The sequence below is a fragment of the Staurois parvus genome, unplaced genomic scaffold, assembly GCF_062004578.1.
Source record: "Staurois parvus isolate SC_StPar_1 unplaced genomic scaffold, SC_StPar_1.0 ptg000174l, whole genome shotgun sequence".
Lineage (NCBI taxonomy): Eukaryota > Metazoa > Chordata > Amphibia > Anura > Ranidae > Staurois > Staurois parvus.
This window is the reverse complement of record NW_028317970.1, coordinates 776,806-898,701: the sequence shown is the minus strand read 5'-3', so window position 1 is coordinate 898,701 and position 121,896 is coordinate 776,806. Positions and strand designations below refer to the sequence as shown.

At 44.4% G+C, this 121,896-nt stretch overlaps 2 protein-coding genes across 3 annotated transcripts; one reads left to right on the top strand and one right to left on the bottom strand.

Annotated features, from left to right (window-relative positions):
• Positions 1–1,902: 1,902 nt before the first annotated feature.
• LOC149462477 (uncharacterized) lies at positions 1,903–55,144 on the bottom strand. 2 transcript variants are annotated; one of them, XM_089676787.1, is made up of 7 exons: positions 54,967–55,144; positions 8,569–9,366; positions 8,389–8,475; positions 8,227–8,298; positions 3,416–3,480; positions 3,254–3,319; positions 1,903–2,703 (listed from the first exon to the last, which is right to left on the bottom strand). In XM_089676787.1, the coding sequence occupies exons 1-7, from the start codon at positions 55,034–55,036 to the stop codon at positions 1,942–1,944; spliced, it is 1,920 nt and encodes a 639-aa protein (XP_089532913.1). In that variant the 5' UTR covers positions 55,037–55,144; the 3' UTR covers positions 1,903–1,941. The 2 variants fall into 2 exon arrangements, with proteins under 2 accessions (XP_089532913.1, XP_089532912.1); XM_089676786.1 differs by lacking the exon at positions 54,967–55,144 and adding an exon at positions 9,757–9,943.
• On the top strand, positions 37,881–89,792 carry LOC149462476 (uncharacterized). Its single transcript, XM_089676808.1, has 3 exons — positions 37,881–39,314; positions 46,164–46,178; positions 87,696–89,792. The coding sequence occupies exons 1-3, from the start codon at positions 37,891–37,893 to the stop codon at positions 89,002–89,004; spliced, it is 2,748 nt and encodes a 915-aa protein (XP_089532934.1). The 5' UTR covers positions 37,881–37,890; the 3' UTR covers positions 89,005–89,792.
• Positions 89,793–121,896: the final 32,104 nt, after the last annotated feature.

Sequence of the window (121,896 nt, the reverse complement as noted above, 5' to 3'; positions counted from 1 at the left end):
TATGGATGCAGTAGGTTTAAAGAGCACACCGAATACTTTAGTTGACTTCTTTAATAACTTCAATCTTCTTCATATAACTGCTTACAATGGCTTGTTTCTTTCATATTACAATGGTTTAATTTGTATTACATTGGGTTGATTCAATAGCTTATCTCGATAGATTCGTTAGCTTATATTGTTAGATTAATTTGGTAGATTGATAAATTCGATAAATGATTACTCTACAGTGACGATTCGTAAGTTCGTAAATTCGATAAGTTCGGTGGAACTACAAGTAAACACATACAACAGTTTTTACACACAGATCTACCTGCACTGTTAAACAATAGAGGAACACACAAGTGCATTAAATACCTATTTGGCCTTCTCTGCTTCCATAGAGCATCTCTGATTGGAACTTTGTCTGTTTTCCTCCTCTGTCTGGTGAGCATGTGTCTCTAAAATATTCTAGCAGGGAGTTTTACACAGGCATAAATGTGAAACTGGCTGGGATTGGTTAAGGCTCTGTACAGTGTGAGGCTGTCTGTGATTAGCTCACCTTATACTAACTCTTAAAGGCATATTTTCCTTTTCTGCTTCTGCTAACACAATGAATATATAAATGTCATATAACAATCAAAGACATAAATTACAGCAACGATTCTGCTTTTGGCTTTAACATATGTACATATATACTGTACTGAGGTTATTGGCAGGTTTGGTATACACATATATGTGAACCATATTAACAACCTAGGACTGGTCTTAGCTGGCCAGCTACAGTGCAGACTGCCAAAAGGGGGGTGCAGCCAAGTAGACAATGTGTGGTGGGATCCTGTGCCCCAACTCTGTCAAGATGTCTCCCATCACCTCATCTCTAGTTGGGATTGGCATTACACAGAGGTCACATGACTTGAAAGCTGCTCTTGGATGGACTATCAGTTATGGATGAGACCAGATACATGCAATGTCCCCCAGAAAAGAAGGGGCCCTAATGGGCAAATTGTCTATCTGCTCCACACATACCACTTGGATCCAACTTGTTGCTCATTCACATCAGTCAGTGTTTTGGCAACAAGAGGTGGGGAGGGAATGAAGTGAGGAACAAGTGTCCACTGGGCACATAAATTCCATAGGCACACACGTCTAGAATCAGGCAGCTAAAGATCCTATGCTCCCCAACCAATCTCAGGGCAAGATGTTACACGGGGTGTAAAGCAAACTTAGTCTGGGTCCAGTTAGTCCAGCATAATGATAGTCCAAACAACAGAAGGCCTTCTTCTTATTCTCCCAACTTTTCTGTGTCTCTAGCATTCCTTGGCAGGCTTACTGTGTGTAAGTTGTGTCCTGGTGTCACGCCTGGTGTCCTGGATATTACACACTTCTTGTATAGTGTGTGTCAATGAAGTAGCACAGGGAACATATTTGGACAGCAGTGTCAGTCTCTGGGGGGGGTGAGTGTTCCATGCAGGAGTCTTGGCCAAAATCAGCACCCAAAAAAGACAAAAGCTAGCCGACACTTAGAAAACAAGCTGCAATATTGTGTGTTCCCATATTGGGGAACGTTAGCCTTGCCCACAGAGTCCACTGATAATTCTAAGCTCCCTTGGGGCAGACAAATGGTTAGCAGATAATGGCCAACCGCTACATGTGCCAGAGAACTTGTGTGATGGGGAACAGCTAAAACTATTTGCAGGACAGACCACCAGGTGAAAGCAGCAGAAAGGCCAAAGAGTCTCACCACCAATGCCTCTGGAAGGGTCACCTTTTAGTTTTCTTCCTGAAGTGCTGCTTTTTTAGTGTTCGCTATTTGGAATTATTGGTAGCCATACTCAGAAAAGCGCCTGTGTTGGATTCCCTACATGACCAAGCCTCCATTATTACCCCAAATGCATTGTTGACAATTTGAAAGACACGTTCTGATACTTTCCAAAAAATGTTTATTACAAAAAAAATACAAAATTAATGGGGAGGAGGAGGCTGCTGCTGCAGAGGGGATGGGTGTGAGGGTTGGGGGGGTACAGTGTGTGGAGGGGCTGGGAAAGAGTGGTGGGGTGGGAGTGCTGGGGGAGAGGTTGAATGGGGGGAATGGAAGACAGGGAGAATGTGGGGAGGGGCATTTGAGGGCTGAGGACGTGGAAGGTAAGGGTGGAAACGGGATTGAGAGGAGGAGCATGTAGAAACAAGGGGAGGGGGTGTGAAAGTGGGGGTGTGGTCAAGGGGCAAAGTGGAGTGTGAGGAAGGTGTAGAAGAGGGACCCATGGGGAAGGAGTCATACTGGTCTTCGGGTGGGGTTTCTTGAGGGGGCTGCTCCAGAGTGGGTAGTTCCAGATTCGGCACCTCCAATGCTTGTTCCCCTGCTGATTCCCCGGCACTTTCTACAGGGGAACTCTGTGGCAACCTTGGCATTGACCTCAAACTACTACTGCACGGGGGTTGGGAGCCTCTGGCTGAAGGTGCATTTTGTTCAGCCCCTGCTTGACATAAGGCCCGGATATCATGACTAAGGTCCTGCAATGCTGTAGACTGATCCCTGACCGCGGTGACAAGTCCAAGCATGGTTTCATGTTGGAGCCCCAGTAACCTTTCTATATTACTGGATGCATTAGAAAGCCTCCTTTGCTCCCATAATCTCTCCATGTTGAACGACAGCCTTTCCCCAAGCTTGCGAAGGGGGCTGGGTCCAGGTGGACGGGGTGCTGAACCAGCTGGATCCAATGTTGGCTGCAAGGAGAAACAAACAAAAAAAAGAAAGCGTGTTTAACACACAGCATGACAGGGGGCTCGTTTGACACCAAACCAGGGGAGGACTGACCATTGGGGAACTCGGGCACTGCCGGGGTCAGTAGGGGGCCCCATGAAATGTCCCTGGTACCTTTCATAGGCTTTTTTGGGTGTGGTTTGAGGGTGAGCAAGCACACAGGGGCCCCATGATCCCCTATTGACCCGGGGCCCCATGAGTTTCAGTCCGCCCCTGCACCAAACACTAGCTCATGTTCTTGTCCCACCCCTAGGACCAGGTATTGGTGAATGCCTTTCCCTGACAAATTACACTGGATGAACATTTGACTGAAATGAATGGTTTGGCATCTTTCCCCAGACTGATACCTTCCTGCTGATTTGTCACATGCACATCACTCCCTCCAGCTCCTGACTAAGCAATGATCCAAAAAAAGTAAGTTACACATCACGTTGCCAAGTCCTGCCCAGCCAGGAACGGAGTTATACTCTAAATGGGTGACTCATTAGGGAGAACATCTGTACCATCTCTTACCGGATGTTCACGCAACTCAGGTGGAGGTGACGGCATTTCACACAAGTTTGGAGTGCCTGAACTTCCCTGCACCACAAAACAAAAAAAAAATGCATGACATTTCCCAAATACACATGTAACATGCATTTGTACATCCCCACCCCATTACAGCAGTTCCCGTACCCCAACATCAGATGCAGATTCTTCTCCCACTCCAACAGCTGGGGCCTCCAGGGGCAAAAGATGGTCTGCAAATAGAGTTCAAGATGATGATTAGTAACAGATACTAGTTAGGCTGTGTGACGGACAGCAGAAATATTCTATTTATTTTTGTGTTTTGTTTGTGGCCAAACAGTTAGCTTGTCTGCTTTGTCTACAATTTGGAGTTATTGTGCCCCGCAGGAGGTGGGAAATGGGATTGATCTCAGCAGGGAGTGCAGACAGCATGGTCTTTTGTGGATGTGAAAGGCCCGACCAGTTCTCACTGGGAGTTTGGGGCTTGGACAATTGAAAGGGCCATGCGATCTCTTGAAAAAGGAGAGAGCTAGAGAGAGGATATCAGAGCCCCTCCTGGCCGAGCCCTAACTAGGAGATGCATTGAACTGTGCTTTGCTTTGTGCACTGCTGGGACTTGTGGTCCTATATTGCCTGTGTAGTCTTGAAGCTGCGGCCAAGACACACAACCCTCTGAAGACCCATGAGCTGTTGGTCCCCTGCTCTTGAGAGAAGTGCTGTGTGAGGTCTGAGCTGAGGCCAGACCCCACAGCCAAGACCCTCGCTGTTGATCCTGGAAAGCTGACCCTGTCTGCTGATCACTGGTTGTCCCTGGAAAGCTGACCCTGCTGCTGATTGCTGCGAGGGTCACTGTCTACTGTTCGCTGCTGTCCCTGGAAATCTGACCACTGTTAGGGTCCCTGAACCGTGAGTGTTCCTGCACATTGTTTGCTGGATGCCCCTGAAAACTACCTGCCATGAATGCCCCTACAAGCCGCATGTGGCAGAGTGTGGAACTATCCTTATTGTGCACCCCTTTGTCCTTGCCCAGACTGTCTTATGGTGTACCCATATCACCCCTGTCTGGACTGCCCCATTGTACGCCCATATTTCCCTTGCCTGGACTGCCCCATTGTATGCCCATATTTCCCTTGCCTGGACTGCCCCATTGTATTCCCATATTTCCCCTTGCCTGGACTACCCCATTGAATTCCCATATTATCCTTGCCCAGACTGCCCTGTGAAACACCCCTATGCCCCTTGCCTGGACTGCCCCATTGAATACCTGGACTATTGCTTGCTTGAATGGCCCCTATTGTGTACCCGGATTAATACTTGCCTGAACTGCCCCTATTGTGTACCCGGATTAATACTTGCCTGAACTGCCCCTATTGTGTATCCGGATTAATACTTGTGTGAACTGCCCCTATTGTGCACCCGGAGTAATACTTACCTGAACGGCCCCGCTGTGCACCCAGATTAATACTTGTCTGAACTGCCCCTATTGTGTACCCTGATTAATACTTGTGTGAACTGCCCCTATTGTGCACCCAGATTAATACTTGCCTGAACTGCCCCTATTGTGTACCCTGATTAATACTTGTGTGAACTGCCCCTATTGTGCACCCAGATTAATACTTGTGTGAACTGCCCCTATTGTGTACCCTGATTAATACTTGCCTGAACTGCCCCATTGTGCACCCGGATTAATACTTGTGTGAACTGCCCCATTGTGCACCCGGATTAATACTTGTGTGAACTGCCTCTCTTGTGCTCCCGGATTAATACTTGCCTGAACTGCCCCTATTGTGCACCCGGATTAATACTTGCCTGAACTGCCCCTATTGTGTGCCTGGATTAATACTTGCCTGAACTGCCCCTATTGTGCACCCGGATTAATACTTGTGTGAACTGCCCCTCTTGTGTGCCCGGATTAATACTTGCCTGAACTGCCCCTCTTGTGTGCCTGGATTATTGTAGCTACCTGGCCTGCCCCACTGAATGCTCGGATTATCGCTACCTGAATTGCCCTATCGTGGGCTGGATTATCACTGTTTGGACTCCTCCCCCCTTTTTTAGTACCCACCCGCTACCCTTGTTACCCTGATTGAGTGTCTCTCTTACTTCAATAAAACGTTGTGTGTTTATCATCCTCCATGTGTGTTCTGTCCTGCCTACGCTTCCGTCACAGGCTGCATGTATGATGTGACATTTGTGACCAAGGTTTGAGGGATTGCTCATTGGTATGTTCTTCACCCAAGTTTATCCAGACAAATAGGACACTGGCAGCCACAGCCCAGGAGACTGATAGGGAGTAGAAAGAGGCATGGTAAGGCTCAGGAGCAGGGGCCACAAGAATGAGGGGCCACCTTTCCTGCCAAACAAAGAGGCAGATGTGTTAGGATGGCTCCATTATGCCCATAGGCTACTGCACCCATTTTGACCATGGGCTTCAAACATTAAAGCAAAATATATAACATTTGTCATTAAGGCAACATTCCAAAAAGGATTCAATAGGTTATAGAAGGGTCACCCAGGGAAAAAAATGGGTTGAATCAAATATAAATGTTCCCCAAAATATTTCCAAAGCCAAACGCATGTAAATGCACCCAAAAGAATTGTTGATATAACTGTTGATCTGAAGAGACCAAGAGCAATGCATCCAAAACTCCTTTAATCACTTTTAAACCGCAGGTCTCCTGCAAACTCAATGTGAAAAGGAAAATAATGAACTCATGTGGCAGTCTCAGAGTTACTTGATCTTGTATCTGAAAACATTAAACAGCCTTTCCAGATGATTGGAAGCTGAGCTACAAAGGGCGGGACTACTCAATATTGAACCCTACGGACTAAGACTGGGATGTCATTGAAGTTCATGTGTGTGGAAAGGAAGTCATCCCAGCAGTGTTGGCAATATAGTGTATTTGTCAATGAACTATAGATTAGTCTTTATGATGCCTTTTGGGCTTTAGGTGCTTCAATCCTGAGATTCTCGGTGGATAACTCTGACAAAGGAACAGATCTTCCTGCTAGTCATGTGATGTGCCAAAACCAAGCAGTCTAATTATTGGCCACAAGTTTACATGAGAGGCCCAAAGCATTAGTTAGGTTCCAGTTTTTTTGGGGGGAGGGGCACTGTAAAATGATTTGACTCTTTTCCTGGAATCAGGAAAATTAAATTGTGTTATATTATTTGGATCTGGTTGGGTTTTTGGGCTTCGGGAAAATGGCCCCAAGAATACTCAGTCTTGGTATGTATTTGATTTGGCCTCTACATTTGGAGCAATAGGAGAATGGTCGCCGTCACTTGGAACTTGACAATTGGGTGAGTAGCTACATTTCTTGATGTTGACCTCAAGTTTTACTATGCTGAAGTCCCAGATCACATGATGAAAAAAGTCAGGAGAGGGGCCCACTAGATATTACTGCCAGCAGGGTCAGCACGGCTTTTATAATCACTTGCCTATCCGGCACTTAGACCCCCTTCCTGCCCCGGACAATTTTCACCTTTCAGCGCTGTCACACTTTGAATGACAATTGTGGTCATGCAACACTGTACCCATATGACATTGTTATCCTTTTATTCACACAAATAGTGGTTGCTTCTGGTGGTATTTAATCTCTGATGGGTGGTTTGTTTTTTGTACTATAAACAAAAAAAGAGCTAAAAATTTGAAATTAAAAAGTTTTTGTCTTTGTTTCTCTTTTTCAAACAGGTAATTTTTCTCCTTCACTGATGTGTGTCGATGAGGTGGCATGGATAGGCAGCACTGATGGGCACTGATAGGCAGCACTGATCTGCACCAATGATGGGCACTGACTGGCAGCACTGCTGGGCTCTGATCATCAGGTCAATGATCATCAGTGAGCTGGTGATCGGTGCTGATCTGTTCTCTGCCAATTGTCGGTTATCTGCAGTACTTTACTCCCACTGTGACAGCATGAGGAAAGTGCAGCTGATAACCGGCAACTGCATTTACCGGTGATCTGCCGTGATCACGTGGTAAAAGGCCGCTGTGATTGGCCTTTTACCACATCATGTGATCAGCTGTGTCCGTAGGACACAGCGACCCCTGAGATGGCTGGGTGTGCACCCCCAGGGGCCTATTGGAGGGCGTGTTCTGGGAGGATGTTGTATGACGCCCTCCCCAGACTGTAGCCAAATGACAGCTACAGTGCGGGTGACAAGTGGTTAAACACTACTCTGGAAATCTGCATCCTTAAGGGGCCAATAAACTCATTGAATGGAAATGTAAACAATCATGAGCTCTTTTGGGCTTTATTTTTAACAAGGATTTGCCTGGAGACCTTAAAATGAGACTTACTGATTCCAAGTGAAGTGGAGGAATGTTGCCAGTTCTGCCACCCATAGTGGTGACCAAAGTGTGTTTGACCTTCCCTTTGTGTGGCTCAAACCTGAAGGTGAGCGGCACGATTGGGAGGTGATGGGTCCCTGTAGTGGATCATTTCCTGTATATTGAGCAGGCATGATATATGATGTCACTAAACACCAATCACATTGGATATTCTGGGACTGTCAGAGTTGAGCATGGTGACGTTGGTCAGATTACATGTATGTGTTTACATGCGTGGAATGTTTTTGTGTCTGGGAGAAGTTGTGAAGTTGCGAGGGCGAGTCTGATTTGGAACGCTCAGGAGGTGTCAGCTAGTTAGTGATGTTTGGAACTTTATTGCCCTCATCAGTTAGTTCCCCCATTTGGTTTTGTGGGGTTACCTGCTTTTCATGGTTCAGGGAAACTGGTCCCAGGACATTTGGCAGGGATTAGACACATTTCTGTGTGGTAACAGTTTTCCACACTGATTTCTCTAGGGGTTTGAGCGCAATACAGTGAGGAACCCCAAAGAAATCCAGCGTGTTGTGGAGATATATTTGTGTTCACACAGAGTTTAGCATTGGTTTGTTCTGCATTCCTAAGAGGATGCTCATTGGCTCATCCTGAGTGATTGTGATTGTTGTAGACAAGCACATTAATACATACCCAGATCTTCCTCCATTCCTGGCTGCAGTGGGGGGAGCCGCTCCTCCTCCTCCTCCTCCTGCTGATGTTGTGCTGTGAATAGGACATTGACATGTGAGATGATTGATGTTCTAGCAGTCTGTTCAACATTACGGGGGGGGGGCATTCCCAATGAGTGCTTACCAGGAGGGAACATCTCTTCATCAGCGTATGTGTGATCTGGCTTGTCCTCTGACGGGCTGGCTGGGGCTGCCCCTGCCTCGGGATTGGCTACAACACAAGACAAAATGAACAACAAATGGTAAATGTTAAAAAGATAACACAACTTTGAAGACACAATATGGACATGTGTGGTGTACTTACCACTCTGCCAGTCATCAGTATCTTCATGAGCCGTCACCCCAAAAATCGCGTTGAGACCAATGATTGGCAGAAGTGCCCGTTCTGCCTGAGACAGTTCCTGCAGATGGTCAGGGTCCACCCCATGCCTTGTAACATGCCCCTGCCGAGCCCACAGAGTCAGCTTCTCCTTTAAATTCCACCTCAGATCACGCATACGCTTCTTCACATTCTTGGGGTACCGGCGTACCATCCTGCCCACTGCATTTACGGCCACCGTGATTTCCTTCCACAGACGGTCCTTTGCTGCCTTACCGCTGCGGTAGGACCTGGGCCCCGAGATGCATTCAGCCCGTTCTACATAAGCAGCCACCATGGCCCAGATCTCATCATGGGAGAAGGGTGGAAAATTGGGCTGGGATTGGGCCTGGGCCTGGGACCTTCTGCCTCCCCTTGATGTCCCTTCTCCTGGGCTCAAAGGGGATACAGCAGCCCCAGGTGAGGTCCTCAACTTAGCTTCCGCCTTTTTTCTGAAGGAAGACTGGCCCCTTCTGCCACCAGTTTGTGACCCCTTCACACCACAGTGAGACCTCTGGTCCACCCTAGCCCTAATGGACCCCTGGGCCCCAGTAGCTCCCCTTGCATCATGGCCAAGGTGTGGCCCAGTGTCCCCCCTGGCACCATGGCTCCCCCTGGAAGCCTGGCCTTTTTGCCCCCTTGGGGGTGCCATGGGAGGAAACGTGGGCAGGGAGTCTGGCTGGATGCTGTTTGCAGCAGCAGTGGGTCCTAAGTGGTGGGATGTCCGTGTGTTAGTGTGCAAATCTGCAACAGAAAAAGGGACATAAGGGCAAGGGTCAGTTGTCTGGGTCAAAAGACTGGAAGAATTGCTCTGTCAGAGATTTTGCAAGACCAGGGCATGGGAAAGAAGGTCCAAGACCCAAATGCCAAGTCAAGCAACGTCTATGGTGAAAATCAACATTTTTCTGCCAGCTGAACCCCAGAACCTCCATAAATCCAGTCTAGATACATAAATTGTGTCTGCAGCACAGAGAAGGAAGATTATCCAAGAGAAATCCAGGAATACAGGATGGGGAACACAGCTCAGGAAAGTGACCAGGGGATTACAGGCTGATATCACCCAGTCCCCGCCCTACTCTGGACCAATCAGTGAGCAGTATGGGTGGAGGAATGGATTTAGTGTTCATGACCCACCTGTGCTGATCTCTGTAGGAGTGTCCTCCTCTATAAATGTCCCCGTTATTCCATCCTCCTCCATAGACTGCTGATCATCCCTCACATACGCCTCTTCTTCTTCTGCTTTCACCTCAAATTCTATATCGATTGGATCTCCACTCCAAATCAAGGAAATGAGAGAAAATATCATCTGTAATTTATAAACTCACATTAAAAAATCCACAAATTGTCTTCATCAGTCCGAGTTCTAGATACTCCATCCCACCGACCTTGCAATACTGAGGGATGGTGTGACCTTCCTGTGTGGAATCCCGGGAATACAGAGGACGGGGACATCTCTCTGGTGGGTTCCTGGTATTAGGTGGCTCCATCATATCCTTGTGTCCTTCTGAAAACTCCTCCATCACTCCATACTCCTCATCCTCCTCTTTATACTCTTCTTTAACATCAATATTCTCATCCCCGAGGATTCCACTCTGAAAGATATAATAAAACATTCATTGTAACAAACATGCTGTGTATAAATCACAACTACCAATAATTGTCATCATCTACCTGATGATGGTGAGGGATGGTGTGACCTTCCTGTGTGGAATCCTGGGAATACAGAGGACGGGGACATCTCTCTGGTGGGTTCCTGTAGCTGGATGACTCCACCATGGTGTCCTGGTACAGATCTTTGTGTTCTCTTAGAAGCTCTGACTCCTCCATCCCCCCATCCTCATCCTCCTCCTCTTTTATCTCTTTGTTAACCTCAACTTTAGGATCTCTCAGGTTTCCACTCTGAATATATAATAAAAATGACATCAATGGTAACAATGCAGATAATGTACAGATCCTAATGATACTATCAGTGATTGTTCCTCATCTACCTGATGATGGTGAGGGATGGTGTGACCTTCCTGTGTGGAATCCCGGGAATACAGAGGACGGGGACATCTCTCTGGTGGGTTCCTGGTATTAGGTGGCTCCATCATATCCTTGTGTCCTTCTGAAAACTCCTCCATCACTCCATACTCCTCATCCTCCTCTTTATACTCTTCTTTAACATCAATATTATCATCCCCGAGGATTCCACTCTGAAAGATATAATAAAACATTCATTGTAACAAACATGCTGTGTATAAATCACAACTACCAATAATTGTCAACGTGATGATGGTGAGGGATGGTGTGACCTTCCTGTGTGGAATCCCGGGAATACAGAGGACGGGGACATCTCTCTGGTGGGTTCCCATGACTGGATCCATCTGTAGGAAACACACACACTGACTGAATCCATTGTTTCTATGTGTTTATCAGATGATGGGGGATCTAGGTGGATCCTCCGTACTGCTCTCTCCTTTACAATAAAGTCTCCTCTTACCCGGTGATGTGAGGGGTGGCTGATTGCAAGTCCCTGATGAAGTCACATGACAGTGACATAACGCGTAGGTCGGAGAACGGAATGTGGTGACGTCATTTCTGACATGAACGGCCACAGCCATATTGGTACACCCAGTACACCCATATCAGCACATGTGATTGGTGCGTTGTTGGATCTGTTCCCATGTAAGTCCTCATTTGTCTTTACAATATAATGATTCATTTATAACATCACACTATGGAAGGACTTGTTCTTGTCTCCTGGGAGTGCTGTGAGCCGGCTGTTCTTTCTGGTCCAACAATCCCCTGGCAGGAGTTCTGTGCACTGGTGGATTTCCGTGTCCAAAGGTGAAAGATCTATTACCACCGCTGAGCAGTATGGTCCACCAGTGAGGGGATATCATCCCTACATCGCCATTTGGGATTCCACTTAAAGGGCCCCTGCAGGGAGTGTCCTGAAAGCCTTTTGGCCCCTTGGGGTCTGGGCACAGAGGTGAGGAGGCAATGTAGCCGGTGTGGGATTCAACAATCATTTACCTATCCACGTTGTGGTTTGTTTTTTTATGTGTTTTTGTTGGACATTTTTGCACATGGACTTTATGTCTTTTTTACAAATTTTTTTAGTCACATGTTATTTATTTCTTCATTGTGTTATTGTATTTTCGGTGCTCAGTAATCCATTCATTTGGTGTCGCTGTGCGTTTATATCACCATTTCCTCTTTTATACTAGCCGCACTCTATATATGTTTGCCACATTTATTGCTGGTATTTCTATGGTCACTTATTAGTCGGTTTATGTCACATGGCCTTTGTTGCACATTGTGGTGACTCTTTAGTCGCACGGTCACAATGTTTGGCCGCGCTGTGCGTTGTTATTGTCATTCTTCTGTGATAAGTGGTTTGTACACTTTTCATATTAAGCTCTTCATTTTGTATTTTTCACATTTTGCTCCACTTTCTCCTCAGTTGTATTCACGTTATGTCATGTATGTTGTGACAGACTCCTATGTCCCACTATTACTGGGATTGAGTTCATATTTTATTTCTCCCGGATCATTTCCGTGCGTTTTGCCCGCGGTCACAATTTATTATCTGTTACACCTTTTGCTCCTCATTTTGGACCTTTATGATCTCACCTTTCCCTTCTCTCCCATATTCCTTCATTTACTGATGATGTTCTGGTGTATTCTCTGTTGTCTTCTCATCTCATGATTTGTATTGGAATGTCTGCGGCATTATTGTGATTAGCGCAGCATCAATGTTCTGTCTGTTGTCTGTTACTAGTGGTATAGCCGGGTGTGCGCTGCGTCCCAATAGTCCCATCTTTTCTAGTAGCAGCGAAAAACGTTTGTTACATATTTCTTACCCCCCATAACATTACTGTGTATATCTCTGACTCCTGACAACTGTCCAAAAAAAGGAGAAAAGGGAGGGGGAGGGGAAGAAAGTAACACAACACCTCCATAGAGTAGTCACTTGTATAATAGCATCAACTACAATGACATCCCAGCTATGAGGAGATGACTCCCAGTCACCATAGAGCCACAGGATAATACACCTGGGCCAGCCCGTCAAACACTTTGGGGGTATCAAAAAAGTAGGCCCAGCCATTCATTGGAAGGCAGGTGTAAGGGTGTAAATATAGATAAAACAATGTAATATCTTATTCATCCCAACAATTTCAAAAAGGTATCTTACCAAAAAATGTTTATATTGGTGCTTAATTGATGGAACAAACGCACTTGTCCGGCGAGGAGACGACCAAAACCGCAAAAGGGCACGGTATAAGGATTGTGCCACGAGGATCATAAATCTGATAACCTGTAGGGATTACCAGCCCTGAAAGAATGGCACTGGGCGGCTGTGAACCGAGACCTATGTAGTGCCCCAGGTGCGGCACGTCTGTGTCGTGACGCGTGACGTCACCGCGTCCGGCCATCAGTGATGACACCGGCGTGCTATGGCCATTCATGCTACATCACAGGTCTGCACAGGGAGGGACAGAAGGTCCCTACCAAGACACGGACATTTGGACCCTAGCAAGGATACACAAGGGACACCGTGGCCACCCGGCTGCACATCAGGCCCAACCAAACGGCCCATCAGCCCAGTGAAAAAACAAGGGAGCAATAGAAGGTCCAGACCCCAGAGGCCAGGAGGGGAAACAGCAGCAGGATGCATACACATATAAAGATTGATAATCATACAGCATTGTGCTGCAACAGCAGAGTATACAGAGATAGAAACAAAATAAATATCATAAAGGTTACAAAATGGACATAAGTTATAGCAAGGCTGGGAACTACATCAGTAGGGGAAGTAGCACACACAGCTGCAATAATTCCCACAATATAGGCACTGTATTTAAACAGTAACTTGAAGAAATTTACAGAAATATAAAGAGTTCATGGAAATGACAGAATTATAAAGGGATCACGGAAATGACAGAATTATAAAGGGATCACGGAAATGACAGAATTATAAAGGGATCACGGAAATGATAGAATTATAAAGGGTTCACGGAAATGACAGAATTATAAAGGGATAATGGAAATGATAGAATTATAAAGGGATCACGGAAATGACAGAATTATAAAGGATTCACGGAAATGACAGAATTATAAAGGATTCACGGAAATGACAGAATTATAAAGGATTCACGGAAATGACAGAATTATAAAGGGATGACGGAAATGACAGAATTATAAAGGGATGACGGAAATGACAGAATTATAAAGGGTTCCTGGAAATGACAGAATTATAAAGGGATCACGGAAATGACAGAATTATAAAGGGATGACGGAGATGACAGAATTATAAAGGGATGACGGAAATGACAGAATTATAAAGGATTCACGGAAATGACAGAATTATAAAGGGATGACGGAAATGACAGAATTATAAAGGGTTCCTGGAAATGACAGAATTATAAAGGGATGACGGAGATGACAGAATTATAAAGGTATCACGGAGATGACAGAATTATAAAGGGATGACGGAAATGACAGAATTATAAAGGGATCACGGAGATGACAGAATTATAAAGGGATCACGGAAATGACAGAATTATAAAGGGATGACGGAAATGACAGAATTATAAAGGGATCACGGAGATGACAGAATTATAAAGGGATCACGGAAATGACAGAATTATAAAGGGATGACGGAAATGACAGAATTATAAAGGGATCACGGAGATGACAGAATTATAAAGGGATGACGGAAATGACAGAATTATAAAGGGATGACGGAAATGATAGAATTATAAAGGGATGACGGAAATGACAGAATTATAAAGGGATGACGGAAATGACAGAATTATAAAGGGTTCCTGGAAATGACAGAATTATAAAGGGATCACGGAAATGACAGAATTATAAAGGGATGACGGAGATGACAGAATTATAAAGGGATGACGGAAATGACAGAATTATAAAGGATTCACGGAAATGACAGAATTATAAAGGGATGACGGAAATGACAGAATTATAAAGGGTTCCTGGAAATGACAGAATTATAAAGGGTTCCTGGAAATGACAGAATTATAAAGGGATGACGGAGATGACAGAATTATAAAGGTATCACGGAGATGACAGAATTATAAAGGGATGACGGAAATGACAGAATTATAAAGGGATCACGGAGATGACAGAATTATAAAGGGATCACGGAAATGACAGAATTATAAAGGGATCACGGAGATGACAGAATTATAAAGGGATGACGGAAATGACAGAATTATAAGGGATGACGGAAATGACAGAATTATAAAGGGATCACGGAAATGACAGAATTATAAAGGGATGACGGAAATGACAGAATTATAAAGGGTTCCTGGAAATGACAGAATTATAAAGGGATCACGGAGATGACAGAATTATAAAGGGATCACGGAAATGACAGAGTTATAAAGGGATCACGGAGATGACAGAATTATAAAGGGATCATGGAAATGACAGAATTATAAAGGGATCACGGAAATGACAGAGTTATAAAGGGATCACGGAAATGACAGAATTATAAAGGGTTCCTGGAAATGACAGAGTTATAAAGGGATCACGGAAATGACAGAGTTATAAAGGGATCACGGAAATGATAGAATTATAAAGGGATCATGGAGATGACAGAATTATAAAGGGATCATGGAAATGACAGAATTATAAAGGGATCATGGAAATGACAGAATTATAAAGGGAATGACGAAAATGACAGAATTATAAAGGGATGACGGAAATGACAGAATTATAAAGGATTCACGGAAATGACAGAATTATAAAGGGATGACGGAAATGACAGAATTATAAAGGGATGACGGAAATGACAGAATTATAAAGGGATGACGGAAATGACAGAATTATAAAGGGATCATGGAAATGACAGAATTATAAAGGATTCACGGAAATGACAGAATTATAAAGGGATCACGGAAATGACAGAATTATAAAGGGTTCACGGAAATGACAGAATTATAAAGGGATGACGAAAATGACAGAATTATAAAGGGATGACGGAAATGACAGAATTATAAAGGATTCACGGAAATGACAGAATTATAAAGGGATGACGGAAATGACAGAATTATAAAGGGATGACGGAAATGACAGAATTATAAAGGGATGACGGAAATGACAGAATTATAAAGGGATCATGGAAATGACAGAATTATAAAGGATTCACGGAAATGACAGAATTATAAAGGGATCACGGAAATGACAGAATTATAAAGGGTTCACGGAAATGACAGAATTATAAAGGGTTCACGGAAATGACAGAATTATAAAGGGATCACGGAAATGACAGAATTATAAAGGGATCACGGAAATGACAGAATTATAAAGGGATGACGGAAATGACAGAATTATAAAGGGATCACGGAAATGACAGAATTATAAAGGGATGACGGAAATGACAGAATTATAAAGGGATGACGGAAATGACAGAATTATAAAGGGATGACGGAAATGACAGAATTATAAAGGGATGACGGAAATGACAGAATTATAAAGGGATGACGGAAATGACAGAATTATAAAGGGATGACGGAAATGACAGAATTATAAAGGGATGACGGAAATGACAGAATTATAAAGGGATCATGGAAATGACAGAATTATAAAGGGATGACGGAAATGACAGAATTATAAAGGGATCACGGAAATGACAGAATTATAAAGGGATGACGGAAATGACAGGATTATAAAGGGATCACGGAAATGACAGAATTATAAAGGGATGACGGAAATGACAGAATTATAAAGGGATCATGGAAATGCAGTATATCATAATATGTTCCTAGGAAGATTACTTACGTCTTTGAAGCCCAAATTTCTTACAAAATAGCAATGGAGGTAACTCAAAAAAGAATCCGTAATAATTGCTATAAATATCAGATACATTCAGTTCAATAAAAAATGGATCCAAAATTCAACACAGGACCCCCACATAACTCAGGGTAAAGCTTGGCGTAAGCAATTCTGATGTCATTACATATGACAGGACAAACAGTCCCACTGTGCTAGTGAGAATAACAAGTACCTGCTGACATCCCAAGAACATCAGAAAAAAACAGATGGAGGGACATTGGGAGGAGGAGCTGTGAGGTCAGTGTGATGTCATAGGATTCTCTGACTCTGGATGGAGGGACATTGGGGGGAGGTGCTGTGAGGTCAGTGTGATGTCATAGGACATATAGACTCTGGATGGAGGGACATTTGGATGGGGAGACTTGATGGGTCTTCTATATGAGGCTCTCATGCAAACCAAATCCTAGTTCCTGGGTGCGTCCTACCTCTCCTAAACTGAAGAGTGACCTTTGACCTTTACCATCCAGAAATCTGTCCGGAATCTGTGGAAGTAAGCTGTCATGTGATCAGGTGACGTGCGGAGGAACGGAGTGTAAATAGCAGACAATTGTTTCCAGAGCCCCTAATGGTGGGGATGGATTTGGCGGCGTGCTGGTGCCAAGTTTCCTCCCCCCAGGGTCACTGCAGGTGTGGAGAAAAGCTGTGTAAGAGGATATGGAGGAGAGATGAGGAGGAGATCCAGGAATCAGGAGAAAGGTCAGGGCAAGCAACAGACGAGAGCATCCAAGAGACCAAGCCGGGGTCACTACACAGAAAATCAATCCAAGGAAACAACAGGCAGGACGAGGAATAGCAAGAAGGAGCTGAGAGACAAATGAGAATATTGCTCAGCCAATGGGAGATGATCTCAGCATGACTTCCATCATGAAGGAGATGAGGGGGAGGGGAGGAAGTCACTGAAGGTGACCATAGATCCATGGAAATTCAGCTGGTTCAGCAGGGATCGCTCACATTTCCATCCATGTGTGGTCACTGCCGGATAAAAGCCACTCCCCCAGCGGCTGCAGCCAATAGCTTCAGTGTTGATCTGTGTATTCTGAGAACGGAGGAGTCCCCCCATTGTCAGAATACAAGAGTGCAGCGGGGAGGATTCCCCCATCCACCTCCAATGTGTGGATGGGGGAATCACTTCAGTTTTTATGGCCATCCCGCTGGCTGAACGATAAAACTGAACCATGTAGGCCAGCTTTGGGGGCAACATATATTATCATCAACTCCTCCCCCTGAAGGGGATAATGTGGGTTCCCACACTATATATATGTGTGTATCATCATCTGCTGGAGATAAGAGACGTCACAGTGACTATGGAGGAAGAGGACGGACATGATGGGGGGTTACTGGGTGTAAATAGAACATAACATCTTATTACCTCCTCTGCTGCCACTTCCAGGAACGTCTCCTCTCAGCTTCACTTCCACACTGAAAGTCTTGTCTGTACCTGACATCACTTCCTGTCTGTCCCTGACATCACTTCCTGTCTGTCCCTGACATCACTTCCTGTCTTCCATAGAGACTTCCTGTCTGGGTAGAAGTGAGATCCCCACCTTGTGGAGCTCAGAGGAACTGCAGCCCCGAGAAGCGTCTGGTAGTGTGACCCCGGCCTTGTGCTGGGTGTGTATGGACTGTAGATCCTTATAGAGGGGTCACCTCCACTCCCACCAAGGGGGACAGAAATATATGACTGCTCGGGGGAGGGATTTTGGCCCCTTTGATTTTGCAGTAACATTGCAGATTTAGTCCTGCAGAACATCTGGTATATGGATACAAAGCCCCCCAGCTGGGAGTAAAGGGTGGAAATGGCTGGTGACCCCCAGATTTGGGCAATGATGTCATCACTATAAATGGATAAAACCCACGCTATGTGTAACTAGACTCTGCCTCCGACCGCCATTCCAGCAAGAGCTCCGCCTCTAAATACACACTCAGGGAGGAGAGAAAGGGGAACCCGACATCATGTGAAACCTTTTATTACATGGAAATACGAAAATCAACAGGACTAATGCAATCACATTTACTGCAAAATCAAAGGGGCTACCAGACACTTCTCAGGGCTGCAGTTCCTCTGAGCTCCACAAGGTGGGGATCTCACTTCTACTCAGACAGGAAGTCTCTATGGAAGACGGGAAGTGATGTCAGGTACAGGCAGGAAGTGATGTTAGGTACGGACAGGAAGTTCCATGAATGAGGAAGTAGAGAGGAGAGGTTCCTGGATCTGGCAGCAGAGGAGGTAATACGTAGATGAACCCCTTCAGGGGGAGGAGTTGATGATAATATATTTACTCCCAAAGCTGGCCTACATGGTTCAGTTTTATCGTTCAGCCAGCGGGATGACCATAAAAACTGAAGTGATTCCCCCATCCACACATTGGAGGTGGATGGGAAATCCTCCCCGCTGCACTCTTGTATTCTGACAATGGGGGGACTCCTCAGCTCTCAGAATACACAGATCAGCACTGAAGCTATTGGCTGCAGCCGCTGGGGGAGTGGCTTTTATCCGGCAGTGGCCACACATGGATGGAAATGTGAGCGATCCCTGCTGAACCAGCTGAATTTCCATGGATCTATGGTCACCTTCAGTGACTTCCTCCCCTCCCCCTCATCTCCTTCATGATGGAAGTCATGCTGAGATCATCTCCCATTGGCTGAGCAATATTCTCATTTGTCTCTCAGCTCCTTCTTGCTATTCCTCGTCCTGCCTGTTGTTTCCTTGGATTGATTTTCTGTGTAGTGACCCCGGCTTGGTCTCTTGGATGCGCTCGTCTGTTGCTTGCCCTGACCTTTCTCCTGATTCCTGGATCTCCTCCTCATCTCTCCTCCATATCCTCTTACACAGCTTTTCTCCACACCTGCAGTGACCCTGGGGGGAGGAAACATCACACTGACCTCACAGCTCCTCCTCCTGATGTCCCTCCATCCAGAGTCAGAGAATCCTATGACATCACACTGACCTCACAGCTCCTCCTCCCAATGTCCCTCCATCTGGCATTTTTCTGATGCTCTTAGGATGTGGGGTCCCTTGGTATCCTCACATGTAAAGTGGGACTGTTGGTCCTGCGTTGTATGTAATGACATCAGAATGCTGCAACAAGCCTATACCCTGCGTAGTGTGGGGGTCCTGTGGGGGGGAATTATACCTCAGCCTGAAGTGGGGCTTTAATAAAATGGAGACCTGAATGGAGAGGTGAGGAGGATTCTGGGAATATCATTTGATGTGACTATTTGTGTTCAGATGTAGAGTTTTCCTCCTGTGAAGTCTGGAGATCATATGACATCACATTGCCTCCACCTCCCTCCCTGATAGAAGAGAGAAAGAAGAAGAAGATTCTAGAAGTCACCAGAGAGATCACTGAGCTGCTGACAGGAGAGGTGAGCGGTGCCGGGAATTCTGGGACATTCTCCAGTAACAGACAAGGGATGTGTCTGGATGGTGACTGTATCATTGTGTGTGTCAGGTTCCTATAAGGTGTCAGGGTGTCACTGTCTATTTCTCCATGGAGGAGTGGGAGTATTTAGAAGGACACAAGGATCTCTACAAGGACGTCATGATGGACAATCAGCCGCCCCTCACATCACCGGGTAAGAGGAGACTTTATTGTAAAGGAGAGAGCAGTACGGAGGATCCACCTAGATCCCCCATCATCTGATAAACACATAGAAACAATGGATTCAGTCAGTGTGTGTGTTTCCTACAGATGGATCCAGTCATGGGAACCCACCAGAGAGATGTCCCCGTCCTCTGTATTCCCGGGATTCCACACAGGAAGGTCACACCATCCCTCACCATCATCAGGTAGATGATGACAATTATTGGTAGTTGTGATTTATACACAGCATGTTTGTTACAATGAATGTTTTATTATATCTTTCAGAGTGGAATCCTCGGGGATGATAATATTGATGTTAAAGAAGAGTATAAAGAGGAGGATGAGGAGTATGGAGTGATGGAGGAGTTTTCAGAAGGACACAAGGATATGATGGAGCCACCTAATACCAGGAACCCACCAGAGAGATGTCCCCGTCCTCTGTATTCCCGGGATTCCACACAGGAAGGTCACACCATCCCTCACCATTGCAAGGTTGGTGAGATGGAGCATCTAGAACATGGATTCATATAGACAATGTGTGGATTTTTTATGTGACCTTACATTTTACAGATGATATTTTCTCTCATTTCCTTGATTTAGAGTGGAGATCCAATCGATATAGAATTTGAGGTGAAAGCAGAAGAAGAAGAGGCGTATGTGAGGGATGATCAGCAGTCTATGGAGGAGGATGGAATAACGGGGACATTTATAGAGGAGGACACTCCTACAGAGATCAGCACAGGTGGGTCATGAACACTAAATCCATTCCTCCACCCATACTGCTCACTGATTGGTCCAGAGTAGGGCGGGGACTGGGTGATATCAGCCTGTAATCCCCTGGTCACTTTCCTGAGCTGTGTTCCCCGTCCTGTATTCCTGGATTTCTCTCGGATAATCTTCCTTCTCTGTGCTGCAGACACAATTTATGTATCTAGACTGGATTTATGGAGGTTCTGGGGTTCAGCGGCAGGAAAATGTTCATTTTCACCATAAGTGTTACTAGACTTAGGCCCCTGGGGTGTGTGTCTTGGGTCTTCTGCCCCATCACCGGGTCTAGTAAGATCCGTGACAGAACATTTCTCCCAGGGTTCCTTGCTCTGTGGTCTGCTGGCTGTGCCGGGTGGAGGGATATGTCTGTAGTGTCTCAGACCCAAGTCACTGAGTGCAGTCTCAGGAGATGGGAGGCAGCGGTGTGGGATCTCTGCAACTTGTCTACAGTAAACATTTAGATTACAATTGATTACTGAATACCAATATTATGAGGCCTGACCTTTACACTGTATAATTTATAGTGTACATTACATACTCCTGACCCCTGCACTATATACTCCATGTTGTACATTACATACTCCTGACCCCTGCACTATGTACTCTATGTTGTACATTACATACTCCTGACCTTTACAATACATACTCTATGTTGTACATTACATACTCCTGACCCCTGCATTATATGCTCTATATTGTACATTACATACTCCTGATCCCTGCACTATATACTTTATGTTGTACATTATATTCTCGTTACCCCTGCACTTTTTATTATGTTGTGCATTAAATACTCCTGACCCCTGCACTATATACTCTGTTGTGCATTACATACTCCTGACCCATGCACTATATACTTTGTTGTACATTACATACTCCTGACCCCTACATTATATACTCTGTTGTGCATTACATACCCCTGCACTATATACTCTGTTGTGCATTACATACTCCTGACCCCTGCACTATATACTTTGTTGTACATTACATACTCCTGACCCCTACATTATATACTTTGTTGTACATTACATACTCCTGACCTTTACAATACATACTCTATGTTGTACATTACATACTCCCCACCCCTGAACTATATACTCTATGTTGTGTATTACATACTCCTGACCCCTGCACTATATACTCTGTTTTACATTACATCCTCTTGACCCCTGCACTATATACTCCATGTTGTACATTACATACTCCTGACTCCAGCAATATATATCTATGATGTGCATTACATACTCCTGACCCCTGCACTATATACTCCATGTTTTACATTACATACTCCTGACCCCTGCACTATATACTCCATGTTTTACATTACATACTCCTGACCCCTGCATTACATACTCTGTGTTGTACATTACATACTCCTGACCCCTGCACTATATACTCTATGTTGTACATTACATACTCCTGACCCCTGCACTATATACTCTATGTTGTACATTACATACTCCTGACCCCTGCACTATATACTCTGTTATACATTACATACTTCTGACCTCTGGTGGGGCTCAGCCCCGCTGTTCTTCATGACTAAATCATGGACTAAATAAGGAAGTGCAGTACTTCTTGTGTTGGGAAGATGGCGATGAGTGATAGAGGGGGTGGGGACCCTCGTCCTATAATCCCCTCATCACTGTCCCTTCTATAAAAGACAGTTCTGGTTGTTTCCTCACTCTCTGACTAAGGTCCATGAATAAAGAAATGACCTGGTAGGAGATCAGAGGAGCCATTTCTTAGTTCCCTTGAGGGTGGAATTGTAAGCTCCTCAGAGACCAAGCTGCCTAATGTGGGCGGAGTCCTGGTTTGGGGGAACCAATAAGCTCCTGTCTAGTAATCCTCTTTGTCTTTGTATTTTAGTCCATGGCCGGGAGATGAGGAAAACCTCCGAGGATTGTCTCACTTTGTCTCCTGACTGGAAAGTAGAAGATGAGGACATCACACAGTATAGTCCAGGAGAAAACCCGGCTCCCTCCAATGTCCATCCGGCACCACCCAGTGTAGATGGACCATCGGATTCCTTGTATCCTGAGGAACCTCAGACTGTGCGGTACCGGACCGGCCTTCCAACAGGGAAGAGCTTCTGCTGTCCTGAGTGCGGGAAATGTTTCAGTTATAAATCCAGTCTTAATGTGCACAAAAGATCTCACACGGGGGAGAAGCCGTATTCCTGTCCTGAGTGCGGGAAATGTTTTTCAGTGAAGTCCTATCTTTACTCACATCAGAGAACTCACACAAGTGAGAAACCATATTCCTGTCCTGAGTGCGAGAAATGTTTTTCAAGGAAGTCCATTCTTTACACCCATCAGAGATCTCACACGGGGGAGAAGCCGTATTTCTGTCTTGAGTGCGGGAAATGTTTTTCACAGAAGTCCAATCTTTATATACATCAGCGATATCATACAGGTGAGAAGCCATATTCCTGTCCTGAGTGCGGGAAGGATTTTTATTCTAAATCTAGTCTTAATATGCATAAAAGATCTCACACGGGGGAGAAGCCGTATTCTTGTCCTGAGTGTGGGAAAAGTTTTTCACAGAAGTCCGATCTGCACATACATCAGAGATCTCACACAGGGGAGAAGCCGTATTCTTGTCCGGAGTGTGGGAAATGTTTTTTAATGAAGTCCCATCTTTCCACAAATCAGAAATCTCACACGGGGAAGAAGCCATATTCCTGTCCTGAGTGTGGGAAATGTTTTTCAGAGATGTACCATCTTTACACACATCAGAGATCTCACCCGGGAGAAGCCACTTTCCTGTCCTGAGTGAGGGAAATGTTCCTCACTGGAGTCCTGTCTTCCTGTACATCAGGGGTCCCACACAACCCTGGAGGTGTATTAGTGCCTTGAGTGCGGGAAATGTCTTCTAGATGAATGTTGCTGGACATCCCAGCTCTCATGTGGGGAAGAAGCACACCCTGATATACACCTCAGATATAATCCATGGCTGATCTTCATCATGGAAGAAACAGTTCATAAGGAGATCAGAGGCCCCCAAAGACATGGATGAAGTGTGGGACCGGGTTGGCCATTGATGGCAGGAGAAGAATAAAAATGGAGTCCTGCCCTGTGATTGGCTGAGTACATTTTGTGGTGGGAGATTTCACCAACACTTGGAGGTCTATGGAGAACAATGTTGAATGGATGTGACCCCCATTCTCCAGCTGGAAGGAGTTTTGGCCGTATTTTAATTCTTATGATCATTGGCTCCATCTAGTGGCCATAATATCATATTGGGCTAGTTTTACTGATGGAGAGATTTCAGAAATATCACCTCATTGTGGCCACTAGATGGAGCCGGCGATCATAGGAAATCACTGTGTTACTTAACATATGGCCGGATGTTGTCACAGCTGGAGGAATGATTGTCTCATTGGTCCAATGAATGTTCTATAAATAGAGCCCTTGGGGGGTGCATGTGTGGCCGGCTCCTGGATGGACGCGCTTTGAGTTCAGCTCCATCCACCCGCCAGTTACACTGCGGCTCATTCCGACACCGAGTGTTCTAACCTGCACCAATCAGCAGATAAAGGGTGTACAACCCTCGGTAGCCATGCCTCGCTGCCGCAAAACCCCTGGACAGCCAGGGAAATGAACCCAATTCTTCCCTGCTGTCACAACAGGGATCCAAGATGGCGACGGCTGCATGGACACAGGACACAGCAGCCATGAGGGGGACAGCAGATCCCAGCAGCCGGACATCAGACTCTTTTCTCCACTATAACCTGGGGACCCGGGTGAGTTATCTCCCCCCTGTCACCCACCACAAGCAGCCCAGCCAAATTTAGACCCCGTCTAGATTCAAACTCACTATCTGCCTGTCAGCCTCTCATTCCTCCATCATCTCAGCACATCATAGAATCTTTCCCTACCTCAGCCCAGCCTATCACAGAAATGTGTATGAAGAACATGCGTCTATCCCTGCGACAAACACTACATAACGATATGACGGGATCACTATCCCAGATCTCAAATGTGGTCCAGCAACAAGATCCCAGATTACGCCATATTGAGACGGGAATGGGAGGTATAAGTACAGCACACAACCATTTAATTGACGCACATGATGACCACGCTTCTGAAATCGAGCAAATAAACCTGAAAATAGCAGAGTTTGAAGATCACTCAAGACGCAACAATATAAAATTCAGAGGTATCCCTGAAAATATCACCAACGATACACTACTATCATCTATCCAACAATTCACAAAGCTTCTCATTCCATCTCTCTCAGATATGGAGCTCGCCATAGATCGAGCACATAGAATACCCAAACCTGCATTCCTATCAGCGTCCATCCCCAGAGATATCCTGGCTCACATTCACTTCTACCAGATCAAGGAGAAAGTAATGACAGCAGCCAGAACCCCCCCCCGCCCGCTCCCGCCATCACATACAAACATCAGATTATATACGGATTTGTCAAAGGCCACTCTCCTTAACTGCAAAAAGATGGTGAACATTACCAAAGCCTTACAAAATCACGGAATAGGCTATCAATGGGGATTCCCCACAAAACTGACCGTCAGACATCAGGGCAGAATACACACAATCAAAAACCTAGAGGCAGGCATCAACCTATTGAAGACATGGAACATAATACCCGTGGAACCCCACCAATCCACCTCTACCAATCTGCAACAAATGGAGGCAGAGTGAACCTGACTTACTACACTCTCTATACAATCCAACCACACCACCTCGGACACTATACCTCAACCTATTATTCTCTGGCAATGGCCCCAACCACACCACCTCGGACGCTATACCTCAACCTATTATTCTCTGGCAATGGCCCCAACCACACCACCTCGGACGCTATACCTCAACCTATTATTCTCTGGCAATGGCCCCAACCACACCACCTCGGACGCTATACCTCAACCTATTATTCTCTGGCAATGGCCCCAACCACACCACCTCGGACGCTATACCTCAACCTATTATTCTCTGGCAATGGCCCCAACCACACCACCTCGGACGCTATACCTCAACCTATTATTCTCTGGCAATGGCCCCAACCACACCACCTCGGACGCTATACCTCAACCTATTATTCTCTGGCAATGGCCCCAACCACACCACCTCGGACGCTATACCTCAACCTATTATTCTCTGGCAATGGCCCCAACCACACCACCTCGGACGCTATACCTCAACCTATTATTCTCTGGCAATGGCTCCAACCACACCACCTCGGACGCTATACCTCAACCTATTATTCTCTGGCAATGGCCCCAACCACACCACCTCGGACGCTATACCTCCACCTATTATTCTCTGGCAATGGCCCCAACCACACCACCTCGGACGCTATACCTCCACCTATTATTCTCTGGCAATGGCCCCAACCACACCACCTCGGACGCTATACCTCAACCTATTATTCTCTGGCAATGGCCCCAACCACACCACCTCGGACGCTATACCTCAACCTATTATTCTCTGGCAATGGCCCCAACCACACCACCTCGGACGCTATACCTCCACCTATTATTCTCTGGCAATGGCCCCAACCACACCACCTCGGACGCTATACCTCAACCTATTATTCTCTGGCAATGGCCCCAACCACACCACCTCGGACGCTATACCTCAACCTATTATTCTCTGGCAATGGCCCCAACCACACCACCTCGGACACTATACCTCCACCTATTATTCTCTGGCAATGGCCCCAACCACACCACCTCGGACGCTATACCTCAACCTATTATTCTCTGGCAATGGCCCCAACCACACCACCTCGGACGCTATACCTCAACCTATTATTCTCGGCAATGGCCCCTTACAGAATATTCTTACATTACGAGACTCTGTTTGGCATAACCCTTTCTACGGTCTATGCTTGTTCACACCCCCCTGTTTTGAAGTAGCACTCCCTGCTACTCATGTTACTTGCATTTTCCGCAAGTCTTTTTTATTCCTGTTTACTTCCACCCCCCCCTGCACCATCAGTCGATCATCCGAACCAACTGTTCACCTGAAACCAACCAAACAACATAGAAAATACCACACGCATCATCGAGCAAACCAATACCAATCTACCAAACACATAGAAATTTCTCTTGTCCTACCAAGTCTCTCCATTCTATGTCAATTCGCCCAGAAATGACTCCTCTACTCCACCAATCCAACAAACGAACTACAAAATGATTGACATAACATCACTTAATGTTCGGGGTCTAAACTCCCCCTTTAAGAGATGGATGCTCCAAAAGGAAGCCCGTACGCTTCATGCTGATATACTTTTCATACAAGAATCACATTTCACAACCACCAAGACCCCTAAACTACAACTGCACCGATTCTTCCATATTTATATGGCCACTAACTCTAAGAAGAAAAATGGGGTTATTATAGCCATAAAAGACTCTACAATTCCACCACATCTCAGAAATAGCAGATCCTCAAGGTCGCTACCATATCCTAATCTGCAAAGGTAACAATATACCATATACCCTAGTAAATGTTTATGGACCCAACAACAACCAAATGCAATTCTACCACAATCTCCATTCCAGCATCTCTTCTCACAAACAAGGCGGACTTCTCATTGGCGGAGACTTCAACCTCATCGGCAACCCACTCCTGGACTCTTCCACCAACAAACGCTCCCCAAAACATTAATTGTTTCTTACATGACCATGATCTATACGACATCTGGAGATGCCATCACAGCAATGAAAGAGACAACACCTACTACTCCCCATCTCACCTATCCTACTCTAGAATTGACTTCTTTGTTACAGACAAATAGACCCTACAACATATAACGTCATCCAAAATTGGCACCATAACCTGGTCTGATCACGCTCCAATCAACATAACTCTTGACAACAAGCAACATTCCTCAATCCCCCGTAGCTGGAGACTGAATTCCTCGATATTGAAGAACCCAGACAACCAAAAACACTTGCTAGAAGCTCACAAAGTATTTTTTGAATTTAACCACTTCCTGTCCGGACACTTTCACCCCCTACCTGTCCAGGCCAATTTTCAGCTTTCAGCGCTATCACATTGTGAATGACAATTACTCAGGCATACAACACTGTATCTAAATGAAATTATTATCATTTTTTTCAAACAAATAGAGCTTTAATTTGGTGGTATTTAATCATCACTGGGGTTTTTATTTTTTGCTAGAAAAATTAAAAAAGACTGAAAATTTTTAAAAATAACATGTTTTTCTTAGTATTTGATACTAAATTTTTCAAATAAATATACTGTCTTCATAAATTTAGGCCAAGATCCATTGTGCTACTTTTTTTGGTAGACATAACCCAAATCATTGTGTATTATTTAGTCTTTGTGAAAGTTATAGAGTCCACAGACCACGGTATATATATTTAAAAATGTATCAATCCTGATGTACAGACTACCTATATAATTTCTTGGGGCCCTAAAATGCCAGGACAGTACAAATACCCCCCAAATGACCCCTTTTTGGAAAGTAGACAGTCTGAGGTATTTAATGAGAGGCATGGGGAGTTTTTGACGTTGTCATTTTTTTGCCAGTTTTTGAAGGAAATGATGAAAGTAAACACAATTTTTTTTTTTCCACAAAGTTGTCATTTAACAAGTTCTTTCTCTCACACGGCATAGGCATACTTGCAATTACACCCCAAAACACATTCTGCTACTCTTCCTGAGTATGGCGATACCACATGTGTAAAACTTTTTCACAGCCTAACCACATAGAAGGGCCCCACATCCAATAAGCACCCTTAGGCGTTCTAGGGGCAAAAATTTCACATCTAATTTCTTGACTGTCTATCACAGTTTTGGAGGTCCTGGGGCACCAGGACAATTGAATTACCCACAAAATGACCCCATTTTAGAAAGAAAACACCTCAAAGTATGTTTTAAGAGGCATGGGGAGTCCTCTGAAGACTTCATTTTTTGCCCTAAGTTTTTGGAAAATGTGAAAAAATTAAAATATATTTTTTTTTTATGCAAAGTTGTCAATCTATGAGATATTTCTATTACACAGCATAGGCATACTTAAAATTACACCTCAAAATGCATTCTTTAACTCCTGCTGAATATGGCAATACCAAATGTGTGAGACTTTTTCACAGTCTGGCCACATAGAGGGGCTCTGCATCCAATAAGCACCTGTTAGCGTTCTAAGGACAAAAATTACACATCTAATTTCTTGACTACCTATTGCCGTTTTAGAGGTCCTGGAGCATCAGGACAATGGAATTACCCACAAAATGACCCCATTTTGGAAAGCAAACACCCCAAGCTATGTTTTAGGAGGCATGGGGAGTCTTCCGAAGACTTCATTTTTTGCCAAAAGTTTTTGGAATATGTTAAAAGAAAATGAAAATGTATTTTTTTCTACGCAAAGTTGTCAATATAGAAGATATTTCTAATACACTGCATAGGCATACTTAAAATTACACCCTAAAACACATTCTCTAACTCTTCCTGAGTATAACAATACCACACATGTAAGACTTTTTCACAGCCTAGCCAAATAGAGGGGCCCCACATCCAATAAGCACCGTTAGGCATACTAAGGGCAAAAATGACACATCTAATTTATTGACTACGTATCACAATTTTGGAGGTCCTGGAGCAGCAAAGTCTTCTGAAGACTTATTTTTTACACAGATTTTTATAAAATGTGAAAAAAAAGTAGTTTTTTTTTTTTAATGCAATGTTACCAATAATAACATATTTCTAACACACTGCATAGGCATTCTTAGAATAACACATCAAAACACATTCTGCTACTTTTCCTGAGTATGGGGATACCACATGTGTAAGACATTTTCAGTGTTTGGACTGATTACTGGTCATTGCAACCTGTTTATCACAAAAATTTGCGAACATTATATATCAATAAAGCATAGTGTAGCTTCACCTACGGCCTGTTCCTAAAAGCTTAACCTACTAGTACGTGGCTGTCCACATAGCACTATGTTCATTCACCAAGAAGTTGAACAAAAGATAAACCAAAGAGTACCTGTGGTTTCAGTGCAGAGGATGGGTGGCACCAGTGTCTCGCAGGAAGGTAGTCAGTGGGATGTGCAGATGGATCAGTACCGGTGTCATGCATAGACGTGGTGAGCAAACAGGCAAAGCAGTGGTCCAGGAAGAAGACAGGAACATGGTCCATAAAAAGGCCACAGTCAATACAGACAGCAAGCAAAGACGTGGTAAAAGGATTGGTCCAGGCAGAAACATTAAGCTTAGGGCCTTAGTTAGGTAAGACTGGACAAAGGGGTAGAGGCTTCATCCCACCCAAATCTCTTTGAAGCCTCTGGTCTCCAGACCCTGATCTGGGAATTAAAAAACCCAAAGAAAACGAAAAGTTTTCTCTGCTCAGAAACACTACTCTGGATCCCCTCACATACATGAGACCCCTGTGTTGTCTTGAATCCCACTACTAAAGTGGGAGGGCAAAAGATCAGTCCAGGAGGCAGGCAGAGGCATGGTTGATTAACAGGCCGAGGTCAGTTCAGGCAGCAAGCAGAGGCATGGTTGATTAACAGGCCGAGGTCAGTTCAGGCAGCAAGCAGAGGCATGGTTGATTAACAGGCCGAGGTCAGTTCAGGCAGCAGGCAGAGGCATGGTTGATTAACAGGCCGAGGTCAGTTCAGGCAGCAGGCATAGGCATGATCGAGTAACAGGCCGAGGTCAGTTCAGGCAGCAAGCAGAGGCATGGTCAAGTAACAGGCCGAGGTCAGTTCAGGCAGCAGGCAGAGGCATGGTCGAGTAACAGGCCGAGGTCAGTTCAGGCAGCAGGCAGAGGCATGGCAAATAAACAGGCCAAGGTCAGTTCAAATGGAAGGCAGGAAAATGAATTCAGGCAACAGGCAGAAACGTGGCAGGGAAATAGCAAACAGAGGACAAAGAGATATATCTTCACCGTACTTCACTAATAATGCAGTGCGGTATGGTAGATACGGAAGCACTCTTCTATACAAAGACCAGGCTTTGAGGGACACTGGGGACAGTAGTATCGGGTGTCAGATCGAATTCCATGTTTGGAGCATACCTAACATCTCTTTTGAGGATTGCGGTCTGTTTCGGTAGGGGGGACGATATGGGGGAAATGTCTTTCATTCAATCGGCTCACTGCATCAGACCGAATTTGTTCAGGTACGGGTCTTCCTTGATAGATGAGGGATGTGATAATCTCTTCCTGATATTGTAAGAAGGTGACAGGTCTTTGTGTGGACTTCTGGAAAACGATGTAGGAATTGTACAGGGCCATATGGAAAGGTAGAAGGATACTTTTTTATACCAGTAGATTGATCTTCTGTTGGGTATGTAGGGCTGTAACATTTGATCATTTAAATCCACTCCCCCCATGAACAGGTTGTATTCATGTATGCATTGGGGTTTTCAGATGGGACCACGACTTCCTTGAATTTCCAATGAGCTGCTGTTATGGATAGATGAAAGGACATACACATCCCGTTTGTCTCTCCACTTAAGGGCCATGATCTCTTTATTTCTCAAGCTAGCTGACTCCCCCCCGTTTAGCTTGGTGGCAACCAATTGTTGTGGAAATCCCTTCCGATTGGGTCGAACTGTGCCACAGGCTACAGTGTCCTTGAGATAAAGGTGGCGGAAAAGGGGCAGGCTTGTGTAGAAATTGTCCACGTAAAGGTGGTACCCCTGATTGAAGAGGGGGTATACCAGGTCCCAGACAACGTTTCCGCTACTCCCCATATAGGCTGGGCATTCAGGGGGCTCTAGCTGACTGTCCTTTCCTTCGTAGATATGGAACTTGTACACATACCCTGTGGCCCTTTCGCAGAGTTTGTTCATCTTCACCCCGTTTACTTGGAATGTACTGTTTTATGATCAGCCTCCCAGTGAAATGGATTAGGGATTCATCGACACAGATGTTTTTTTCAGGACAATATATTTCTGAAAATTTTTGGTTGAAATAATTGATTAGTGGACGAATTTTATAAAGTTTGTCGTACTCGGGGTGATCTCTGGGGGGGAACAGGGAATTAACGTTGAAATGTAGAAAGTGCAGAATTGTTTTATAGCGGGTCCTGGACATAGTGGCAGAAAAGAGCGGCATGTGTTGAATGCGATTTGTCGACCAATAAGCATGCAGTTCATTTTTTTTGTTAGTCCCATATTAAATGTAAGGCCAAGAAACACTTTAAATTCTTCAACTGTGAGGCATTTCCACTCAAATGTTCGAGCATAACAGGAGTTGGGATTTTGGGTGATGAATTGCTGGGTGAACATATTGCATTGGTGCACAACTGAATTCAAAAAATCTTCAGTGAAAAATAAATGGAAATAATCAATGGCTGTAAAATTTTGGGTTTCTGCCTGAATGCCTGGTTGGGCTATGAATGGGGGAATTATAGGTGTTCCTGATCCTGAAGGTAGCCACACAGGGTTTAAAAGAGCATCTGGGACAGCAGTATGGGCCCTAATCCTTGGTAGCTGATGTGACACCCTAGTACTAGAACTTGCACTTACAGTGCTGGTAGTAGCCATGTCAGAGGAACGTATTGAGCTGCTGGGGGTTGCTTGCTGCTCCTTGGAGTTCCTCATTATTTTTGTTGGAACACCTTCTTCTGAGTCAGAGAGTGAACCGCTGCTGTGTACTGGTTGATATACAGAATCTGAGTCTGACAGTGAGAGTTCTCCGTCACTCTCATCTGTCATACTCAGAATTTGAAATGCCTCCTCGCTTCTATATGATCTTTTGGCCATATGTTTGACACGGATCAGGACCCACTGGTATGGCAGTGATCAGGATGATGGTGTTGCAGTGAGGGACAGATATCTGGCTGCAGATGGTTCACACTAGTCACTGTTGGGCAAAAATCAGAGATACCGTGAGCTGGCAGGCAATGTTTTGTGAGTGTGTGTAAACTGTGTGCCAAGGGTGAAATCTACTCACAGTTAGCTGTACTGGATCTCTCTCCTCACAGACGATGGCAGTGAACAGGATCCACTGGTGTGGCGGAGATCAGGGACACTGTATGAACAGGGACACTGTAAGGTGATCAGGGACACTGATTGGGCCACTGTATGGTGATCAGGGACACTGCTGGACCACTTGTGTGGTGATCAGGGACACTGCTGGGCCACTGCGGTGATCAAGGACACTGCTGGGCCACTTGTGTGGCAATCAGGGATACTGCTGGGCCACTGCGGTGATCAGGGACACTGCTGGGCCACTTGTGTGGCGATCAGGGACACTGCAGCAATCAGGGACACTGTGGCGATCAGGGACACTGCTGGACCACTTGTGCGGCGATCATGGACACTGCTGGGCCACTGCGATGATCAGGACACTGCTGGGCCACTTGTGTGGCGATCAGAAACACTGCTGGGCAACTGCGGTGATCAGGGACACTGCGGTGATCAAGGACACTGCTGGACCACTTGTCCGGCGATCAGGGACACTGCTGGCCACTTGTGTGGTGATCAGGGACACTGCTGGGCCACTTGTGTGGTGATCAGGGCCACTGCTGGACCACTTGTGCGGCAATCAGGGACACTGCGGTGATCAGGGACACTGCTGGGACACTGCGGCGATCAGGGACACTGCTGGACCATTTCTGCGGCAATCAGGGACACTGCTGGGCCACTGCGATGATCAGGACACTGCTGGGCCACTTGTGTGGCAATCAGAAACAATGCTGGACTACTGCGATGATCAGGGACACTGCGGTGATCAGGGGCACTGCTGGACCACTTGTCTGGCGATCAGGGACACTGCTGGGCCACTTGTGTGGTGATCAGGAACACTGCTGGGCCAATGCGGTGATCAGGGACACTGCTGGGCCAATTGTGTGGTGATCAGGAACATTGCTGGGCCAATGCGGTGATCAGGGACACTGCTGGGCCACTTGTGTGGTGGTCAGGGACACTGCTGGGCCACTGCAGCAATCAGGAACACTGCTGGGACACTAGGTGGCGATCAGGGACACTGACAATCAGGGACACTGCTGGGCCACTTGTTGGGTGATCAGGGCCACTTGTGGGCAATCAGGACCACTTGTGGGCAATCAAAGCCACTTGTGGGCAATCAGGACCACTTGTGGGCAATCAAAGCCACTTGTGGGCGATCAGGGACATTTGTGGGTGGACAGGGACACGTGGGGCAATCAGGGCCACTTGTGGGTGATCAGGGACATTTGTGGGTGATCAGGGACACGTGGGGCAATCAGGGACACTTGTGGGCGATCAGGGCCACTTATGGGGGCGATCAGGGCCACTTATGGGCAATCAAAGCCACTTGTTGGGGTGATCAAGGACACGTGGGGCAATCAGGGCCACTTGTTGGGGTGATCAGGGACACTTATGGGTGATCAGGGCCACTTGTGAGTGATCAGGGCCACTTTAGGGGCGATCAGGTGTCACTGAGGTGGAGGGCAGTTAGCTACTACCTATTCTTCGCTCCTTCTCCTCTCACAGACAACTCCGTGTGAGGAGGAGGCGGAAGCCGCACCATGTGGCTTTTGTTTACACTTAAGATGTGTCCTTATTGGACACAGCTGATCACATGGTATGGGACCGATTTCATTGGTCCCATACCATGTCACGTAATCCACCGTGTCCGTCGGACTCGGCGATCATCGGGCTCGCGGGTGCGCACTCTAGGAGCCGTGCACGAGCCTCAGATACAAGGTGCCGTTTAGATACGGCAACCCGCTCCTGGAGGTGTCCCGTCCTGCCGTTTATAAACAGCGGCCGGACGGGAAGTGGTTAATACTTGGAATAAACTTCCAGTAGAGGTAGTGAGCCAGTGACAAATCACAGAGATCATCACAATAGTACACAATGAATGGCTATGAATGAAAGCCATTCATTGTGTACAACTGTCGTGTGATCACTGTGGAAGTCCATGTGTGGACATTTCTACCTATGATAAATGACAGGCTAAACCCACCTGGAGACTTTCTCCACACCTGGAGTGTGCTGAGTTCTTGGAGAACGTCTACACAGTGTTTCCAGATTGGCTTTATCACCCCAACGAGCTCGCTCCAGTTCATGGATGTCATCATTATGTTTGGAGGATCTCACCAGTCAGGAGCCTTTCCTGTCATCCTACATGTTCCCTTCTGAGGATTGTTCTATCCTTCCAAACAAATGTATGAAATCATGGATGAGTCCTCCTTCTATGTGATCTAGAAGATCTTCAATCACAATGTCTTTATGGATGAAGTGGATGGCCCAGTTTATATATTATTTATTGCTTTACAGCTTTATTCCCTCCAGGATTCATTCTTTATTTATAGAACCATTCAAGGAAGTGTTCTTACTGTGAGAGATCTCCACCACCATTCCTCTGTGACCATTACATCCTTGTCATTTATGTCTAACATCTTCATTATGAGTGGATTGATAGATATTCTTATGCCTTTGGATTTATTTTTGCATTTTGTTTACCCAAAAAGATCTGTTTTAGAGGCCTCTGTTTTATTATGTATTTTGTTTTTATCTTGTGTTCTGTGTCTTTAAGACTTTTCTATCTGTAGTAAAAATTTTTATTTAAACAGTTGGTTGCATAAGAGTTAGGTTTATTGTTTCTTACTGTTTTTTAGTTATTTTGGCACCTCCCTGGTATCCCTGTAAGGTAGATATAATGCTGGAATGGTTATTAGGGGATGTTTCTCGGGGCTGCAGTTTTTCTGAAATCCACAAGATGGGGATCTCATTTCTCACCAAACAGGACTTCTCTATGGAATACAGACAGGAAGTGATGTCAGGAACAGACAGGAAGTTCCAGGTGAGAGGTGAGTTGGGGGAAATCAGATCGGAGACGTTGGTGGAAGTGGCAGCAGAGGAGGTAATAAGATGTTATGTTCTATTTACAGCCAGTAACCCCCCATCATGTCCATCCTCTTCCTCCATAGTCACTGTGACGTTTTTATCTCCAGCAGATGATGATACGCTTCAATATTTAGAAGGACACAAGGATCTCTACAAGGACGTCATGATGGACAATCAGCCGCCCCTCACATCACCGGGTAAGAGGAGACTTTATTGTAAAGGAGAGAGCAGTACGGAGGATCCACCTAGATCCCCCATCATCTGATAAACACATAGAAACAATGGATTCAGTCAGTGTGTGTGTTTCCTACAGATGGATCCAGTCATGGGAACCCACCAGAGAGATGTCCCCGTCCTCTGTATTCCCGGGATTCCACACAGGAAGGTCACACCATCCCTCACCATCATCAGGCAGATGATGACAATTATTGGTAGTTGTGATTTATACACAGCATGTTTGTTACAATGAATGTTTTATTATATCTTTCAGAGTGGAATCCTCGGGGATGATAATATTGATGTTAAAGAAGAGTATAAAGAGGAGGATGAGGAGTATGGAGTGATGGAGGAGTTCTCAGAAGGACACAAGGATATGATGGAGCCACCTAATACCAGGAACCCACCAGAGAGATGTCCCCGTCCTCTGGATTCCCGGGATTCCACACAGGAAGGTCACACCATCCCTCACCATTACAAGGTTGGTGGGGCGGAGAGCATGGACGTGGGACAATATATGGATTTTTTATGTGACCTTATATTTTACAGATGAACTAATTTTCTTGGTTTAGAGTGAAGATCTGATAGATATAAAAGTTGAGGTGAAAGCAGAAGAAGAAGAGGCGTATGTGAGGGATGATCAGCAGTCTATGGAGGAGGATGGAATAACGGGGACATTTATAGAGGAGGACACTCCTACAGAGATCAGCACAGGTGGGTCATGAACACTAAATCCATTCCTCCACCCATACTGCTCACTGATTGGTCCAGAGTAGGGCGGGGACTGGGTGATATCAGCCTGTAATCCCCTGGTCACTTTCCTGAGCTGTGTTCCCCGTCCTGTATTCCTGGATTTCTCTCGGATAATCTTCCTTCTCTGTGCTGCAGACACAATTTATGTATCTAGACTGGATTTATGGAGGTTCTGGGGTTCAGCTGGCAGCAAAATGTTCATTTTCACCATAGATGTTACTAGACCTAGGCCCCTGGGGTGTGTGCTTTGGGTCTTCTGCCCCATCACCGGGTCTAGTAAGATCTCTGAAAGAACAATTCTCCCAGGGTTCCTTGCTCTGTTATCTGCTGGCTGTGCCGGGTGGAGGGATATGTCTGTAGTGTCTCAGACCCAAGTCACTGAGTGCAGTCTCAGGAGATGGGAGGCAGCGGTGTGGGATCTCTGCAACTTGTCTACAGTAAACATTTAATGTTCCACTGATTACTGAATACCAATATTATGAGTCCTGACCCTTATACTATATAATTTATATTGTACATTACATACTCCTGACCCCTCCTCTATATACTCTATATTGTACATTACATACTCCTGACCCCTGCACTATATACTCTATGTTGTACATTACATACTCCTGACCCCTGCACTATATACTCTATGTTGTACATTACACAATTCTGATAATGTATATAGTCCTAACATTTGTATCCTATATAATAAGTTGTACACTACATAGTCCTTACTTCTTTTACACCCATTTCCTACCAGCTGGACATTTTATATCGGATGATGTGATTGGAGCACAGACTTTTACATGGTGATAATAATGTGATAACATCCTCCATCTTTGGGCCCTTAAACAGAGAGTGATAATGAGGGAGGAGTCAATACCCCAATGATGGTGGTCTTCAGGATCAGTTCAGTCTTCATCTTGGTTGTTCTCCCCCCATCCTCACTCTCTGACCTCTGGTGGGGCTCAGCCTTGCTGTTCTTCATGACTAAATCATGGAGTAAATAAGGAAGTGCAGTACTTCTTGTGTTAGGAAGATGGCGATGAGTGATAGAGGGGGTGGGGACCCTCGTATAATCCCCTCATCACTGTCCCTCCTATAAAAGACAGTTCTGGTTGTTTCCTCACTCTCTGACTAAGGTCCATGAATAAAGAAATGACCTGGTAGGAGATCAGAGGAGCTATTTCCTAGTTCCCTTGAGGGTGGAATTGTAAGCTCCTCAGAGACCAAGCTGCCTGATGAGGGCGGAGTCCTGGTTTGGGGGAACCAATCAGCTCCTGTCTAGTAATCCTCTTTGTCTTTGTATTTTAGTCCATGGCCGGGAGATGAGGAAAACCTCCGAGGATTGTCTCACTTTGTCTCCAGACTGGAAAGTAGAAGATGAGGACATCACACAGTATAGTCCAGGAGAAAACCCAGCTCCCTCCAATGTCCATCCGGCACCACCCAGTGTAGATGGACCATCGGATTCCTCGTATCCTGAGGAACCTCAGACTGTGCGGGACCGGGCCGGCCATCCAACAGCTTCTCAGAGCTTCTCCTGTACTGAGTGCGGGAAGGGTTTCAGTTCTAAATCCCTTGTTAATAGGCATAAAAGGTGTCACACAGGAGAGAAGCTGTATTCCTGCCCTGAGTGCGGGAAGGGTTTCCATTATAAATGCAATCTTAATGTTCATAAAAGAACTCACACAGGGGAGAAGCCGTATTCCTGTCCTGAGTGCGGGAAATGTTTTTCACAGAAGTCCAGTCTTTACACACATCAGAGATCTCACACGGGGGAGAAGCCGTATCCTTGTCCTGAGTGTGGGAAATGTTTTTCACAGAAGTCCCAGCTTTTCAAGCATCAGAGATCTCACACGGGGGAAAAGCCATATTCCTGTCCTGAGTGTGGGAAATGTTTTTCAGAGAAGTTCAGTCTGCACAAACATCAGAGATCTCACACGGGGGAGAAGCTGTATTCTTGTCCTGAGTGTGGGAAATGTTTTTCACAGAAGTCTCATCTTTCCACACATCAGAGATCTCACACAGGTGAGAAACCACATTCCTGTCCTGAGTGCGGGAAATGTTTTTCAAGGAAGTCAAATCTTTCCACACATCAGAGATCTCACACAGGGGAAAAGCCATTTTCCTGTCCTGAGTGTGGGAAATGTTTTTCAGAAAAGTCCCATCTTTACACACATCAGAGATTTCACACAGCTGAAAAGCCATATTCCTGTCCTGTGTGTGGGAAATGTTTCTGTTTTCAATCTGGTCTTAATGTGCATAATAGATCTCACACAGGGGAAAAGCCATATTCCTGTCCTGTGTGCGGGAAATGTTTTTCACAGAAGTCATCTCTGTATACACATCATAGATCTCACACAGGGGAAAATTCATATTCTTGTTCTGAGTGCGGGAAATGTTTTTCAGATAAATTCAAGCTTTACATACATCAGAGATTTCACATGGGGCAGAAGCCGTATTCCTGTCCTGAGTGCGGGAAATGTTTTTCACAGTTGTCTGATCTTTACAGACATCAGAGATCTCACACAGGTGAAAAGCCATATTCCTGTCCTGAGTGCAGAAAATGTTTTTCACGGAGGTCCAATCTTTACACACATCAGAGATCTCACACTGGTGAGAAGCCATATTCCTGTTCTGAGTGCGGGAAATGTTTTTCACAGAAGTCCCATCTGTACACACATCAAAGATCTCACACGGGGGAGAAGCCATATTCCTGTCCTGAGTGTGGGAAATGTTTTTCATGGAAGTTCAGTCTTCACAAACATCAGAGATCTCACACGGGGGAGAAGCCACTTTCTTGTCTTGAGTGAGGGAAATGTTCCTCACTGAAGTCCTGTCTTCCTGTACATCAGGGATCCCACACAACCCTGGAGGTGTATTAGTGCCTTGAGTGCGGGAAATGTCTTCTAGATGAATGTTGCTGGACATCCCAGCTCTCATGTTGGGAAGAAGCACACCCTGATATACACCTCAGATATACTCCATGGCTGATCTTCATCATGGAAGGAACAGTTCACAAGGAGATCAGAGGCCCCCAAAGACATGGATGAAGTGTGGGACCGGGTTGGCCATTGATAGCAGGAGAAGAATAAAAATGGAGTCCTGCCCTGTGATTGGCTGAGTACATTTTGTGGTGGGAGATTTCACAAACACTTGGAGGTCTATGGAGAACAATGTTGAACGGATGTGACCCGCATTCTCCAGCTGGGAGGAGTTTTGGCCGTATTTTATTTCTTATGATCATTGGCTCCATCTAGTGGCCATAACATCATATTGGGCTAGTTTTACTGATGGAGAGATTTCAGAAAAATCACCTCATTGTGGCCACTAGATGGAGCCGGCGACCATAGGAAATCACACTCCCCCACTCTGAGGTCACACTGCCACACTCGGAGGTCACACTCCCTCGCTCTGAGGTCACACTCCCTCGCTCTGAGGTCACACTCCCGCACTATGAGGTTACACTCCCGCACTATGAGGTCACACTCCCGCGCTCTGAGGTCACGCTCCCGCACTCTGAGGTCACACTCCCGCACTCTGAGGTCACACTCCCGCACTCTGAGGTCACACTCCCGCACTCTGAGGTTACACTCCCGCGCTCTGAGGTTACACTCCCGCACTCTGAGACTCATAAAACTTTATTTTGGTATTTATTCACCGCTGGAATTTTTTTTTTGCTATATAAATGAAAATGTCCAAAAATTTTGAAAAAAAGTGTTTTTCTTATAAAATTTTGCAAATAAATAATCTTTCTTCATAAATCAACCAAAATGTATTCAGATATCTTTTTAGTAAAAAAAAAAAATAACCCTAATTAATTTATAAGCAAAAATTATAACTTTTTAAAAAATTTTTTACATTTTTATCTTTTAATATTATTTATGGGTTTTTTTTACATCCATAAAGGCTGTAAAATCAATAATTTCTGTAAAAGCAATAATTTCTCCTCTCCGGCTGCATTCCTGCAGCTATTAAGAAATACTGTGAGAGCTGTGATTGGTCACAGCTTGTCACATGGTACAAGTCTGTTGGGAATAGCCCTGTACCATGTGACCTCGGTGATCATTCACAGAAGTATCCAATCTGTCCCTATACACAATAAACAGGCAAGGTCATACAATGGAATATTGGGAAAGTTTGTTCCACCCTCTTTTTTTTTTTGCTCCCCCTGTTTAAGCAGTAACCAAATAGTTTGAAGAGGGTACAAAAAGCGAGCAAAGCTCTCCATTTTGAACAGGTGGCATCCCCCAAAAAGTGATAGGAGAAGGTACATCCATGTTTCCATCTCATTTCCTATTTTAGATATCAGTGGAGGGTAGTAATGATAGACCGAGGATGGCTCCTTCCTTATCGTAATGCCTGAATATGTGATCTGAACATTTGCTACGTGAAGAGAGACTGCTGGGCCCAGGGAAGGGTGTTGGTTTGAGATAAGGAAAGTATTCCACTCTTCGCAGAATTGATTGGAAGGCCAGAGCACTGTAGGCAGCTTGTGAAGACCTGATGGAGAATGTGAATATCTGCCACAGGATCCGCCATAAAAAATATCGTTGGCAAATAGGGCTTCACAGAGTTCTTCTTGACCTGTCTGAATCCCATGTATTGGGGCTCTGGAGGAAAGGTAACGGGAGAAAGGTTCCAGGACAAGGTTGAAAAGAAGAGGTGAAGGGGGGCAACCCTGGTGAGTACCCTTCATGCAGCAATATTTCACCTGATATGAGACCTGCAGCTACCACCCTGGGTGAAGGTGCAGAATCCATACTGCTGAAAAGCCCATCAGAAGAACCAGAGCAAGCCAATGATAGCTGACATTATCCAAGACTTTTCCAGCATCCAATGTAATAATAGCTTGATCCTCAGACGGGTGTACCTTGCCTTGTTCCAGCTCTGCAATAACTTTCTGAATGTTGGAAGCCACTGGTCTACCATTAACCTCTTCACGCCGGCTGAACGCGAATGTGCGGCCTCCAGGTGTCTGGGCCTAAATGCCGAGCAGCCACACATTTACATTCTATTAAAAAAGGACATATGTGCCGAGAGCGCATGCTCTGCCCACTCCCAGCACACATGTCCGGTACTCACAGAAAGGTCCCAGTCTCCTCTTTCAATCGGGACCTTTCCCAATCATGTAATGACTCGTCATGGCGGTCACATAACCCCTAAACACCGCCCTGCCTCCCGACTTCTGAAACTCTTAAAGGGCCAGGAGGTGCCGGCGGAAAGGGATTAATAAAGCCAGCCTGAGCAGTATGGGTAAGGGAGGGTAATATTGCAGCCAAGAGGGATGTGACTATTTCAGAGAGTATTTTAGTGTCCACATTTAGGAGGGATATAGTTTGGTAAGACCCCGATTCAGTTGGGTATTTGCCCTTATTAGAAATCAATTTTATAGTCTTGGTGACCCATCACAATTTGTGGGCCCCCCTCCTAAACCTCGTTATATACTATCTGAGGGATGAAGAGAGTCCATCATCTTATAAAATGCTGGTGTGTAGCCATCAGGACCAGGTGATTTCCCACTAGGTAAGCCTTTAATCACCTCAGACCCTTCCTTTAATCACTTGACCTCCTGAGGATTTACCCCCCTTAATGACCACGCCTCTTTTTGCGACTCGGCGCTGCACTAATTCAACTGATAATTGCGCGGTCATGCAATGCTGCACCCAAACAAAATTTCCGTCCTTTTTTTCACACAAATAGAGCTTTCTTTTGGTGGTATTTGATCACCTGTGCACTTTTTATTTTTCACGCTATAAACAAAAAAAGACCAAATATTTTGAAGAAAAACAATATTTTTTACTTTCAGCTATAAAAAATATACAGTAAACTCAAAGTTAGTTATAAATTTAGGTCAAAATGTATTCTGCTCCATGTTTTTGGTAAAAAAATCCCAATAAGTGTATATTGATTGCTTTGTGTGATAGTTATAGCGTCTACAAACTATGGGAGAGATACTGCAATTTACGCCATTTGTTTGCTATACAGCTGTTGTGGGCTTTTGAATCACGTCTCAAGAATATGACTTTTATCAAGACATAGTATTATATGGCAAACAGATCAGCATAACCGGATGTTAAGAGTTAATTTTGTCTTGGTTGAACCACCAAGAATTCTAGTTAAAGAACTGGAGAGAATGGGTGAAGGGATTGTTTTTCTTTCCTCCTAGAGACAATACTATTTTAAAGTTCTACAGGTGATCAAACACCATTATTCAGACTTCAATAAGCAGGTAAACATATACAAGGTCTGGACAGGACAATAGAGGAACCAAACTGATTGTCTGAGAGCTTACCCAAACCTTGTAGAGTGTGATGAACCAACAGACCTCTGAAACTATTACCATATACTATTGTTCACCAAGGGTGAAAGCATTAACAATTGTTTACCATGAGCCCAATACAAGGGCCATGCAAATAGAGAGTTTTTTCCCTACACAGAGAAAAATGTTGATTCTGAAACAAAGGGGTGAAATTCAGGACATTTAAGTCTAAAAGTTCACTGTATATCATTACAAAAATGTATTACAAAAACAGATTATAAATAAGATGTCATAGACTTTAAACACCACTAAATACTCAGCAATGGGAAATATATATCACTAACTTGAGTATTGAGATGATGGGAAGTAAGATGTATTATAAACTAGCATTAGTTACATGTCTTATCAGGAAACAAACAGGATGGTACTTCAAGGAGGAATAACCGAATATACACCTATATTCCATGGTCCCTATTTAGAATAATATAGGTATCACTGCTATATCTGGATAGAGCCGTATATTTTATTCCTGAAATTACCTGAAGATTCCACCCAAGGTATGAGTCATCTCAAATACTCACATTGTTCTGTGATACATGACCGCCACCTGGCGGGCAGGTGAGAAATAGCTTATGTACACACATTTCTCAACTAGCCAATCAGGAAGCCTGGTGGGAAGGTATCTTAGAACAATGGACTAGTGGATATAAAAGCCCATGTGCTTTAAGAAAAAAAGAAGAACCCTCATAAAGACCTCATGGAAAGACCTGACATCTGAAGAAGATCTCTGCTGAATAACTACTCTTCCATCTTTTCAAACTTCCTAAAACTTTAAACCTCTAAACTTATAACTTCCTACATTCTCCCCTATTGAATCTATCACTTGCCTATATATCAGTCTAAAGGCGTTCCACTGCCAGCTAAATCCACGGGAGAGTTGCCTAGTCTGACGTCCGGGTGTGGTGAGATGTTTATTTGATTTTGTATTAATTACTTTCTCTGTTGTGTAGAATCATAAAATTACCTTAGTGTATTACAACAATATTGGATAGTTAGATATCTGTAGTCAGATACTGTGTTACTGTTAAAAAAACTGTTTATTGCCATATTATAAATTTTTCCATATTTCATAATTTATTGAATATTAATAACCAGAGTATCATATATCAAGGGCTTACTTCTTGCAATCCTATGGCCACGGCGTGCGAGAATATAACCTTTGAGATATTCGAAATTATTAATTATTAATAAATTTAATAAATAATCATATCATTTAAAATTTGTGATTGAGGTAATTAGTTAGAGACCTTATTATTGTGTCTCACATTGGTAGGATATATTTTTGATTGTGTGTACCAATGTTCATTTATCACCAGTCTTTTGCGTTTTGTGTTATTATATATATAATTTTTGTACATAAATAAATTTTTATATTTATCTATTATAAGGCAAATTTTGTGTGTATGGTACGAAATCATATTGGCTAAAAGAATTCAAGGTATAATAATAAGTGGTGATCAAATTATCAAGGTGTCCAAATTATTGGTTTACTAAATATTTGCCGTATTTTAACGGCTGGAGGCACTGTAATATTTCATCTAAGGGAAAGGGACACGCCCTTTATAAATAATATATATCCTTACATAAACCACCACAACATAAATTTGGAGGCGCTGCTGAGAGCCATAGAAATCGTACCATAACACAAAACGCACTGGTGATTGTATATTTGTACACTTTATCAAACATATATTTTGTATCAAAATGGCATCCAGTAATCACGGATCCACCTCTTCCAAGCATAACGAGGAAAATATGGCGGCTCAAGGCATTGAGCAGGAAGCTATGAAGCCAGCTCGGAAAGCTGCCGGTGCTTGGCAGAAGTATGTTGAAAATGAAGTAATAAATTATCTCCGCAAGAGATTGAATTTGGGGGATAGCAATAATGAATTTGTGGATGAAGAGAAAGAGCAGGCCATGAGTACCTTTGAGGACCTGTTCAACCAAAAGGGCCAGGTTGTTGGGTTTTTAATAGCATTTGCTGGAGCAGAAAGTGATAGAAGCCGTGACAGACTTCTCCTAGAAGCTTGGCCCATGTTATGGTTCATGACCGCTGGAGCTGCCCAGCAGACCAGGACTCTAAGGGAAGAGTTGTCAGAGGCCCGCCTCTTGTTAGAAAGCAAAAATCAGGACATTGAGTCTTTGAAAGGGAAGCTTGGTCATGCCGGTGTTCGTTTAGACGAATCCGAGAAACATTATGATAGATTGGTCGGAGACTTTCGAAGTGCTCAGGACCTATATGAAAGAAACTTTCAGGAATTAAAACAACTTCAAAAGAAGTATCAGGACTTAAAAGATGAGGTGGAGTACTTCAGATCAGAGAGGTTATCTCCTGTCAAAATTAAAGTTCACCCAGGGGATAAGCATGACCAGTCAGAACTTACCTTGATAAAATCTGAGCAGAAAACTCTGGAGGAGCAGATTATAAGGTTGACGGCCCAAATAAATTCTGGGGTCCAAAGACGGACCAACCCAGTCAAGCCAGAGGCTGATGAGCGGAGATACCCGCATCACAGCGAAGTATCTGATAGTGAGTCAGGGTCAGAATATAGGTCACCTCCTAGGCTTCTAAGATACACTCCAGAGCGCTCTGAAGAAAAATATGAGGTTTCATATAGGCAGGAAGGGAAATCCCAGGGGTCATTCAGGAGATATGACACCCCAAAGGTCATTAAGTTCCTGAAGGACACTGTTCCTATGTTTTCTAAGAAAGGGTCCCTTGAGATCACCGAACACATGAAAACATATGAACAGACGTTAGAGATTCTGGGCATTAGAGATGACCACACCAAAATAGAATTGCTGCCATGGGTGTTTGAAGAGAAATACCGGCAATTCTTTGAGACCTTGAGGGCCTATTCCAGTCAGTCCTGGAGAGAGGTTAAACATAAGTGCCACATGGAATTTGGGCCTTATAAAACTGTAACCTCTGCCAAGGCTGCGGCCTACAATTTAAAGTGTGGTCCTCACCAAAGCCCTGCAGAATTTCTGGCTGTCCTCAGAAATGCCTATTTCCTGGCTGAAAAGGATCCCAATCCTAACCAGCCAGAATTCAAGACACTATTCTATGAAGCATTACCTGCTTACATAAAATTGGGACTTGCAAAGGATTACAGAAAGGGATGCTCTCTTGATTGGTTGGTGAGAGAGAGTGACTATTTATTCTCGATCCAACAGTCCAGTGAGGGCGGGATAAAAAGAGAACCTAAAAATAGCCCCAAGATAGTAGCAGCCACTACCGTTTCCCCTCCAAATCCAAATTTGCAGGCAGAGAAGAAATCATATGCGGAAGTAGTCCGTGGGGGTAAAACCAATGGTTCCCCTAGATTTGTACCTCAAACCCAGCAAGTGAAGGAGGTCCATAACTTTGCACCCCAAAACCAGTGGGTGAGAAAGGATAGACAAAAGCCAGGGAACTACGGTAGTGGAAGTGAGAAGAATAAAAAGTATGGTAAGGGCCAGTATAGTGATGAGAATCAAAGGAGGCAATGGTATCCTCAGAGGTTCTATTATCCTCGCCAAAACCAACATGGGAATTTTTATGGGAACCCCAATTTCAACAGGCCCCATAATTACAATAAGAATCCCAATTTTAATAAAAACTCCGACTTCCAAAGATTTCCTCCACGCCAAGAACACCCTCAAGCTCAAAGGGGGGATACAGTACCCCAGACTCCCTTTAATAACAGGGAGACCCCAAAACCTCAGAGAGAACAATGGCGTCGGGACCAGAGCAGTAGTTCTGACTCTGAGTCTCATTACCAGTCCCGTCCAAAATACAAGCGTAAGTATAGGAAAAGGGAGAATCAACAGAATGACTCCTCTGAGCGTATTGGACAAATAGAGGCACAGGTCAGCAAAATGGCTGAACAAATGGACAGGCTTGTCACTCAATTTCCATCCAATCCTTTTTTAGGAGCAGCTCCTGTGACCAACCAAGGGTCACAGAATTAACAGGCAACCCAGCCTTAAACCAACAGGGGAGGACACTGAGTCAAATGACAGGAGATGTGTGCCCCGTCCCTGACACGCCTACTAATAGAGAATCTAGTTCTCAGGCAAAGGGGGACCAGTTGTTGGTTATTAATGATTCTCCTGCTTTTCAGTGTCCATCTATTGCCCCTAATATAGTCGCGGCATCGGAAGTCGTCGGGATTGACAAGCCAGACGGAGCACCAACTTCTAGTTGTGCTTCTGTCTTGAGACAGTCCAAGAATCCCACCAGGGAGGATAAGGGTGATGTGTCCACCACATGCGGTGAGATAAGAACTAGTCATAGGTTATTGAAGGGCCCACAGATCTTCAACCACACTAATTTCATGTGTGAGCTGACTGAATCTGATGGGAGATATTATGCCACGGTGCAGGTGCAGGATGCCAGTGATCTTTCGATTGTCGGCTTAATAGACACTGGATCCCAAGCAACCATCATGTCACAGGAACATTTTGACAAAGTGGCTAATGTCATGCCCACCAAGCCGAGACTTAAAAGCTTTGACAGCTCATTGATTGGTGTAGGTGGAGACCCGTTACAAGTCACGGGTACCGCCTGGCTTAAACTGAAACTGGGTAATAAGGAACTGAGACACCCCATCATCATTGCTAGCATATCACAGCACCACATGATAATTGCGATGGACTTCCTAAAAAGGCTGAACACCATAGTTGATTGTGTGAACCAAGTCCTGTGGTCACAGGTAAATACCCCAATTAAATATGGGAAACTTAAAACTCCCCATTCCCGACAACACTGCCACCTGGTGGAAGAAAGGCCTGGATCATTAGAAATCCATTTCAGGAACAGCCAACTTCCTGATGTAACGGTTATCAAACCTGATGACCATAACCCTATCAGAAGAGATGAGGAACACATTTTTAGAATTCCCCAAGAGAAAATAAAAGATATTTCCCTCCAAGATGACATCCTTACGATATCTTTTCATCAGGAGGATAAACCAAGAAAAGGGGGAGATCATACCCAATTCTTGACAGGTATTGAAAGGGTTAACAGCGACTTGTTTATCCCCATCCGGATAAATGGTCTTAATAGGTCAAAATATGCCAAACTAGATTTGAGACAGGAACACAGCTTTGTAAGCCATGGGCTGATAGAACACATGACCGAAATGGAAATGATCCGTTTCTCCACACCTCAGCGTCATTGGATTTCAGACTCCCTTGATGACTCTGATGATCACAATTCAATGGCTAGGTGTCTCTTAAACGTCACTGTAGGAAACAAAACAGCCACCCATGTGTTCCTAGTCTTGGATAATCCCCAAACTAAAATTTATTTTGGCAACGATATATTACATCGCTTTGCAACGCAAGTCGACCTAATTAATGACTGTTTATGGAGTCGACTAAAGGGGGACCCCGAAAAATACCAAAATCTGGACTTAGCTTTAAAATCCCAGCAACAGATGCCTTATGCTGTTGAAGTCCAGGTAGCCCAGAGGATTACAATTCCTAAGGGCATAAATAATTTCATACTCCCCATCCAAGTTAAAAAGGGACATAGACCGAAGGGGTCAGATGCATTAGTATGCCTCTCCCATAAAATGCAGGGGGAGGGACTGAACATTACACACACGCCCCTAGTCAACACACATCAATCCCCGATGTACATTTACATACATAATCTGTCCAATCAGGACATCGTCTTACCCACAGAGACCCTTATTGGTCTAGCGGTAGAGACTGAATATTACACCTTTGGGGTCACTAACCAGGTGATTGGACTCATCCCCGATGAATATTTGTCGGAGGAACAATTAATTGAACAAACATTCCATTCATTACCAGAGGGTATTTTCACCATAGAGTCCATTTATCCATTCGATTCTAAAGATGGCACCTGTCGAGTCGAAGAGACATCAATTGTCTTTGATCACCCAATCAAAGAACAAGAGTACCCCAAAGAACCTGGATGGCAGGAGAACACACACACACATCACATACCCAATGACCTCACCACGAAACTTGAAGAGGCATATGAGATAGGTCAGCCGGAAAGCTTTCCTGGATTCAAGGAGTTAGTGGAAGAGATGGTGGCCCTCGCCGACGCGTGTGCCAGTGATCTCGACCGACAATTGCTCCGAGAGCTTCTCCTTGAATTCCAAGAGATCTTTGCCAAGGATTCTTACGATTGTGGGACTACTGACCTACACATCGCTAGGATCCAAACAGATCCAGATGCCCCACCAGTATTCGTAAGACAGTATAGGTTACCATTAGCTTCCTATGAATCTCTAGCTGAGATTATCAGGAAGTTACATGAAAGGGGTATAATTCGGCCCATACACAGCTCCTATAACCACCCGATCCTGGGTATTTTAAAACCCAATGGACAATGGCGTTTGTGCGCTGACCTCCGTCAGCTGAACAAATGTGTGTACATGTCAGGATGGCCTGTCCCATACATAGACCAATGTCTAGCCCAGCTCCAAGGATCCCAAGTTTTCACAGCCTTGGATTGTGCACAGGGGTATTGGACCATAAAGGTGAGCGAGGAAGACCAATACAAACTGGCCTTCAGTTTTGGGAATCGACAATATTGTTGGGTGAGAATGCCTTTCGGATTCATAAATTCCGGACATGAATTTGCTGTGTTCATGCACAAGGCCATGCCAGACGCCTTCGAAAGGGGGACGTTGGCATATGTGGACGATATCCTGATCAAAAGTACAGATATGGCCAAACACATTACAGAACTTCGGCATGTCCTGGGCCAATTAAAAGCAGCAGGAGTAAAACTGTCCTTACAAAAAGCCCAGTGGTGTCGCACGAAGGTAAACTTCCTAGGCCATGAAGTTACTGCTGAAGGTTTGAACCCACAAAAGAAGAAAGTTGAGGCGGTTCTGAATTGTAAAGTCCCTATTAACCTTAAAGAATTGAGATCATTCCTAGGTATGGTAAACTACTCGCGTAAGTTTATTGATAATTACGCCGAGATAAGCAAGCCACTGCTTCACCTACTGAAGAAGGATGTCGAATGGTCGTGGGGTAAGAAACAGGAGGACGCCATGAAGGAATTAAAGGAACGTCTCACACAAGCTCCGTGTCTCGGATATCCCGAAGGGGGTAAAAATTTCTATCTAGAGACAGGGTTTACGCAGGTAAGTATGAGTTCTGTTCTTTACCAGAAACGTGATGATGTCAGTAAGGTGATTGCCTATGCCAGTAAAACTTTGTCCCCGGTTGAAGTAAAGTTCAGTGACTGTGAAAAAGCTCTATTGTCCACCGTGTGGGCATTACAGAATTTCCGCAGTTACATTCAGGGAGAGAGAATCATTGTTGAAACGGCACACCAGCCTTTACAGTATTTAAAGAGTGAACGTATCAAGGGAGGAAATGTGTCTAATAGCCGCATCACTGCTTGGACTTTGTCTTTGCAAGGGTGGCCTCTTGAAATTCGGTACAAACAGAACAAGGAAAGTCCAGTAGCCCAGGGCCTAGCCGAGCTCCATGATTGTTCCGCAACTACGCCTGTTATGGAGGCCCCGGACACTGACTTTCTGGAAGAACAACTGTTCTCTCCCTACAAGGTTTACGATGAAGAATACTGTAAACAGCTGCCGTGTGTATATGTGGATGGTTGTGCTTTTCATCACAAGGATGGGGAACAGCTCCAACTAGTGGCAGGTATTGGAATCGTTTGGACCCAAGGTGTCACCCCAATTTCTGTGGGATACAAACTTGGACCAAAAAGCAGTCAGGTTGCTGAACTTACTGCAATTCTTAGAGCAGTTGAGATGGCTATAGAGTTCAACATCAGAGAGTGTGCCATCATAACCGATTCCAATTATGTCAGGAATAGTTTTGTGGAGTATTTCCCTAGGTGGAAGCGAAACAACATGAACAAGAGTAATCACAAACCCGTGAAACATGGTAAGCTCTTTTGTCACATCGATGAACTGGTAAGGTCCAATGATATCACCCTGCACTTCAAGAAGACCAAAGGCCACTCCAAGGGTCTAGGTGCCGAGAAAGAAGGGAACGATCTGGCCGATTCTCTAGCCAAGGAAGGGGCAATCACCGGTGAACTGTTAGACATTGACCAATTTTTAGGTACCGTACAGGTTGAAGCTGTCACCAGGCAACAGGCCAGAACAGCTGGTGATCCGAATGCAATACAGTGGAGTCACGATTCTCCTAGTGAGGATTTAATTACTGCCCAAAAAGAAGACCCAATAATTGGCTTGTTTTATAGTCATATAGAAGATCCCAACCAAAATCCCATAAATAAGGAAGTATGTAGTGGGAAGGAGGATTTACGTATCTTAATGAAATCCAAATCCCAATTCTCTTTATACCAGGGATTGTTGATACGAACCTCAAAGGGTGGCGTACAACAATGGGTCGTCCCACTTAAATTTAGAGGTTTGATGCTACAGCATGCCCATGATGCTCCCACTTCCGGTCATCGTGGAGAAAAGATCACGTATGAGATCCTGCGGGATTATGCCTACTGGCCTCATATGTTACGTGATGTGAAGGAGTACTGCCAAGGTTGCCTAATATGTCCCCAATTTCAACCTACCAAGCCAACTCACAGAGCACCTCTCCAGAAGAGGGGGATATGTATGCCTTGGTCAGACCTTCAGATGGATTTTATTGGGCCCGTAACAAAATCTTCACGAGGAAATCGGTATATGTTAACAGTTACATGTTTATTCACCAAGTATGTCGAGTGTATACCAGCACCAAATAATAGCTCCGAGACATGTGCTGCATTGCTAATAAATCATGTATTTTCTCGTTTTGGTCTCCCACAGAGGATAGAGTCTGATAGAGGATCGCACTTCACTAGCGAAGTGATGGCCAAATTGTGGAAAATTTTGGGGGTTAAAAGGAAATTGCATATCGCCTATCGGCCAGCCTCTAGTGGTGGTGTAGAACGATACAATCAGACCATCGTTAATGTCCTTAAGAAATTTGTTAAGGAAACAGGCAAAGATTGGGATGTCAAACTCCCGCTGGTCCTGATGGCGTTGAGGGCTACTCCGAATACAGTTACAAAAATGTCATCTTTTGAACTGATGACAGGTAGACGGATGGTACTGCCCCAGCACTTATTGTATCGCACTACAGATCAAAATTTGATCAATGCCACCACCACACACCAGTACATAGAGGATTTACGTAAACATCTGCAATATGCTTTTGCCTTTGCCCAGCGAAATTTGGAAAGAGCTGCAACTAGTGCTAAGACATACTATGATCTCAAAACCTCCAAGAAGGAATATGAGATTGGTGACAAGGTCTATCTATACAACTTTGCAAGAGACCAGATCAAGGAACGGAAATTCCTTCCATCTTGGAAAGGTCCGTTTTCTATCATTGATAAAATCTCTCCGGTCGCATATAAATTGCAGGTTACCCGGTATGGTGAAATCAGTGATAGATGGGTGCACATCAATCAATTACGTGCTTGCCATCCGAAGTCTCAATTGCAGTTGTTGGAAGACTAACCCACCAGTTCCTATCTGGAGATATTGAGATCATTATTAAATTTCCTTTAAACATATAATTCATCCTTTGCCTTACAGGATCCAGTAATATAATTTTATGTATATCCAATACTTAAACTGTTCATTTTAATAATTTAGAAAGGAAGGCCCAGACTGTGATCAGACCGGCGATCGGAGGTGTCAATGACCAGACCCGAGAAGGAAGCTATAATGTCCTGTGGGAAAGACCAGATGCCAGAGATCGATCCAGAGACGATAACCTGATGTCCCAGGCCACCAAGGGCCAGTCCAGAGGAAAAGACCCGCCTAGGAGACCGTCTACGAGACCTGTCGTGCGGAGGACCCATGGACCCCAAGGTGGATGTGCCAGGCCAGGCCGGCCTCATCACAAGACCAGGATCGTCATCAGAAGTGTCCATCTAAAGACGCCGAGTCAAGTTGAGGACCAACCAGCATCACCGCTGCCATTTTATTATAAAAAAAAAAAATTTATTTTTTTTTATTATTTCATTCACTTCACCGGAGAAGACGAACGATCACTCTAACCAAAAGTCCCACTCATGTTTTTCGATACAGACACCCCTCTACACGTGCCTGTACCCCAAAAAAAAGGGGGATTTGTTGTGGACCTTTTGAATTATGTCTCAAAATATGACTTTGTCAAGACATAATATTATATGACAAACAGCTCAGTATAGCCGGATGCTAAGAGTTAATTTTGTCTTGGTTGAACCATCAAGGATTCTAGTTAAAAAAATGGAGAGAATGGGGGAAGTAAGACTTTTCCAAGACAATAAGACTGTTTGGACTGTCAACAAGGACTATTTGTATATTGAGGTTGAGAAGAATGCATATACAGAAAGTCAAACAAATAGCCAGATAGGACTTCGACTTTCAAACATTTTAACAATAATGAGACGGGAACTCAACTGGTTGAAAGCTTAACCAAAACTTGCAGAGTGTGATGAACTAACAGACCTCTGAAACTATTACAATATACTATTGTTCACCAAGGGTGAAAGCATTAACAGTTGTTTACCATGAGTCCAATACAAGGGCCAGGCAAACAGAGAGTTTTTTTCCTACACATAGAAAATGTTGATTCTAAAACAAAGAGGTGAAATTCAGGACATTTAAGTCTAAAAGTTGACTGTATATAATTACAAAGATATATTACAAAAACATATTATAAATGAGATGTTATGGATTTTACACACCACTAAATATTCAGAAATGGGAACTATATATCACTAACTTGAGTATTGAGATGATGGGAAGTAAGATGTATTATAAACTAGCATTAGTTACATGTCTTATCAGGAAACAAACAGGATGGTACTTCAAGAAGGAATAACTGAATATACACCTATATTCCATGGTCCCTATTTAGAATATCATAGGTATGATCACTTATATCTGGAAAAAGACGTATATTTGATTCCTGAAATTACCTTAAGATTCCACCCGAGGTATGAGTCATCTCAAATACTCAAATTGTTCTATGATACATGACCGCCACCTGGCGGGCAGGTGAGAAATAGCTTATGTACACACATTTCTCAACTAGCCAATCAAGAAGCCTGGTGGGAAGGTATCTTAGAACAATGGATTAGTGGATATAAAAGCCTTTGTACCTTTAACAGAGAAGAACCTCATCAAGAAAAAGCTCAAGAAGAGACCTCATCAAAAGAAGACCCTGACATCTGAAGAAGATCTCTGCTGAATAACTACTCTTTCATACTTTCAAACTTCCTAAAACTTTAACTAAATTTCTAAACCTCTAACCTTATAACTTCCTACATTCTCCCCTACTGAATATCTATCACTTGCCCTATAATATCAGTCTAAAGGCGTTCCACTGCCAGCTAAATCCACGGGAGAGTTGCCTAGTCTGAATTCCGGGTGTGGTGAGATGTTTATTTGATTTTGTATTACCTATTTTCTCTGTTGTGTGGAATCATAAAATTACCTTAGTGTATCACAACAATATTGGGTAGTTAGATATATGTAGAGAGATCCTGGTTTTACTGTTAAAAATTGTTTGTTGCCATATTATAATTTTTTTCCATATTTCATAATTTATTGAATATTAATAACCAGAGTATCATATATCAAGGGCTAGCTTCTTGCAATCCTATGGCCACGGCTTGTGAGAATATAACCTTTGAGATATTCGAAATTATTAATTATTAATAAATTTAATAAATAATCATATCATTTAAAAATTGTGATATTGATGTAATTAGTTAGAAACCTTATTATTGTGTCTTACATTGGTAGGATATATTTTTGATTGTGTGTACCAATATTCATTTATCACCAGTCTTTTGCGTTTTGTGTTAATATATATATAATTTTTGTACATAAATAAATTCTTATAATTATCTATTACAAGGCAAATTTTGTGTGTATGGTACGAAATCATATTGGCTAAAAGAATTCAAGGTATAATAATAAGTGGTGATCAAATTATCAAGGTGTCCAAATTATTGGTTTACTAAATATTTGCCGTATTTTAACGGCTGGAGGCACTGTAATATTTCATCTAAGGGAAAGGGACACGCCCTTTATAAATAATATATATCCTTACATAAACCACCACATACCTCTCCTGTGGATTACAGAAGTGTAGTTCATTTGGCACTCCTGCGACACATTTTCAGGGGACAGCTGCATTCTATTCACTGAAGTCACACAGCATGGCCAGACTGGATCAAGATCCCGACTTTCAAGTCATGATATACTGCAGACTCTGGAGCAGCAACTGGATCAGCCTAGCCACGAATAACAAAGAGTTTTAGCCTGCCAGTGCCTCCCACTCCACAGCACAGTAAGTGCTGGGGGGTTGAGCTGACAGAAAACATGTGATTGCAGATGTCACAGCATGCCTGATCTCCCAGAAACCCCCAACCCCTCCTGGTGCCTGTGTCCCCTCACCCACCCCTTCTCATCCTGTAGCAGCCTTTGAAGTTGGGCTGCACAGGATGAGAAGTGTCACTTCTCCCCCCCTGCTGCTTGTCACTTCCTCCCATCCTGCAAAGCCCCATGGGAGGAAGGTGACCCCCTGCGGCCATACAGCCAGGAGAGGGATAGCCTCCCACCAGGGGGTTCCGGAGCAGGGCCGCCGTCCTGTCGCTGTGCGCCCCCCCGGCGGCGCTAGCATGGGTGCGAGGCTTCCCGCACCTGCACCCGCCGGAGATAAAGAGAGCAAGGCCCGTGTCAAGAGGGCGTGCCTCGTTGCCCGGGCAACGCAGCGCTGGGCTGGACGTTGCCAGGGCAACAGGGAGCCAACACAGGATTCTCCCAGGTGTTTTGTCTGCTGCGAAGCTGCTGGGAGGTCTGCACTGAGGCGAGACCCCCGCAGCCACTCTGCATAATACTCTGGGGATACCAGGATTATTAGCCGCTGAACACTCTGCTAATACTCGGGGCTCAGGAGGAGTACCCGCTGCTACACTGCCTAATACTGTGAGGCCAGGATTGCAAGTGTTGCAGTGTGCTGTAGAAGTGGACCCTCTGCTGTGTGCTGATAAGTGTCGCCCCCTGTTGTAGGCCGCTGTGAGCCAGGAAAACCCCTGCCGGAACTGTGAGTGTTTGTGCCCCTGTTTTCCTCCCCTGTATGGAAGGGCTGTGAACTCTCCCTCCTTTCCCTTCCCTGCCTGGATTACAATTTAACAGAGACTCTAAGTTTGCCCTTCTTGGGGCCAAATTACAATTTTTTGGGGAGCCATCCCTGCTCTTCCCCTGCCCTGAGAACTTGGACGCTACCTTCATACCCAAATTGAGTGACTGTCCTAATTCAAGAAAGCTTTGTGTGTTTATCATCTGCTCTGTGTGTTTGGTCCTGCCTACGCTCCATCACAGCAGAGTTACCACCCTTACAACCTAGGGGGGACAGATGAAGTATTGGACCAATGCTTCAACCACCTAGGTAAGTTGCAGTAGTGGAAACAAAAACAAGGCCGACTTAGATAAGAAACTACAGTCCGGCCAATATTAAGCAGTCAAATTAGCCTACAGCTATGGTCAGCATGATTGTACAGAAGGTAAATCACCAAACACATTGAAGGTACTTACAGTGGACCTGAGGGGGAGACCACTCCTCCCTCTGCTCTTCCTCCAGCTCACCCTCTTCCAATATGGCTGGAGCTACACAAACAACAAGAAAGAACAAAACCAACACATTGCAAACATCAAATTGACATAATGCACACAGAGAACAGGCAAGCACATCCAAGGCACTTACAGTGAGCTGGAGGTGAAGGGGCCTCCTGGTGCAGTCCAAATTCTGGAGGTGGCTGTTGGGCCTCCTCTTCCTCCAGAGAAAACCTTGCTTGAACTACACAAACAAGAAAGGACAATAATAACCCCTTTGAGAGAGCCAAGGACAACAAGGAACACAGAGAACAGACAAGCACATTCAATGAACTCACAGTGTGCCTCAGAAGAGGTATCCTCCTCCTCTTCCTCTTCCAACATGGCTGGTGCTACATAAACAACAAGATAGAACAGAACACATTGCAGACATCAAAGTTACATAATGCACAGAGAGAATAGGCAAGCACACCCAAGACACAGTGAGCTGGAGGTGAGGGAGTCTACGACAGAACAGGCGACCGTGGAGACGGGGTGGTGGTGCCGCCGCTGCTGCCGCTTCCTCCTCCTCCTCCACTGGAGGCAACCTTGCTGGTACTACACAAACAAGAAAGAACAACAACAACAACCCCTTTGAGAGAGCCAAGGACAACAAGGAACACAGAGAACAGACAAGCACATTCAATGCACTTACAGTGAGCCTGAGAGGATGTGCCCTCCTCCTCCTCATCCCCCTCTTCCAACATAGCTGGTGTTACATAAACAACAAGATAGAACACAACAAACACATTGCACATATCAAAGTTACATAATGCACACAGAGCACAGCCAATCACATTCAAGGCACTTACGGTGGCCCTCCTCTTCACTCTCTTGTTCTACAAAAAGAATAACACAGAATTGGAACATTACTAACCTAAAAACATGGCAGAAGATTTCTCATAAACATGTGTGCCAAAGCTAGGGCCACAGGGCTGAATGACAACTGTCCCATTTCCTGGTGTCAGGCCACACATACAGGCACAATTGCGTTTGTGTCCCTAATTTGTTATGTTTTGACTTTGGATGTACATCCACTGGGGCAGACTGCATCCTTTTCCACAACTTTGTCCACTGCACTACAGCAGATAGCAAGTCATGGTAGGAGGATGATTTGTTAAGCTTGTTGATCATGTATTTGCTATGCAATGACATGATCACAATGTCAATTTAGATATTAGGAACTCTTGGAAGTCCTAATGGGATTGGACCACACTTATCACATGGTATTTGGACCAATCACAGCACCCTGGTCAATATGATTGGCTGCAGACTATATATACCAGATCACCAAAAAGGCCACATGGCAGTAATGTAAGCAAGTCAAGACAATGTTAAACATTTCCGTTACAATGATTCCCAATGTAAGGACATGGCAAGATTGTCAGGATTACTAACCCAAAATCCCCCCAGATGTGCCCTCTCTATAATACTGTATTCATGTGTTAATGTTTTAATAATAACGTACTATGCATTGTAGAATATTTCTCATGTTCTGTCATCTTATGGGGCCTCACCAAATGAGATTGGCTGTACATCATGGAGTTGCATTTTAGTCCAAAATATTCCATAATTTGGATACTCTGCAACTTTCAAACAGCATACATAACATACACATATCGTAATTTAATGGGTCCAAAAAATTACAATTCTGTCAAGTGTAAAAACAAAATGTTATGATTGCGATTTTGATGGGATATGTTTGTGAACATCTAAGCCAGAATGTTTTTAGGCAAAAATCTTGCATCACAAACAGCCATTGGGGATCACATGACACCAAACACAGCTCTATTAGTGATTAACAAATGGTTCTTGGCACAGTCCCCCCCCCTCCAGCCTGCTGTCCCTTCCTCCCCCCTCGCTCTCCTTTCATCATCCCCCCTCCCTTCCCCCTTGCAGATTCCTATGGTCCTGCACAAGCCTACATCAAAGGCTGTTCAGGATGGGAGGAAACACCCCCTGTGGTGCGGGTAGCACCTCTCCTCAGAAAAGTTGCCAAGGAGTCGGCCACCCCGCTGGGCCCGCACAGCACAGGCCGCCGTGTTGTCCCTGCATGTTCCCCGGTGGGAACAGCACGGGCACAAGGCTTCCCGCGATCTGTGCCCGCTGGAGACAATGGTCATGCTCCCTGAGCATGGCCCGAGTGAGCGGGGCGTGCCTTGTTGCTGGGCCGGCCATTGCCAGGGCAACTGGGAAGCGTCCTGCTCTGGCTTAAGAAGACTCGAGCAGGACCTAGTCCACTGTTGGTCCCCTGTACGTTGCCATGAGCAGCTGTTGTAAGGTCTGAGCTGAGGCCATACCTCCCCAGCTCCAAGAACCCGCTGAGTACTCTGCTGATACCTGGGGGGCTAGAGGCACTTGCTATCCGTTGTGTGCGAGGGTACTCCTGCTTGCTACCTGCTGTGTGCCCAAGGATACTCCTGCCTAAACCGTGAGTGCCCCAATCCTCCTGTCTGAACACCCCCCCTCCTGGATCCCCTGAATTTCCCCTGCCTGGACTGTCCCATGGAACTCTCATACATTTTTTGCCTGGATTGCCCTATTGAACCTCCCTATTACTTTTGCCGGAGCTGCCTGCTTGGATTAATAGTTGCTTGGCCCATCGCTACACAAATTGCCCTATCATGGGCTGAATTACAATTGTTTTGAGCTACTCTCCTCTCCTCCCCCTTTTTGGGTCCCCGGATGCTAAATTCCTACCCTGATTGAGTGCTTTCCATATAACAATAAAACTTGGTGTGTTTAGCATCCTCCGTGTGTGTTCTGTCCTGCCTACGCTTCCGTCAGTTATCATGTCATTTACAAGCAATGTGTGTGGCATGAATGTACAATTGACAGTCACTGGAGATCAGTGTGGAGATGGCAACAATGGCAAGGTCATGAGGTCCAAGCTTCCAGAGCTTGTGCTTACCTTCCACAATGCGGAGTCTCTGCAGGGGATGCCCCGCCTGTGGTTGGCAGAAGAGGACGGTGGCTGTCCTCCTGTGAGGCTTTTTTGCCAAGCAGACCACCGCCTGGCACCCATCAGCTGTGGCTAGAACAAGTCAACAAAGACAACATTATTGCCAAACAAATTCAGAATGAATGTATCAAAACATTTTTCACAATACAAAAATGAAAGTAAAGTTTTTAATAACAACTTGACTTACCAGAGATTCTGCGGGCCACTTTTTTAAAAAATTGCGGGTTGCGCTGCTTAACATCGCTCCAGCTGTGCTGAATTTGTAGCACAGTAGTGCGATAATGGAATCTCTGCCACAGCCGATGTTTGATGTGGCGCACGATGGTCTGCTTGGCAAAATTCGAGCAGCCACGGTCATACTTGCGTAACAGCATAATCTGTGGATGACAAAAAAAGGTCAAGAATTTAAATGTGAGAGGTTTGTGTAATTAAACATACCAAATATCCCACACAAAGCAGGGGATAATTGTCCCAAAAGGAAAGCTAAAACATGAACTATATCTACATGTGTGTGTGTATACACATACATACATACATACAGTATAATTGTATTGTATTGTTATTTTCAATGCATTCTCACCTGAGCAATGCATAATTGTGGGCAGAATTGCAAAATTGTTGCTGCACTTCTAAATTGTGCTCAATGGTCTTTAAATATGCGTTGTGCTTTTGGGTGCCATTCATTGTTAATGGCACCCCAAGTGCTGTTAGCAAACATGCATTTTGCTGCACATTTTAGCATTTACCAAATATGCTAGGCACGCACCTAAATGAGCATTGAAAGAAAACACAACACTCCATGGGCACAAAAGTTCAATTTTTGCTTTGTTGGACATTTTATTGTTCATTGTGGTGTATTTTGTAATCAACATTTTTGGAGCTTTTTGGTCATCAGATATGTTTGTAAAATGTGGTTTGAAATTTGGATGTGCATGTTTGTCTTGTTTGAGCCTGTATTTTGGATTCTTTTGTATCAGCATTTTTGTGTGTGTTCTGGCAACACATGCCAAATGCATGTCATTTTGGCTGGGACATTATTTGGTTAATTTTCACCACAAAGTTGAATGCAGATGTGCAGTTTGCCAAAGTATGCGTAAAAAATAACACCAAAAATTACAACCAAAATACACTTTCCACAAATGCAAAGACACATTCTTTGACCCAAAAAAAACGCCTTGTAAAATCACCTGTGGCCAAGTGTGCACTCAAGTGCCTAAGGCAACACAGGTTGTGTTGTATCCATCTCTGCATTGTGTTTGGCGTTGTTTTAGCACTTGTTTTTTGACACAAGTTTTTGATGTCTTTTTTCTGCCTTATTGTTTTCATTTTTGTTGCTCGGCAGATTTAAAACAGCAAAACGCAGACAACATGAAATACGTTCTTGTCTGCAGTGTTTCCATTTAAGTATTTTGACAAAAACATAACACTTTTGGAGTTCCAGAAAGGCTCTGACCTTTTCCAAAAAATCAAGCCATGTGAAAATGCACGTGTAAACATGTCCCATAGGAAATCATCTTAAAGCGGAGCTCCATCCAAAAGGGGAAGTTCTGCTTTAAGGACTGCTCCCCGTTCCCCCTTAAGGATTGGCACCCTTGGGGAGTGGGTCCCCAAATTTGACAGGCACACTCTCCCACTTCTGGTACGATCGCGTAGATGTTTGGAAACGGAAGGTGTCCTCCCTGCTTTTTAAAAGTCAGCAGCTACAGTTTTTGTAGCTGATGACTGTTATTTTTTGATAGGTGGAGTGTAAATCCGCTTTAAATGTCCTGTACAGCATTTCTGACAAACGTGGCTTAAAATATGGTGTGGCCCTAGGGTCAATGTGTGTTTAGAATACTTCCCAAATGCACATACAAAAACACTCCATCCAAATGCATGTTCCATGTCTATAGCATGTTAAACAGAAGAAAAATGCAGTTACAGAATGTTAACATGTGCAAGTAAAAGTAGACAAAATACACATTTTTATTGTGGCTTCACATACATGCATTGTGGTCTAACACCGCACTCCTGGGCAAATCACATGCCATTTGTGTGCGTTGCAATTTGAGACATACATTTTGCAAGGCTCAAATTGCACCGCATCCGGGCCAAAAAGGTGCAGGACCCTTTTTCAGGGTATGCACATGGGTGTGAATAGGCATGCCATCCAATTTGGCAAATCGGAATATGCTTTGTGGACCAATTTTGGTGTGTTGGTAACTTCACCTAGAAAGCCGCAGCAGGTGGCATGAAGGGGTTGCGGTTGTGATGCGGTGCAGCGCTTGCACAGAAAACACTGCAAATTTTACATCGCATCTGTGTGACACCAGAATGGGCCAATATGTGGCTTGACAAAGCACAGTGGTCACTGCAGATTATTTTCATTCAATCTTTTCTTTCACTGGTTTAATTCAGGTGATCAATAATCCCAGTTATCTCCGGAGATCACATGCAGCCCCTCAACCATCTACACAGATCTCTGGAAATCTATACAGATCTCCTTGAAAAAAAATCTCCTCTCTTCTCCTTGGGAAAATAAATGTCCTCCACCTCATCAACAGGGGGACAGAGAAGACTTCTCCCTGAAAACTAGAATCAGATCTGTGCTTAATAACCACACACCAATATTGCAAATGCAGCGTACTGTCCAAGGCATTACACCAGGGGGCCTCAAACTTTTTAAACAGGGGGCCAGTTCACTGTCCCTCAGCCCGTTGAGGGCCGGACTAGAGTTTAAAAACAAAACTATGGTCATCTCCTGTACTGTGTCCGCATTTGTTCAGAGACTGCAGACATACAACGGCGGTGGGAATACTGGGCCGGCCACTCTATAAGACGCATAGACATTTCCCCCCAAGTGTGTCTTATGGAGCGAAATAGTGCCCCATCATTGGTGTCAGTGGGAGGAATAGTGCCTCATCATTGGTGTCAGTGGGAGGAATAGTGCCCCATCATTGGTGTCAGTGGGAGGAATAGTGCCCCATCATTGGTGTCAGTGGGGGGAATAGTGCCCCATCATTGGTGTCAGTGTGAGGAATAGTGTCCCATCATTGGTATCAGTGGGAGGAATAGTGCCCCATCATTGGTGTCAGTGGGAGGAATAGTGCCCCATCATTGGTATCAGTGGGAGGAATAGTGCCCCATCATTGGTATCAGTGGGAGGAATAGTGCCCCATCATTGGTGTCAGTGGGAGGAATAGTGCCCCATCATTGGTATCAGTGGGAGGAATAGTGCCCCATCATTGGTATCAGTGGGAGGAATAGTGCCCCATCATTGGTATCAGTGGGAGGAATAGTGCCCCACAATTGGTGTCAGTGGGAGGAATAGTGCCCCATCATTGGTGTCAGTGGGAGGAATAGTGCCCCACAATTGGTGGCAGTGGGAGGAATAGTGCCCCATCATTGGTGTCAGTGGGAGGAATAGTGCCCCATCATTGGTATTAGTGGGAGGAATAGTGTCCCATCATTGGTGTCAGTGGGAGGAATAGTGCCCCATAATTGGTGTCAGTGGGAGGAATAGTGCCCCATCATTGGTGTCAGTGGGAGGAATAGTGCCCCACAATTGGTGGCAGTGGGAGGAATAGTGCCCCATCATTGGTGTCAGTGGGAGGAATAGTGCCCCATCATTGGTATTAGTGGGAGGAATAGTGTCCCATCATTGGTGTCAGTGGGAGGAATAGTGCCCCATCATTGGTATCAGTGGGAGGAATAGTGCCCCATCATTGGTATCAGTGGGAGGAATAGTGCCCCATCATTGGTGTCAGTGGGAGGAATAGTGCCCCATCATTGGTATCAGTGGGAGGAATAGTGCCCCATCATTGGTATCAGTGGGAGGAATAGTGCCCCATCATTGGTATCAGTGGGAGGAATAGTGCCCCACAATTGGTGTCAGTGGGAGGAATAGTGCCCCATCATTGGTGTCAGTGGGAGGAATAGTGCCCCACAATTGGTGGCAGTGGGAGGAATAGTGCCCCATCATTGGTGTCAGTGGGAGGAATAGTGCCCCATCATTGGTATTAGTGGGAGGAATAGTGTCCCATCATTGGTGTCAGTGGGAGGAATAGTGCCCCATCATTGGTGTCAGTGGGAGGAATAGTGCCCCATCATTGGTGTCAGTGGGAGGAATAGTGCCCCACAATTGGTGGCAGTGGGAGGAATAGTGCCCCATCATTGGTGTCAGTGGGAGGAATAGTGCCCCATCATTGGTATTAGTGGGAGGAATAGTGTCCCATCATTGGTGTCAGTGGGAGGAATAGTGCCCCATAATTGGTGTCAGTGGGAGGAATAGTGCCCCATCATTGGTGTCAGTGGGAGGAATAGTGCCCCATAATTGGTGTCAGTGGGGGGAATAGTGCCCCATCATTGGTGTCAGTGGGAGGAATAGTGCCCCATCATTGGTGTCAGTGGGAGGAATAGTGCCCCATCGTTGGTATCAGTGGGAGGAATAGTGCCCCACAATTGGTGTCAGTGGGAGGAATAGTGCCCCACAATTGGTGGCAGTGGGAGGAATAGTGCCCCATCATTGGTGTCAGTGGGAGGAATAGTGCCCCATCATTGGTATTAGTGGGAGGAATAGTGTCCCATCATTGGTGTCAGTGGGAGGAATAGTGCCCCATAATTGGTGTCAGTGGGAGGAATAGTGCCCCATCATTGGTGTCAGTGGGAGGAATAGTGCCCCATCATTGGTGTCAGTGGGAGGAATAGTGCCCCATCGTTGGTATCAGTGGGAGGAATAGTGCCCCACAATTGGTGTCAGTGGGAGGAATAGTGCCCCACAATTGGTGGCAGTGGGAGGAATAGTGCCCCATCATTGGTGTCAGTGGGAGGAATAGTGCCCCATCATTGGTATTAGTGGGAGGAATAGTGTCCCATCATTGGTGTCAGTGGGAGGAATAGTGCCCCATAATTGGTGTCAGTGGGAGGAATAGTGCCCCATCATTGGTGTCAGTGGGAGGAATAGTGCCCCATCATTGGTGTCAGTGGGGGGAATAGTGCCCCATCATTGGTATCAGTGGGAGGAATAGTGCCCCATCATTGGTATCAGTGGGAGGAATAGTGCCCCATCATTGGTATCAGTGGGAGGAATAGTGTCCCACAATTGGTGTCAGTGGGAGGAATAGTGCCCCACAATTGGTGGCAGTGGGAGGAATAGTGCCCCATCATTGGTGTCAGTGGGAGGAATAGTGCCCCATCATTGGTATTAGTGGGAGGAATAGTGTCCCATCATTGGTGTCAGTGGGAGGAATAGTGCCCCATAATTGGTGTCAGTGGGAGGAATAGTGCCCCATCATTGGTGTCAGTGGGAGGAATAGTGCCCCATAATTGGTGTCAGTGGGGGGAATAGTGCCCCATCATTGGTGTCAGTGGGAGGAATAGTGCCCCATCATTGGTGTCAGTGGGAGGAATAGTGCCCCATCGTTGGTATCAGTGGGAGGAATAGTGCCCCACAATTGGTGTCAGTGGGAGGAATAGTGCCCCACAATTGGTGGCAGTGGGAGGAATAGTGTCCCATCATTGGTGTCAGTGGGAGGAATAGTGCACCATCATTGGTGTCAGTGGGAGAAATAGTGCCCCATCATTGGTGTCAGTGGGAGGAATAGTGCCCCATAATTGGTGTCAGTGGGGGGAATAGTGCCCCATCATTGGTGTCAGTGGGAGGAATAGTGCCCCATCATTGGTGTCAGTGGGAGGAATAGTGCCCCATCGTTGGTATCAGTGGGAGGAATAGTGCCCCACAATTGGTGTCAGTGGGAGGAATAGTGCCCCACAATTGGTGTCAGTGGGAGGAATAGTGCCCCATCATTGGTGTCAGTGGGAGGAATAGTGCCCCACAATTGGTGGCAGTGGGAGGAATAGTGCCCCACAATTGGTGTCAGTGGGAGGAATAGTGCCCCATCATTGGTGTCAGTGGGAGGAATAGTGCCCCACAATTGGTGGCAGTGGGAGGAATAGTGCCCCATCGCTGGTGTCAGTGGGAGGAATAGTGCACCATCGTTGGTGTCAGTGGGGGGAGGAATAGTGCCCCATTGTTGGTGTCAGTGGGGGGAGGAATAGTGCCTCATCATTATCAGTGACACCAATGATGGGGCACTATTCCTCCCACTGACAGCAATGACACTTAACTAGCCGCCCCTTTTCCAGCATACCTGGTTGCAGAAGTACCATCTGCATGGCACACTTACCGGGAGGTCAGCTGTCCTCTTTCCTTCACTCCGGCCTTTCTCTCCCTTGATTTTTGCGGGTCCGCTCGGCTCCGCCTCCTCGCCGGTGATTGGCCGCCTGTGTGCCTTTCCTGAGCTACAGTACTGGTGCCCAATCACCGGTGAGGAGGCGGAGCTGAGCGGCAGCGCGAACACCGAGTGAGGGAGCGGCTGGAGTGAAGGAGCAGCGCATCCTGGACTGGATTGTCATGGGACTGGGACCGGAGCCAGGTAAGAGACAGCAGCCCCCTGCCCACCCCTGTACTTGGTGTCCCCTGCCGTCGGGCTGGATGAGTGTGCTTGGCGGGCCTCTTGTGGCCCGCGGGCCGTAGTTTGAGGACCCCTGCATTACATACTAATGTATTGCACTCTAAAAATGTCAAATGCGTTATTGTGCACAATGTAATACCGTGTACACCAACACATTGCACACTGTAATACCATGTACACCAACACATTGCGGACTGTAATACCGTGTACACCAACACATTGCACACTGTAATACCGTGTACACCAACACATTGCACACTGTAATACCGTGTACACCAACACATTGCACACTGTAATACCGTGTACACCAACACATTGCACACTGTAATACCATGTACACCAACACATTGCACACTGTAATACCATGTACACCAACACATTGCACACTGTAATACCGTGTACACCAACACATTGCACACTGTAATACCATGTACACCAACACATTGCACACTGTAATACCGTGTACACCAACACATTGCACACTGTAATACCATGTACACCAACACATTGCACACTGTAATACCATGTACACCAACACATTGCACACTGTAATACCGTGTACACCAACACATTGCACACTGTAATACCATGTACACCAACACATTGCACACTGTAATACCGTGTACACCAACACATTGCACACTGTAATACCATGTACACCAACACATTGCACACTGTAATACCGTGTACACCAACACATTGCACACTGTAATACCATGTACACCAACACATTGCACACTGTAATACCGTGTACACCAACACATTGCACACTGTAATACCGTGTACACCAACACATTGCACACTGTAATACCGTGTACACCAACACATTGCACACTGTAATACCATGTACACCAACACATTGCACACTGTAATACCATGTACACCAACACATTGCACACTGTAATACCATGTACACCAACACATTGCACACTGTAATACCGTGTACACCAACACATTGCACACTGTAATACCATGTACACCAACACATTGCACACTGTAATACCGTGTACACCAACACATTGCACACTGTAATACCATGTACACCAACACATTGCACACTGTAATACCGTGTACACCAACACATTGCACACTGTAATACCGTGTACACCAACACATTGCACACTGTAATACCATGTACACCAACACATTGCACACTGTAATACCATGTACACCAACACATTGCACACTGTAATACCATGTACACCAACACATTGCACACTGTAATACCATGTACACCAACACATTGCACACTGTAATACCATGTACACCAACACATTGCACACTGTAATATCATGTACACCAACACATTGCACACTGTAATACCATGTACATCAACACATTGCACACTGTAATACCATGTACACCAACACATTGCACACTGTAATATCATGTACACCAACACATTGCACACAGTAATACCATGTACACCAACACATTGCACACTGTAATACCATGTACACCAACACATTGCACACTGTAATACCGTGTACACCAACACATTGCACACTGTAATGCCATGTACACCAACACATTGCACACTGTAATACCGTGTACACCAACACATTGCACACTGTAATACCATGTACACCAACACATTGCACACTGTAATACCATGTACACCAACACATTGCACACTGTAATACCATGTACACCAACACATTGCACACTGTAATGCACTGTACACTGTAATACCATGTACACCAACACATTGCACACTGTAAATCCATGTACACCAACACATTGCACACTGTAATTCCATGTACACCAACACATTGCACACTGTAATACCATGTACACCAACACATTGCACACTGTAATACCATGTACACCCACACATTGCACACTGTAATACCATGTACACCAACACATTGCACACTGTAATACCATGTACACCAACACATTGCACACTGTAATACCGTGTACACCAACACATTGCACACTGTAATACCGTGTACACCAACACATTGCACACTGTAATGCCGTGTACACCAACACATTGCACACTGTAATACCGTGTACACCAACACATTGCACACTGTAATACCATGTACACCAACACATTGCACACTGTAATACCGTGTACACCAACACATTGCACACTGTAATACCGTGTACACCAACACATTGCACACTGTAATACCATGTACACCAACACATTGCACACTGTAATACCGTGTACACCAACACATTGCACACTGTAATACCGTGTACACCAACACATTGCACACTGTAATACCATGCACACCAACACATTGCACACTGTAATACCACGTACACCAACACATTGCACACTGTAATACCATATACACCAACACATTGCACACTGTAATACCGTGTACACCAACACATTGCACACTGTAATACCATGTACACCAACACATTGCACACTGTAATACCACGTACACCAACACATTGCACACTGTAATACCATATACACCAACACATTGCACACTGTAATACCGTGTACACCAACACATTGCACACTGTAATACCATGTACACCCACACATTGCACACTGTAATACCATGTACACCAACACATTGCACACTGTAATACCATGTACACCCACACATTGCACACTGTAATACCATGTACACCAACACATTGCACACTGTAATACCATGTACACCAACACATTGCACACTGTAATACCATGTACACCAACACATTGCACACTGTAATACCGTGTACACCAACACATTGCACACTGTAATGCCATGTACACCAACACATTGCACACTGTAATACCGTGTACACCAACACATTGCACACTGTAATACCATGTACACCAACACATTGCACACTGTAATACCATGTACACCAACACATTGCACACTGTAATACCATGTACACCAACACATTGCACACTGTAATGCACTGTACACTGTAATACCATGTACACCAACACATTGCACACTGTAAATCCATGTACACCAACACATTGCACACTGTAATTCCATGTACACCAACACATTGCACACTGTAATACCATGTACACCAACACATTGCACACTGTAATACCATGTACACCAACACATTGCACACTGTAATACACTGTACACCAACACATTGCACACTGTAATACCATGTACACCAACACATTGCACACTGTAATACCATGTACACCAACACATTGCACACTGTAATACCATGTACACCAACACATTGCACACTGTAATACCATGTACACCAACACATTGCACACTGTAATACCACGTACACCAACACATTGCACACTGTAATACCACGTACACCAACACATTGCACACTGTAATACCACGTACACCAACACATTGCACACTGTAATACCACGTACACCAACACATTGCACACTGTAATACCACGTACACCAACACATTGCACACTGTAATACCGTGTACACCAACACATTGCACACTGTAATGCCACGTACACCAACACATTGCACACTGTAATACCGTGTACACCAACACATTGCACACTGTAATACCATGTACACCAACACATTGCACACTGTAATACCATGTACACCAACACATTGCACACTGTAATATCATGTACACCAACACATTGCACACTGTAATACCATGTACACCAACACATTGCACACTGTAATACCACGTACACCAACACATTGCACACTGTAATACCACGTACACCAACACATTGCACACTGTAATACCACGTACACCAACACATTGCACACTGTAATACCACGTACACCAACACATTGCACACTGTAATATCATGTACACCAACACATTGCACACTGTAATACCGTGTACACCAACACATTGCACACTGTAATACCATGTACACCAACACATTGCACACTGTAATACCGTGTACACCAACACATTGCACACTGTAATTCCATGTACACCAACACATTGCACACTGTAATTCCATGTACACCAACACATTGCACACTGTAATATCATGTACACCAACACATTGCACACTGTAATACCGTGTACACCAACACATTGCACACTGTAATACCATGTACACCAACACATTGCACACTGTAATACCGTGTACACCAACACATTGCACACTGTAATTCCATGTACACCAACACATTGCACACTGTAATTCCATGTACACCAACACATTGCACACTGTAATATCATGTACACCAACACATTGCACACTGTAATACCATGTACACCAACACATTGCACACTGTAATACCGTGTACACCAACACATTGCACACTGTAATACCACGTACACCAACACATTGCACACTGTAATACCGTGTACACCAACACATTGCACACTGTAATGCCACGTACACCAACACATTGCACACTGTAATACCGTGTACACCAACACATTGCACACTGTAATACCATGTACACCAACACATTGCACACTGTAATACCATGTACACCAACACATTGCACACTGTAATATCATGTACACCAACACATTGCACACTGTAATACCATGTACACCAACACATTGCACACTGTAATACCACGTACACCAACACATTGCACACTGTAATACCACGTACACCAACACATTGCACACTGTAATACCACGTACACCAACACATTGCACACTGTAATACCACGTACACCAACACATTGCACACTGTAATATCATGTACACCAACACATTGCACACTGTAATACCGTGTACACCAACACATTGCACACTGTAATACCATGTACACCAACACATTGCACACTGTAATACCGTGTACACCAACACATTGCACACTGTAATTCCATGTACACCAACACATTGCACACTGTAATTCCATGTACACCAACACATTGCACACTGTAATATCATGTACACCAACACATTGCACACTGTAATACCATGTACACCAACACATTGCACACTGTAATACCATGTACACCAACACATTGCACACTGTAATACCACGTACACCAACACATTGCACACTGTAATACCACGTACACCAACACATTGCACACTGTAATACCACGTACACCAACACATTGCACACTGTAATACCACGTACACCAACACATTGCACACTGTAATACCACGTACACCAACACATTGCACACTGTAATACCACGTACACCAACACATTGCACACTGTAATATCATGTACACCAACACATTGCACACTGTAATACCGTGTACACCAACACATTGCACACTGTAATACCATGTACACCAACACATTGCACACTGTAATACCGTGTACACCAACACATTGCACACTGTAATTCCATGTACACCAACACATTGCACACTGTAATTCCATGTACACCAACACATTGCACACTGTAATATCATGTACACCAACACATTGCACACTGTAATACCATGTACACCAACACATTGCACACTGTAATACCATGTACACCAACACATTGCACACTGTAATACCATGTACACCAACACATTGCACACTGTAATTCCATGTACACCAACACATTGCACACTGTAATACCATGTACACCAACACATTGCACACTGTAATGCATTATACGCAGTATACATGTACATATCTGCAAAGATTAAAAATGAAGATCTAGCTGGTTAACTAGTTTTCAACCGCAGATAGCTGAATGACGGCTACACTGCGTCCGGCCAGTTCTGGGAGGGCATCATATGACGTCCTCCCAGAACACGCTCTCCTGTCCTTAGGACACAGCTGATCACGTGATGTGTTAAAAGGCCAATCACAGCAGCTTTTTACAATGTGATCAGCCATGTCCAATGACACGCTGATCCCCGGGAAATGCACTTGCCGGTTCTCGACTACACTTTCCTCACGCTGTCAGAATGTGGAGAAAGTACTGTTGAGAACCAGCAGTTATCAGAGCGGGGGTCGGCACAAATCATTAGGGCACTGATGATCGGTGCCCAGCAGTGCCCCCCACCAGTTCCACCCACCTGTGCCCATCAGTGCAGTTCAGCAATGCGGCCTATCAGTGCTGACTATCATGACCCATCATCAGTGCCGCCTACCCGTGCCACCTCATTAGTGCTATCAGTGCCGCCTCATCAACGCACATCAGTGAAGGTGAAAAATTCCCTGTTTGCAAAATTTTAGACTAGAAACCAATAAACTGTTTTGTGTAAATTTTTCCTCTTTTTTTGCTTAAAGAGCAAAAAGTAAACCACCCAGTGGCAAGTAAATTCCACCCAAAGAAAGGTCTATTTGTGAGAAAAAAAGAACAAAAATGTCCTATGGGTACAATGTTGCATGACCGCGCAATTGTCAAAGTGCAACAGTACAGAAAGCGGAAATGTGGCCTTGTAAGGAATGGGATATTAGTGCCTGGTAGGCAAGTGGTTAATATCAGTGAGCCATCAATACCCCGGAGCAATGTACAGATAACCCGGAAGTAGCATGTGTACTAAGGGACATTCTGCTAGGCCCCACCCACAATCCTGCAATTCCCCATCTGTTATGACCACACTTACTATGCAAATGAGGATCATCTCCTCGGTGGAGAACTGCGATCTCGCCATGTCCAAATGCAAATGAAATAAAAGACAGATTACAACACCACAAACCTCCAACCACTCTCATCCACAACCACTTCCGGGTGCGTGCGCACGTGATGACGCATTTCCGGAAAGACAGCTGCTCGTGCGCCTTGCTGACTGCCGCTTTTAGCGTTTTATTTGTGCGCGATCGCCTATTTCTATGTGCATATGCTGCATATTAGCTTTCACAAATTTATGTTTTTCATTCCATTTGTTAGTTACCATTGGATATTAGATATTTGTTGCCAAAGGCCCAAAATCAACATCCAGCGGGTCCTAGTTTATGACAGTTACTGCAATTTGAGACCACCAATAGCACACTGCACATTGAACACGTCCTATTCATTGGTACCTAACATGATCTTGGGGTGCAATAGGGTTTGTTTTTAAATGATCAGTTGGGACATACTTACATATGTGCGCTGTTACACGCTACATTTCAGCAGCTTATAGAGGTATACAATGTAAATGTTAGCGATGTTAATATATTGAACATGAAATGACCACCAAAAAAAAAAAATGTTCAAGCATTTAATTTAGAGATGAGAGAATCGAACCAGGCGAAGTGGAATTTGTTTCGAATTTCAGGAAAAATTTGATTCGTGCCGAATCCGAATATTAGCCAACTTCGGATGCACGAATCGAATTTTCCCCGATCGTCCGATTTTCATCCCTTCTACAGCCGGCAAAAAGTGTATCTGCAGAGCTCCGCTATTTCTGACAGTTCTCTGACATTCACATTTACAGCGGTTGAAACATTGTATCTATTTGTTTCCATTTAGGATACAGATGTTTTTATTCTTCATTTATGGAAACAAATAGATACAATGTTTCAACCACTGTAAATGTGAATGTCAGAGAACTGTCAGAAATAGCGGAGCTCTGCAGATACACTTTTTGCCGGCTTGGAATTCTTCTTATTTTCATCCTACTTCTTCTTCTTCTTCTTCATCCTCATCCTCATCCTCAGAAGAAGAAGAAGATGAAGAAGAAGAAGTAGGATGAAAATAAGAAGAATTCCAAGCTTTTTGCCGGCTTGGAATTCTCCTTCTTCTCATCCTTCTTCTTCTTCTCATTCTTCTTCTTCTTCTCATCCTTCTCCTTCTTCTCATCCTTCTTCTTCTTCTCATCCTTCTTCTTCTTCTCATCCTTCTTCTTCTTCTCATCCTTCTCCTTCTTCTTATCCTTATTCTTCTTCTCATCCTTCTTCTTCTCATCCTTCTCATCCTTCTTCTCATCCTTCTCCTTCTTCTCATCCTTCTTCTCATCCTTCTCCTTCTTCTCATCCTTCTCCTTCTTCTCATCCTTCTCCTTCTCCTTCTTCTCATCCTTCTCCTTCTTCTCATCCTTCTCCTTCTCCTTCTTCTCATCCTTCTCCTTCTTCTCATCCTTCTCCTTCTTCTCATCCTTCTCCTTCTCCTTCTCCTTCTTCTTCTCCTTCTCCTTCTTCTCATCCTTCTCCTTCTTCTCATCCTTCTCCTTCTTCTCATCCTTCTCCTTCTCCTTCTTCTCATCCTTCTCCTTCTCCTTCTTCTCATCCTTCTCCTTCTCCTTCTCCTTCTTCTCATCCTTCTCATCCTTCTTCTCATCCTTCTCCTTCTTCTCATCCTTCTTCTCATCCTTCTCCTTCTTCTCATCCTTCTCCTTCTTCTCATCCTTCTCCTTCTCCTTCTTCTCATCCTTCTCCTTCTCCTTCTTCTCATCCTTCTCCTTCTCCTTCTCCTTCTTCTCATCCTTCTCCTTCTCCTTCTTCTCATCCTTCTCCTTCCTCATCTCCAAGGGCATTTAAATTAAAGGTACAGTGTTCTGCACTAATATAAAGGCTCTCTGAAGCCTAGAAACCCTTTTTATAAGTTAAATTCGCAGCGAATAAATTCGCATCGAATCAAATTTCTTCCTCAAATTCGGCGAATCAGCCGAATCGAATTTTTGAATAATTCGCTCATCTCTAATTTAATTGATCAAAGAAATCTTCATTTATTTGGACAACAGCAACAAGTAGATACAGTCAATTTCTTTGTGTGTCACCCAAAAACATTGCAGGATTGATGTTGCTAAACTAAAACGTTCCTGCTCATAAGAGCTTACAATCTAAAGATGCTTCTAATGAACTGTGCTTTCAGCGGTTATAGCAGGAAACAAAGGGCAAGATGAATCAAGCAACATTTTCTGGCCCATAAAATTTACATACACAATCACTTAGTATGAATATCTATTCACAAAACAGGCTACAGATCAAAATATCAATAGAACAAGACAGATGTGAAAAAAATGAACCCCTCCCACCTCTACAAATCCCCTACACATACATTTCTCAGCAGGGTTGTCAGAAAAATGCATTGGAGTCTAAATAAGCAAGCAAAATAAAACCAGAAAATATTTAAAAAAAAAACGATTGACATGTGTGAGGCTTTCAATGCAAAGAGAAAAAGCACAATCATTGTACAATAACACACTTTACAAGGCCAAACAAATGCCAACATTTCCAGCCCACTTCCAAACACAGCCTGAGTGGTGTCTGGGGCAATTCAGCACAAAATCTCTTCTTCCCCCCAAACCACTACAAGCAAGGACTTAGTCACAAACCACCCGGCCTAGTAACAGGCCAAATCACTCCCTACTGCACATCTTTATATAAGCTAGGGTGCATTTGGAGCGCCAAACAAGGCCCCACAACCAATGAAGCCACACCCACCACTGTCAGTGAAAGTGTTTGCACCTGATGAATCCACTTCCTACCTGCATTAACCCTTGGTATACAGGCCCCACCCCCAATGAAGGCCACACCCACCACTGTCAGTGAAAGTGTTTGCACCTGATGAATCCCCTTCCTACCTGCATTAACCCTTGGTATACAGGCCCCACAAATCAGAAAGAAATATACAGTGAAATGTACGTGTGCAGCATACAACAGAACATTGAGCAGGGATGTGAAAGGGAACCCCAATTGGAACCTTTATTGCTACTATGGTCACAATTCCCTCCAGATTCTCGCATGAGTTAAGACAGTCACATGACCACATCTTGTATGCAATACTGAAAAAGACAAATCGATTTGACTAGTATGGTGAATTTCCCATCAATTGGCAAAACACTCCAGAAATCAAACATCACCAAACATTACACTCTGGGCAAAGCTGATTTACAAATCCTGCGACTTCGAGTAAAGTTGACCATTTCAATGCAATTTTCAAGACATCTGACACAGATCTCTATGCAAATTGCCACTAAAGTAGAACATGTACTACTATAGAAATCAGTGTTTGAAACGCACCCATGTGGTCGCTCTAATAGCAGACAATAGGGTGCGACTTTGCAGACGATTTACAACTTGCATGTTGTGCAAATCACATGCCAAGTCCCACTCAATGAGCTGCTATTGGAGCGTTCATATTGTTGTGGTTCAAACTTGGTTGGAGCCGCAAGTAATAATAGAGTAATGAATACACTACTTTTCATGCAATTTGCTGAGAGATCGGTGTCGGATGTCTTGCAAATTGCACTGGAAATCACCATGTACCCCGACTTTGAAATCATGTGACTTCACTGTAAGTCACATGATGTGACTGTGGTGTCAATAACACCACTTAGAAATCTGCTTTAATGTGACCGGGTAGCCCCCAGTAACATTGTTTGCGATTGCCATGCAATTGGCATGACAGGCGACTTGCAAATCGTAGACCAAGTCACACCCTATTGGCCTCTGTAGGCTCTGTTCACATCCAATTGGATTGTGAACTCGTGCAACTTCACTGTAAGTTGGGCAATTGCCGCATCGGATTACATGTGACAGTGGTGTTGGCCCCCAGTAACATTGGGTGCAATTTGCCATGCAAAGGGCAAGCTGCTGGCCATGCCAATCACATGACAAGTCACATCCAGGGTGTGCAATTTCAGGTGCGATTTGTGAATTGACATCGTACATGATATTGGATATAATGAATGTGAATGTGAGGGGAGTAACATACACCATTTGTTTGTTGAACTTACGATTTCAAAGGGGCCATTTAGTAGCAATTTCACATCTAGACAGCAATAGAAATCGCAATGCTACACACAATTGAAATCACAACTAGTTTGAAATTTTCTAGAAAATGGTAAAATTGGCAACCTTTTAGCGCAATTTTCAATTGCATATAGTGTGAGCGAAGCAGGAAAATCAACAAAGGAAATAAATCTTTGAAGGCGTGCGGTACCTGCCTGCTGGGATAAGGGTCTGCTATGCATTTGGGGGAAATCCACGCCAGTATTTGTAACAATTTTGACGTCGGGATTCACCAACCAAGCCTTTTCTCTCTCTCACTCACTCTTCTGTATGTCTCTCTTTATCACTCTTCAGTATGTATCTCTCGCTCACTCTTCTCTCTCACTCACCCTTCTGTATGTATCTCTCGCTCACTCTTCTTTGTCTCACTGGCTTGCTCTTCTCTCTCTCTCTCTCTCTCTCTCTCTCAGCTCTGTGCTTGACAAATCCTTCACAAAGGGGGGTGGAGTATAAACCATCATTATCAAATCTATTAGTGATTCAGGCCCTTATCTCATCCCATTGTATGACATTCACATAAGCTGCAGCTTTGAAGGTGTTTGAACAGACAAGGCCTCATTCTAATTCACATTCTAGGGATCATTTAGACAGAAAGCAGAGATGCTGCGACCAGCACATGTATGTTAGGGTAGTCACACGGAGATCATGCAAATTCATTGCCATGGTTGGGATTCAAACCAACAACCCTAGCGTTGTGAGGCAGCAGTGCTAACCACTAATCCACGGAGCTGTTGAACACTAACCCAGCCTGTATTTCTGTGCTGTGAATCAATCTTAGGTACCTGGGCAAGGTCAGTGTAACTAGCCAGATATCTCCAATGTGACACAAATGTTGTGCTTTGTTGCCAATTCACATGTATGATGGTTCTATGTATCCCAATACAAAGGATTGCAATACTAATACAGGCGTACCTCGGTTTACCAACACCTCGGGGAACGTCATATTTGGGGTACAAATGCCAAACCATTTCAGTTCATTGGTCTGTTTACAAATGTTTGAATAATTTGGTATGGGCATGTGGCCTGGTATGGTTCAGGAGGGGGGGGGCGCCCGCTCGTCCCCCCCCCTTTCCTGACCTGCCGGGCTGCATGCTCGGATAAGTATGTGTTATGGATTTTGGGGGGTACCCCATGCTGTTTTTTCTTTAATTTCGGTGTGGAGTTACCCCTTAACATCCATACCAGACCCAAAGGGCTTGGTAAGGATGAGAGGGGGGACCCCACACTGGGTTTTTAAAAAATTGTCTATAATTCCCTGCAATACTTTTACATCAACTGTCAGTGGGGAACTCCGCCGACAGCTGAAACATGAGCGCTGCATTGGTTTTCACTACTAAAATGCTGCATGAGTTGATAACATATCATGCGGGATTGTAGGAGCGACAGCCATGTGTTAATGTTTCAGCTGTCAGCGGGGTTCCCCACTGACAGCTGAATGTAAAATAATTCCCTTTAGTGCATAAATAATGAAAAAAACAGCGTGGGGTCCCCCCTCCCATCTGTACCAAGCCCTTCGGATCTGGTATGGATATTAAGGGGGAACTCCACACTGAAATTAAAAAAAAAAAACAGCGTGGGTCCCCCTCAATATCCATACCAGACCCTTATCCGAGCATGCAGCCCGGCAGGTCACGAAAGGGGGGGGGACGAGCGAGCGCCCCCCCTCCTGAACCATAGCAGGCCACATGCCCTCAACATGGGGGGGTGCTTTGGGGCTCCCCCCCAAAGCACCTTGTCCCCATGTTGATGAGGACAAGGGCCTCTTCCCCACAACCCTGGCCGGTGGTTGTGGGGGTCTGCAGGTGGGGGGCTTATCAGAATCTGGAAGCCCCCTTTAACAAGGGGGCACCTAGATCCCGGCCCCCCCCACGTGAATGAGTCTGCGGTACATGGTCCCGCTACTCCTTCACAAAAAAAAAAAGTGTAGTGTAAAAAAAACACAGTACAGGGTCTTTGACAAGTTCTTTATTAAAACAATGTCCCCCGAAGTAGATCCAACGTCAAAAAAAGAAAAAAAAAAGTTTGGCTCCCGTCCGAGGCTTCCAGCCTTGTGAAGAAGAGGCTAGCTGACATTTCTTATATAGGTATGGGGCGGGGCCAGCCGGGCACATCATCCCCGCCCCTTACCTATTTGAGAACTGTCACCCTGTCTCTCCACTGAGGCTAGAGGTCCTTACCCCATTGTGGTTACTTTTCCTGGCTCCTGTCCCTTTTGAGCCCATTTACTTTCTGTTGGGTCTACCTTTTCGGGTCTCTCTAAATGTGCGAGGAAACTTTCCACCTACATTCTGAGGGCAGCCAGGAGAACCATTCCCATGCATTGGCTGTCTTCTATGTCCCCCATGTTACCGGCACTGATGAAGGTCAGAGCAGAAATGAGAAAGTTGGAGTACCTACCTGCTTTACACCCTGCTACTGTCCCTGCGCTGGAGGCAGTTCAGGACCCACGGGACACCTATGACACCGATCTGTCTGCTCCGATCGTTTGTGATTGATGGCCATGTCACTGTTTTGTATTGACATTGTATGTTCTTATGTACCTCTCATCGATGAGCTGCTTTATCAGCCTTCTCTCCCTCTCTGCTTTTATTTTACATTTACCTTTGTGACTGCTTGTTGTAATGTGTGATATAGAGAGGGAAATGGGAGCTAATAGGCTGCAGGAGATCTGCTGAGACATAGAGAGGGAAATGGGTGCTAATAGGCTGCAGGAGATCTGCTGAGACATAGAGGGAAATGGGAGCTAATAGGCTGCAGGAGATCTGCCGAGACATAGAGAGGGAAATGGGTGCTAATAGGCTGCAAGAGATCCGCTGAGACGTAGAAAGGGAAATGGGCGCTAATAGGCTGCAGGAGATCTGCTGAGACATAGAGATGGAAGTAGGTGCTAATAGGCTGCAGGAGATCTGCCGAGACAAAGAAAGCAAAATGGGTGCTAATAGGCTGCAGGAGATCCGCTGAGACGTAGAAAGGGAAATGGGCGCTAATAGGCTGCAGGAGATCCGCTGAGAAATAGAGAGGGAAATGGGTGCTAATAGGCTGCAGGAGATCTGCCTAGACATAGAGAGGGAAATGGGTGCTAATAGGCTGCAGGAGATCTGCTGAGATATAGAGAGGGAAATGGGAGCTAATAGTCTGCAGGAGATCCGCCGAGACATAGAGAGGGAAATGGGTGCTAATAGGCTGCAGGAGATCTGCTGAGATATAGAGAGGGAAATGGGTGCTAATAGGCTGCAGGAGATCTGCTGAGACAGTGAAATGTGTATGAAATGGATGGATGTGCAGACACTCCCAGAAGATGATGTCATTATGAGTGGATTGATATATATTTTTGCATTGTCCCCCCCAGAAGGATCAGGTTTGGCGGGATCGCTCTCATTAGCTATACATTTGTATTTTGTGTTCTGTGTTTGTAAGACTTTTCTATATGTAATAAGAGATGTTTGTTGAACAGTTGGTTACATAAGAGTTACATTTATTTCTTCTTCCTTTATTCAGTAATGTTTCATCTCCCGTAGTATCCCTGTAAGGTACATATTATACAGGAAGGGGGATTATGGGATGGATCTCGGGGCTGCAGTTCCTCTGAACTCCACAAGGTGGGGATCTCACTTCTACCCAGACAGGAAGTCTCTATGGAATGCAGACAGGAAGTGATGTCAGGTACAGACAGGAAGTGATGTCAGACACAGGCAGGAAGTGATGTCAGACACAGGCAGGAAGTGATGTCAGGTACAGACAGGAAGTGATGTCAGGCACAGACAGGAAGTGATGTCAGACACAGGCAGAAAGTGATGTCAGGTACAGACAGGAAGTGATGTCAAGCACAGACAGGAAGTTCCAGATGAGAGGTGAGGCGGGAAGAAGTACAGAGGAGACGTTGGTGGAAGAGGCAGCAGAGGAGGTAATAAGATGTTATTTCCTATTTACAACAAATGTATATAAATCTGAGGCTCTTTTAGGAATGTTTTCGGCTTTAAAAAATGAAAGGGGCTTTATAGCAACTTAAATGTGTAATATGTGTAACATTGCGCTGTTTATCTCCTCCTCCCCTCCCCCGCCTGTCTCCAGCACCGCACCCGGGGACTAGCAGGGAGGGGAGAGACCTTGCAGTGTAATGAGAACCGATTGCCTTCTCCCTTTCACTCCCAGAGCCTTTTTTGCACATTCAAAAAATTATTTTATCCTGAAGATGACACAAAACCCCCAAAATATCGATTTTCTGCAAGTAGAGACTTTAGAGAACAAAATAGCGGCAGTTCCAATTTTTTATGTCACAAAATATTATCACAAAGTCTATGCCAAATTTCAGTAAAAAATACACTTAAGTTAATTTCAGGGCACAAAAAAGCAATAAATGACCCATTTATTTGTAATAATATAAAAGCCGAGGTTGCAGCGAGTAAATAGATATCCAACATGTCAAACCTTAAGTTGTGTGTGCTGAAATGGTGACAACCTTTAGTCCCCGGTATTATCTATAGGTGACACATTTATAGCCCCTTCTAGGTCATCAGTATGGAGTACGGAGGAGGTCTGCTCCTAGAATTATCCTCTCATTCTGGTGTGACCGGCGATATGTAACGTGTATCACAATCAATGTTATCACGTGTAGGCGCTCCAGCGTGTGCAATTACATTTGGGCGTGCATATATGTGGGGGTGGGGGGACCTCAACATTTTTTAAAGGGAGGAGTTATGTACTTGGTTGTAACTTTAATTCTTTACAATTAAAAAAAAAATTTACTTAAGGGGACAAAGTCCTCTGGTGACTTTTGATGACAGGTTCTCTTTATTGAGACCCCCAATGTCTCCCCTGTACTCCATTGGATGTAATGTAGAGCACATCGCACCGCATTACATTCTTTGCTGGCCTCGATGGTCGGGAAATCTGTCATAACGTCACTTCTGGGTCAGGACAAGAAGGGAGTGAACATGTCTGCTCTCCTGCATCCCCTCTACCCACCGACACCCGCTGACCCGGGCCCACAGATGGGCAAGCAGAGCCGGGGAAGCATAGTAGGTACAGGAGAGGTTCACACACACGGGGTGGCAGAGGCTGGCATCTGAAAGGAGAGCCCTGTGGCTTGCCCTCAGCAGGGATAAAGATTAAACACAATACTTGCCCGGCCCCCAGAACTACATGTCCCGGGCGTCGGGTGATGTAAAGTGACCATCCCTGCATGATGAGCCGACATTGACCTCACAGCACTGCCTCAGAGCAAACTAGTCATAGGAAGGATCAGATTTATCATTCCTTGTCTGCAGATCTAATACTCATCAAAACCAGTTCAGAGACCAAACAAACCCAACAGAGAAAAGGGGCCCCGGACCTCAAAATTGTAGTAAACACTAAACAGTCCAAACAAAATGTCTTCCCATGGGGGGAGTAGTTCTTCAATGTCCATCAACCCTCCTATTCCCCCCTCACATCCACATCCTATTATTGTGTGACCAATACCATCCAAATCATTCTTACTTTCATTTCCCAAAGTTATCCATCTACAAGGAGACCTGTATAGATCACATGATGACACCAATGAGGATGGAGGAGGACCGGAGTCACATGACTGAGAAGATACTAAACCTCACCCTGGAGATCATCTACCTGCTGACCGGAGAGGTGAGGAGGATTCTGGGAGGTCACATGACGTCACTCTCATCTCTATTAAAAAAACACAGACCTGACCGGAGAGGTGAGGAGGATTCTGAGAGGTCACATGACTTCACTCATCTCTATTAATAAACACAGACCTGACCGGAGAGGCGAGGAGGATTCTGGGAGGTCACATGACATCACTCTTGTCTATTCTGGTCAATAGACCATTTTATTTTTGCACACATTTAGATGATGTCAGGTGGTTGATATTGTTTTATTTGTCTCCTGATCTGTAGGATTATGTTGTAAAGAAGAAGTCTAGTGGGGAGCCAATCTCAGGAGGATGGAGCAGAACCCAGAGCCTCACCATGGTGCCTCCATCTCATTTTCTGATACCTGAGAGGGAGAAAGAGCAGAAGATTCTGGAACTGACCACCATGATGGTCCATCAGCTGACAGGAGAGGTGAGCGGTGCCAGGAATTCTGGGACATTCTCCAGTAACAGACAAGGGATGTGTCTGGATGGTGACTGTATCATTGTGTGTGTCAGGTTCCTATAAGGTGTCAGGGTGTCACTGTCTATTTCTCCATGGAGGAGTGGGAGTATTTAGAAGGACACAAGGATCTCTACAAGGACGTCATGATGGACAATCAGCAGACTTTGGGTTTTGTGAAGATTGTAAGGAAGGAATTTCCCCGGAATGAGACGATATTGAAGCTCAGCCTGGAGATCCTCAGCCTGCTGACTGGAGAGGTGAGTGTAATGAAGGGGTTAAATCTGACTGGGCTGTACACTGGGAGGGATTCAGAGTCACTTGAAGTCTTCTGATGTTCTGTAATCAATAACGACATCCACACAAGTACTATGAATACATAAAGTGTCCGGACTCTATGAGATTTGGTTATAGCACAAGATGGCGGCATTGGTTATAGAAGAGAACAATCTCAGCTTTAGTCCAATCAGTGAGACCCATGATTACCAGCATGCCACGCCCACTGACCACTAAATCCATGGGTGACATTTCCTGGTGGGTCAGTGAGCCTTACTAGTAAACCATTAGTGACTCTATTATATGACTTCTAGAAGGAGCTATAAATCTGACTCCATTGTCATCATATCATTGGATGGAGATGTCTGTCCTTTGCTGAGTCGGCACATTGTGGCCAATCCCTGGAGAATAAATCTAGAGCTGACCATAGAAGTGAGGGATTATGGGAGAGTGAGATTTATCTTTGTATCACACAGAACTGTACAGGAGTCATGAAGAAATCTACCGACAATGACACCAGAAGGAGATCTCATCGTATGACCACAAGATCCTCGAGAATCCAGAATCCCATCACCATCCCCCCACCTCCATCCCTGATCCCTACAAGACAGAAGACACAGAAGATTCTAGAAGTCACCAAGAAGATGATGGAGCTGCTGACAGGAGAGGTGAGCGGTGCCGGGAATTCTGGGACATTCTCCAGTAACAGACAAGGGATGTGTCTGGATGGTGACTGTATCATTGTGTGTGTCAGGTTCCTATAAGGTGTCAGGGTGTCACTGTCTATTTCTCCATGGAGGAGTGGGAGTATTTAGAAGGACACAAGGATCTCTACAAGGACGTCATGATGGACAATCAGCCGCCCCTCACATCACCGGGTAAGAGGAGACTTTATTGTAAAGGAGAGAGCAGTACGGAGGATCCACCTAGATCCCCCATCATCTGATAAACACATAGAAACAATGGATTCAGTCAGTGTGTGTGTTTCCTACAGATGGATCCTGTCATGGGAACCCACCAGAGAGATGTCCCCGTCCTCTGTATTCCCGGGATTCCACACAGGAAGGTCACACCATCCCTCATTGTTGCAAGGTTGGTGGGATTGAGCATCTAGAACATGGACTTGTGGAGATGATATGTGGAAGTGTATGTGACCTTATATTTTACAGATGATATTTTCTCTCATTTCCTTGATTTAGAGTGGAGATCCAATCGATATAGAATTTGAGGTGAAAGCAGAAGAAGAAGAGGCGTATGTGAGGGATGATCAGCAGTCTATGGAGGAGGATGGAATAACGGGGACATTTATAGAGGAGGACACTCCTACAGAGATCAGCACAGGTGGGTCATGAACACTAAATCCATTCCTCCACCCATACTGCTCACTGATTGGTCCAGAGTAGGGCGGGGACTGGGTGATATCAGCCTGTAATCCCCTGGTCACTTTCCTGAGCTGTGTTCCCCGTCCTGTATTCCTGGATTTCTCTCGGATAATCTTCCTTCTCTGTGCTGCAGACACAATTTATGTCTCTAGACTGGATTTATGGAGGTTCTGGGGTTCAGCTGGCAGCAAAATGTAGATTTTTCCTATAAGCATTGCATAATGTAGGCACCCAGGACATGTGACTGGGGTCTCCTGCCTTGTGCCTGACTCTTCCAGGGGACCTTCTCTGTTATCTGCTGGCTGTGCCGGGTGGAGGGATATGTCTGTAGTGTCTCAGACCCAAGTCACTGAGTGCAGTCTCAGGAGATGGGAGGCAGCGGTGTGGGACCTACATAGTTACATAGTTAGTCTGGCTGAAAACAGACATCCATCTAGTTGTACCAATAAAAATAAAAGTTATAATCCGACACCCACAGCTGATCCACCAGAAGGCAAAAACCCAGAAAAGCACGATCCGATCTCCTCCTGCAGGGGAAAAATTCCTTCCTGATCCCCCGAGAGGCAATCGGATATTCCCTGGATCAACTTTCCCTATAAATGTTATATCCAGTTATATTCTGTGTATCCAAGAAAGGATCCAGGACTTTCCTACAGCAATCCCCCCTTATGTATTATACATGGAGATCATATCCCCCCCTTATGTATTATACATGGAGATCATATCCCCCCTTATGTATTATACATGGAGATCATATCCCCCCTTATGTATTATACATGGAGATCATATCCCCCTTATGTATTATACATGGAGATCATATCCCCCCTTATGTATTATACATGGAGATCATATCCCCCCCTTATGTATTATACATGGAGATCATATCCCCCCTTATGTATTATACATGGAGATCATATCCCCCCTTATGTATTATACATGGAGATCATATCCCCCCTTATGTATTATACATGGAGATCATATCCCCCCCTTATGTATTATACATGGAGATCATATCCCCCCTTATGTATTATACATGGAGATCATATCCCCCCTTATGTATTATACATGGAGATCATATCCCCCCTTATGTATTATACATGGAGATCATATCCCCCTTATGTATTATACATGGAGATCATATCCCCCCCTTATGTATTATACATGGAGATCATATCCCCCCTTATGTATTATACATGGAGATCATATCCCCCCTTATGTATTATACATGGTGATCATATCCCCCCTTATGTATTATACATGGAGATCATATCCCCCTTATGTATTATACATGGAGATCATATCCCCCCTTATGTTTTATACATGGAGATCATATCCCCCTTATGTATTATACATGGAGATCATATCCCCCTTATGTATTATACATGGACATCATATCCCCCCCCTTATGTATTATACATGGAGATCATATCCCCCTTATGTATTATACATGGTGATCATATCCCCCCTTATGTATTATACATGGACATCATATCCCCCCCCTTATGTATTATACATGGAGATCATATCCCCCTTATGTATTATACATGGAGATCATATCCCCCCTTATGTTTTATACATGGAGATCATATCCCCCCTTATGTATTATACATGGTGATCATATCCCCCCCTTATGTATTATACATGGAGATCATATCCCCCTTATGTATTATACATGGAGATCATATCCCCCCTTATGTATTATACATGGAGATCATATCCCCCTTATGTATTATACATGGAGGTCATATCCCCCTTATGTATTATACATGGAGATCATATCCCCCCCTTATGTATTATACATGGAGATCATATCCCCCCCTTATGTATTATACATGGAGATCATATCCCCCCTTATGTATTATACATGGAGATCATATCCCCCCTTATGTATTATACATGGAGATCATATCCCCCCTTATGTAATATACATGGAGATCATATCCCCCCTTATGTATTATACATGGAGATCATATCCCCCCTTATGTATTATACATGGAGATCATATCCCCCCTTATGTATTATACATGGAGATCATATCTCCCCTTATGTATTATACATGGAGATCATATCCCCCCTTATGTATTATACATGGAGATCATATCCCCCCTTATGTATTATACATGGAGATCATATCCCCCCTTATGTATTATACATGGAGATCATATCCCCCCTTATGTATTATACATGGAGATCATATCCCCCCTTATGTATTATACGTGGTGATCATATCCCCCCTTATGTATTATACATGGAGATCATATCCCCCCTTATGTATTATACATGGAGATCATATCCCCCCCTTATGTATTATACATGGAGATCATATCCCCCTTATGTATTATACATGGAGATCATATCCCCCCTTATGTATTATACATGGAGATCATATCCCCCCCCTTATGTATTATACATGGAGATCATATCCCCCCTTATGTATTATACATGGAGATCATATCCCCCCTTATGTATTATACATGGAGATCATATCCCCCCTTATGTATTATACATGGAGATCATATCCCCCCTTATGTATTATACATGGTGATCATATCCCCCCCTTATGTATTATACATGGAGATCATATCCCCCCCCTTATGTATTATACATGGAGATCATATCCCCCCTTATGTATTATACATGGAGATCATATCCCCCCTTATGTATTATATTAATGTTCCCCCCATTTCCTCCCAGCTGGACATTTTATATCGGATGATGTGATTGGAGCACAGACTTTTACATGGTGATAATAATGTGATAACATCCTCCAACTTTGGACCCTTAAACAGAAAGTGATAATGAGGGAGGAGTCAATACCCCAATGATGGTGGTCTTCAGGATCAGTCCAGTCTTCATCTTGGTTGTTCTCCCCCCATCCTCACTCTCTGACCTCTGGTGGGGCTCAGCCCCGCTGTTCTTCATGACTAAATCATGGACTAAATAAGGAAGTGCAGTACTTCTTGTGTTGGGAAGATGGCGATGAGTGATAGAGGGGGTGGGGACCCTCGTCCTATAATCCCCTCATCACTGTCCCTCCTATAAAAGACAGTTCTGGTTGTTTCCTCACTCTCTGACTAAGGTCCATGAATAAAGAAATGACCTGGTAGGAGATCAGAGGAGCCATTTCCTAGTTCCCTTGAGGGTGGAATTGTAAGCTCCTCAGAGACCAAGCTGCCTGATGTGGGCGGAGTCCTGGTTTGGGGGAACCAATCAGCTCCTGTCTAGTAATCCTCTTTGTCTTTGTATTTTAGTCCATGGCCGGGAGATGAGGAAAACCTCCGAGGATTGTCTCACTTTGTCTCCAGACTGGAAAGTAGAAGATGAGGACATCACACAGTATAGTCCAGGAGAAAACCCGACTCCCTCCAATGTCCATCCGGCACCACCCAGTGTAGATGGACCATCGGATTCCTCGTATCCTGAGGAACCTCAGACTGTGCAGGACCGGGCCGGCCTTCCAACAGGGAAGAGCTTCTCCTGTACTGAGTGCGGGAAGAGGTTCCTTTATAAATCTGGTCTTAATAGGCATAAAATAACTCACACAGGGGAGAAGCCATATTCCTGCCCTGAGTGCGGGAAATGTTTTTCACTGAAGTCCAATCTTTACAGACATCAGAGATCTCACACAGGGGAGAAGCCGTATTCCTGTCCTGAGTGTGGGAAATGTTTTTCATTGAAGTCCAATCTTTACACACATCAGAGATCTCACACGGGGGAGAAGCTATTTTTCTGTTCTGAGTGTGGGAAGGGTTTCCGGCATAAATCAGAGCTTAATGTGCATGAAAGATCTCACAGGGGGGAGAAGCCGTATTCCTGTTCTGAGTGCGGGAAATGTTTTTCAGTGAAGTCCAAGCTTCATAGTCATCAGAGATCTCATACGGGGGAGAAGCCGTATTCCTGTCCTGTGTGTGGGAAATGTTTTTCAGTGAAGTTCAATCTTTACACACATCAAAGATCCCACACGGGGGAGAAGCCGTATTCCTGTCCTGAGTGTGGGAAGGGTTTTTGGCATAAATCAGAGCTTAATGTGCATGAAAGATCTCACACAGGGGAGAAGCCCTATTCCTGTCCTGAGTGCGGGAAATGTTTTTCAGTGAAGTCCAATCTTTACACACATCAACGATCTCACACGGGGGAGAAGCCACATTCCTGTTCTGAGTGTGGGAAGGGTTTCTGGCATAAATCAGAGCTTAAGGTGCATGAAAGATCTCACACGGGGGAGAAGCCGTATTCTTGTCCTGAGTGTGGGAAATGTTTTTCAGTGAAGTCCAGTCTTTGCAGACATCAGAGATCTCACACGGGGGAGAAGTTATTTTTCTGTTCTGAGTGTGGGAAATGTTTTTTAGAGAAGTACAAACTCCATAATCATCAGAGATCTCACACGGGGGAGAAGCCGTATTCCTGTCCTGAGTGCAGGAAATGTTTTTCACAGATATCCAATCTTCACACACATCAGAGATCACACACAGTGGAGAAGCCATATTCCTGTCCTGAGTGTGGGAAATGTTTTGTGCGGCAGTTCCTTCTTCATAAACATGAGAGATCTCACAAGGGGGAGAAGCTCTATTCTTGTCCTGAGTGCGGGCAATGTTTTTCAATGAAGTCCCGTCTTCACACACATCAGAGATCTCACACGGGGGAGAAGCCATATTCCTGTCCTGAGTGCGGAAAATGTTTTTCACAGAACAGATATCTTTACAAACATAAGAGATGTCACACAGGGGAGAAGCCATATTCTTGTTCTGAGTGTGGGAAATGTTTTTCACAGAACTCCAATCTTTACAGACATCAGAGATCTCACACGAGGGAGAAGCCACTCTGCTGTCCTGAGTGAGGGAAATGTTCCTCTCTGAAGTCCTGTCTTCCTGTACATCAGGGGTCCCACACAACCCTGGAGGTGTATTAGTGCTTTAAGTTCTATAGGCCAACATTTTTTTAATGTTATTAATAAAGCATGTATCCATTTTAATAGGTCAGAGTTTCTAAACATGCATTTGTGTGGGTCACCTTCTCTCATGCAGACTCCACCTCTGCAACATCGCCAAAATCCGCACGTTCCTAACTCCAGAAACCACTAAACAGCTCATCCACTCCCTCATCATATCACGACTCGACTACTGCAACTCCCCCCTCACTGGCCTGCCTCACCACAGGCTATCCCCACTTCAGTCGATCCTGAATACAGCTGCCAGACTCATCCACCTTTCCAACCGCTCTGTCTCCGCCACCCCCCTCTGCCAATCCCTCCACTGGCTTCTGATTGCGCAACGGATCAAAATCCTAACCCTGACGTACAAAGCTGTCCACCATACTGCCCCGAACTACATCACTGACCTAATATCCAAGTACCACCCAACACGCACACTCCGCTCCTCACAAGACCTCCTTCTCTCTAGTTCCCTGGTCTCCTCCTCCCATGCCCGCCTCCAGGACTTCTCCAGGGTGTCACCCATCCTCCTGAACTCCCTGCCCCAACCCATCAGATTATCACCTACTCTCCTCTCCTTTAGGCGCACCCTGAAAACCCATCTCTTCAGGGAAGCCTACCCTACCCCCTGCTAACTTGCCGACCTCCTCCACTCTTCCTACCACTCCATCCCCCACAGCTATCTCCTCCTGTGCCACCATCCCCTCCCTCCTACATTGTAAGCTCGAAAGAGCAGGGCCCTCGATCCCCTCATGTTTTGCATTGTATTGGTATTGTTCTATCACATGTTGTGTCCCCCTTTGTAATGTACAGCGCTGAGCCAACTATTGGCACTTTATAAATACTGTATAATAATAATAAGTGTGGGAAATGTCTTCTAGATGAATGTTGCTGGACATCCCAGCTCTCATGTGGGGAAGAAGCACACCCTGATATACACCTCAGATATACTCCATGGCTGATCTTCATCATGGAAGAAACAGTTCATAAGGAGATCAGAGGTCCCCAAAGACATGGATGAAGTGTGGGACCGGGTTAGCCATTGATGGCAGGAGAAGTTTTCAATGTATTTTCCATCAATGGAAGACATTCCAGCAGCTCAGATGTGATCCTAATAACATTGGTTCCCCCATTCACACAGGAGGAATGGACATGAACTCTCACTGAGGGAATTGCTATACAAACATTCTATGAATAGACCCCCAAATGTCAGGAGACGTTTCTATAAAGACGGGAAGTATGGAGCAGAGAAATGAAGAGACCTCCCAGCAATGTTATTACCAGGCTGCAGCTAGGGGGAGCTCCAATGTCACCCCAGCAGAGTGATCCCATCTAGCCCACATTAACCCTCTCACTGCCAGAGCTGTTTCTGCATGATTTTGCACACATGGGAAAATGCAGATTTTGGTCCTGAAGATGAGATAAACCCCCAAACATCTATTCTGTGACATCAGAGGCCCTGGAGAATAAAATGGTGGTGATTGTTAAGGTGTTCCCCGTACACAGATTCCCCTTCATATCCGCCTTTATTTCCTCCTTTCCCCCATTTTCTATGTTGGGATCTTTTCTACAATACTTTGTTATAATAATGGAACACGTGTATTGTACACCAATAATAATGACTCCGCCCCCACATTCCAGACAAGGGATCTTCTTGACCAATCAGATTCCTTCCTTTACTATTTCCTGATTCTATGATTACAATCTTGTTAAAAATATAATTACAATAAAAAGTTTATTGAATGAAAAACAAAATTGTGTTGTGAGTGACAAACGTCTTCATCATAAATTGTTCATAGATGACACATTGAGAGCCTTCCCAGGTCATCAGTCTAGAGTGCAGTGGTCAGGAGTATGTCATATACAGCCCTGTGTATAGAGTGCAGTGGTCAGGAGTATGTCCTATACAGCCCTGTGTATAGAGTGCAGTGGTCAGGAACATGTCATATACAGCCTTGTGTATAGAGTGCAGTGGTCAGGAGTATGTCCTATACAGCCCTGTGTATAGAGTGCAGTGGTCAGGAGTATGTCCTATACAGCCCTGTGTATAGAGTGCAGTGGTCAGGAACATGTCATGTACAGCCCTGTGTATAGAGTGCAGTGGTCAGGAGTATGTCATATACAGCCCTGTGTATAAAGTGCAGTGGTCAGGAGTATGTCATATACAGCCCTGTGTATAGAGTGCAGTGGTCAGGAGTATATCATATACCAAGGCATTCTTATCTGCCTGGCAGTCAAGGAACTTTAGGTATGCCCCAGGAACTGTCTCCATGATGCATTTCAGGGCTTCCTGCATCTGAGGAGAATCTCTACTGGTTACAGGCACTCCGGTGCTGGCCCACTCAGGTGGTGGTGTGAAGATAACATTTGATGATACTCCAGTGTCAGTCTCTGTATGCCCATCCTGTGAGGCCATCTCTGAGCCCCTGGGATCTGAGGAGGCGGGAACCCCATCATGGTCAGGTTCCCTCGAGTTCTGGTCTGCTCGGCTATCATGCTCCTGTAGGTGCCAAATCAAATCTTTACGAGTTTTGCAACCGATGTCCATTCCTCATGAGGCACATTCAGCACTCAAATTACTTTTGCTCATTTTCTTGTATTCTGCATCACCAGGCATAATTGCAAGCAAAGATAGAATAGGAAGCAGAAAAACGAAGGAGCTGTTGCTATATGTCTTTCTCTCTATATACAGTTGTGTTCAAAATAATAGCAGTGTGGAGTTCTATTAGTGAGGTCATTCATTCTTTGAAAAACAGGTGTCAATGATTGCCCTTATTTAAGGAAGGAAGGCAGCAAATGTTGTCCATGCTGGTTACAGTGCATTTCTCTCTGAAATTCTGAGGAAAATGGGTCGTTCCAGACATTGTTCAGAAGAACAGCGTACCTTGATTAAAAAGTTGATTGGAGAGGGGAAAACATATAAAGAAGTGCAGAAAATGATCGGCTGCTCAGCTAAAATGATGGCAAATGCTTTAAAATGGCAACCAGAACCTGAAAGACGCGGAAGAAAGCGAAAAACTACCATTGGAATGGATAGAAGAGTAGCCAAAATGGCGCGAACTCAGCCAACAATCAGCTCCAGGAAGATGAAAGAAGGTGTGACGTTCCCTGTGAGGACTGTTACAATTAGAAGACGCCGATGTGAAGCCAAGCTATCTGCAAGAAGTCCCCGCAAAGTCCCACTGCTGGAAAAAAGACGTGTGCTGAAGAGGTTAAAATGTGCCAAAGAGCACATTGACTGGCCTAAAGAGAAATGGTGGAACATTTTGTGGACTGATGAAAGTAAGATTGTTCTTTTTGGGTCTAGTGGGCGGAGACAGTTTGTCAGATGACCCCCAAACACTGAATTCAAGCCACAGTACACTGTGAAGACTGTGAAGCATGGTGGTGCAAGCATCATGATATGGGGATGTTTCTCATACTACGGTGTTGGGCCTATTTATCGCATACCAGGGATCATGGATCAGTTTGAATACATCAGAATACTTGAAGAGGTCATGCTGCCTTATGCTGAAGAGGAAATGCCCTTGAAATGGGTGTTCCAACAAGACAACGACCCCAAACACACCAGTAAACGTGCAACATCTTGGTTCCAGACCAACAAGATGGACGTTATGGAGTGGCCAGCCCAATCCCCGGATCTTCATCCAATAGAAAACTTGTGGGGTGACATCAAAAATGCCGTTTCTGAGGCAAAACCAAGAAATAGAGAAGAACTGTGGAATGTGGTCCAATCATCCTGGGCTGGAATACCTGATCACAGGGGCCAGAAGTTGGGGGACTCCATGCAACACAGATGTACAGCAGTTCTCAGAAACAGTGCGACTACAACCAAATATTCATGAAGTCATTCAAAGGAAAGCAAAATCTTCAAACATTTCTCAGTTTATATAGTGAATGTTTGAGTTTGTAAAGAAGAATACAAACATTGCTATTTTTTTGAACCGTCTAATATTCACTTTTCTTCAAATTTTTTAGAGGAACAACACAAATTTGATGTATTTTTCTTCATGTTGTGATTTGGAATAGAATGTGTCGTGTTCCCAATGCATTTGTGTGGATGGAAATAAAAGCTATTAGAAGGATTTTCAGCTTTATTCACTTTTTTCAACACACTGCTATTATTTCGAACACAACTGTATATAAAACATATGCACCGCTTGTCTCTAAGGACTGTTTCCACAAAGGTTACAATCCTTCAGTGCAGAGCTAATTCCTAACACTTCACCGAAGCTCTTACTGCAACTATCCCACATATGCTACCATCCAATATGTGACGGGGGCGGCGTCAGACCCCTGACCTTCTCACCAAACTCATGATTAAATGACTAGCCAATCTAAAACCGCGCTGTCATGTGTGTAACAATGTCACGCCCAGCTGCACCCTGCACAATGATTTTCCAGCTCACTGGACCACAATCGATGTACTGGCAGTCTGAGCGATTGTTACTGGGTCAGGTTAATTACACAATTAACCCTTCACACTGCCACCACCTCCTTTTTGTACAGAGAAAGAGAAAGCAATAACACTAGGATGGTTGAATAATTGTCTGTACACCACTGTCACTGCAGGCAGGTTATACAGAGGGTTAAACACACACAGTAGCGCACTTCAGAGGCAGGAATACATAGTTTGCATTAAAGAGCTTTAGAAACAGTTCAACACTTTCAGAAAGTAAGATTTATTACTAAAAGGTCAAAAGGGTGCAATAAAAATATTTACAGAAAAAGATGTAGCCAATATATATATAAATATACAGAGAACAATAACACAGCAAAGAGATAACGGAAAGGAGTTTAAAGGGATAAAGTACTTGCCAAAAGCCTTGGGTTAAGCAACTTCAAGTTTTCTGAGCAAAAGGGTGTTTTTCCCAAAGTTTGTTCTGATGTTAAAGGGAGAATCTTCAACGCTCACCCACCTTAACTCAGCCTAGCTTATATTTTTCTAGCAACTCCACAGGGTGTCTGACTGGAGCAGTAAACCAATCGCCTCATTTGGGGAGGGAGTTGTAGGTGGAGACCTCCGGCTATGACCAAAGCCTGCAAAAATTTTATTATGGTTCATAACTTATTCTAGATACATATCCACGAGTAGATTATTACGCAGAATCTTTGGCTGAACGGATAGATATGAAATATGAAATATCCACTGGAATGGTTAAGAAGATGTAATTTTCAGCTCTCCTGTATATGCCAGCTAGGGGGTGTAATATACCAGAATGGTCTTAAATTAAGCTGTCCGAATATGGGCTCCATGTTTAGGTAATTATGTTCTATTTGAAGATATAAACTTATATGAAAAGTGAGTTTTTAAATGTAAGTCTATTTTTACGACCCCTTGGAATGTCTTTTGAACTCAGTGAAGGACTTGGTTTATGGCTTTACGAGCCGAGATTGCAAAGTTAACAGACATCTAGGCCCCAGCTCAGTTGTGGGATTTATAGCCCTGACGCCCTCCCATGGAGTTTGCTGCCTGTGATCTGCATCAAACAGACCACATGTCACTCAACAGAGAGGGAGGGGGGATGAGGAAAGCTGATTTGGGAGTAGAGATGATACAGCTTGGAAGATTCTTAACAAGATGGATGACCGTGTCCATCTCGGTGTGCACGATTGCTACAATGTGAAGTCATTTTACCTGCAGTATAAATTATTTTCTTTTCACTCTTCTGGGGAAGATTTATTTTAACCACCTTCCGCCCGCCATATAGTCCAATGATGGGCGCAAAGTGGTTCTCTCATTCTGGGAGGACATCATATGATGTCCTCCCATTCTCACCACGCATGTGTGGCTCTGGGAGCGTGCAGCACGGCGATCGGCGGTGCGCTGTGTCCCTTGGAAAGAGCTGAAGATGTCGGCTTGGTCATGTGATCAGCTGTGTTCAATCACAGATGATCACATGTAAACAGGGAAATGCCGGTTATCGGCATTTCTCTCCTCACGAGCTGTCATGCTGACAGAGGAGAGGAGAGCCAGTAATCATCATTCTGCAGAGGGGACATGTACACTGATCATCAGGGCACTGATGATCAGTGTCCCCTGATGATCAGTGTGGCCCCAGAAGTGCCACCTGCCAGTGTCCATCAGTGCCAGCTGTCAGTGCTGAACAGTGCCACATTCCAGTGCCCATCAATGCCACATATTTGCCTGCCAGTGCACATCAATGCCACATATCAGTGCCCATTTGAGCTGCCTTTCAGTGCCACCTATCAATCCAATCAGTGCCGCCTATCAATGCCAGTCAGTGCTGCCTATCAGTGTGCATCAGTGCCGCCTATCAGTGCCAGTCAGTGCTGCCTATCAGTGCTATATATGAGTGCTGCCTTTCAATGCCCATCAGTGCCACCTACCAGTGCCTTCTCATCTGCGCCCATCAGTGCAGCTTCATTAGCACACATCAGTGAAGGAGAAAAATCACTTACTTACAAAATTTTATAACAAAAACTAAGAAAAAACATTTTTTTTTTCAAAATGTTCAGTGGTTTTTGGTTTGTTTAAGAAAAAAATAAAAAAACCCTGAGTTGATTAAATACCACCAAAATAAAGCTCTATCTATCAGAAAAAATTATAAAAAATTTCATATGGGTACAGTGTTGTATGACCGCGCAATTGTGAAAGTGTGATAGCGCTGAAAGCTAGAAATTGGCCTGGGCAGGAAGGGGGTAGAAGTGCCCTGTAGGCTGATTCTGGCTTCTAGTCAATGGTTTATCCGGATGTATACAGTATATATATGACAAGGTAGACTACTTCATGTAACATTACATCTTCATCTCAGATTGTAAGCGGATTGGATTGGCCTGTGTATGGGATTCCAGATCAAGTCATGGCAAGGTACACGTTGAGCGTTGAATATCTGGTTGTAGAGAGATCACGGGGGGATTTGTATATCTGTTGTCACATGTTGCTGAGTTACTGATTTCTTACACGACATTTCCAGACAGTTGGATGTAATTCATTAATATTTGGAAGTAATTGCTGGCTTGTATTTCTCCCCATTATTGTGGATTAGATCATTGTACTGTTATCTTGTATTGTTTATTATTTATCATCACCTATTATATTTCATCCCCATTTTGTACTGATTTATATTATTAATAAATATATATTTTTGCACATTATTGCGTTTTATTTTGTCTTCCAATTATCACAAATACAGAACTGGGATGTCGGTTACTTTGTGAGAATTAGTAGGGAATCTCCTTCATTCCAGATCCCGCCTGTTTCCATGAATTGTATACGGATTATTTCCTCACAGATAAAGTTCTGACAATTTGTACCGTTCTGGTGTTTTTGATCCTCATAAATGAGATCTGCCGTCATCAGACATGATGGATTTTCAGACATCTATCCCATAGTTTGTAGACTCTATAACTCTCCTACACACTGAATCATAGACACTGATTGGGGTTATTGTACCCAAGAAAATTGGTAAAAAGTGGTGTTTAATACCACCAAAATAAATATCTATTTGTGTGAAAAAATTACAAAAATATAATTTGGGTACAATGTTGCATGACTGTGTAATTGTCATTCAAAGTGTGAGAGTGCTGATAGTTACCAGACGGCCGGGGCAGGAAGGGGGTGGAAGTGTCCGGTATACAGGAGGTAGAAATATTTATTTTTATACAGACCTCCAAGTGTTTGTGAAATCTCCCACCACAAAATGTACTCAGCCAATCACAGGGCAGGACTCCATTTTTTTTCTTCTCCTGCTATCAATGGCCAACCCGGTCCCACACTTCATCCATGTCTTTGGGGACCTCTGATCTCCTTATGAACTGTTTCTTCCATGATGAAGATCAGCCATGGAGTATATCTGAGGTGTATATCAGGGTGTGCTTCTTCCCCACATGAGAGCTGGGATGTCCAGCAACATTCATCTAGAAGACATTTCCCGCACTCAAGGCACTAATACACCTCCAGGGTTGTGTGGGACCCCTGATGTACAGGAAGACAGGACTTCAGTGAGGAACATTTCCATCACTGATGACAAGAAAGTGGTTTCTTGGGGCGTGTCCAAGATGGTGACCGGAGCAGGCGCCTAATCCAGAACTCCGGCGCCCAGGATTGTAATCCGCTGTCATCCGGGCAGCGGGGGCATCGTACGGGGTGCTGGAGGCTGCTGCACAGTCCCCTGCATCTGGAGGAGGGGATCCGGGCTGTATTGCCCATCTCCACAATCGCGGACATCCGCGGCCTAGTGCGGCTGCGGAGCCTCGATGCCTCGGCCTCATCTCCGCTGCCATCTGGCGACCGTGGACCCATCTGAGTCACAGGGGGGCTCCCTCACTATCCTCTGCATTTGGGAGAGGGGATCCAGATTGAATTACCCCTCTCCACGACCGCGGAGGTCCAAGGCCTGGTGCGACTGCGGAGCCTCAGCACAGAATCCGTGGCCATCTGGGTGGAGGGGGACCCATCCGGGGCATCGGAGGCACCTGGACCATTCCCTATATCTGGGGGGGCGCCGGACCTTATTTCCCTCCTCTGAGGCGGCGGAGGCCTGCAGCCAAGTGTGACCTGCTCCATCCAACCCTGATCCTGTCCCATCGGGATCGCAGTGAGTACAAGCAGTATAGGGGGGCAGGTGCTAGTTATCTGGTCCCCCTCCAACGTTTGGTGGTCCGTGGCTCCCACTGTCTGGTCCGCGTGCTCCTCCCCCTGTGAATGTGAACCCTGCTGGGCCCAAAGGCCTCCTGTGGTGGGAATTGGAGCCAGCTCTTGGATCCTTGGTCTCGTTGGGGGAGCCTGTTGCAGCCTATGTCCACTCTGCATTTCTGCGGCTTGATAATAATTTTTACAATATAACGATCCTGCTGATGTGCCTGACCGCATCCATGTGACTATCATCGTACCTGCTTAGGGCGTTATAGGTCTCCTGGGGTATCTTCCTTGGACATCTAATTTTCAATTGATCACCCCCAAGGGACTTCCTATATGCCATCCACCAAGAAAAAGAAGGGACAAGCTCAAAAGTCCCTTACGACATACCTACTTAAAACGCACGAGATAAGCAACATAATTAAAAATAACCACCTCCAAATTAAAATAAATACCCTATAACACCATCAACACCCTCCCCTAAAGGTGTGCAAAATCATATAAAGTGACAGTGAATTTACAAATTTATCCTAATATACAATAACTATGAAAAATGTCTCTATATACCTTTGTCCTAAAAATAAAAATTATTTTTTTTATATATATATCCAATCCACTAAAAAATAAAGTCCACTCAAATTTTATGTCCAATCCACCAACTAAAAAGTCCAAAATTTCTTCCAACGATATCCCAAAATATATCCACCTCAAAAAAAGGAAAATCACATAGTGCATTACCCTTTATACATAACAATTTCCATATACTTCATATAGTGAATATCCGTGAAAAATAGTGAAAAACGTGAAACATACGTGAATAAGTGAAACAAATAAATAAATGTGTATAACACTCAACAGTGCCACATCAACGCCACAGCAAAATTTAGTGCCACTTCTATTTATAGTAAGGGTACCCTTACCAACTATCCCAAAATAATATGCTTCAAAATGCTTCAGGAACTTTCCAGGCTAGCCCTCTCATAGATTTTACTTCAGACCTCTCTTGTTATCACGGTACTTTCTGATCTCCTCAGACACTCTGTTTGTATTCATCTCCAAGAGAACACACAGGACATAGTATAATACCGCCAGATAGATATATCAAATATGCTTTAATGTAAACTACTCACATGATATAAGGTTTAAAACCGCTTAATATGAAATGGAAGGAGTCTCACAACCATCCAGGGAAACGTCCACGTGTGTCTCCACGATTTTCCCTTCTCCAAGATGGCCACCAGTAAACTTCCGGTTCCGGTAAAACGTCTTGACGTCACTATCCTTGACGCGTTTCGTCATCGACTTAATCATAAGGGGTTTTAAACCTTATATCATGTGAGCAGTTTACATTAAAGCATATTTGATATATCTATCTGGCGGTATTATACTATGTCCTGTGTGTTCTCTTGGAGATGAATACAAACAGAGTGTCTGAGGAGATCAGAAAGTACCGTGATAACAAGAGAGGTCTGAAGTAAAATCTATGAGAGGGCTAGCCTGGAAAGTTCCTGAAGCATTTTGAAGCATATTATTTTGGGATAGTTGGTAAGGGTACCCTTACTATAAATAGAAGTGGCACTAAATTTTGCTGTGGCGTTGATGTGGCACTGTTGAGTGTTATACACATTTATTTATTTGTTTCACTTATTCACGTATGTTTCACGTTTTTCACTATTTTTCACGGATATTCACTATATGAAGTATATGGAAATTGTTATGTATAAAGGGTAATGCACTATGTGATTTTCCTTTTTTTGAGGTGGATATATTTTGGGATATCGTTGGAAGAAATTTTGGACTTTTTAGTTGGTGGATTGGACATAAAATTTGAGTGGACTTTATTTTTTAGTGGATTGGATATATATATAAAAAAAATAATTTTTATTTTTAGGACAAAGGTATATAGAGACATTTTTCATAGTTATTGTATATTAGGATAAATTTGTAAATTCACTGTCACTTTATATGATATGAGATAAGCAACATGTCTCAAGATAATACAGAACGAGCATCTCCATCCGGTCCCACGCAAGATACCGTAGTTCATACATTAACTCAGGACACTGAATGTGCACAGCAACTTACCAAGGGGGACTTGGAATCTTGCCTGGAAACTATGTACACTAAGCTAGCTGCTAAATTCCAATCAGAACTCCACAAGAGCACGAATGTTCTATCCCAGGAAATAGCGGCATTGGGCTCCAGAACCGACCGCTTGGAAACCAAACATGATGAACTCAGCCTGGCTCATGGTGAGCTTTCCAGGGATCACGATCATTTACAGACAACGTTTGCACAATTGCAGGCACAGGTTGAGGATCTTGATAATCGTAACCGCAGGAATAATTTGCGAGTCAGAGGAGTCCCGGAGTCTGTGAATGACCTTTCAAAAGCCATGACCAAGCTATTCCAATCACTCCTTCCGGACCATGACACCGAGTCCTTTGCTTGTGACCGCATTCACAGAGCCCTGTGCCCAAAGCCTCCTAACGATAAACCACCTCGTGACATTGTCCTTTGTATGAAGGATTTCCTGATTAAAGAAAACATACTCAGGGCTGCCCGCAATATCCCAACAATCATTTTTGAAAGCTCCGCTTTGCAAATATTCCCAGATGTCTCTCCGGCTACGTTGGAGAGACGCAGAAAAATGAAGGAAATTACGTCCACCCTTTTTTCAGCTCGGATCCGCTATAAATGGGGCTTCCCCTTTAAGTTGATAGTCCCCCACAATGGAAGCACATACACAGCTACCTCTCTCTCTGAGGGCCAGGATATTTTGGCCAAATTGGGCTTGGTTGATCCTCCTTCTCATCGATGCCCTCCTTCCACTCCTCGGGTATCTCCAATATGGCACACTCCATCTCCAAGAAGAGAACGGAGGAGAGTCAGACAAGAACCAGGATGAACCGTTATTGATGGATTTTGCTCGTTTGTGTCTCATACATCCTTTGGATGTTTTTCTTGGTCACTATTGAGATGTCTCTATATCCTGCATATTATGTTTGCGTTTTTGATACTTATATCTGGATGTGTTAAAGTTTAACTAAGGTCTTCGGACCTATATTACACCGCCTGTATGTTCATGATCTTAAGACTCTTGGACACGTGACCCCCCCTGCCACCTGGCATGGCCGGAGATGTCACCTCCCGATTGTGGGGTGGCGGCTCTGGTTTCCATGCTTTACAGCATCATAGTTTGGGCCTGATTGGCCCTTTGATGTTTGATTTTTCTGTTTTTTCAGGTATGGCAAAAGGCCCACCTGATCCATGTTTTCTAGCTAACCTTTTAATTGTAGAAGTTCTTAAAACCTCACCTCTATTGCTTTCTATCTTTCTTCTTTATAAAGCCTTAGTACATGATATTGGTTTTGTGCTGATTTGTGGATGTCCTGGCGCCCACACCGGGGTCTGGATGTTCCTTAAATTGTCACTACAGATTATTGCTTTGTTGTGGATCTGCTGATTCTAATGTCTAGCCAAATAGTTTTTAGAGATGTCCTGTCAATATGTACTTTTATGCCGATAGCTATTATTTCCGTGTTGCCATGGTTATTCAATGTATTTCGCATAATGTCCAGGGTTTCAATTCACCAAACAAGCGCAAAACAGCCTTTCTTCAATATAAGCGATTGGGGGCTAAAATTATTTTACTACAGGAGACCCACTTTGCATCCGCAAAACACCCGACATATTTTCATAAATCCTACAGGCAGGGGTATTATACCTTACATTCCTCTAAAAGCAGAGGTGTAGCCATTTTTGTTGCATAATTCATTCCCTTTTGAGGTTCAACATGTGTACCGTGATCCGGACAGTAGGTTTATCATTCTTAAAGGCATCCTTTCGGGTCATGAACTTACGAACGCTAATATCTATGCGCCTAATTCGGCACAAGCTTCCTTTTTTTCTCAATTTTTTAACATTCTGGATAGGTTTTTATCCCCCCATCTATTGGTGGGTGGTGATTTTAACCTGGTAGCAAACCCACTTTTGGACCATAGCTCTCCCTCGCAATCTTCCCAAACTTTCCCAAAATCCCTCACTAAAAAACTGGATGCCCTCCAGTTGGTTGATACCTGGAGGGCACATAATGTGGGAGCCAGGGATTACTCATTTTATTCTCACCCACATGACTCTTATGCTAGATTAGATTATATCTACTGTACCCCCATTTTACTAGCTAATTCTAGGACAGATTGCATCCACTTGAGCCCCTGGTCAGATCACAATATTATGGCCTTATCTATCACATTTATAGGATTGGCACCTACCCCCTTCTCTTGGAGACTTAATGACTCTATGCTCACTGATATTAACTCTAGAGGTGGTCACATCTATTCAAGAATATTTTCAGTCTAATTCTACTCCTGATATATCTCCAGCCACACTATAGGTAGCCCATAAGGTGGTCCTACGTGGCCGCCTTATCTCCATGGCTTCTTCCAGAAATAGAAAACGATGGCAGCAAATTCTGCAACTTACCCGAGAATTAGAAACACATATTGCTAATCCATCTCTTCTTAATAAACGGTTACTATCTCAAAAGCGTTTAGAATTGAATACTCTACTTTGTCAAAAGACCGAAAAAGCTCTCCGCTGGTCGAAGGCCTCATTTTTATTACACAGCAACTCAGCATCCACTATGTTTGCAAGGAAATTGAATCACTCTCTGCGCCCCCCACATATCTATAAGTTACGCACTAACTCTGGCGCTGTATCATCTCTTCCTCAAGAAGTTTTGGGTATTTTGGAAAATGTTTATTCCAATCTATTAGCTCCCCCACAGTCAAATTCTGTTCCACCATCCGACTCATGGCTGGACTCTATACTCCTCCCTGCTCTCTCACCCTCCCAATTAGCTTCTCTTAATGCCGGCCAATATGTCTTTACTACCCAAACCACAGAAAGACCACCATCTACCACAAAACTACAGGCCAATCTCAGTGATAATGAACGATCTGAAAAAATTCAGCCGCATTTTGGCAGACAGGTTGGCCCGTATTATCTCCTCTTTGGTCTCTCCAGACCAGTCAGGTTTTATCCCGGACAGATTTATCACTGATAATATTCGCCTTACTTTAAATGTTATTCAGGATGCCAATTTGTATTCTAAAGAGGTTTTGTTTGTAATTTAGGCATAGTATTTAGAGATGAGTGAATCGAATCAGGCGAAGTGGAATTCGTTTCGAATTTCAGGAAAAATTTGATTCGCGGCGAATCCGAATTTTTGCCGACTTCGGATGGTCCAATCGAATTTTTCCTGATCGGCCGTTTTCATCCCTTCTACAGCCGGCAAAAATGTCCCTGCAGAGAGCTCCGCTATTTCTGACAGCTGTCTGACAGTTCTTTCACATTTCCAGCGGTTGAAACATTGTATGTATTTGTTTGCATTTAGGATACAGATGTTTTTATTAGGAAACAAATAGATACAATGTTTCAATCGCTGTAAATGTGAAAGAACTGTCAGAGAACTGTCAGAAATAGAGGAACTCTGCACATACACTTTTTGCTTTACTGGAATTATTCTTCTTTTCATTCTTCTTCTTATTTTCATTCTTCTTTTCATTCTTCTTTTCATTCTTTTCATTCTTCTTTTCATTCTTCTTATTTTCATTCTTCTTTTCATTCTTTTCATTCTTCTTTTCATTCTTCTTGTCATTCTTTTCATTCTTCTTTTCATTCTTTTCAATCTTCTTGTCATTCTTTTTATTCTTCTTGTCATTCTTCTTCTTATTTTCATTCTTCTTTTCATTCTTTTCATTCTTCTTTTCATTCTTCTTCTTATTTTCATTCTTCTTTTCATTCTTTTCATTCTTCTTCTTTTCATTCTTTTCATTCTTCTTTTCATTCTTTTCATTCTTCTTTTCATTCTTCTTCTTATTTTCATTCTTCTTTTCATTCTTTTCATTCTTCTTTTCATTCTTCTTCTTATTTTCATTCTTCTTTTCATTCTTCTTGTCATTCTTTTCATTCTTCTTGTCATTCTTTTCATTCTTCTTTTCATTCTTCTTCTTATTTTCATTCTTCTTTTCATTCTTTTCATTCTTCTTTTCATTCTTCTTCTTATTTTCATTCTTCTTTTCATTCTTTTCATTCTTCTTTTCATTCTTCTTTTCATTCTTCTTCTTATTTTCATTCTTCTTTTCATTCTTTTCATTCTTCTTTTCATTCTTCTTCTTATTTTCATTCTTCTTTTCATTCTTCTTTTCATTCTTTTCATTCTTCTTCTTCTTCTTTTCATTCTTCTTCTTCTTCTTTTTATTCTTTTCATTCTTCTTCTTCTTCTTCTTCTCCTCATTCTTTTCATTCTTCTTCTTCTTCTTCTTTTCATTCTTTTCATTCTTCTTCTTCTTTTCATTCTTTTCATTCTTCTTCTTCTTCTTCTTCTTCTCCTTCTTCTTCTTTGGCCCTGTGACTGCCCAAATGAGTGAAGTGTGCGGTGATTCTAAGATCGACGGCACTCATCTGCATGTCATACTGACTGACAGTATTATTTCTCTTCCCCAGCAGACTCCAAGGGCATTTAAATTAAAGGTACAGTGTTCTGCACTAATATAAAGGCTCTCTGAAGCCTAGAAACCCTTTTTATAAGTAAAATTCGCGGTGAATAAATTCGAATCGAATCGAATTTTTTCGGAAAATTCGGCGAATCAGGCGAATCGAATTTTTGAAAAATTCGCTCATCTCTAATAGTATTGAATGACTGCTAAAGTGTCAGGTCTTACTGTTAACTTTACCAAATCAGTGGTTATGCCTGTTAATATTCCTGACTCCCTGAGTGCCTCTCTCCGTAGTTCTTTTCCATTTCGTTGGGCCACGGATCGGATTTCCTATTTAGGTATTAATCTCACTTCCAGATAATCAGATACATTTGCTGCTAATTACCCCCCATGTGTGTCGCGCCTTTCTACTCTATTGAAGATATGGCATGGTTACCCCATCTCCTTCCTGGGTAGAGTCACGGCAGTCACAATGAATATTTTGCCCAAACTACTTTACCTATTTAGAGCACTTCCAGTCCCGGTCTCAAAAACATTTCTGGATCGCTTTCAGCGGGTTATTAATAATTTTATCTGGTGTAATAAACATCCACGCTTTATCTCATCTGCTCTGTACAGCTCACAACGGACGGGGGGGCCTCAGTCTTCCCAATTTTTGCCTATATTACCTCTCAGCCTATTTTGCACAATTATCACAATGGGCGATTGTAAATTCTCAGACCCCGTGGATTAGATTTGAATCTCAGTCTATACGACCATTTTACTTACCGGGTATTTTGTGGTCCAGAATCCCCCCTCGATCATTCACTTTTTACAACTCTATAGTTGCCCATTCACTGACACTTTGGTTCAAATATACACTTAAATTAAATCTGGTCTCTTCTGTTTCTCCGGGTGTTTCGTTTTTTGGTGATCCAAACTTTATTATGGCGTTTTCTTCTCCTCAAGCGTTTCGTTGGTGGTATGACAGATCTCTTATTAGATTATCTGATTTTCAAAGGGGAGGATCTTATATTACCTTTGATATGCTGCGTGTACTTTTTGAGGTTCTGCTTCGAGAGTACCATCGTTATCGACAGATTAGACATTTTTTTCAGTCACATTTTGGCCTCATACCCTCTTCTCCGATCTCATTCTTTGAACATATTAGCCATGACTCCCCTAGGGGTAGGGGTCTTATCTCAGATCTTTATCACCAATTTTTGATCAGTTTCTCACCCATGCCCCCTTTATATAGAAAAAGGTGGGAGGAGGATAGTGGTATCACTTTCTCAGATGAGGATTGGGATTCCACGGTGGATAACATATGTAAGAGCTCTCAATCTCTTTCTGTCCGTGAGACGGCCCTCAAGGTATTAACCAGATGGTATTATACCCCGTCAAGGCTACATGTACTGTACCCACAAACGTCCCCCTTATGTTTCCGGGGCCGTGGCCTCACGGGCACATTGATTCACACGTTGTGGGCTTGCCCAACTATATTGGTTTGGTGTAGGATATCTGAGGTAGCTGCTTCATTGGTAGGTGCCCCGGTATGTCTGACTATACAGTCTTGTTTACTGGGAGCTCGTATCCCGGGGGTCTCTGATGCTGTTATGAGATTGATACATACCATTTGTATTGCCACTTTATGGTCTATTGCTCTACATTGGAAATCCATCACTGTACCCCTGGCCTTTTACATAGAGTTGATGCTCATGGAGCATATTCATTATACTTTGCTGGATAAGATGCACTTATTCGATAAAAAAAGGGAATCATGGAGGGTTCATAGACATTTATTACAGGACTAAAAAGCATTCCATTTGAAGGTTATTTGGCATATACTATTGGCAGATGGGTCTTTCGACCCACTTTATTGTTCCCGTTTCTCATGTACCTAAAATCTTTTCTCTTTCTTTTTCCTTCCTATCTATCTCTTTTACATATATGTACTCTTCTGAAATGTACTTTTCAAATGTGCTTTGTTATTGATGTACGCATTACTTGAAACTGTACTGTTGTTTTACAGTCTACCTTTGAAGAATAAAACCGTTTGTAAACAAAAAAAAAAAAAAAAAAGACTGTATGTGACCACACTGCAAAATATATTCCCATGGGCAACAAGTATAAAAGGCTAAAAATCCAACCTATGTGGCTTACGACCAAAGTTACAAAAGCGATAGATAATAAGAAAAGAGCTTTTATTAAATATAACAATGAAGGAACGCGATCATCGTTTACACATTACAAAGAATATTATGTACATGTTTTCCTCTGTACAATGCACATCCTCTGCCATTGAAGTGTTACATTTGTTGGAATGGGATTGTGGATCCATCAATATGAGTGAGTTCCGGGGTCAAGAATGGCTACATTTCATGTCTTCTTATCAGGTGGACTTTTCCCAGAAAGAACAAACTGGAACAGAAATATATTCGCTGTTTTTGAGGTTGGGAAAGCTCTTGGAAAAGAAATCAGCAATTTTTTGGCATATTACACATTCGATAAGTATGCCCGAGAAAAGATCAATCCACTTGGGTGGAGGATCCAGATCTTTCCCAACTTTGAAAAAGTAAGTGAGGAGTTCAAGAGGGAACGGGAGGAAAGCCTACAATCATGCTCACAGCAAATGATGTCCATATTGGCTCCGGAATATAATAAACAGATGTTATCATTGGAGAAGGATATTGGAGGTGCAGAGAGATTGTTATCTGCATTCACAACACATTCATTGTATTCTGATTTGGAGAGGAAACTTAGGGAAGGCCTAGCAGATTTGTACAAACACATACTGTATCAACGAAAAAAGAGAATACATTTTGGTGAGATTAAACAGGGAAAGCATACAGGTGGACTACCCCTCAATACACGAACCTCCAGAGGAGGCGCTATCACCACACTACACAGGACACCTTAGAACATGAACCTCCAGAGGAGGCGCTATCACCACACTACACAGGACACCTTAGAACATGAACCTCCAGAGGAGGCGCTATCACCACGCTACACAGGACACCTTAGAACACGAACCTCCAGAGGAGGTGCTATCACCACACTACACAGGACACCTTAGAACATGAACCTCCAGAGGAGGCGCTATCACCACACTACACAGGACACCTTAGAACATGAACCTCCAGAGGAGGCGCTATTGTGATGGATTTGGTAAAATGTCTATTTCGTTTCCTATCGAATATATATATATACACACTTTTTTTATACACATCTTTTTACATATTTACTTTTATACTTTAATACATATGTTGTGTGAATATTTTCTGCCTGCTGGGCTTTGTGGTACTTTAAGAAATCCTTGCTTAAGAAATATTTGCTCACAGGAACAGACCCCCTCCCATCATGTGATTTGGAAGACAAAAGAATGTTTTTCTCTTTTTAAGATAAGACTGAAGAAGATCACACCTATACCATGACGGAGATTGTTTTCGTGTAAAGTGACCAATCAAAGACTAATATAATGCTTATGCTGTTATCACGTGATGTTCCCATCATTTTTCATATATAAGCTCACGGTTTCATTTCAATAAATTAGAGAGAAGTTTTCACAGACCAAAGGTGTCAGTGTGAGTTTCTTTATGTGCGCACATTCCACAAGCTGGCCAGCGTCATAAATTTTGGACAGGAACAGATAAGCACTGGATGATTAAGTCCATGACTAAAACAATTTGGTGCCAAGAAACCCGGGAACTGAATAATGAACCTGCAGCCAGCCGCCATGAAAAGGCGTTCGGTGTCAGTCAAACTGGACAGGCCGGAGAGCTTGATCACCTCTCGGAGCATGGTAAGATATATTTTGCTATCTTACCATTGCTTATCCTGTCTTTGTTGTTGATTCATACCTGTGCCTAGTACGGCTGCTAAAGGTCAATAAAGGCAGGTAACCTTGTATGCCCGGAGTTTATTTAAATATACCTGCATGTGCTTATCTGTTACCTGGGTCTCTGTTGTGTGTTTTTATGTATCAGTCTTGAGGTGGAAGAGGAGTGGACCTACTGAGGGTTTTGACACATAATTTCTCTGGGTGTGTGGTAACCTTGTGTGTTGACCACAACAGAGGAGGTGTCGGGTTTACGCGTCACTTTAGTGTGACAGCGTGGTGCCGTAACTGTTTGTGTGGGTTACGATGAGTTACTCAGTGGTCTGTACTCAGAGCCCACCAAGATAGACTGCTATGTTATGTCCTAAATGTGTGTCTGTAAGCTAATGTTTGCCATTCATAACAGAAGGTTGGGGTTTGTTAAGGGTTAAGGAAAGTCTGGACAGCAGCCTGTGAAGTGTCTTAGATTCCTGTTAGGAAGGACAGAGAAGGGGGGAGGAGATGGGTCAGACGCTGATAAGACCCCTAGAAAGGAATGTTAGCATGTGACCTGGTTGCAGAGAGAGAAAAGGAAAAGTATGTGGAATTAAAGATAAGGAGGTATGGCGAAAAAAAAAAAAAAAAAAAAAGAGAAGGAAGATGTCTTAGTTGACAAACATGTGCTTGAGGACAGCAAGAAGTTTGGTATAATGTAGCCGAAGTTATCCACAAAGAGTAGTGGACAGAACAGGTATTGCTACAGGGAAAAAAACAAAAAAATAAACTGTTTATGTGTACCATTAATGTGTTAAAATATTGAAAAGGATTACTGGCATGTCATATTGTGAAGGAAGTGAAGCAGTTAAAGTTATAGTAAGTAGCGAAAGTTTGTAAGCTGAAGGTCAGGACTGGCATAAATCATTGTAGGAACAGAGAGGAATGTTATGTGATAAAGGTTTGCTGAACGTGACAGAAGTTTTGTACAGAACTGGAAAAGTGTTGTATAAAGAAGGATAGTTGGAAGAAATTCAAGAAAATGGCAATTGTATAATGTATTTGTATCACAAAATTGTAAATGGAAGTGTGTGCTAAAACCACCGCCCTATGTTGGAATGTGGGGTGGAGGAGGGGAGGGACAGCACTGCCCTTCATCTATTGCCTACTTTATGCCCACCACCCCAGCCCTGCCCAGCCCACTTCCTGAAGGCAGCCATCTTGCTGCTCCTGTTTTGTCCCTTCCTGCCCAGCCCAGTACACTTCCTGATGGCAGCCATCTTGCTGCTCCTGTTTTGTCCCTTCCTGCCCAGCCCAGTACACTTCCTGGAGGCGGCCATATTGGTACACCAAAATTAGACAAATGGAAGGCCAACGCCTTGAGTGAGCCGCCTCTACCCAGTGTGTCCGGTCTTACAAGTCAATGGTACATTCTACGTGGCACCGGATGTGCTGAGCAGAATCCCAAGTTGTCTATGGTCCACAGGACCCGAAGATATTGGACGTTTAAAAAGGTACCCCCAATTATGGTGGAACTGAAGCCTGGAGCTCCCCTACCCAGGAAACCACAGTACCCACTGAAACCAGCGCAATCCAAGGCCATCTCGAAGCAGGTCAAGTCCCTTGTGGCAAATGGTGCACTCATACCTTGTACCTCTCCATGTAATGCGCTTTTGTTCCCGATAAGAAAAGAAGACACCAAAAGGAGAACCAGAGAAGTACAGGATGATACAGGACCTTTGAGCAGTGAATGAAGCCACTGTCTTAGAGACACCTATCGTTCCAAATCCCCACACTTTACTCACAGGGGTATCTCCAACAGCAAAGTATTTCACCGTGGTGGACCTGGCAAATGTATTCTCCAGCGTTCCCTTGTATCCTCCCTGCAGATACTTCTTCATTTTTTATCCATGAGGGGCAGCAATACACCTGGGCAGTTATGCCACAAGGGGGTGAAAAATTCCCTGAGCCAGTTTTCCAAAGCCATGACCACCATACTGGACACGTGGCAAAAGGAACATTTGGCAGTGGTCCTTCTTCAATATGTGGATGACTTTTCCTCTGTGCTGATGACCTGCCCACGGCTGAAGAAGCCTCAGAGAGTTTACTATGTTACTTGGCACACCAAGGCTGTAAGGCCTCTAAACCGAAGTTGCAATGGTGCTCTACAACAGTCGTATTCTTGGGCCACTGTCTCTCACATGGAACAAGGCATCTTACGGAGGAAAGAGTTAAGGCCATCCAGAACTTGCCACTCCCTTTAGGCCAGAAGCCACTCCATGCCTTTCTTGGCCTCATATCCTACTGTAGGTCATGGATTCCTGATGCTTCTTGGTTTATGCAACCACTCTACGATGCTCTCAAGTCTGAGCCCTTCCATCTGTCCGAAGAGGCCGACTCCAATTTTTTTGGCTCTAAAACGCTTATTTTCTTCAGCCCCAGCCCTAGGTCTACCAGACTACGAGAAACCTTTCAAACTGTTCATGTCTGAACGCCAAGGCCATGGCACAGGAGTATTGGCCCAGTCCCACGGAGACTGCCTACGACCCGTAGGCTACTACTCATGCCGTTTGGACCCAGTGGCTAGAGGAGCACCCTCGTGTCTGCGTGCAGTTTTCGCTGCTCAAGCTCTGCTGGATAAGACCTCTGATATCGTACTGGGACATGAACTTGTTCTTCTGGCACCGTATGCCATTGCTGCCATTTTAAACCAAGTCCAACCTAAACATTTGTCCACAGCGAGGCATCTTAGACTACAGTGTTCCCTCCACCTTCCCGATAACGTCACTCTCCTACGTTGCCAAACCCTGAATCCGGCCACTCTCCTCCCAATTGCTGAGGGGGGTAATGAAGGTAATGCAGAAAGTGGAGAGGATGATGGAGCCACTGAGCCTCATAATTGTCTTGAAGTGATGAAAATGGAAACCTTCCATCTCCCCACAGTGAGTGAAACACCTCTGCAGGATCCAGACTTCACTTTCTTTGTTGATGGTTCCAGATATGCAGATGAAGGAGGCATATATTACAAAGGATTTGCGGTCACTACTGCAGACACAGTCCTACAGGCAAGAGCCCTATCGCCAGCAATATCTGCACAGGGAGCTGAACTTCAAGCACTCGCAACAGCATGCCAGATGAATTAAGGAAAAAGGGCCAATATCTACACAGACTCCAGATATGCCTTTGGGATGGCCCATGACTTTGGACCCATATGGAAGGCAAGAGGATTTATGACTGCGGCAGGTACATCCATAAGACATGGAGCAGCCATTGGACGACAGCTGGAAGCACTCCTTCTACCCATTCAAGTGGCTATTCTGAAGGTAAAAGCTCATGGGAAATTAAACTCTTCAGAAGCCAAAGGCAATAATCTGGCAGATTTGGCGACAAAACGAGCGGCCATGGGACCACCAGAAATGGAAGGAGAGGTGACCGGAGAGTGGGAACCAATGTTCACTTTACAGACCTTACCTGTGGACAGAAACTACCTCAAGGAACTCCAAGAAGCAGCAAGTCAAGAAGAAAAAGAAAGCTGGAGACGGAGAGGAGCTATTCTCAAAGACGGTCTGTTTGAGTGCAACAAGAGGCTTTGTTTACCCAAGAATATGTTTCCAGCTGTAGTCCAGTGGGCACACGGAGCAGCCCATCTGTCAAAGAGCCTCATGAACTCTGTCATCAACAAGTACGATATAGCGCCTGGAATCACCACATCGACGAACAATTTTTGCAGAGCATGTGCCATCTGTGCAAAATGCAATCCGGGACGCACAGAGAAGACACCACAGAAACACTTGGCCAAACCCCTATACCCTTTTCAAAGGATACAAATTGATCATATCCAGATGCCAAAGAGTGGGCAGTTGAGTACACCCTAGTGGTGTTGGACATGTTTTCCAGTTGACCAAAGGACTTTGCTGTAACTAACAGGACTGCTAAAACAACTGCGAAGAAACTCCCCACTGAGGTTGTATGCAGATATGGGCTTCCAGAGGTGACAGAGAGTGACCAGGGCCCCGCTTTCACAGCTTCAGTAACCAAAGAAATATGGGCGGCATTAGGAGTCACTCTGGCGTTCCATACCCCCTATCACCCCCAAAGTAGTGGGAAAATAGAAAGAATGCTAAAAGTAGCCCAAGAGACTGGCATGAGTTGGCCAGACAGTCTGTTTATTGCCCTATTTAGTGTCAGATACACACCAAGAGGAGAACACTCCCTATCCCCTTATGAGATTTTGTTTAGCTCAGCCCCCATATTTGGTTGTTATTTTCCACAACAGTTGCAATTACAATTTGATGTGTTAACTGATTATGTGACTGTATTATCACGTGAATTAACCCGTATCCATGTCCAAGTGTTTTCTCCATTCCAGATTCTGAGTCAGATACAGGAACTCACAGCCTATTACCCGGAGATTGGGTATTAGTAAAGACATTTATGAGGAAACATTCCCTTGAGCCAAGATATGATGGTCCATTCCAAGTTCTGCTGACCACAGCCCCTTCTGACAAGGTGGCCAGGAAGAACACTTGGATACACGCCTCCCACTGCAAGAAAGTCCCGAACCCTGAGGGAAAGGCGTCATCTACACCATGACAACTATGTTGTATATCCTTTTTCTAATGAGTCTGATAGAGGCTCAACAGGTGGATATCACTGAAATAGGTGACACCACTATATTTTGGTACAACTCATCCAACACTCATGTAGCTATTTACACCTTTGATTTCTGTAGTACAGATCCCATGTGGTGCTATGACCGTAATCTATATGATCTTGACACAACGAGCATGTTCTGATAGTAGTGACCAGGTATACATATGTGTCATGGATGATTACTGGGGACCAAAAGATTAGAATAAGATTGGAAGGGATTTGGACTGGTGAGTATGCCCTTGTAAAGGCCATTATGCCTCTCCACATCCTAGCAGAGAATATCCCTGACCCAACGCCTGGCCGTAGGAGGAAACAAAAAGCTCCTTCTGGTAGTTTTGACCCACATGTGTATATAGATGCCATTGGAGTCCCAAGGGGGGTGTCTAATAAATTTAAAGCCAAAGACCAAGTAAAGCAGGTTTTGAATCCCTGATTCCCATGATAACTGTTAATAAAAATGTAGATTAGATAAATTACATATACTACAACCAACAGAGGTTTGTGAATTACACCAGGGATGCCCTTCAAGGAATCGTTGACCAGCTAGCCCCTACATCCTACATGACATTCCAGAATAGGATGGCTCTAGACATGATTTTAGCAGAAAAAGGAGGTGTCTGTAAAATGATAGAAGGAACCGGAACATGTTGTACATATATTCCTGACAATACTGGCCCGAATGGTAAGGTTACTCTGGGTATAAATAAATTGGAAGATCTGTCAGTGGAGCTGAAGAAGAACTCAGGTATCTCAGACCCGTGGGATCAATATTTTAGCTGGATGAGTGGGTGGAAAAAAGTGCTCGCCCAAATAGGGGTAACTGTACTAATAATTCTAGTTCTTTTAGCTCTGATTGTATGTTGTATTCTATCATTTGTAAAGAAGTTAATAAGCAAAGCTGTAGACAACAGAACACCTACCTTCCTGAACCAGGACCAAGAGGATCCCCATATGATGGATGAAGAAAAACCTTACACCCCATTACGGTCCCTCCCCGCCAATAGTAATCTCACAATTTTGTAGGGATAGCATCTGACTTCCTTATGTACAAAGTCTGTGGCAAGGGAGGTGATGAAATAGTCATCACCCGTCTAACGTACAGAATAAAAGAGTTCCAAGGTACATAAGGACAGATGAGCGAGGTCTTATAGGGACAGAGGAAAATAGTCATTTTAAGGGGGGACTGTGATGGATTTGGTAAAATGTCTATTTCGTTTCCTATCGAATATATATATATACACACTTTTTTTATACACATCTTTTTACATATTTACTTTTATACTTTAATACATATGTTGTGTGAATATTTTCTGCCTGCTGGGCTTTGTGGTACTTTAAGAAATCCTTGCTTAAGAAATATTTGCTCACAGGAACAGACCCCCTCCCATCATGTGATTTGGAAGACAAAAGAATGTTTTTCTCTTTTTAAGATAAGACTGAAGAAGATCACACCTATACCATGACGGAGATTGTTTTCGTGTAAAGTGACCAATCAAAGACTAATATAATGCTTATGCTGTTATCACGTGATGTTCCCATCATTTTTCATATATAAGCTCACGGTTTCATTTCAATAAATTAGAGAGAAGTTTTCACAGACCAAAGGTGTCAGTGTGAGTTTCTTTATGTGCGCACATTCCACAAGCTGGCCAGCGTCATAAATTTTGGACAGGAACAGATAAGCACTGGATGATTAAGTCCATGACTAAAACACTATCACCACACTACACAGGACACCTTAGAACATGAACCTCCAGAGGAGGCGCTATCACCACACTACACAGGACACCTTAGAACATGAACCTCCAGAGGAGGCACTATCACCACACTACACAGGACACCTTAGAACATGAACCTCCAGAGGAGGCGCTATCACCACACTACACAGGACACCTTAGAACATGAACCTCCAGAGGAGGCGCTATCACCACTCTACACAGGACACCTTAGAACACGAACCTCCAGAGGAGGCGCTATCACCACGCTACACAGGACACCTAAAAACAGGAATCTCCAGAGGAGGCGCTATCATCACGCTACACAGGTCACCTTAAAACAGGAACCTCCAGAGCAGGCCCTATCACCACGCTACACAGCACACCTTAGAACATGAACCTCCAGAGGAGGCGCTATCACCACACTACACAGGACACCTTAGAACTGGAACCTCCAGAGGAGGCGCCATCACCACACTACACAGGACACCTTAGAACTGGAACCTCCAGAGGAGGCGCTATCACCACACTACACAGGACACCTTAGAACATGAACCTCCAGAGGAGGCGCTATCACAACACTACACAGGACACCTTAGAACATGAACCTCCAGAGGAGGCGCTATCACCACACTACACAGGACACCTTAGAACATGAACCTCCAGAGGAGGCGCCATCACTAGAGATGAGCGAATCGAACATGGCGAAGTGGAATTCGTTTCGAATATTGGGAAATATTCGATTCGCGACGAATCCGAAGATTAGCCAACTTCGGACGCGCGAATCGAAATTTCCCAAAAATGGCGGCGACATGTGTGGCGACAGAGCAGGGATCTCTGGGAAGGCGCGCAGGCAAGGCGCGCTGACCCATAATGCATTCATTCATGACATGTGATCGCATTAGCCAATCAGCAGCCAGCCAGCCAGCACTGTGTAATGGTGGAGCTATAAATCGCGGCCATTTTAGAATTCTCCATTAGCCTCCAGTCATTCAAGAGAGACAGACCTGTCTGTATTGAGGGACAGAGTTAGGGCCACAGAGACTTTAGGGCCAAAGAATCGTTACTCAGGGACATAGAACCGTTACTTAGGGACACAGAACCGTTACTTAGGGACACAGAACCGTTACTTAGGGACACAGAACCGTTACTTAGGGACACACAATCGTTACTCAGGGACACACAATCGTTACTCAGGGACACAGAATTGTTACTCAGGGACAGACACAGAATTGTTACTCAGGGACACAGAATTGTTACTCAGGGACACAGAATTGTTACTCAGGGACAGACACAGAATTGTTACTCAGGGACACAGAATTGTTACTCAGGGACACGGAATTGTTACTCAGGGACAGACACAGAATTGTTACTCAGGGACAGACACAGAATTGTTACTCAGGGACACAGAATTGTTACTCAGGGACACAGAATTGTTACTCAGGGACACAGAATTGTTACTCAGGGACAGACACAGAATTGTTACTCAGGGACACAGAATTGTTACTGAGGGACACAGAATCGTTACTGAGGGACACAGAATTGTTACTCAAGGATACAGAATTGTTACTCAGGGACAGACACAGAATTGTTACTCAAAGACACAGAATTGTTACTGAGGGACACAGAATCGTTACTGAAGGACACAGAATTGTTACTCAGGGACAGACACAGAATTGTTACTCAGGGACACAGAATTGTTACTCAGGGACACAGAATTGTTACTCAGGGACACAGAATTGTTACTCATTGTTACTCAGGGACACAGAATTGTTACTCAGGGACACAGAATTGTTACTCAGGGACAGACACAGAATTGTTACTCAGGGACACAGAATTGTTACTGAGGGACACAGAATCGTTACTGAGGGACACAGAATTGTTACTCAGGGACACAGAATTGTTACTCAGGGACAGACACAGAATTGTTACTCAGGGACACAGAAATGTTACTCAGGGACACAGAATTGTTACTCAGGGACAGACACAGAATTGTTACTCAGGGACACAGAATTGTTACTCAGGGACACAGAATTGTTACTGAGGGACACAGAGTCGTTACTGAGGGACACAGAATTGTTACTCAGGGACAGACACAGAATTGTTACTCAGGGACACAGAATTGTTACTCAGGGACACAGAATTGTTACTGAGGGACACAGAATTGTTACTCATTGTTATTCAGGGACACAGAATTGTTACTCGGGGACACAGAATTGTTACTGAGGGACACAGAATTGTTACTCAGGGACAGACACAGAATTGTTACTCAGGGACACAGAATTGTTACTCAGGGACACAGAATTGTTACTCATTGTTACTCAGGGACACAGAATTGTTACTCAGGGACAGACACAGAATTGTTACTCAGGGACACAGAATTGTTACTGAGGGACACAGAATCGTTACTGAGGGACACAGAATTGTTACTGAGGGACACAGAATCGTTACTGAGGGACACAGAATCGTTACTGAGGGACACAGAATTGTTACTCAGGGACACAGAATTGTTACTCAGGGACAGACACAGAATTGTTACTCAGGGACACAGAATTGTTACTCAGGGACACAGAATTGTTACTCAGGGACAGACACAGAATTGTTACTCAGGGACACAGAATTGTTACTGAGGGACACATAATCGTTACTGAGGGACACAGAATTGTTACTCAGAGACACAGAATTGTTACTCAGGGACACAGAATTGTTACTCAGGGACAGACACAGAATTGTTACTCAGGGACACAGAATTGTTACTGAGGGACACAGAATCGTTACTGAGGGACACAGAATTGTTACTCAGGGACAGACACAGAATTGTTACTCAGGGACACAAAATTGTTACTGAGGGACACAGAATTGTTACTCATTGTTACTCAGGGACACAGAATTGTTACTCTGGGACAGACACAGAATTGTTACTCAGGGACACAGAATTGTTACTGAGGGACACAGAATCGTTACTGAGGGACACAGAATTGTTACTCAGGGACAGACACAGAATTGTTACTCAGGGACACACGAATTGTTACTCAGGGACACAGAATTGTTACTCAGGGAAACAGAATTGTTACTGAGGGACACAGAATTGTTACTCAGGGACAGACACAGAATTGTTACTCAGGGACACAGAATTGTTACTCAGGGACACTGAATTGTTACTGAGGGACACAGAATTGTTACTCAGGGACAGACACAGAATTGTTACTCAGGGACACAGAATTGTTACTCAGGGACACAGAATTGTTACTCATTGTTACTCAGGGACACAGAATTGTTACTCAGGGACACAGAATTGTTACTGAGGGACACAGAATTGTTACTCATTGTTGCTCAGGGACACAGAATTGTTACTCAGGGACAGACACAGAATTGTTACTCAGGGACAGACACAGAATTGTTACTCAGGGACACAGAATTGTTACTCAGGGACAGACACAGAATTGTTACTGAGGGACACAGAATCGTTACTGAGGGACACAGAATCGTTACTCAGGGACACAGAATCGTTACTCAGGGACACAGAATTGTTACTGAGGGACACAGAATTGTTACTGAGGGACACAGAATTGTTACTCAGGGACACAGAATTGTTACTCAGGGACACAGAATTGTTACTCAGGGACAGACACAGAATTGTTACTCAGGGACACAGAAATGTTACTCAGGGACACAGAATTGTTACTCAGGGACAGACACAGAATTGTTACTCAGGGACACAGAATTGTTACTCAGGGACACAGAATTGTTACTGAGGGACACAGAGTCGTTACTGAGGGACACAGAATTGTTACTCAGGGACAGACACAGAATTGTTACTCAGGGACACAGAATTGTTACTCAGGGACACAGAATTGTTACTGAGGGACACAGAATTGTTACTCATTGTTATTCAGGGACACAGAATTGTTACTCGGGGACACAGAATTGTTACTGAGGGACACAGAATTGTTACTCAGGGACAGACACAGAATTGTTACTCAGGGACACAGAATTGTTACTCAGGGACACAGAATTGTTACTCATTGTTACTCAGGGACACAGAATTGTTACTCAGGGACAGACACAGAATTGTTACTCAGGGACACAGAATTGTTACTGAGGGACACAGAATCGTTACTGAGGGACACAGAATTGTTACTGAGGGACACAGAATCGTTACTGAGGGACACAGAATCGTTACTGAGGGACACAGAATTGTTACTCAGGGACACAGAATTGTTACTCAGGGACAGACACAGAATTGTTACTCAGGGACACAGAATTGTTACTCAGGGACACAGAATTGTTACTCAGGGACAGACACAGAATTGTTACTCAGGGACACAGAATTGTTACTGAGGGACACATAATCGTTACTGAGGGACACAGAATTGTTACTCAGAGACACAGAATTGTTACTCAGGGACACAGAATTGTTACTCAGGGACAGACACAGAATTGTTACTCAGGGACACAGAATTGTTACTGAGGGACACAGAATCGTTACTGAGGGACACAGAATTGTTACTCAGGGACAGACACAGAATTGTTACTCAGGGACACAAAATTGTTACTGAGGGACACAGAATTGTTACTCATTGTTACTCAGGGACACAGAATTGTTACTCTGGGACAGACACAGAATTGTTACTCAGGGACACAGAATTGTTACTGAGGGACACAGAATCGTTACTGAGGGACACAGAATTGTTACTCAGGGACAGACACAGAATTGTTACTCAGGGACACACGAATTGTTACTCAGGGACACAGAATTGTTACTCAGGGAAACAGAATTGTTACTGAGGGACACAGAATTGTTACTCAGGGACAGACACAGAATTGTTACTCAGGGACACAGAATTGTTACTCAGGGACACTGAATTGTTACTGAGGGACACAGAATTGTTACTCAGGGACAGACACAGAATTGTTACTCAGGGACACAGAATTGTTACTCAGGGACACAGAATTGTTACTCATTGTTACTCAGGGACACAGAATTGTTACTCAGGGACACAGAATTGTTACTGAGGGACACAGAATTGTTACTCATTGTTGCTCAGGGACACAGAATTGTTACTCAGGGACAGACACAGAATTGTTACTCAGGGACAGACACAGAATTGTTACTCAGGGACACAGAATTGTTACTCAGGGACAGACACAGAATTGTTACTGAGGGACACAGAATCGTTACTGAGGGACACAGAATCGTTACTCAGGGACACAGAATCGTTACTCAGGGACACAGAATTGTTACTGAGGGACACAGAATTGTTACTGAGGGACACAGAATTGTTACTCAGGGACACAGAATTGTTACTCAGGGACACAGAATTGTTACTCAGGGACAGACACAGAATTGTTACTCAGGGACACAGAATTGTTACTCAGGGACACAGAATTGTTACTGAGGGACACAGAATCGTTACGTTATTTTTGGGGTGCTTATAGAATTAAAGATTATGTCAGACAACACGCAGAGGAGTGGCAGAGGAGGCAATGTTTTAGGAGCGAGCAGACGTGGCAGCAGAGGAAGGGGTCGAGGCAGCACTAGTCGCAGCCAGAGGCCAGTGCTCCCGGTGTCATCCAGCGGTCGTGTCTCCACCGACAACCCTGCCGTCATCGATTGGTTGGCTCGGTCGTCTTCCTCTTCCCAGGTCACCTCTGACACCTACAGCCAACGGTCGGTGTGTACGTCAGACACAACCGTTAGTTGGCATGGCCCGGGAGCAAGCCCACTGAAATCACGTGTCCTCTACCTGCCCCTGTCCTTTGGTGTTCCCTCACCAAGCGAAGTATCGCATGCTGTGGGCTCAGCCCCACTGTACAGTGAGGAAGAGCTAACAGAGGGCGGTCAGGAACGGGGGGAGACATCCGCCTCTTCAGCAGCCAGGCGAAGAAGTACTGGCGAGGAGAGTGGCTCGGTAGCCGGTCTAGAGACAGGTCTGTCTCCTGACCCACACGCAGCCGAGGGGGCTAGTAGTGAGGCGGAGACCCTTATTGATGATGATGAGGCTGATCGCACTTGGCAGCCTCGTCGTCATCAGGCTATTGCTTCCGCATCATCAGGAGAAGAGGGTGCCAGCTTGGCAGCGAGCAAAACAGTCGGTGGGTTGCCCAGGAGGCAGCAGGGTCGCAGCAGTGTCAGTGGAGGCAAACGGCCACGGAGTAGAGCACCAGCTCCACTGCAGCCTACCACCACGGCCAGTAGTGGTGCCGGTGTGCACGGAGGAAGTAGCAGTCAGCCAGTGAGGAGTAGCGGGGGCAAAGTTTCCTACTCGGCGGTGTGGCAATTTTTCGTCAAGCCGCCCGAGGAAGTAAACGTAGCCGTATGTCGACTATGTGGCCAGAAAGTCAAGCGTGGCCAGGGGGCCCATGTTGGGACTACAGCGTTGCGTCAGCATATGCAGCGTCGCCATTCGGTGGCCTGGGAAAACCGTGATCAAGATACGGCGGTTCTGCCTGCCCCAGCCCCCGCTCCATCACCCGCTCCGTTACTTGCTCCGTCACCCGACGTCAATCGCCCTCTATCAGCCAGTCAAGGCTCCAACACCTCTGCTGAGGGGAGTTGTCGCTCGTTGGCATCTTCCGCTCGTTCAGATGCTCCTTCTCCTGCTACTCCTCTTCATGGATTCCGTCAGCAGTCTTTCTTGGAATCCGTTTCCAAGAGACAACAGTTTGCGAGCACGCACCCGACGGTGCAGAAGCTGAACGTCCTCCTGTCCAAGTTGCTGGTGCTGCAGTCCCTCCCTTTCCAAGTGGTGGACTCAGCACCTTTCCGAGAAATGATGACTTGTGCCGCGCCGCGGTGGAGAGTGCCAAGCCGGCATTTCTTCGCCAAAAAGGCAGTGCTAGCCCTGCATTCACATGTAGAAGAGATGGTGGGCCAGTCTTTGAGCATGTCGGTCTCTGCCAAAGTGCACGGCAGCGCCGACGTGTGGAGCTGTAACTACGGTCAGGGACAGTACATGTCATTTACGGCCCACTGGGTGAACGTGGTGCCGGCACAGCCGCACCAGCAACTTGGACAGGTCACGACGCTTTTGCCTCCACGTTTGCACGTCCTTGGTCCAGCAAACATGTCCGCCTCTACCACCTCTTCTTCCGCCGTGTCCTCAGCCGCCACCCCCGTGCCAAGTCCCATTACCCGACCGGCATATCACATGTGCAGGGCGCAACGGTGTCACGCTGTGCTGCACCTGGTATGCCTTGGCGAACGTAGTCACACAGGGGAGCAACTTCTGAGTGTAATGAACAGAGAAATCGACAGATGGCTGTCTCCGCGCAAACTGAAAATCGGAACCATGTTGACCGACAACGGAAAGAACATGGTGTCTGCTCTGCGTCAAGGAAGGTTGTGCCATGCGCCATGCATGGCTCACGTGTTCAATCTGGTTGTCAAGCGGTTCCTAAAATCCACCATCCCACTGCAAGACATCCCTAAAAAGGTCACGTAAACTTTGCACGCATTTCAGCCATTCCTACACCGCAAAGCACACCCTCCTTGAGCTGCAGCGGCAGAACGGAATTCCACAGCATCGCCTGATC

Coding starts and splice junctions, on each gene's coding strand:
- LOC149462476 (XM_089676808.1), top strand. CDS start 37,891: ATGAGGAAAACCTCCGAGGATTGTCTCACTTTGTCTCCAGACTGGAAA.
- LOC149462477 (XM_089676786.1), bottom strand. CDS start 9,928: ATGATATTTTCTCTCATTTCCTTGATTTGGAGTGGAGATCCAATCGAT. Junction 3,320..3,415: donor AATCTGCATCTGATGTTGGG/GTACGGGAACTG, acceptor TTTGTGGTGCAG/GGAAGTTCAGGCACTCCAAA. Junction 2,704..3,253: donor CTGAGTTGCGTGAACATCCG/GTAAGAGATGGT, acceptor TTCTCCTTGCAG/CCAACATTGGATCCAGCTGG.